At 39.8% G+C, this 144179-nt stretch overlaps 3 protein-coding genes, 1 long non-coding RNA gene and 1 other non-coding gene across 6 annotated transcripts; 3 read left to right on the forward strand and 2 right to left on the reverse strand.

Moving 5' to 3' along the window:
• Window positions 1-6346: 6346 nt before the first annotated feature.
• Window positions 6347-38999, forward strand: LOC131243501 (ubiquitin-conjugating enzyme E2 2-like). Of its 2 annotated transcripts, none has more exons than XM_058242892.1 (5): window positions 6347-6632; window positions 6730-6755; window positions 15102-15191; window positions 15549-15710; window positions 38597-38725. In XM_058242892.1, exons 1-4 carry the CDS (start codon window positions 6508-6510, stop codon window positions 15680-15682), a joined length of 375 nt encoding a protein of 124 aa, XP_058098875.1. In that variant the 5' UTR covers window positions 6347-6507; the 3' UTR covers window positions 15683-15710; window positions 38597-38725. The 2 variants fall into 2 exon arrangements, with proteins under 2 accessions (XP_058098875.1, XP_058098874.1); XM_058242891.1 differs by having other exon boundaries at window positions 6382-6632; window positions 15622-15710; window positions 38597-38999.
• Window positions 39000-54494: 15495 nt separating this feature from the next.
• LOC131243502 (uncharacterized) lies at window positions 54495-63226 on the forward strand. The gene is made up of 3 exons (XM_058242893.1): window positions 54495-54726; window positions 55048-55450; window positions 62394-63226. The coding sequence occupies exons 1-3, from the start codon at window positions 54582-54584 to the stop codon at window positions 62743-62745; spliced, it is 900 nt and encodes a 299-aa protein (XP_058098876.1). The 5' UTR covers window positions 54495-54581; the 3' UTR covers window positions 62746-63226.
• A 6658-nt stretch (window positions 63227-69884) lies between these two features.
• Window positions 69885-70737, forward strand: LOC131243503 (dirigent protein 23-like). The gene has a single exon (XM_058242894.1). It carries the CDS (start codon window positions 69929-69931, stop codon window positions 70496-70498), a length of 570 nt encoding a protein of 189 aa, XP_058098877.1. The 5' UTR covers window positions 69885-69928; the 3' UTR covers window positions 70499-70737.
• Window positions 70738-88053: 17316 nt separating this feature from the next.
• Window positions 88054-88153, reverse strand: LOC131244943 (small nucleolar RNA Z279/snoR105/snoR108). The gene has a single exon (XR_009170711.1). It is a non-coding gene; the product is annotated as a small nucleolar RNA Z279/snoR105/snoR108 (small nucleolar RNA).
• Window positions 88154-110574: 22421 nt separating this feature from the next.
• On the reverse strand, window positions 110575-112655 carry LOC131244615 (uncharacterized). Its single transcript, XR_009170425.1, has 3 exons — window positions 111911-112655; window positions 111638-111799; window positions 110575-111393 (listed from the first exon to the last, which is right to left on the reverse strand). It is a non-coding gene; the product is annotated as an uncharacterized LOC131244615 (long non-coding RNA).
• Window positions 112656-144179: the final 31524 nt, after the last annotated feature.

Genomic DNA, 144179 nt, shown 5'->3' on the forward strand with positions numbered 1-144179 from the left:
AGGATTTTGGGATAAATCTCCAAAACCATGAAAGCTATATACCATCTCCTCCTCTTATAAGGAATTCATGTTATTTACATTGTTATATGTTTTCACATGCATTCATACTTTAATGATCAAATGCTACAAAATGTAACCCTCCCCGCTCATTATATGAACCAAACGTTAAAATAAAAATCATTTTAATGAAATAAAAAAATTTGTTTTAATTTTGAAATTAGTAGGTCCACTTTTATAAGCCATTAAAAGCTTAAAATTATCTTTCTTTTCTTTTTCTTTTTTAATTTTTACCAAAGTTATTTTATAATAGGCTATATTAAGATTCTTAAGAGCATTTAATTCCTCGCATTCATTGTGTCTCGAATATACCAAAAAATAATTTAAGAAGACATAAAATAATTTGAGGAAACCAAAAGTCAAAATGAAGGTATGAAACATCATTTTTGAAATTATGGATTTTAAAAATCCATGTTACCAAAATAGAAACAAAAATCCAAGATTCTAATTCCATGCTCCCACACAAGCCCTGAAATAAGTTCATAGGTAAAAGGAAAGAAAGTGCATACCACTGGACCACCATTAATGACCATGATAGAAAAACTTCACCAATCCAACAATTGAACCAGCCACATGATAGCTTGTAAAAGCAGATGCTACAATAAATGTTTGGCAAGACGCATTTTGACTGGTGACCCCAACATCAGATAAAACATATACATCATAGGTTTAATTCACTTGAACATATGTCATAGGACTGATCATATGATTTGTTTACTTTATCACATGTCTTAGAAATGATTAAACCACCTGATTAGTTTACTCATAATTTATTAGGATATCTAATTAGTTTATATAATCAAATGCCCTAGAATCAATCGGAATAATTGATTAGCATGCTTTTTATTAAAACACTTGGTTAGTTTGCTTGAGCACATGTTTTAAGAATTGATTGACTAACTATTCAAGTATATGAATCATTTCATTGGCTTCCTTGAGGAACATGCTTAGAAACCGATAAGTTATGAACACATGACTCTTGAATTATAGGTATACGTGAGTTTTACATTGAATCATGCCTGAATCTCCATATGATCGTAATGGTTGCAAGTCACATATTACTTGAATCTCTCTATAGGAACCTCTATTTAAAGAGAGTCCATACTTAGGGTGTAACGGAACGGATTGCGGAAAGATTAGACCCTCAACATGGAGGTTAAAGATAGTGGCGGTTGAATTCATGAGACTTACCACCTATGGAGTGATTCCACCTACCTGACTATGGAATGACATTTTCAACATTTGTTACTACGTTGTATATTCGCAATTAATTCATATATACCGTCTCACTTTAGTTGTTGTATTTAATGTTTTAATATTTCATTCCTAGTCGGCATACGATGGTAGTTCCCATACATGGAGAGTTGATTGGCCACGTGTTGATGGGTTCTATACACACCCTAAGGCGGTAGACTCATGTGCCAGGAATGGTGGTCATGAGACACTATGCCCGAATTTCATCCATTGCAAGATCATTTCATTATAAAAATTCATCAATTACAACATTTTTACACACCTTCATCCCTTTCACAAATTTTCACCATTCATAGCCAAAAAAATAAAAAATAAAAAAATAAAACGTAACTATAAAGGAATCCAAAGAAGATTGAAAGAAATAAAAAGGAAGAATGAAGGGAACAAAAAAAACACAATCCTCCCTTTCACTCCCTCCTCTTCTTCCGTAATTTTTTTTAAAAAAAAAAAAAAAAACCCAAGGAAGGAAGAAGGAAATGGACAAATGGCATTATGCAGCAGAGGCCAGTGTTAAAATTATATGCGATATTATCGAAATATCGCCGATAATATCGGTGTTGCTGCCCTAGCGACACCGAAACCCCAATTTTTCGTCTCTCTCCTGAATATCGGCGAAACATCGGCAAAATTTTCGTTATCGTCGATAATTTGGATTATCATCGAGAATATCACTTGTAGCCTTCCGCAAATAAGTAAAAATTAGTAAAGAGATTTGATTTCGGTATTATCTGGTTCATTGGAACTCAGAAGAAGAGGATCTGACATCGATTGATAGCTCCTTCTTCAATAGAGGTAAGAAAGATCTCAAAATTTCCTTTTAATGTCACCAGATGGATGATTTCGGTGGAAAATTTGAAAATTTGGGAAATTTCTTCCCGATTTAAGATGGATTCATGGTTTTGAAACCCTCAATAAAAAATTTCCCTTTATGAGATGGGAGAGTTTTTAATGCAAACGAAATCCTCCTTTCGAAAATCCCCCTTTCTTCGGCGAAATTCCCTCCTCTGCAAATCGTTTTTCTAAAGCTTCATGGAAGTAGACTGCGTACTGATATATTCAGTTAGAGCTGGGCATGTCTAACCCGATCCAGTGGATTTGACCAGATTCGACCCGATTCGAGCTGAATCGACGGCCTGGATCAGTCAAGTTCGAGCAGAATCAGGCAGATCCGACCGTTAATTCGGTCGGGTTCGAGTCAATGTTAATTCGAACCGCACCGATCCGAAATCCGATCCGATCGGATTTGAACCAGACCGAATGTATTATATATATATATATATATATATATATATATATATAGAGAGAGAGAGAGAGAGAGAGAGAGAGAGAGAGAGAGAGAGAGAGAGAGCTGGGCATCAGACCCTCCATTCAAAATATCCGAAGGGTCTAAATCTCAGTTTTCCCTCTATTCTTTTTTCTTTTCTTTTCTTTGAAAAAAAAAAATCAATTTCAGTATCCAATCCAAACATCTTAACAGTCCTCTTGCTTGAACAACCAGATCCTAAACACAACTGTTGCTCTCTTAGTTAGCGCTTGCACAAGTAGCCTCGCGGACGAGGTCGCCCTTACTCGTGAAACACATCAATCAGGGAAAGCTCTCAAGATGCTTGATTCGTGGGTACATCTCTCCAACGTAAGTGAAGCTGTTCATTGGATAAAATCTTTTCGATTTTCAAATTGCATTGAAGCCCCATTGATGCCATAAATTCTCTGTTCGTTTTGTATTTCCACTATGATCATTGTAAAAGCTAAAGGAGGAAGTAGCTACTGGAGTTGCTTGAATTTCAATCATATGATTCTAAAGAAGAATTAAAAGATGGCTAGTTGGAGATCAGTATGCCTATAAAAGCAATCAGATTTTCGCCATTGATATTTACACCATGAATAATGCTAGCATTGAAGCAAATTAAGGAATAATAATAATAATAATAATAATATTATTATTATTATTTAAAGAAGAAGAAGAAGATGAGTCGAAAAATGGCCTGGTTTTTTTCCTGACCCTCCATTCAAAATATCTGAAGGGTCTATGTGGCCTGGATTGCCTATACTCAACACGATGGTCCCCCTCACCCCAACAAAAATCAAGGGTGGACATCCCTCTCCGATCCAAACCTGCCCCAATTTGATCCGACTCGGTTTTCCTGACCAAGTCAGACTCAGATCGGTTCAGGCCAACATGGGTTAGAAACGGCTCAAGTCAGATGACCCGGACTCAGTCCTCAGTCGGACCGAGTTCGGGTCAAGCCATGCAGAACTCAGACCGAGTCGAGTTGGACCCAATCCGATCAGACTCGGTTCGAGGCCCAGCTCTATATTCAGTACGCTTTATCGTACTAAGTAAACTCTCTTGGGCACAACTTAAACATATGTGGTTTATCCATGTTGTCTATCCTTTTTTTTCCAACTCATTTTAGGGGCTAAGCCCAAAATTGAAGCATATCCAAAGCACCGGTGGACCACACCACAGGAAATGGTGGGAATAATGATTTCTATCGTTGAAACCTTCCTAGGGCCCATAGTAATGTTTATTTGTTATCAAACCTCTTCATGAAGATACAAAGGCAAGGATGAAGGGATAACACAAATATCAACTTGATTCAAAAACTATGTGGCCTCGAAGAAGTTTCAATGGTAGGCGTTCATTCACAATGTTTCCTGTGGTGTGGTCCATATAAGCTTCTGATATGCTCAACTCTTGGTATATTTCCATAAAATTTCTTTCTAAAAATGATGGACGGTTTGGATAAGACATCCAGGTCATGGTAGGCCCCACATAATTTACAAAGTACGCTCCCATATACTCAATAGGCAATCTGTTTATTAAGGGAAGTGGATTAGGTGTTATGCGAGTAATACATTAGTGGGTATTACCCTTAATGTACAATGCCACTTTGATGCATTTTTTGTATATCCACGTTGTCCATCAATTTTTACAGATCATTTTATGAATTGATGTGAAATCTTAAGTAGATCCAAATATGAAAGCCCCCGAGAAGTTTTCAATGGTAGACATTCAGTCCTCACCACTTTTCTATGGTATGGTGCACTTGAGATTCGAATTTGACTCATGTTTTGGCCAATGTTTGAAAATGATCTTGTGAAATGAATGGATGGTGTGGATATAACACAAGCATCATGGTGGGGAATTAAGAACTTGGTAACATCACCACACCAAGTAGGTTGGTGGTTTGGCACACCATGCAATCCGCCTCCGATTCTATTGCTGGACTTTGATGAGACGGAACAACGATTTGAGTGGGGCCCTTGCATAGGGCTTACCTCGATGCATGCATTGTATATCCATGCCGTGCATATATTTTTCCACGTTATATTAGGGCATGATCTAAAAAGTGAAGCAAATATAGTTCTCACGTAGATAAAACCAAACGAAACAATGGTTATTGGCCATTAAAAATATTCTACGGGCCACAAAAGTTTTGGATCAAAAATATACTTGTTTTTCTATCCAGGTTTGTTTGACCTTAACAATAGGCTGGATAATCCACGAGCATTATGGTGGATCCTAGGAAGGTTTTAATGGTGGATGTTCAACGACCACTGTTTGTTGTGGCATGGTCCATTTGAAATTGCTTCTTCATTTATTAGACCACACCCTAATTGAAGCTGGAAAAACATATGGACGGCATGGATATACAATGCAAGCATCGAGGTGGGCTCTACGGTCAGGGTCCCAGCTTTAATGGATCTTTGGATCCACTAAGGTGGGTGGAATTCCTGACTGTGGGGCCCACTGTGACACATGTGCCTTATATCCACTCTATCCATCTATTTTGAAAACTCATTTTAGGGCATGCTCCAAAACATAAGCAGATTCCAATCATAGGTGGACCATAATATGGGAAATAGTGGTAATCAACCAACAAAACTTCTCATGGGCCACAAAAGTTTTGGACTAAGCTTCTATTTGTGTGGTCTCTTTATCTATGTCTTTGTGACCTTATCAATAGATTGAATGGCAAATAAACATTCCAGTGGACCCCGTGAAGTTTTCAGTGGTGGCAATTTAATCACAACGGTTTGTTTCATGTGGTATGGTCCACTTAAGATTTGGATTTTGTTCATTTTTCATATCATGACTTAATAGGGGTTGTCATATTTGATGGACGGTGTGGATATAAGGCACATAAATCACAGTGAGCCCCATAGTTATGTAATGTATTTATTGTTATTTTTTAATTTCTAAATATGAAAATATTTGCATTTAGTTATGTCTTGAAATTCTATTGAAAAATCCTACCATTTTCCTTGTGGTTTTTTTTTTTTTTTTTTTCTTAAATTTTCAGTTATCGGCGATAACAATATTATATTTTTATCTTTGCCTAGCAAAACTTGTAGCGACGCCGACAATTTGAACACTAGATGTACCACACCGAATAAAACAATTTAAAATTAACCAACAATGTCAGTGTAGTTGTGGGCCATAATCATCTTCAAACAAAAATTAAAAAATTTTCTTTTGAGAGTTCATGACTATTGGATTGAAATAAATGGATAATACTGACCACGGAACTGTGTTCATTTTTAAATGATTTTTCTTAGTGGGGCGGCTTAAGGAGGTCGGTGGACCTCTGACTCATTAAAGGGCGCGGCTTACCGAGGTGGGCGGACTTCTGACTGTGGGGACCACCCTGACGTATGGGCCTTATATCCACGCGGTCCCGTAGCTTATCTTAGTGCATGAATGTAAATATAAAACAATCGAAAACTCCGGTGGACAGTACCAGAGGTGATTGAGTTTTCACCATTAAAAACTCCCGGGACCACCGGAATGTTTGTTTAACATCCCACCTGTTGATAAGGTCCAAATGCCTGGATAAAGGGACTACACAAATATAAGATTGATCCAAAACTTTTATGGCCGACGAGAAGTTTTTAATGGTCAATCACAACTGATTCCTATCGTGTGGTCCACCTAAGATTTTGATATTCTTTGGGTTTTGGATAAAACGGATGGACGGCGTGGATTTACGGAAAATGTGTCAAGGTGGGCCCCACAGTCAGGTATCCACCCACCCGCGCCCCCTTAAAAGGACCGAGGGAGAGAGAATCTTTGAAAGCCCCCAATCTCCCTATTTTTTCTTTTGCCTCTCAAGTCCATCTCGTCTGTCTGATCTTTGATTTTCCGATCGGAGGCGTTAGATTTCCCGCGGGGAATCCGTGACGCCTCCGGTAATGTCGACGCCGGCGAGGAAGAGGCTGATGAGGGATTTCAAGAGGCTGCAGCAAGATCCGCCAGCTGGTATCAGCGGAGCGCCTCAAGACAACAACATCATGCTCTGGAATGCTGTCATCTTTGGGTATCTTTTTCAATCTCTTCTTTCCTTTCTTGGATTTCATATGCATATTTCGGGAATTTTGAAATATGGCTTTTTTTTTTTTTAATAATAATTTCAGGCCCGATGATACACATTGGGATGGAGGTGAGTGCATTTTTTCATATTCAAATTTCCTTTTTTTTTTTTCCGTTTTAGTTGATTCTCATTTGTGGAATTGATATCTATACGCACCTTGATTGATAAAGGCACCCTTTCTTTCCACTTTTTGTAATACAATGCTACACAGTAATATCAAGAATAGGAAGAAAAGGGTGCTCCTTTCAATCAGGCAGAGTCTGGAATTTAAATAAGGGGTTTTGGGTTGTTTTGGATTTCGTTTCATCGGGTTTTAGTTTTTTTCTTTGTTAAATTAGAAATCAGGGTTGAATTTTAGTTTTTGTTGAAAGAACAAGTCAATAAAGTGAATCTTTATAAATGATCGTGAAATTAGTGCTGGGTTTTGAGTTGTTTCTGATTGTGAATTTACGAGAAATTGGGTTTGGTTTTGATGGGCTGTTTATGGTTGTGAATATTATTGGGTTTTTGTTTTCTTGAGTTGGATTTTTAGAAACAGGTTCTCATAGAAAATGGATTCTTGGAGTGTTGAGTTTTGGTTGTTTGCAGTTGTGAATTTTTTGTTTCTCCTTGTTGGATTGAAAATAGGTTGTCTTAGGGGTCATTTGCATGGTGGTAAATGGTTTGCGTTGTAAGTGATTTCTTAGTAAATCACTAAAAGGCTGTAAATGATTTACAGCCTGTCTGTTAGGCTTTAAGTTGCAAATGATTTACTAGTAAATCATTTAAAGTGTTTGGATAGCCTGTAAATGGTAAATGAAATCTGCTTTATAGGCTTTCATTCAAAAAAATAGAGCCGTTGCCATCTCCTCATTTACTAGTAAATGAAAACTCACCTTTTTGCTGGTAAATGAGAAGGGGGCTTTTTTATGATTTACAAGCAAATTAGAGCATCCAAACACAAGTAGTAAATGATTTGCTAGTAAATCATTTACTACTTGCCCCATTTACCACCATCCAAACTACCCCTTAAAATTTAGAAATGAATTCTGTTGGTTCTGGGTTGGGTTGGTTTGTGGGTGAGTTATTAGTGTTGTCTTTCTTCGTTAGCTTAGAGATGGGTATTGGGTTGTTTATGGTTGTGAGTGTTGTTGGGTATTTCATCTTTCTTCTCTAGGTTAGAAATGGGTTTTGGTTTGTTTATGATTGTTAGCGTTGTTTGGTTTTTTGTCTCTCTTCGGCGTCTTCGCTAGGTTGAAAATGGGTTTTGGGTTGTTTTTGGTTGCAAGTGTTTTGGCTTTCGTCTTTCTTCATTTAACTTAGAAATGGTTTTTAGTTTTGGTCATAGTCGCCGAATTCACTAAACTCCCTCTCACACTCCCAGCAGAGTGAATCATGCGCGCTGGCTCACAATTGTGGCAAACCAATATTTGAATCAGTAACCCCTAGTTGATGCTAACACATTTCTTAGTTGGCCTACTTTTCTCTTTCTATTCCACATAAGGCTCTAAGAATTCGTCCATCCTCAACCCTTAAAATTACAGAAAAGTCAAAGCTTGCTAGAAGTGATGAAAGTATGAACTTGGGAAAGTTTGAACAGGATACTTCGAGTACAGGTTGGGGCGGGTTTACTGGTTAGACAATTAGATGCGATGAACAGAAGAAATTGAACTTGCATACGTGGTGAATTGAGGTGATAAATTGATGGATTAACTGCAAAATGAAGTAATCAAATTTGATTCATTGGGAATCCACAAATTACAAATTGTGTGCCAGACCCAAATCGAGTCAAAGTGCAGACCTGGAAACTGTGGTTATGATTGTTTATGACTGTTAATGAAAAATATATTTGGGTTTAGGTTAGAACTGGGTCTTGTTTGGTTTGTTTATGATTCAGAGTGTTTTTTTTTTCCTTGACTAAAATGGGTCTTGGGTGTTGGTTGCTTATGGTTGGGTGCTGTTGTGTTTTGGTTGTTTATGTTTGTGAATGTTATTTGGCTTTGTTTGTTCTCTTTTGGATATGGATTTTGAGCTTTGGCTGCTTATGGTTGTGAATGTTACTTTTGCTTTTATTTTTTAGTTAGAAATGGGCTTTTGGTTTTGGTCGTGGAAGTGATTAGGTTTTGCCCCTAAATATTTTGGTGTGGGCATGTTTATCTTGTTCCTAAACTTTTATGGCAAGGATTTTCCTTCCGTGTTTTTTGTTTAGGTAATGGATTTGCAGCTGTGTATGGTTCATGGTTGTAAAGTTGTATGGTTGTCTCATAATAGAAATTGCTTTTGGAATTGGTTGTTTATGGGTGCAATTGTTTTACCTTTTGTTTTAAAGATGGGGTTTGCATTTTATGGTTACATTTATATTTTACGTATTCTCTTTTGAAGACTAGAAATGTTTCAATAAAATTGTTTTAACCAAAAAAAAAAAGAAATCGAGGTTTTGGCTTCTGTGCATTTATAATAAGAATTTTATCTTTCTCTACGGATATGTCTTTACATTTTAGATGTTTGTTTGAGGCATTTTCTGCAGTTTAATTTTCTGACTTGTGTTTTCACCACTACTATATGATCTATTAGATTAGGTCACTATCTTGGGATTTCTAGGATTTTCTTTGCAGGTTACTTTTGACTTGTATTCTATGGGATTGCTTTCATTGGTACGTCAGTTATTATGGACTCAGAAAAGTGTTAAACTGTTGAACTTGAACTTTATTAACTTTTAGTTGTGGGAACGGTTTGTCAGAAAAATTATATACAGTACATTGCTTGCATTTGTTAATGAATTTTGAGGGCGATTGTAGATTGTCAAGTTTGACCTCTCTATTTCTTTTGTGGTGATTGGATGGGGTGAGTTTGTCAAATGCTTGACAAGCCGCTACATTAGCGGCGCATGAACCATGTTCGTCAACCGAGGTTCTCAGTAGGATGTTAGTCAAAGCTGATGATGAAAGTCTTATTAATGGGTTTAAAGTGGAAAACAAACATTGTCATCTTCCACCTTCAATTTGTGGATAACATAGTTCAATTTTGAGAAGGAAACAAGCAATAGGTGGGAAATATGTGCATGGTGGTTTGGATGCTCTGAAGCAGTATTGGGATTAAAGATTAATCTCTAAAAAAGCGAAATGATGGGAATTTGGTTGGACTAGGAAGACAGTTCGGCTAGCCGGGACCCTTCCAAGGTGTTCCATAACGGTAATGATAGCCGTAACAGCTACCGCCATTACCATTACGATAAGGGCTGTTACAACAGTTACGGTCTTTTTTATTTTTATTTTTAGAAAAAACTTGTTTCAACATCGTTATGGACAGCTTTTTTTTTTTCCCTCCTGTAACGGCCGCTACAACTGTTTCGGCCTCATAACGTGTAACGGTTATGGCCGTTACCGTTACATAACCGTTTTTGTATACCATGGACCCATCTCATGGCTTAGTGGCAAACACCGTGTGTTTCAACACTGGGGTCATGGGTTTGAGTGCATATGTGGTGCGTGTGCGTAAGAGTGTAAAAAAAAAAAACATATAGTTGGCTAGCCGAAAGATTCAATTGCAAAGTGGATTTTCTCCCTTCAACTTACATGGGCCTCCCTCTGTATGGGTAAGCTCCTATCCACTCATGGGATGAGGTGGTGAAGAGGGTTGAAAGAAAGTTGTTGGGCTAAAAAGAAGATATTTATCTTTTGGGGTTGCGTATCATTCTTCAGCTTGGCTCTCTTGAGTATGCGATTTATTTCATATCCCCATGTAAATGCTTGGTTTGTGGTGATTGGTAGGTTGGAAATAAAAGTCCAAAGGACTTTCTTGGGGAAAGGAACCATTGATAAGCATAAATACCATCTCTCCTGGAACAGGCAAATTTTGAAGGCCGAAGAGCTTAGGAGGTGTGAGGGTTAGATCTTCAAAATTCATGCATCCAGCATTGCTTAGGAGGTTGCTTTGGAAGCAAACATGGTTCATGTGCATGTGAATTGTTCATGAGTGACTCCCCTCTATAGGGCATCTTGCTTTTAGAAAGCAATTTGTAGCATTAAAAACAACTTGAAAACTATGGTTGTATTTGTCAATGCCGATTAATGTACTAGGTTCTGGTAAGACATTTGGTGCGACTCCCAAGCCATGTGTTATGGTCCCCCCATCGGAAGTGGATTCACTGGTGACCTTACTACCAAGGATATCCCTAGTGGCAGGCGTTGTGGGGCCCACAATGATGTATGTGTTTTATATCCATGCTGCCATCCTTTTTGCTAGCTCATTTTAGGGCATGAGCCAAAAAATGAAGCAGATCCAATGATCAAGTGGACCACACCACATGAAATAGTGGGGATAATGACACCCACCATTGAAACCTTCCTTGGGCCCACCATGATGTTTATTTTCCATCCAACCTGTTCATAAGGTCGCACAGACCTGGATGAAGGGAAAACAGAAATATCAGCTTGATCTAAAACTTTTGTGGCCCCCAAAAAGTTTTTAATGGTGGGTGTTCAATCACCACTATTTCCTGTGGTGTGGTCCACTCGAGCTTTGGATCTACTCCATTTTTGGGCTCATGCCCTAAAATGAGTTGGCATAACGATGGACGGCGTGGATAAAACACATACATCAGTGGGCTCCATAGTGCCTGCCACCAAGGATATCCCTGGTGGCAAGGTCACCAGGCAATCCCGACAAGTGACAAGGATGCTATGCCCCCCAAGTTTATATATGGTTTGGGACCCAAGGTGTTTGGTGTCTGTTCCTTAGTTGGAGAATTGTTCCAAGTTCTAACTAGGTGCCACTCCTGTTTCAAATCCCTGCTTTGGGCTTTCGCTCTCGCTCCCACTTCATACTTATTTATGCTTGTTTACATTTTCAAAGAGATGATTCTTTGCTCTGACACTTGACTTTGTTGCTGCTTCACTTCACGCTTCGTGCAACTATAGTATGTCCTTCGACCTTCTTAACTCTTTCAGTCCAAGAGAATTGAGAGATTTCAGTTGAGTTCTTTTACTCTCTGTTGGTAGGGGTGGCAAGGGGGTAGTTGGTAGCTTGCGTTCATCTGGAAGATCCTGGGCAATCTTAGGATTGTTGCTTTCAGCTGGTTGGTGGGAAGGGATAAAGTTCTCACCATTAATCACTTGAAAAGTAGAAATTTAATTATCCCCAATGCATGTATTCTCTCTTCATGGTGGGGAGATTATGGAGTACCTTTTCATGCATTGTGGCTCCACTTCTGAGATTTGGTGAGGATTCTTCAGTTGTTTTGAGATTTTTTAGGTGATGCCTGGCATTATCCAATCTTTTTTTCCTAGCTTGGGAGGATGTAGGGGGAAGAAAGATCTCTCCAATCACAAGGAATGACTTGGATGAGTTCCTTTTAACTCAAGAGAGTCATGAGTTATGATAAGAACTGGCAAAACTCAGACGACTAAGTCTGTTTTTTTTCCCGGCGTAGGAAGAGTTCTTTGACTCTCTGACTCAATTTTTGCTTAAACATATCAAACTTCCATTCACCACACGTGCTTCAACTTGAATAGAAGGGAGACTTTGTTAATAGGTTCCTTCCCTACTGAAGTCTTTCAATTGTCATATGCATGAGATTCATCTTGATGGGGACATCTCGCGCACACGCACGCCCCACCTACTCACGTACGCAAAGAGGAGGAGGGCCCCACCATCGATCTAGATCGATGACGATGTACAGGGAGGACTTCCTAGTTAGAAGATTGTGTTTCGGTTCCTTGGAGTGGACCCAATCGTCATGTGGATCCCACCATTGGATCTCATGATCGTGACCCACTACGCTAGATGATCTAGTACTTTGAGTTTTGCTTATTATTGTTATTAGGAATATCATGGACGGTTTAGATTGTTTTGGTTAGTTGTTATTTTTGTTACTTCGTCTCTAAGTAATAGGGTGCACACATCGCGCGACTTTTGGGGTATAGGTTTTTCTTATAAATAGCAACCCCTTGTAGGTTTTTTTTTCATTGAATATTACTAATAAAATTATGCGTTTTCCTGCTTCTCTAATTTTCTGAGTTGTGAAAATCTAATTGAGTGCGAAATCCTCCCTTCTTCGAAGGGCTTGCTACCGTGGGTACGAAGCCACATCCATTTCAAATCGCCCCCACCTCCTACCCTCAATATTCATCATCTCCCACAGCCATCTCGTCTTCAAATCCATCTCTTTTTGCAGATAATCTTTCCTCTACGACAGATTTGTAGAATCAGGCCCTGCAGGAGGGTTGAAACTTCGGCGGAGCACCGTGCACAAACCGGACATCCGATCGTCTTGAAATTTGGCATGAAGGTAGATCTCCCCTTGCCGACCAGACCCAAGTTGGCCGATTTCAAATTCGTGGGCCCCAGCCGCTGTCCACACGTGTGGGTCACATTGGGTTCGTTTATTTCCTCTATTTCACTCTTTTCTCACCCTATTTCCCTAACCTTAACCCTAGATTATCCTAAATCCCAAGTTCTATTCCCCTTTTACAACCCTAGGGTTGCCTGAATTGAAACATATGAATCCCTTCGATTGAGAAAATAATCCTTTGCATGTGTGGATGAATCTACTCTCCATTGATCATTGTTTGGTCTATAATTTTTAATTGATCCAGCCCTAACATGTGTAGGCTTGGACCCTCGTAGATTCCTCTTGTTGAATGCTTGATCTTATGTGGGATGTGGAATTTTTTTGATTGTTTCTAAATTAGTATGATCTTTAAGCCTTAAATCTTGCATATTATATTTAAATTTCATGTCGTGCATCACATCTCCCCTACATCAGGGACCGAATATTTGTTCTTTCCTTCGGGTTGCTGTAGTGGTTGATTAGCAGTTTAGCACTCTCCAACCATGGAGAATAAGTCATGAGTATGGAAGTCTACAAAGATCTTAATAAATCAAGTCATTTTTCTTTAAGGCAATGCTTCTTTTTTTGACTCATTGTTTTCAAACATGAGTTGACCCAGGTGAGTCACTAGTCTAGTCGTTGAATGTTCAAACATTGTATTCGTACTTCAACTTGGATTGAAAAGGATTCTTAAAATTAGATTAGCCGCACTAGTTGTGAGTAGGTTCCTCCCTTGACGTCCTTCAATCTTCATATGCATAGGATTCATCTCCTCTTTTCCCTCTATGAGGGGCCAAACATTGGTTCTTCTTGGCGGGTGACTATTGTCATTGATTACTGCTGCTCAACATGAAGAACGAGTTGGAGGAGTCCCTTTCAAATTGGGAGAGTCGAGTAATTTTTTTTTAAAAAACCTCATAAGAGTCGAGTTTTTTTTTTCCCCGTATAGGATGAGTTTTCTTACTTTTTGAGTTAGTTTTGCTTAATCATGGGTTGACTCAGATGAGTCACAACTCACAAGTCAGTTTGGAGAGTTTTCCAACCTTATCTTTTGTTGAGGGTTAAAATTTATTGCTTGTTTGGACGTTTCTATGTTTACAATGAGCAGAATGCCTGTTTGCCCAAATGGCTATATTGCTGAATGGCCTTTCACGCGTTCCAAACTGCCTCTCCTGCAAAAGGGGGCAATGAGCGTTGCAAATATAGGCAGAGTTCCCATTTGGCTGTTTTCCCAGACCATTTTTTTTTTTCTGTTTTGTTTTTGTTTTTTTTGTTTTTGTTTTTGTTTTTGTTTTTGTTTTTTGTTTTTTTTGGTTTCGGAACTTTGCTGCTCTGTTTGGAACTTGGAAGGTTTTATTTGTGCAGCATACACAAGGTCAAATACACCAACAAATTTCATGTAGAACAACTTATTGGATTGGGTTTGGGTTTAGAATTGTTGATTTGACAAATTTTATTTTGGTCAATTAATAAAATTTGGGTGGAAGGTGGGTGGAAGCACCAATGGGTGGGCTTTGGTCATTCATGAATCTTCGAGAGTGGATATTTTGGCAGGTGGCAAAGTGTGATACTGATAAGGTGGTGAGTGCTGATTATTGAACACCTAAGGAACAGATCAGCTTATTGTCAGTCGATGCATCTTGTGTTTGGGGAACCCAAAAAAGGTGGATTTTCGGTTCAGTAATTGTGGGTTTGTTGCAGAGGCTTTTGGTGGGTGGGTTTTCAACCAATTAGCAATAGCTTGGTTGATGCCCTAGTTGGATGGTCACAAAGGGTCGTACCCTTTGGAAATTCTGCCTTTAAGGGGTGATCAGATTAGTTTGGAAGGAAAGAAACGACAGGACATGCAATGACATGTCTGAAACTGTGGGCTAGGTGTTAGTGAAGGTGAGCAGTCGATTAGCTTCTTCAGGGCATTGTTCTCGAGGATTTGTTTACTGAAGGGATGACTCAATCGGAGTGGATTGGGCTTCATGATTGAAGGATGTTGAATTTTATGCTCTGCTCCTTTCTTTAGTAAATTTAGTTGATTAAAAAAAAATCTTTTGTGATATCTATAATTTGACTGTGTTTTTTAGCATCTAATCCCCTTTTGGGATCTTCAGGTACGTTTAGGATGACACTGCAGTGTTCAGAGGATTATCCTAATAAGCCTCCAACCGTTCGATTTGTCTCGCGAATGTTCCATCCAAACAGTAAGTTCAGACATTAAATGGTGGCCTAATTGCCTTCTCATTGTCTCATATGGGTGATGCAACTGGGCCAGGCTGAGGTTCATAGTGTTCTGGTGCTTGAGGTTACCTGGACCAGGCTCACAGCATGTAGGGCCTTCCTACCAGGCATTCGGCAATCACAAGCCTAGATACAGTCCAATTAGTTACCTGGCCTGAAAACTCATTCCCTTTTCCCAGCTGGGGGCCTCTGGGTTTTAGCTTGTTCAAGCTCCAGCTTGGCCTGTTTGTACTCTTTACCCATATGGATGATGAAATTGCTTTCGCATATTGATTGTTGAAGTACGGTGTTCAGTTTTAAGACACGTTTTGCTGTTTTAGGCATGCAGGCAAGTTCCTGTAAGTTCAAATCATGCCTCGTGGGCTCTAACAATGTGTTTATGGATTTGACCAGTCTATGCAGACGGAAGCATTTGTTTGGATATCTTACAGAATCAGTGGAGTCCTATATATGATGTTGCAGCTATATTGACTTCTATCCAGGTTTGATTCTTCTGCATTTTTCATTATCGGTTGCTAGAAAATATTTTATACTTACACTTCCTTCAAGTTAGAAGCTTCTGTTGATGTTATTATTACAGTACTAGGATGGTCCTTAATATTTTTAGAAAGTGAAATTAACTATGTTGCCAACAAAAAAGAATACAAAGGGGCCTAAATGAAGCAGTCAAATACTTTTCAAAAAATATAAATAACCAAATTATTAAATGGAACAAACATTGCAAAGGGGGCAGAGAGTGCCCAAATAAAGTATCTCTAAATGCAGCATATTTAGCTTAGAGACTGCTACCTGATTAGCATCTCCTAGGACACAACATTGCTTTTAAATTGAGAACAGGATCAGAAATGTCCTCAACTGCCTCAGCTTCTTGTTCTTTTACTTGTCTAGAGAAATAACATCCACCAAGTCAATCTCCACATTATATCTTCACTGAAATTGTCTTTTAGGGGTCGTTTAGCACCATGGATTTGGGGGAATTTGAGGGGATTTCAAATCCACTGATATGTTTGGCACCATAAAGTAACTGGGGGTTTCAAATCCTCTCAAAGAGGGGGCTTCAAATCCAAGGTGGAAGCTTGGATTACATCTAAAATCCTTCCAAGAGTTGCATGTGTAACATGTGTGTCACTAGGCTACTAATCTATTGGGCACATGGCCCACTGATGATATCCCAAAACAATCAGATTATCAACTGCATCACTATAATTACTTTAATAGGATAATCTGTGTCATCCAAACATTGTCCATGTAAATCAATGGTTAAAAATCGTTGGTTAGTCACACGGATGTGATCCTGTGCTCGTGGCCCATCCGAGACTTGGAATTTCATCATTTTCAAGCTAAGTATATATTTCAACGGGCTTATTACAACCATTGTGTCAAACATTACATACCTACACTAATTAGAGATGTTAAAGTTGATTTAGTAATTAAATTCAAACCCTTGTAAATATACCATGTGTAGCTACTTTTGGATTATAGGGGATTCTGGATCCAGGGTGCCAAACACAATGGGAGGATTCCAAATCCATGCTCCCAAACAGGCCCTTAATAATCCAAAGTCCCATTGAAAGGTCTCTAGCTTACGCTTTTGTAGAGTCTTTGATCTTTCTCAATCTTGAAAGCGAGTATACTACCTCATCCCTTCTCATTTTTGTAGCGCTAACAATACTTGCCAGACCCGGATTCCTGTTAAGGTTCAACTTTATCACACCTGATGGACAAGCCCTTTAAACGGCCTTTACTATCCTTTTTCTCTCCTCAAACTCAACGGTGACATTTCGCGGATGAATAAAATCATTAATATAAGCCCCAAAATTTTCCTACCAAGGCTCCAGTGAGTAAGCGTAGCTTCAATTATCTCGATAAGCCTTGCAATGGATGTCTTGTCCTCTCTAAGGATTCTTTGTTTCCTCTCAAGCCAAATGTTCCAAATGGCGAAAGGGAGCATCCTCTAGCGGGGTTTTGTATTTGGGTTTTCCCAACCAATGGGGCTGGTCGTTGTTGTATCTTTAGCTCTCTAGGCTTGTGGTAGCTTCTTCTAGGTTTTTTCCTTTGTCTGTTTTTCTTTGGTTCTAGTTATGTTTTTTCTTTTCTTTGTTTTCGTTTTTGGCTTTGTACCAATAAAATCCCATCTTTCAAAAAAAGTTCAGTTGATCAAGAATTAAACGTCTTACCGATTTTTGTAGCATGACTCTATCAATGCAAAAAGATGCATAAAGTATTCCCAAATGCTTCTAGACTGATTACAATGCCAAAGAAGATAGTCAGTGGTTTTCGCATCGTCTTAATAGATGAAGCCCGTGCTAGGAATGTCAAAGGGGCAAGTTCCGGTCGGATACTGGTGTACCTATATCTGGAACCAGTGTTCGTAATATTGATTGATATTGTCGTTATCGCTGGCCAACGACACAACCTGTTGGAAATCCCTCAGAAAATATTGTGTGATATACGTACGATATCACATGATTTTTTGCGATATCATTGATATTATTGATGATACTATCTTGTTTTATGTGCGGATTTTATCCCTTAATGTGCGGATTTTATCCCAGACTCACAGATCTACCATTGGCTCTGTCAGGGACTCACGGGCCTACTGTAGGCTGTAGCCAACAACCATTCAACGATAATTGCAATGATAAAAGTGCAATCAATGTCGGGCTTACGTAATTACCGACAAAATCGAAAAATAGGGAAAACCATTCAATCTAGAGGATTTCGATACCTGTAGAAGGAGATTGCGTGATCAGAAGTAGAATTTGGTGGGCCACTCGATTGATCCACAGCGGTGTACTGTAAGTTTCACAAAATCTTGATTTTCCTTTTTTTTTTTTGTTTTTTTCGAATAGATACTCGATTCAAATTGCAAAGGAGATTTCAGCAAGAAATCTGCAGAACCTCTGGAGATTTGGGTTTGATCGAGGGATTTTAGGAATTTTTTGGAGAGATTTTAGGGTTTCGAAAGGTCTAGAACCCTTTGGTGTTTGCAGTGTTTCGAAAATTGGCTTCGAAAGCCTTTTTACAGACGCGGGTGCGTCGCGTTAGCTCAAGACGGACGGTCCTACACGAGCTCTGTGGGGTCCACCTTGATGTATATGTTTTATCCAATCCGTCCATTCATTCTGGAAGATCATTTTAGGGCATGAGTCCAAAAATGAGGCATTTTAAGGCTAAAGTGGACCACACCACAGGAAGCAATGGAGATTGAACGCTTACCATTAGAGCTGTACATGAACCGAGTTAGCTCGATTAACTCGCTCAACTAGACTTGGAAAAGCTCGATTCGACTTCGTTCGAAACTGAGTTCGAGCCGAGTTGAGCTGATTTTTTGAGTTGGACAAAATTTTGAGTCGAGTTTGAGCTGGCCTGAGCTCGACTCGACTTGAATCGGTCCATAACTTGAACTCGGCTCGGCTCGGCTCAGTGAGTTGATATAAATACCAATTTAAAAAAACAAAACCCTACCCTCTCTCACTTATTGTATGATAAATATATTATAATATATTAATATTATTATATATATTAATGCTAGATTGGTAAGTGATTCACATATGTTAATGTTAGAATTTAGATTGTAAATAACTTAATAATATATTGTTATTGTTATTGACATATTGTTATAATGTTATTGGTAGTTATCATTTATCAATTATGTGATTTTAAATGTTATATTGTTAAATTAATGTAATTGTTAATGTTATTTTTTTGTTATTGTTAATGTCAATGTTAATGTTAAATTAATTTTATTGTTATTATTCGGTCAGTTACATTTAAAAAAAAATGTTTTATTGTTGTGGTATAGGATAATTAGTTTTCCATTCGAGGATTTCTATGTTGCCAGACATACATTCAGTGTGTTTTTGGAGGCATAGAAATTCTCAAATTGTCCCATTTTTGGACAGTTCAATGTTGGATAAATAAGAATGTTTTCATTTATTCTAATTTAAATGCATATGCTTGTTTCGGTTCGTCACTCATCTTCTCTTTGGATATATTTCTTGCATTTGTTTTCGTCATCAAATATCCACACTTTATATGGATAGTTGACGTGAAAATCAAATACATGATTAATATATCTGGAGAGATAAGGGTAGATGTTACCGAAACTTTGGCGTGACATTTAAATTGAAAAATGAAAGCATTACAATCTATTTAACATTGAATGAGTGATTAATTTAGACACTTAGGAAATTTTAGAAAATTTAAAAGGCATTTAAGTAGACACCACTTGTGTTGATAAGTGCCTAAAAGTTAGTTTTTTATCTTTATATTTATAAATGGCTAGTGAGGAAATCCCAACTACCCTTGGTGCCAGTGCGTCGGCCACATCTCCTCTTATTGTGGAGGGAGAGGGGTCTTCAGTTGCAACTGCAACCAATGTTTTAAATATCGTTATCACGTAATGTATCGCACCCTTGAGATACGGATAAATATCGGTTATCGCATGGGATATATCGGTTGCATCATGTAATGTATCGCTATTGTTGGGAAACATGGGAACATTGGAAAATTGGTCGAATTTTTCAATGAAATTTTAGGGATTGTTGAAAAAGATATCAATACACACTTATAAATCAAAATATTACAAAAAAAAATGTGCACATAATTGGGGTTTCCTTTGTATGGGGTCCCAACATATGTGCTTTCCAACCGAACTGATCCAATTATATTCAAAGTCTATTCATATAATTTATAAACGTAAGAAGACATGTATGGGCATATAAGCAATACATTTAAAAGCAAAAGAAGAATAGCCAGATCAAGTTACATACATGTTTAATTTTGTTTTTGGATACAAAGATCGCAGCTGATTTGTGGGAAATTGAGAAATTTTGATTTTTCTCCATTTTTCGCAACTTGACCCATCTCCCCCAAATCTCGAAATCGAAGTTCCAAATCCATAATTTTTTACGGAAAAATGAAGAATCATAGATTCGTAACCATTTGACATTGGTTTATCGTGATTTAAAACAAAAACATAAATTGAAAATTGAAAACGCTCACTGGATCAAATAGGTGGGATATACAGGCACTACCTGTGCGTTTTGTATCGCATAGTTGGGATACAAGATATATCGTGGGATATATCAGCTGATATCGTCGATATTTAAAACACTGACTGCAACCAAAGGAAAGAAAAAGTCAGTTGTGTTAGATGACTTTGAATAAGTTCTAGTTAATGATGTGTTGAAGATTAAATGTATGCACTGCAAATCATTATACAGTAAGAATCCTGGGGGTCAACTACTCATTTGAACAGACATAGGCAAAGTTGTTCAAAGAGAGACCAAAAATCTAAATTCCAGGCCAATAGTTGCTTTAATTTAGTAAATATGAAGGGGTCGAGTCTCAAGGTAAACTTTCTACTTATAAGTTTGAAAAAGAGAAGCTGAAAGAGTGGTATGCAAGACTTGTGATCGTTGATGAAAAATCATTTAGAATGATAGAGAGAAAAGTTTTCATGGGATACAGTAAATTCCTTAATCCTCAAGTCGAGAAGGCCTCCCGCACTATTGCGAAGAGGGAGTGCATGAAGATGTATACAAGTAAGAAAATAAAACTGAAAGCAGTTTTGACGTCAGTCTTAAGAATAAGTTTGACTTCTGATTTGTGGATGGCGCATAATCAAAGAAAGGGATATATTTTATTCACTACACAATGTTGATAAAGATTGTAAACTTTGTAAGAAAATTTTGAACTTCCGTCATTGTCCTCCTCATACTGGTTTGGTTATTTCAGATTGCATTTATAACTGTATACGAGATTGGGGCATTGAAAATACAATCTCTTCGATAACTTTAGATATGCTTCAACAAATGATAGTGTGATTTCATTATTATGTAACCAGTTCAAGGCAACCAACAATTTATTTTTTGAGGGAAAAATATTTCAGGTTTGGTGTTGTGTCCACATATTAAACCTAATTGTACAAGAAGGGCTGGAAACAATTGACCGAACTATAGAGAACATAAGGGAGAGTGTAAAACACATAAGGGGGTTACCTTTAAAATTGAGTATACGGAGTGATATAGTCTAACGTTTAAATGTGAAGACTCAAAAAATGTTGAAGTTAGATGTATGCACACGTTGGAATTTGACTTTTGAAATGTTAGATTCGGCCGTAGAATTGGAACTCACATTTTCTGAATATGCGGTGCGTGATAGAACATATTCTTGGTTGCCTATTTAAGATGATTGGAGCAAAGCAAAAGCAGTTCACAAGTTTCTCAAGAATTTTTTTATGACTGTACAAATATATTTTCTGGAAATAAGTATCCCACAACAAATATGTTTCTTCTATCTGTTTAGAAGATCAAGGAAACCTTAAGAAAAAGTGTCAGTGACGGTCCATATTTTCTACAACTTACGACACTTGGTATGCAAATGAAGTTCGATAGGTACTGGGATGAATGTCATTTGCTAATGGCCTTAGTGGTTGTTCTTGATCCTCTGTGTAAGATGTGCTATGTTAAGTTTATTTTTATGAAGATTTATTCTGATCAAAGGGCAATAACCGAAACCTTCAAGGTTCGTGACGTAATCGAAAAATTGTACAATGCATACACAACCCCAACAAGTGATAAAGAAGTTAGAGATACTGTTGTTTCTACTAGTGATGACAATATGCTCGATGATGAATATATGTCTTTTAGCACAAGAAGATACATATAATGACACGAAAGAATCAGAGTTAGACTTGTATCTCAAAGAGCCAATCGTTAGAGGCCAGGATTCAGACTTCGATGTTTTGGAGTGGTGGAAGTTGAGAGTTAGTGAAGCAAAATACCTTACACTATCGGCGATGACACGTGACATATTGTTAATTCCAATTTCAATAGTGGTATTAAAATCTGCTTTTAGCACGGGGAGTAGGGTTGTGAGCAAGCATCGAAGCTATTTTTCATAAAAAATAGTTGAAGCATTAATTTGTACACATGCCATTAGTTGTGTCTGATTTAAGGAGGTAATAGTTTTGATATTGAGGAGAATGATGATAAGGAGAACGAGTCTCAAGATGAGATTGCACATGCGACAACAATAACGTGAATGAGGTTAGGTTAAAAATTATTGTTAATTTGTTGAAACTTGAAACGGATGTAATATGTACTTCTATGTAATGTTGATAGAGGTTAAAGGTGCAATGCATCAATGACTTTCATTTCATTTTCATAGTATGCTTTTGTTTATGTTATAATTCATATTTCATTATTACTTTTATTTATCATATTTCATTTTTTTTTTTCTATTTTTCATATTTCATTATTGTCAAAATACTAATTTCTTCAACACATAAAGTGTATGTATGTCTTCAACCGAACCATCAACCGATGTTTGGGACTATGGTTCCTTAGTCCACTATCCAAAGTCTGGAAAATTGAAGATTGTGTGTCATTTGTGTGGGGCCAAGTTTGTTAACAAAACTAATTGGCTCAGGTTATACTTATCATGTCGGGGTAGAGATGCGAAATCGTGTCTTAGAGCCCCAAAGGAAGTCCAACTTTTTCATGCCCTTATTGATTCAAATAAAAAACCTTCCACCCCCATCCAAACTTTTCAAGGCAGAGGATGAATATAGATTATTAGCATTGTAAGAAGAACAATTCCAACTCGCCTTGAAACTTAGTATGAAAGAGGCTTATAGACATCAACGATGTCCTCCAAGATAATATGATGTCGAAGCAGGATCAAGCTGTACGAATAAAAAGAAGAAGAGTAAACAAACCATCCAAGTTTCTCTCCAGTTTTGGTGCATTTTACAGGGTGTTGGGAACTACATATAAATCTGCTCACAAAGAAAGTTTGAACAATCTAATTCAAACTATACAAGAGCACGATGAAAAACGTGCTCTACCTTTTGATTCATGAGAGGTGAACAAGTACATATATGAATAATTGGATAGCAGCTCAAGCTCAACAAACGAATCTCCTCTCTAGTAATAAATAATGACAATAAAAAAATGCATATAATATTGTTGTAAATTTGCAAGTTTGTAATTAGAATATTTTTACTTTTCAGTTTATAAGTTGTTTTTAATTTTCGGTTTTATTGTGTTATTGATTAAATGTTATGTACAAGTACAACCTGAACTCGAAAGCTCGACCTCGAACTTGAACTCAACTCGAACTCGAACTCGGCTCGAGCTGAGTCGAGCTGGCCAAACGAGCTTGGTCACCGAGCCGAGCCGAACTTGAGCTGGGGGTGCTAGCTAATCAATCCGAGCTGAGCTGAGCCCAGCTCGACTCGGTTCGACTCAGTTTCCAGCTCTACTTACCATTGATAACTTTTCGGTAAGGACAAAAGTTTTGGATGAAGCCAATATTCATTTTTTACCTTCATTCACGTCCATGCGACCTTATGAATAGGTTGGATGGCCAAATAACCATCATGATGGGCCCTACAAAGTTTTGAACAGGTTAGATGGCAAATAACTCAATCACCACTGCTTAATGTGGTGTGGTCCACTAGAGCCTTCAATTTGCTGCTTTTTTAAGATCATGCCCTAAAATGATTTGTCAAAATGGATGGACGACATGGATAAAACATATATGATATGGTGGGCCCCATACAACCCCTGATAGGTCCATTCGTCTCTTAGTAGGTACGGGTGGAGGGAGCGGAGGGAGTGGATTAGTTCTTACCTAGGTAAGAACTTAGTGGGTGTTGCCCTTACCATGTGGGGCAAACCTTTATGATTTTTATCCATATCCATGCTGTCCATCCGTTTTCTTAACTCATTTAAGGATGATATCCTAAAATTTATGCAGATCCAAATCTCTAGTGGACCACACCACTGGAAAAAGTGGTTAATAACTATTAAAAGCTTTTCGTAGGCCACAAAAGTTTTGGATGAAGCTAATCTTTGTATTTTCCCTTCATTCATTGTTGTTTGACCTTATCAATGGGTTGGATGGAAAATAAACATTACGGATCTGCTTGAAGTGGGCCTTGGGAAGTTTTTAATGGTGACTGTTCAATCATCACTGTTTCTTGTGTTGTGGTCCACCTAAGATTTGGATACACTTAATTTTTAGCAACTTGTCCTAAAATGTGCTGGAAAAACGAATGGATGGAGTGGATATACAAAATGTCATCAAGGTGGGCCCTACGGTAAGGGTAACACCCACTAAGCTGTTACCTGGCAACACCTAATCCGTGCACGAGCGCAACTTGGGTGAGTCCCCGGAATCAACGATGTGGGTGGGACCCCTGATAGTAGGGCCCACCTCGATGTATGAATTGTATATCCATGCCGTTCATATGTTTTTCCAGCTTATTTTAAGCCATGGTCCCAGAAATGAATAAGATAAAAGTTTTAGATGGACCACAGTACAGGAAACAGTGATTAATGACCATTGAAAACCTTTTGTGGGCCACAAGTTTTACATCAAGGTGATATTTGTTTTTGTCTTTCATCCAGATCTGTATGACCTTATCAATAGGTTGGATGGTCAATAAACATTACGGTGGATGCCAGGAAGCTTTTAATGGTGGAAGTTCAATGGCCATTGTGTCCTGTGGTGTGGTCCACCTGAAACATTTGTTGGCTTCATTTTTGGGCCCATGTCCTAAAATAATCTGGAAAAACAAATGGACGATGTCCATATACAATGAACAATCTGAATTGTCTATTCACTATTGTTTCACATTTAATGGACTACCATGCCAAAATTGCACCGATCAAATAATCCAAAGCAAAACCAAGTGCCTTTGATGTTCCATTTTGATTGTAGGAATCAGTGCAATTATGAGATTGTCCATTTTTGGTGTCTCACTGTATGTTGCATGTCTTTGTCTTCAATTTCTTATTTCGTACTAGACGGTGCTCTATGGGCCCACCATGATGTATATTGCTCAATTTTTACTTCTTCTCTTGCTTTTCAATGAATTGGTTGTGTTTTCATACATGTCTTGATACATTTATAAATGTTATGCATTCAATTTACACAGTTGCATTAGTTCAGTTAGTGCATAGCCCAGGACCCTATACAAAGGAAACCTATTATGCGCACTTTTTTTTTTTGGAGATATTATGATTTAAAAGTGTGTATTAATGTCTTTTTTAACAATCCCTGAAGTTTCATTGAAAACTTCAACAAATTTCCGAGTGTTTCCCAAAAAGTGTGATAAATTACCTGATACAAACGATATAATCTCGGTGATAACTGATATGTATTTGTATACCAAGGGTGCGATACATTGCGCGATACCGATATTTCAAACACTGTCTGGGACCACCTAAGGGGGTCAGGTTTGAGACTTCTCAGGCTGTCAATGGGTTAGGTTGAGTTTCTATAGTGGATCCCACTATATTGACTCTTTAATTTGAGTTAATGTATGCCACATCTGTTAGTTCTGCGTCTCTTACCATGTCTGCATGTCTAGAAGAAATTGAAACACAGAACAATAAACATAAGAGTAGATAGAGATCTGTAGATAAAGACAACTGATGAGTTTCCAACAGGAGGAAGCCTAACAAGAGGCTCAAACCTTGAATGCCATGTTGTTGCTTCTCCCTCTAGCCCTCTCAAATTTCCTTTTGATCATTCATGGGATTTAGTGTGCTGTGAGGCACATCGGGATCTTTATCAAAGTGCTTCACGGTTTCACAGGAGTTCTTCCGACCTTTGAGGAGAACCGTCTTTTACATGAGTGGTGTGGGGTCCAGATAACAAGCTGGTTGAACGTTAGCAATCTCTTCCAGCCTTAAGAATCCTCGCCATGTGACGCAGGGATGAACGTGATGAGGATAAATACTCCGAATCCACGGAGCTTCTCTGGACTCCTCATAGAGACTTCTCGAATCCACGAGGAAAGAAAGCAGAAAATAGAAATAAATTCTAATAAATTCGAAATTGATTGATGAATAATTAAAAACGAGTTCACAACCCTTTAAATAAGGATACCAAGCAATGGGAAAGAAATTAGAATCAAACTACAACTCAAACTCCTAGAATCCGCAACTTACTATAAATAGTAAACTTACTATTTATAGACGGTCTTGATGTCTACTAGTGCGCAAGGTTTTCGGCCAAAAATAGTAAGTGTCCTATTTGGCTTCACCAAACCGTTCTCCTAATTATTCTAAGCTCTTTTCACGTTGGGCGCAACTCCTAAAGCCCGACGGATGAAGAGTTATAAGCAAACTAAAACTTACTATTTATAGTAAAAACGAAATTAAAACGGGGAAACGACCATCGATCCAGGGGTTTTTCGCAATTCCGGGCTGCGCAACTCGGCGTAGCTGGGTTGGTTGGCTTCAGTAGCTCGTTCTACCCCAAAATCATATATTTTACGTCAGATAACTCATTCCGGATCGCAAGATACGCCCGATTTAAGGTTCAATGGTCTGGATCACTTATGTCGTCGATCGGGCCTTTTCTGATCCATCTTGGCCATGTAACTGTTCGCGACCCGCTCTACATCACCATGGCATGCCCCATGAACCTCAATTAGTCACACCTCCGGTCCCTGTACTTCATAAAACCTACTAATCGTCCTTGACTGTCTCAACAATAACAATGATCATATCTCCCTTCTTTTGATGAATAACAACGACCATATCTACAATCTTTGATGTATAACAACGACCATATCTTCCTACCCTTCACGAAATGGTTGTCTTCAGAGGCAGATTTACCCAACACTTTTTTTTTTCTTTTTGGGAAAGACATTGAAAATTTTATTCAAGACGGTAGGAAACAAAGAGTTGCTCAGAAAACCAACTCAACTGATAGATGACGAGGTTTTTATAGAAATGTAAGGTTTAAGCCTTCCAATTAACAATAGTATTCTCTCCACTAGTTGCATTACCGAGTTGACAACCTTGCCTCTAGCCCCTTGGATTTACCTCCTATAATGCTGTATCACCAAGGGGCCACCTGGCCTGTCAATTCCTACCCAGCTTTGCATTGGGCTCGGGCTCGGGCTCAAGTCATTTTAGCCCAACCAGGCCTAATCCAGCGTGGCCCAACCTGACTTGATATGTTTGTGTTATATCCTAAAACTATGCCGTTCAAATCCTTGATTAGGCAATTCATGCGTCTTGCATGTAGATTGTTGGTTTCATTCCTCTAAAATGTTTGTTTCTTTGTGCATGTGTGGCGCACTTGCTTGATGGATAGATTGGATCATTCAAGTGGGAAATAGGGAATTTATCAAAATTTAGGGTGGGTTGGGCCTGGGCACGACCAATTATTTCAAGCTCAGGATATGGTCTGTTGGGCTAGGCTCGAGCCTATGCTCTTAAGTGTCTGGCAGGGTTAGGCCTGGCCTAAACCTGGCCCATTGTCACCCCTATTTATTATTGAAGGTTCTTTAGGTGCCCTCCTTCAAAATTGCCATGGAGACACCCAGCAAATGCAAGGCTTCATAGCACTATTCTCCCCTTTTCCATTCTAGATTTATGTCATGCCTAAAAGAAGTTCTGAATCTGCACAACTGTCACCCAAATGGTCTAAAAGAGACTAATGAATCTCTACCAAATATTGCCTGAGAACTTGCAGTGCGAAAGAATAAAACATCAGAGAGCAGCTACTATAATCCAAGCTATGCTACTTCCGCTGCCTACTCTGGCTAGAAAAATGCAATAATTATCTGTATGAGCTTATGAAAGCCCAGTGAGTACATCTCTTGTGTGTGTAGTGAATCCTAGTCATGCCATGATGTATCAGAGTGCGCAATGGTACCCATATGCAATGCGACATGATGTAATGTGACGCAGGACAGCCCTAATTATGATGCATGCTCATGGACACAATTAAACAGCGGAAATAAAAGGAATAAATGATCTAAAATTCTAACAGTAATTATCATAACTGAGAAAATCATAAAGGAAACATGCAATGGAGCGGGCCATCACTACAACCATGGGTTATGGAATTCAATTACTACTTGGGTTGGATCCGGTGAGGGATGAGACCTCCCGATCTTGCATGGTCACACCCAATCGATCAATGAAGATCACTAGTCTGAAGAACCAAGAAGTTTCTCGGATTAGGGATTTGAGAATTTGGGGATTTAGGGTTTAGATCGGTTCTCAAGATTTTGATCGAAGAAGGATTAGCCAAAACTGGAAAATAGAAGGAAGAAAATTATTACCTTGAAGAAGTTGGAGGGGCACAAGAAGAAATTAGAAGAAGAAGATTAAGGGGAGAGAAGAAGCACCATTAGAGAGAAGAGAGGAAGGAGGCAACCAAAGGGTTTGCTTTTCATTAATCAATAGTTGAAATTCGAGTTTAGGGCTTTACCCCACTTAAATAAGCAAATAAAGACATAAAATTACTAAAATACCCCTAGGATAAGCAAATAAAGATATAAGATTACTAAAAGACCCCTAACTAAGTCAAAAACGCACAAATAACATAAGTATGGGAAAGTTTGGGCGCTCGGTCTTCTTTCTCTAATCTTCCTTCACATGTGTCTTCCCTAAGTGGGGTCTTTTATATGTCCAATCACATGTGAAAGGTTTTCAGCTCCTCAATATTCGCCTATCCACAAGGATGGCACTTGTGGTTGGTGCTTTCTTCGTTGGTACACCTTGAATGCACCTGTGTCCCATCAATTCCCTTTGGGTGAGAAAAACTCGACTCCGACGAGTTGAAACTTTTGTAGTGCTCGAGTAGATCTGGATCAATACCCTGCAATGCGTCGCCCGACAGCCACGTAGATTCAGACGATAGTTTGTTTTTCCACCTGACAAGATACCTTTGGAAACCCCCATCTCTCGTGGATACTATCTCGTCATCCAAGATTTTCTCAATTGCTTCTTTATGGGTAATGGGTGGAGGAGGGGGTGGAAGGGGTTGGGTAACAAACTCAGAAAAAGGCCATGAAAGGGACGATGTATCAACAATGAGAGTATGGGCACGGACTAGATCTTCCACATTGAAAGTTGGATTAATGCTCATTTCAGGTGGAAGGTCAACCCGATACGCGTTGGACCCGACCTTTTGTAATATCTTGAATGGTCCAGCACTACGTGCTTGTAATTTCTTTGCAGATCCTTGAGAGAATCGCTCTGGCCTTATGCGCACCATTACAGTCTCCTTCTTGAAATTCTTGCACTCTACGATGAGAATCAGCTGAAACTTTATAATCATCATTGCTCTTATTTAATCGCTGTCTAATATGTGTATGTAAATTATGAATATGGCGTGCGAATGCATCGGCTGACTCAGAAGACCTTTGGGTAACAGACATAGGTAAGAGATCTATGGGCATTCTAGGTTTATAACCACTTACAATTTCAAAAGGACTTAACCCTGTAGATCTATTAACTGACCCATTATAAGCAAGTTCAACAGTTGGTAAAATTAGGTCCCAAGTCTTAACATGTTCACCCACTAGACAACGTAGAAGATTTCCAAGGCTACGGTTTACCACTTCAGTTTGACCATCTGTTTGTGGGTGGTAAGCAGTAGAAAATTGCAAACGAGTTCCCATAATGTGCCACAGTGTCTTCTAAAAATAGCTAGTAAATCGAACATCACGATCAGACACTATGGTTTTAGGTAACCCATGGAGACGCACCACACCATAAAAAAAAAAAGACGAGCAACATGAGACGCATCTGACGTCTTCGAAGATGGGAGGAAATGCGCCATTTTAGAAAAACGGTCCACAACGACAAAAACGAAATCGTGCTTTTTTATAGTCTTGGGAAGCCCGAGCACGAAGTCCATACTAATGTCCTGCCACGAAGCATGTGGCACTGGCAATGGCGTGTACAGCCCGGTATTTTGCTTTCTTTGCTTTGCCAGCTGACATGTTCGACACTGCCTTAAAACTTTGGCTACGTCTCGCTTGAGGCTTGGCCAATAGAAACGATCTTCCGTGAGGGCAATGGTCTTATTACGACCAAAATGGCCAGCTATCCCTCCTGAATGAAGCTCTCAGATGAGGAATTCACGAAGGGACATACAGGGAATACAAAGTCTGTCTCCCTTGAAAAGAAAGCCATCTTTAAGAACATATTCACCCATAATATGCTGGTCACTAGAGAGCGACGCGTAAGTACCCCCAAAATCAGGACATATGGGGTATTCATCTTTCAGTTGCTCAAATCCAACTACCTCTACACTCAAGGAGTTGAGCAACGCCACTCTCCTACTAAGGGCATCCGCTGGTTTGTTTTCAACCCCGGCCTTGTGTTTCAAAACAAACGAATATTCCTGAAGAAACGATACCCACTTGGCATGCCTTGGGTTGAGTTTCTTCTGAGAATGCAAATATCTCAAAGCCTCATGGTCAGAAAATAAAACGAATTCTTGCGGTAGGAGGTAGTGTCGCCAATGTCTCAGGGATTGCACTACCGCATAAAATTCTTTGTCGTAAGTGGAGTATTTTTGTTTTGCCTCATTCAGTTTCTCACTGAAATAGGCCACTGGGTGTCTTTCTTGACTCAACACTCCACTTATACTGACACCAGACGCATCGCACGCTACTATAAAGACTGTAGAAAAGTCAGGTAGACGCATGACAGGAGCTTCCACCATCTTGCCCTTAATTTCTTTAAAAGCCTTGACGGCGGCTTTAGACCACACGAACTCTCCCTTTTTCATGCACTCGGTAATGGGAGCCATGATCGTGCTAAAACCCCTAATGAACCGACAATAAAAAGTTGCTAGGCTGTGAAAACTTTGCACCTCATGAATGTTCCTTGGTTCTGGCCACTCAACTATGGCCCTGACTTTTTCAGGGTCTGCGCGCATCCCTTCAGATGACACTGTAAATCCTAAGAACACAACTTGGTTAGACATGAATGCACATTTCTTAAGATTAGCGTATAACTTTTCCTTCGTAAGGACACTACAGACTTTCTTTAAATGTTCAAGGTGTGATTCCTTAGTGGTACTATAAATAAGAATATCGTCAAAGTACACCACTAGGAATTTTTCCATGAACGGCCTCAAAGTTTGTGTCATCACCCGCATGGAAGTACTGGGTGCGTTAGTCAAGCCGAAGGGCATGACCAACCACTCATACAGCCCATCTTTCGTCTTAAACGCCGTCTTCCACTCATCTCCTGGGCGTATACGAATTTGGTGATATCCACTCTTGAGGTCTATCTTAGAGAATATAGTGGACCTGGCCATCATGTCAAGCATATCATCAAGTCTAGGTATAGGGAACCTATACTTGACAGTAATTTTGTTTATGGCACGGCTGTCCACACACATGCGCCACATGCCGTCTTTCTTTGGCGTCAACAATGCAGGCACGGCACACGGGCTCATACTCTCTTGGATGAAACCCTTTTGCAGAAGCTCATTAACTTGCTTCTTCAACTCTGCATGAGCTGCAGGGTTCATTCTGTAGTGAGGAAGGTTCAATAGAGTAGACCCTGGGACAAGATCAATGGCATGCTGTATGTCCCTCATAGGTGGCAACTCATTCGGTAAGTCTTTAGGAAATACATCACTGTATTCCTTCAGGATCGAGGTCACCTCACAAGGCAACTCTGATGAAACTTCAGGTGTAATTTCTCTAGCCACAAGGGCATACACCATAGAATCCTCCTTATCCTCTTTTTCAAACTCTCTTGCGCTGATTATATGTAAAGACTTAGGTTTGGATTTCCCCATTTCTCTAGGCTCACTTGCCTTCTCATCCTTCTTCTTCCCTAGTGTATTTTCAGGTGGCATGGGATTAAGTTTGATCTTTTTACCATTATACATAAAAGTACACGCATTCGAACGGCCAAAGATCGTGACATCATTATCGAATAGCCACGATCTACCTAAGATAACATGTCCCACATCCATAGGTAAAACATCACACCACAGGGACTCTTTGTATGACCCAAACTCGATGGGGACTAGACATTGCTGGGTGACAGGTAGGGATGTCTTGTCAACCCAAGAAACTTTATACGGGTCTGGATGAGGTGTGGATTTCAGTTTTAAGTGATCTAAGGTGCTAGTGGAAATCACATTTTGACAACTTCCACTGTCCACTATCACCTTACAATTTTTTTCACCACACTTGGCAATAGTGTAGAAGATAGTGCTTCGACGCCAGTCAGCACTACTTCTAGACAGAGCTAACACATGTCTGACTACTGCAAGCGTTGCTTCTCCATCCACTTCTTCATCAGTAAGTCCTCCTTCAGGGTGATACTCTTCAACTTCATAATCACCCTGGTCATCTCCACCCTCGTGGGGCTCGCCTATAATTAAGGCTCTCCCACGGCTCTTCGTAGGACACTGATTAGACATGTGGCCAAGGTTGCCACACTCATAGCACCTCACTTGGCTCATGTTACTAGGACCGGCACCAAGAATCCCTTTGCCCTTGTTCTCCCTAGGCCTAGGCAGAATGGTCGCCTGTGCCCTAGGTTGACTACCAATATTAGGTCTAGTTCCTTGGAAACTAGATCTAGCACTGAAGTCTCGGGACTCAAAACGACGAACGACAGGAGCCTTCAGATATTGCTCTAACTCCTGCACGACTTGATATGCTTCATCTAAGTCCGTTAAGGGCCGAGTAATAAGCTCGCGCTGAAGATCCGCACAAAGGCCCGTCTTGAAACGCGAGAGCGTTACTAGAGGGTCTTCTCGGATATCACATCGCATCACATACTCTTCAAATTTAGCGATGTAGTCAGCGGCAGGCATTTTGGCGTAAGGATTGCCATTGGTCAATGAGCTTTTGACGGTATGAGAGAGGAAGGTACTTCTCCTTCAACTTCTCTTTCATCTCATACCAATGTGTGATAGGGGCTCTACCAACTTTCTCTATCCTACGCTCGGTGTTGGTCTAGAAGAGCTTGGCTTGACCCACAAGCTTCATCTTAACAAACCGCATTTGATGGTTTTCCGACATGCTATACCACTCAAAGTAGTGGTCCATGCCAGCAACCCAGTCAAGGAACGTCGTGGGATCCAAGCGCCCATCAAAACTCGGGGCCTCAACTCTCACACTCTTCATCGCACGCTCATCTGGATCATAGCGGTCTTGATGACCACATGTGGCTCGTGCCTCTCGCACCACACCACGACCGTTACCACGATCTCTATCATCACTACCACCACGTGTGGCAGCGCGTTCTTCAATGATTCCTTCCACTTGGGAGTGCGTATCTTCCCCTACAACGGGATTTTCCTTTTGGGACGCCTCTAGTTGCTCCACCTTAGTCATGGTAGTGGTAATTTGGTTCTCAAGGCGGGCAAACTCACGCCTTTGACCCGCTTCTAGGGCGGTTATCTTTTGTATCAATTGAGCAAGTTGCTCAGATAACTGCTCGTTATTCATGGTAGGTTGAAGTCCAAAACCTCTACCTCTTCTCGTGGGCATACAATGAAGACTTGAACCAAACTCTACCTAACCAGACTACTAGGTGTTATGACTTTCAAGATGGATGCGATGAATGCAAAACTACTATGAATTGACACAATTAAGTTGAAACAGGAAACAACTCAAATCTGAAAATTTTCCAGATTAGGAACTTTCTAAAATTGGAAAGTTTCTAAAATTGAAAACTTTCTAAACCTAGAACTTTCCTAAGTTAAACCTAAAAATCAAAACCCTAATTTGATAACTCGATCTAGACAAATACCATGCAAGCCTAGGCTTTGATACCAAATTTGACGCAGGACAGCCCTAATTATGATGCATGCTCATGGACACAATTAAACAGCGGAAATAAAAGGAATAAATGATCTAAAATTCTAACAGTAATCATCATAACTGAGAAAATCATAAAGGAAACATGCAGTGGAGCGGGCCATCACTACAATCATGGGTTATGGAATTCAATTACTACTTGGGTTGGATCCGGCGAGGGATGAGACTTCCCGATCTTGCATGGTCACACCCAATCGATCAATGAAGATCACTAGTCTGAAGAATCAAGAAGTTTCTCGGATTAGGGATTTGAGAATTTGGGGATTTAGGGTTTAGATCGGTTCTCAAGATTTTGATCGAAGAAGGATTAGCCAAAACTGGAAAATAGAAGGAAGAAAATTTATTACCTTGAAGAAGTTGGAGGGGCACAAGAAGAAATTAGAAGAAGAAGATCAAGGGGAGAGAAGAAGCACCATTAGAGAGAAGAGAGGAAGGAGGCAACCAAAGGGTTTGCTTTTCATTAATCAATAGTTGAAATTCGAGTTTAGGGTTTTACACCACTTAAATAAGCAAATAAAGACATAAAATTACTAAAATACCCATAGGATAAGCAAATAAAGATATAAGATTACTAAAAGACCCCTAAGTCAAAAAACGCGCAAATAACATAAGTATGGGAAAGTTTGGGCACTCGGTCTTCTTTATCCAATCTTCCTTCACATGTGTCTTCCTTAAGTGGGGTCTTCTATATGTCTAATCACATGTGAAAGGTCTTCAGCTCAATATTCGCCTATCCACAAGGATGACACTTGTGGTTGGCGCTTTCTTCATTGGTACACCTTGAATGCACCTGTGTCCGCATTATAATGCCACGAATGACAACGAAATAATGTATGCCATGCTTCCAAGGCTAAATATCCAACACATCTCAGTACTGTTATCCTCTGGAAGCACTGAAGCCAATACCCAAATGCACCATGGTGTTTGGCCTTACATACCTGACCTCGATGGTGCGGGCTTAAATAAACCATTGCCCTTGTGTCAACTCCACCCGTCCTGATGGTAGCGGACCATTTGCAATCTTGACATGCTAGGTGGTTTGACCCGAACTCATTTTTGTAATCTTAACATGCTAGGTTGGTCAAACCTGAATCAATTTCGCAATTCTGACATGGTAGGTTGGTCGAACCTCTTCCCATCCAACCTCGGTAGTGGGAGTCAAATCAACCATGACCCATGTCATCCACTCAGCCTGACGATGAGGCACTCGATTGGTACCAGCGAGGTTTAGGGAATTTCCCCCATGGGGCTCAACATTCTAGGTCTCTAGTATAGAAGCATAGATTTCTGGTATTCCCACCATGAATGAGCCTGTGGTATCAAATCCATCATGATATGCCATAACAACCCATCGTGCATGATTATGCCATGTCCACAATTATGCCATGATACCAACACATGAAATACACCCAATCATTCAGTGCTTTAATCATGCATATGCAATGCACAAGTGTAATCATGTTCCATCCACACAAAACAATGTACCCAATCAACTAGGGTTCCAACCAAGCATGTACCCAATCAACCGGGGTTCCAAACATGCATATACAACATACCCAATAAATTGGGGTTCCAACCAAGCATGTACCCAATCGGCCAGGGTTCTAACCATGCATATACAATATGCCCAATCGCCAGGGTTTCAATCAAGCATGTACGCAATCAACCAGGGTTCTAACCATGTCTATACAACATATCCAATCAACCGGGGTTATCATCCAACAAAATCATGGCCCCTCAGTCCACGTATAATCAATAATAATTATGTTCCACAAGTCCTTATATAATCCATATCAACATTCATGGCCCATAAGTCCATGTTTGATCCACATCACAATAACCATGGCCCCTCAGTTCATACAAATGACCATTTTGATATCCATAATCATGAAGCCATGCATATGCTATTCCATATACTCCATACACACATGCCATGAACCAAAGCATCCATGATGCTTATGTATACATGTCTAGTGTATCGAAATGCCACGATGAAACCTATGTGCGCTCGGGTAGCCCGACTACAAATATACAAAGTACGTACACCCACACAAGTCCATGCTCACTACTTAGCACATAATTACATCGCAGGATCACATGATTTAATGGTCATCACACCCAAGTTAGGCCGCACTTTCTAACACACTCATGGTGAAACATCAAATATCACATGTCATGACATAACATTAAGTTACACATTTAAGAGGCAATGTTCTTAGCACATTAGCATACAGTTAAGTGGCTATAATTCCACACATCATCACCTGGTTGGGTGGCCATAACTTATCTCATCCACCACATAGCTAAATGGCCACAATCTATCGCATTCATCACCACTACTTAGCATATAAAACAAGCATCTAAGAATCATGTGATTCAAAAAGGGCTATCATACTACGACATGCGTAGTTAATCTATCCACTTAGCGTACTACTCATAGTGAAGCATCATCATTATACTATGGCATGCATAGGCAAACCATGCAATTAGCATATTATTCAAAATGGAGCATCATATATAACATACCATATCTCACTTCATATAGTTAAATTGTCACACATATGTCACAGGTTCACCTAGCGTAATGGCCATGCACATGTCACAAGTTCATATGGTCCAGTGGCAACAGATTCACATAGTTAGGTGATCACACATTTATTACAAGGTTCCATGGTTAAGTGGCCACACAATTTGCATCAATTCACATGACCAAAGGCCACATACGTGTATCACTAGTTTCATGTTCGAGAGGCTACAAAATTAACATGGTTCACATGTTCGAGTGCCCACACATGGTCCCGTGGCCACTTAATTATCTTAGCACACATGGTTAAGTGGTCACATAGTATCACAAGCGCACAGTTCTGTACCCACATAACTGTCTCAAGTTCTCTTAGGTAGGTTTGGTGGCCACACAATTATCACAAGTCTACCTGTTCAAGTGGCCTTACAATTATCACAAGTCCACCCAATTTAGTGGCCACATAATTATCATTTGTTCATATAGCAAAACATTCTTGCCATTATCTCGAGTTTACATGCTCAAGAGGCTACATAGTTAGCATGGTTCCCAAGTTCGGGTGGTCACACAATCATTATAAGTTCGCATGGTCCCATGTTCACTCCCTTATCGTAAGTTCATGTGGTCGAGTGATATCATTCTACTCACCATGGCTAAGGATCCAAGGTTACACGATTAAATGGTCTTGCTACACTATAACTTACATAGCTAGGTGGCCACCCCTTTATCATACTTCCACATGGTCAAGTGATCACATGATACCATGAGTCCATATTAGTAAATGACCTCATACATATCCCAAGTCTAATGATCAAGTGGTCACACCCATATCATAGGCTGACTTAGACAAGTGATCGCCTACATATCACAAGTTCACTTGGCTTCATGGCCACACTAAATGGCACAATTTCACATGGTTTGGTGGTCTCATAACATCACAAGTTCACATGGTATAGTGACCACACAAATATCATAAGTTCACATGATCTAGTGGCTATTTAAATATTATTAGTTCACATGTCACACAAGTCCATTCTTACTACCTAGCATATAATTACATCCCAAGATCACATGCTTCAAAAGTGATCATATCTAAGCTACATATTCTAGTATACTTATCCACGGTGAATCATCTAATTATCAGAAGTCATTAGATAGCATCAAGTCACATATTTAAGTGGCCATATTTTAGCACATTAGCTTACAGTTAAATGGTCACTATCTATCACATTTCCACATAAGTGGCCATATTTCATCACATTCGTACAAGTTTAAGCAGCCATAATTCCACACATTTATCTTATAGTTAGTTGGCCACATTTCCACACATAAGACAAGGTCTAGTGGCCATATTTCAATGCATCCATGTCATGGTTATATGATAAAATTCCTACGATACAAGGCTACAACACATTACATAACTAGGTGGCCTCACATGCTGTCCTATAGCTTATTTGGTGTATGATAGCCAGTTTGCTAATCTCTCTTCTTGGTTTTTGTCTTAGTTTCGGGTTGTATTCTTTCCGTCTTTTGGTGGGTCTTGTAATAAATTTTCACTTATCTCTAAATTTATTATTATATGAAAGAACCAAGTGAAAATGCATGAAGAAAGCGGGAAGGAATTCTCGATAAAAGCATTTCTCCTTCATAGAAATGTTGAATTAATTCCCTTTAATGTTTATTGCTATTTGCTACACCCTGGATAAATGCCTTCTGGCTTTTCTCTTGATACTAGGTTATTTATTTTTGTCATGGAAATATGCAAATATTAAGCTCAAACTAGTGGTAGTCCAGACCTGCACGGAACTGCCTTTGACAATCCAGGCCGTTCATTTTCTAAGCTCTCCCATTGGCCAATTTGTGCCAGTTTTTGGCCTGTAGATGGATGCCTCAGAATACAATATAGCCAATAGCCTGTGTGCTAAGTGAAGAGCTCACTGATATGATGGCTTGGATTGTTTGGAAGAGAATTTTACCACCCATCAATTTTGGGCCCACCAGATGAGCAATGTGGATCACTGAAGGTGCTCCCACCATACGGAGTGGTCTCAAACATAGAAGGTGCTGACTTGAGCCTTGAAGTGTATAAGACCTCTATCCCCTGCACAATGCTAGTGAAATTATGTATGAATCTGTTTAGGCTTTAAGGAATTGGTTTTGCCATTTTATTTTATTGTTTAAATACTCATTTAATCCGTCCTATCATGTGCTCTTTTCAGTCCCTCCTCTGCGATCCCAATCCGAACTCCCCTGCGAATTCTGAGGCTGCCCGCATGTTCAGCGAGAACAAGCGGGAGTACAATCGAAGAGTGCGTGACATAGTGGAGCAGAGCTGGACAGCAGACTAATAGGTTCAACCCCCATCCATCCATCTTTTACTTTCTCTGCTCAAACAAATGGTAGAAGACAATGGAGGGATTTGGAGTGGGGGGATTCTGTTTACCGATTTTAATGGATATGACATGTATGAATTGTTGTTTGAGGATTTGGTACTTTGTTTCCTCCCGAAGTTGGTGCTCATGTAATATTATCTGCCATGTATCTCTTACTTTGCATGGTGTGTATAAAAAGGGACTAGTGATAGCATGCAGGAACTTCAAACACAGATTGTCTGTATAAGAATACTGTGTAATTTGCAGATATTTGTCTTGTTTCGTCATTATTGTCGTCATTGTTGTTGTTGATGTTGTACTTGTGAAAAGTGTCTTGAGTTGGCCAGTTTGATGTGGAATGCCCAGAAGTTGAAGAAAATCCTTTCTGAATCCTGTAATGCTAGGAATATGATTAGTCCTGTTTCTTGCACGGTGACAGTTGAGATGGAAGAACCTCTGCCTGGTTATGAGCAGAAATCCATTTCCAATCCAAGGAATATTGGTAGTTCCCTGTAGACGAATTCACATGTAAACTGCTCCTATGCCACACGAATTCTGTTGGGGACGATGATGGCCTATCGAAGGAAGAGGTATTTGGATGTAAAACCTTGAAGCTATTGAGGGAAACTATAGAAACTGGCAACAAAAGTCCAGAGTTGGAGATGCTCTTGAGATGAGGTTGAAGGAGGGATGTTAGCAAAAGGGTTAGTCTTGTATTGTAGACTTAGACAAGAAAAAATGACTAACAATGTTCAAGTTGGAGTGCTTCTCGAAGCCGCCTATTGATGGAGATGGCTCCGGATGTAAAAGCTTGAAGTTATAGAGGAAAGCAACAGAAAGCGGCAACAAAGTTTGAATGGATATGCTCTTGAGATAAGGTTGAAAGAGAATGTTGAAGAAGGGGTTAGTCTTGAAATGTAGGCTACATGAAAAAATACTGATAATGTTCAGGTTAAAGTGCTTCTGGAAATCGCCCATCAATGGAGTGTATCGAAAGACAATGGCTTTGGATGTAAAAAGCTTGAAGCTATTGAGGGAAGCTATAAAAATTGGCAAGAGAGTTGGGACTTGGAGATGCCACTGAGACGAGGTTGAAAGAGAATGTTGGCAAAGGGGTTAGCTTGAAAGCTAAGGCGAAAAGGGAAGTGGTCGAGATCGACTATGGCGATGACTGATGATGAGCCTGACTCGGCATTGACTCATCATGACTTGTCCAGTCAACTCGCTGACTTGGTTGGCAGGACTTGACTCGAAGCGAGTCTCCTGTGAAGGGTTTTTAACAAAGAAGAACTAGGTTTCAAACCCAAGACTTGAGCAGAAAAGCAATGCTCTTAACCAACAAACCACGCATCTTTTGTTAGCTTGCCCTTCCATTATTTTTATATTTTATTAATATATAAAAATTTAAGATATTTATAAATAATATTTTATTTAATTGTTAAATATTGAGTTGAGTCATTTAAAGACTCATTCGAGTTAACCCAACTTGGATAGACATCGAGTCAAGTTTTTGAGTTTACTATGATTTACCAGATGAAATTGATCTCAATGTAGAAGATAATATAGATTTTGGAATGTTGTAGTATTACGATGGTTGTGGTCACTGGCTCTGATGGCGATGGAGGCGTCCAGGTTGAATGCAATCTGCACAAGTACTCCATACAAAGCAATTAAGTAGGAAACTGTGATGAAGAGGCCCCCTTCTACTGGAATGACGGATGTGCAAGGATGAGAAGATGATGATGAGTCAATGGAAAAAGTGTCGAGCTTTGGATAGATCAACCTTCTTTAAAGATTTTCAAAGAGGAATTAGACAATGCTATATGGGGCTGAGGTTCTACTTTATAGTTTGGGTTTTTGGTTTGTAAAAGTGGGGCCCATTGCTAAGCGATCAAAACAGTTGATATCGTGGGCTGTGCTGTAGATGCTTCATGCACCAAAAATTCCCCATATTGGTAGAATCCTAATCCTTTGCTAGGTCGCCTGACAAGAAAGTTCTCTAGTATTTGCAATGGTTCACATTCAATAGGAGGCAACCATTAGATTGCTAGGATCTTCCACTCTTGTAGATTCTTGGTGTATGTAGGCTGTTAGCCATTCACATCAATGGTTTGGATCACTGAACCATGGGTCCAACTTGTACAATCTCTGCACCCTAACAGTGCTGTACAACCTTTCAGCCTGAACATTTTAAGAGAATGATTGCATACAGTACACATGAACATTCACACATGCCATCTGCCCTCTAACATTTGTGCTTGTGCGACATCTCAGTCGTCCAAAAGATGGTCATGCTTTGAGGATCACCTCCAGATAAATCCATTCAGTAGGTGGGTCACAGTGTTTAGATAGCCCTGCCATGGACAAGCCTGAACATTTGCAATAAGGTAGTGCAATGTCTGAGCAGTCGATCAGGTGGGCCATTGTTTAGATAGATGTTTGGGCCCAAAAATTAGGCTAATTTGGTCATCAGGAGGGCTGCTATGGAAGAAATGGACAGCTGAGAAAATGTTGTTTTGTCCATCCCTTTATTTTGCACAGAAGCCCACTTGATGAATTAACCAGTTGGATCTTTTAGGTAGAAGATATCTAGAGTTTGGCCCACGTGATGGACCGCTCAGATGTTGTTTGTTGTGGGTGGGAAGTGTGGATATCAAATTGAAGTCCCAAAATCATCTTTTTGACCCAAAAATCAAGCCAACCCAATCTTCAGCAGGCGCACTTGAATTTTGACGTTTTTGGATGATTGGATCGGCCTTCAAATTTTTGGTGCATTTCATCATCAAAGTGGTATGCATCAGGTTGCATGTCAGACACATTTCACATGGATTACACCCAATGCTCGACTTGAAAGAAAATCCAACCTGTCCATCTTATGATTTAGGACATGTAACTCCTTGAGCCATAAATAAAGTCTATTAGCAAATCATGTGGGGTCACACAACCGGATTAAGTTGGGAGGAAACGTTAACCCTTAATTGCGTGGAGGGCCCTACCGTGTTTAACGGATGAAATTCAGGTACGCGGATTCCCTACTGACGTGTTGGTAGCCAGTAGCTGCTGGACGGTTCTCTGTGGGTCCTAATATGATGTATGTGTTTTATCGACACCGTCCATTCATTTTTCCAGATGATTTCAGGGCAATTTATCAAAAAATGAGGCAGATCTAAGCTTCATGTGGACCGCAACACAAGAAAACAGTGGTGATTGAACGCCTACAGTTAAAAACTTCCTACGGCCCACTGTAATGCTTATATGCCATCCAACCTGTTGATTATGTCACACAGACCTGGATGAAGGGAAAACAAAAATATCAGATTCATCCAAAAAATTTCTGGGCCCTAAGAAGTTTTTAGTGGTAGGCATTCAATCACCACTTTTTTCTGTGGTGTGGTCCACATGAGATTTGTATTTCATTCATTTTTTGTTTCATGACTAAAAATAATCTGAAAAAATGAATGGACAGTGTCGATAAAACATATACATCATAGTGGGGCCCACAGAGCATCATCCATTGGCTACGCTGTCAGAAGGCAATCCGCGTAGGAAATTCAGGCCATTCTGCACAAAGGGTTCATTGTTCCACCTGCTTTGGCCCACTTGAATGATGTATCAGGTTGACTTTTGGCACTGCTGGCCACATGAGATGAACCGCTTGGATGGCCTTCATACATCATGCGTGGGCCCATCATATGCCCTGACTCATTTGTTAGTCATGCACCATTTAAAACATGCTTGCGACTCCTCAAAACAACGATGGCATATTTGTTAAGGCAATCTAGGCCGTCCAAAAGTTCAGACCCAACCGTGGACTGAGCATAATCAGAAAAACTGCACTGAGAAGATAATCATCTGATTCTCCCTTCAAATTTGGACCATTCACTATTTTCCCCTTAACCGTTATTATTGGTTGGTTAGATTGCTTGATCAGTTTGATTTCAGAGATGTTCCATCCGCAATGGGACCTACAGTTTTAATGGTCCAGATGTCAGTGCCACATGTGAGGAAGATGAGTCACCATCTCAAGACAGTGCTAAACTAACGTTGGAGTCAAAATCATGGAATGAAAGGAAAAGATGGTGAGAAAGCAACGAATCACACAGCAATATGGTGTCTGCTACACTTCGACCGTATTGTGCGAACGTCAGGTGGAAATTTGAAAAGGTAGCCTCATACATTTAGTGAGAAGGAATTGTTGTTCTATCTACTCTTGCAAAGGCATGTGCACACTTAATGTACACCTGACTTGTATTTTAATCCAAACCATCCAAATCATTTTCCTCACTGGAGTAACCCAAAAACCATATTGATCGGGTTATCCAAAACCATCTGGTTCTTGAAGATTATCTAGATTAATTTTAAACAACAATCTCTCTGTTCAACGATCCGATTGATGGAAACGGGAGGAGTGTTAAGATCATTTTTTCAATTGATTTCAATTTAGGACCACCAATATAGAGGCCTATGATTTGGACGGATCGGATTGATATAAGTATATATCACATGAACAGAGGGAATACTCATATATACTACATTCCATAGTCTGTCAGAGCACAGAGCACAGTATGATTTTTTCTCTAGGGAGAATCCTTTCCCCATACCCATCAATGCTAATCAATGCCCACCGACAGATGCCCATCCGTAAACAAACGGCTATAAAACTTCCCTTCAAGGAATAAAATTACTATATCAACCCTTCCTCCAAAAATCATAAAAAGCCTGCACCATCCGACAATATTAAGACGCGGATTCGGTGCATTGGATACCACCGAGGTCGGTGTATCCGTCATTGTGGGACCTACTGTGTTGTATATTTTTTATATCCACGCTGTCCATCTGTATTGCAAGCTCATTTTAAGGCATGAACCTAAAAATAAAGAAGATCCAAGTCTCAGGTAGACCACACCACAGGAAATGATGGTGAATGAACGGACACCATTAAAAACTTCTTGGGGATATAAAAGTCTAGGATCAAGCTGATATTTGTGTTTGTGTGACCTTATCACAAGGTTGGATGGAAGATAAATATTACGGTGGGCCCTCGGAAAATTTTAATTGTGGGCATTTAATCAACACTATTTCCCGTGGAGATTTGGATCCGTTTCTCTTACGGTATTATGCCCTAAAATGATCAGGAAAAACGGATGGACGGCATGGATATAAAATACATACATCATGGTGGCCCCACAGTTACAGAAATCCATCGTATCTTTGCCGCACCATCAGTGACACCATGGGCATTCTCGTCATTTTCTATTTCCCAAGTGGAACGTGTGATTTTCTTTGCCCATCGTCCATTCAGGATGAAATACTTTGATGCTTTGGCAGACTGTGATAGATGATACGCAGGCAGTTAGAAATTACTACGGAATTGCTTGCCTGAAGTAAAAATATATTATAAAAATCCGATTGTTACTTTGACTTAACGAAAGTGAATTCCACTTAAATCTGTTTAATTGGTGTTAATATACGCCACGTGTACCGTTTATAAGTGTCCGGGTATCAAGCTTCGTACGCAGCCAGAGTATCAAATAACTCCAATCAATGGCTTTCCGTATGCGTCTGAACCTTGGCTTCTTTGTTCGAACTTCCAAAGCTTTTTTGCGAACGCGGATTGCGTCCTACCCGCGCCCGTCTCTTCCCCCGAACGGGCAGTTCTGTGGGTGGGCCCACCGTGATGTATCTGTTTATCCAAGCCGTCCATTCCATTTATCAGATCATTTTAAGGCACCTAAAAAAAATTAAGCAGATCCAACACTCAAGTGGGCCACACCAAATAATAAGCTTGGTTGCATTAAATGGTTATCTTCGGTGTGGTTAATTTGATTGTTGGATCTGTCTCATGTTTATGTTTATGCTTTAGAATGATCTGAGAAAAGTGATGAACGGATTGGATAAACGGATAAATCACGGTGGGCTCGCTCACTGAATTGCCCGTTGGGGGCTAGAGACGGGCGGGGGTAGGACGCAATCCGCGTGTTTTTTCACACCTTAATAAACGATGGCAGTTGACGGTTGAGACACCACCGTACAAAGTTTTTTTCTTTCTTTTAATGTACGTGCTATGGCTACTCACGCGAGTAGCTATCCCAACATAACTCTCTCCGTTGATAATGTGAGAAGTCTGTCTCAGATCTGATCCGTTCATGTCATCTTGTCTGCTTCGAACGTTCCATGTTATGAAAAAGAAGCAAGTATGATCAACCAGTTGACCACGTGTCTCTGTCATTGGTGGACCATTGTTCAATCATAGATTTTCTAAAATACATCCCAACGGATGGCAAGAACATTAACGGTGATTGTGGTCCATTTCAACGACCCAATCGGTACCTTCGATGTAAATGAGGTATGTGCCTTGATATCTGTAGAGGTTTGCTCGAGTACTTCTGTGACGTGTTGCAATGGAATAGGCAGGATATTTTCGCTTTGAATCCGGAATTTCTTCTAATCATCCAAAACATTTATCACGTCGTCACCTTATAAAGTGGACAAACATCAAATAAATTCTATCAAATTCAATTACCTCAAATGTTTGAAATTTGGATCTTTTACTTCTAAAATAGTAGAAATATTCAATCTAACTTATTTTTAGGCTTATAAGTCCCACTGTAGTACATTGGAAGTATGGCCTAGCTTGGCACAGAACGGCTTTACTTGGCAAACCCGACTCGTCTAACTTGTTCAAATTCAGGTCTTGAATTGAACAGAGGAGGCGAATTCATTTGAAACCGAGTAGACGTCATCCAATCTGAACTCAAATCGAGTCGAGTTCATACCACTTAATAACTTAATTCAAATTGACCCAAAATCCAACTCGGTATTGACGCGACTAGTACATATAATAAAGTCCTACTACTCGGCTAGATATGGGTTCTAGGAGTAAAACCAAGCTCAACCCATTTACTAAATCGGCTAAAATCTTGATAAGTGACTCGTGAATCTGCTATAGGTCCACTAGACCCATTTAGAGTTCACTAAGCTTGATTCTAACCAGATCTAGGGTCAGATTCGACTCCAGGTACCCTACCAGGTGGACCCATGTTTAAGAATAAAATATAAAGATTTGCTACGATAAATCCTAACAACCTAATATATGTTTAATTTGTGGTGACTTTTGCTTTTGAACATGCATTCAAATTTCAATGATATAAACCATTTACATGGGCCTTACTTTGGATGGGAGATGGCATAAAAACTAAATTCTTTGATCATTTAATTCTCTCTCTCTCTAAATAACATGGACAATGTAACAAACCTTTTAGAAAATTCAATAGAGAGTCTTTCTCCAAAATTCTCGTGCCCAAATGAGGTCCACTGACTAAAGGAACACAAGCCGGGTGGGGTCCACTGTGGTGTTTCAGAAATCCACTCTGTTCACCTGTGGCCAAAAATAAGTCATTTCCAAAACTGGAGTGGAACACAGGGCAGAAAAGAGTGAGGATTTAACTCCTACCAAACTTAAGTGGACCACCTGGGAAGCGGACAGCTAGCGTACTTTGTAACTCAGTTCCATTAGCGTCCTGAGTAAACTCCGTGAGGTTCACCATGATTTATGCAATTTATCCCCTCCATCCATTCATTTTACCAGATAATTTTAGTGTCTGATCCCAAAAATGAAGCATGTCCAAAGCTTAAATGGACCACACCACAGGAAACAGTGTGAATTGAATGTCTGCCGTTGAAAAAATTTTGGGGCCCACAGAAGTTTTGGATCAAGCTTATATTTGTGTTTTCCATTCATCCACATCTGTATGATCTTATGAACAGGTTGGATGACAATTAAACATCACTTTACGGTGCAGAAAGGTTTCAACAGTGGAAATCATTATTGCCACTGTTTCATGTTGTATGCTCCACTTTAGCTATGGATATGATTAAATTTTGGGTTGAACCCCTTAAATGATCTTAAAAAACGAATGGACGGCGTGGATAAACTATATACACTCATGTTGGGCCCAACTCAGTTTACTCAGTTTCAATCAGCCGAATCTTTTGACGCGGATTGCGTCTACCCCCGCCCGTCTCTAGCCCCGAACAGTCGGTTCTATGGGCAGCCCCACGTAATGTATCCGTATATCCAAGCCGTCCATCCATTTTCTCATATCATTTTAATACTTGGAAAAAAAATTTGAGGCAAATCCAACGTTCAAATGGACCACGCCAAATAATAAGCTTGGTTGCATTAAACGCAGCAGGCATTAAAATTTAGTTACATTAAATGCAACAGGGTATGGTCCATTTGAGCACCGGATCTGCCTCATTTTTATGTTCATGTCTTAAAATGATATTTGTGCAACAGCTTACCTTGGTGGTATTAATACTATGAACGGTTTGGATATCATATAAACATCATGGTCAGCTTCATAAAATTTTCAAGGGCGGACGTTTTCGTTCCCACTCTTTCATGTGGTGTGGCCTACTTGGGTTTTGGATCTTACTTAATTTCAGAATCCATTCATACTGTGCTCTTGCAAAACTGATGGACGGAGTGGATTTGTCACGGGTATCCATATGGTCTCCACACATCCTCGTCCTTTCTAAGCACCCGCGATCTTGTTGGTGCACGCGAGTCTACTGAAAACGAGTTCTCGCCTTATCTTCACACAAAGAGACATTATCTCTGGAATTTTCTCTTTGTGACTTAAAACAGATGAACCACCTGTTAACAATCCTATCCCATCTCCAACTACTCAAAACAGAATCCAACAGATGAGTGTACTAGAAGAAGATGACATCATAAAGAGATGATGCAGAAAACAGTCCAGCAATCAGAGCTATCAGGAAATGGACAAGATCAGGACCAGATGGACGGTCATGATCAGAAAATTGAGAAAGAAGATTCTCTCTGTATGATATAATACCACGAATTACAGTAATATATTTGAATAGATTACCATTTGAATTGAAAATTTAAATTTAGATAGGAGAATCCTATTACAATCCTAATTACCTGGTTAATGCATGCCACTCTTCACTAACTAACACTACATCTAAATCATCTCTCTCTCAATTCCAAAGACCCAAACGCCGGAAAAAGCTTCCCATTTTCATGGATTACTTAATCCTATTCGTTGCTATATATTCTTCTGCTTTCCGCCGGTGTAGATAAAGCTCGGGCAGTGGCCATGGTCAAGGGCCGTGTCTTTTGCGACCAATGCAAAGACGGGAAGATAATCTTCTTCGACTACCCACTCATCCGTCAGTCTCAATGCCGGAATAAAAACAAACTATCATACAATGCTCCACCTAAGAATGCTTATTTCCATCATCTAAACCGTTGATATATGAGATCCATCACGGATGGCCCATTAACCAAAGCTTCCCAGATGGAAACATACTAACCCTTGATTCTACTGCTAGGATCTTCTTCAGAGTTCGGCTCATTTTGTCAACGGTTAGGATAAGCATTGTAGAATTTGCTGACATGTCCCCGCATATTCAGCCAATGAGAATCCGCCGGCTGATATATTTAGGTAGTCTGGTAGACTATTTTACGTTGTTTTTTCATTTTCTTTATTTATTTTTTGGAAGTTTGTAGGAGCCACCAAGAGATAAGATATCTCTGACATGTGGGGCAGCTACGAGAAGCCAACCCTTTTGAAGGAGGGGACAACTAGCTGGCTTGATTGCTACGAGTTTAAGTTCGATGACAGCCCGGATCCGAGCCAATGCTCTGTTCAGGTCGTGCCGGACAGCGCGCAGGGGCCGTTCACGGTCTGTGGGGCAGCAGCAGGGCCTGCCCAGAGCGTCAGGCTTATGTCCGATGTCTACGGCTTCGAGATGTACAACGTGGATGCGGTTCTCTCGCAGCCTGCCCATCCCGGGCCTTTCTGCCACGATTCCTCGGACAGCTCGGTGTCCGTACCAGCACTGGCCCCACCAACCCCACCATCAGCTCAATCGCCACCGTCTGGCCAGTTCCCGCCCTAACACACTTCTGCAAGGTTCCGTTTGTTCGCACCAGTAAGACACGCTCACTTTTTTTTTTTTTTTTTTCCTTCATGGTTTGATTTTTACAAGCATTGTGGGGCCCACGTGGTATGACATCCAACCGGTCCAATAGGTGCATCCCATTGCAACGATCGTACAAACAAACAATTAGACGGATGAGATAATTAGGTGGGCCATACGTGATTTTGGAGTTTATCGAACGGTGTATATTATTTGTTATGGTGTGGCCCACCTGATGATTGGATCAGCCTTATTTCTGGTTGGTCTCGAAAAATGCATAGTACAGTACAGGATTTCCTACTCCTGAACAAAAACTTTGATACTCTGGAAAAGGGCGGTGGTTGATATGCTGGCATTTAGAAATTACTTATATATTGCACAAGAATTAAACTTCCAAATATAATAACTATTTTTAGATATTGCCTCTGGGATAAAAAAATAGTTTTAATGGTCATTCACCACTATATCCAGTCGTCTGGTCTACTTGAGATTTGGATACGATTAATTCATGGTCTGACACGTTTACAACTGCATGCATTTGTACATACTTTCAATTGCGACACGTTTACAACTGCATGCATTTGTACGTACTTTCAACACCTGGTTTTTGGTTTATTAAATCATAGATGTATACTCTTTGAATTTGGCAGGAGCGGGTCCGAGCCACAGTACAAATTCTACTGGAAGGTTGTGGGACCCGACACGAAGGTAGCCGTTGCTTTTGGGTTGGAAGCCGTTAAGAAATACGGGGCGAACATGACCCTATGAGAAGGGCTGCAAGGGAGGGGGGATGTGTATAAGACCCTCCTTAGGGAAGGCACAACAGCCCTTCTCAATTCTTACAACAGCAATCAATTCACTTACCCTTCACTCAGTGTAATCGCCCAAATGAACCAGGCCATGATGGGGGGCCCACTACAAGCTCTCAAAATTGCACCGAGGTTCAAGAGGGCCAACCATGGCAGTGCCAATGTCCACTGCAATTTCTCTCCTTGCAAGTGATCTATTTATATAAATTTATACTAATGCATTATATGATGTGGGACCCACATCATCTGCATAGTAAATGAGCTGTTTTGCAATTCTGACAAGTGGGGCCCTTGCATTAATTTTCTTTCATTGAATAACATATATGAAATGGTGAAGATCTTCTTCAAATGAAAATTTAACTCATGAAACTTAAGATGCCACTCTTGAAACCTGTTTCAACTAGTAGATTAATTTCTTTAATCCGCAATTGTAACAAAATTTGAAATTTGAAATTTGAAATTTAAAGAAGAGATAAAGAGAGATTTTATGCATTGACTAACGGTCTGGATTAGTAGATTTTGGCCTGGATCTTTCAAAATTGAAAATTTGTATGTATTGTGCAAAGATGCTGAATTCTTTATGATATAGTTCCTTTTTATAGATGTAGGAATTTTATTTGTAGCAGCACAACCCTCATAGGTGCCGATCGAGTTAGTACGTAGGTTAAATCTGGGACATTCATTAGGTGGTCTTCTAAGTTAACATGTGAGCCACTCATCAGTTGGGCCACACTGGAAGGCATGCTATCCTTTTATTATTATTATTTTTTTAGAAGTATTGAGTAGTATGTACGAAGGTATTCTTTGCATATAGTTGATTAATATGATATTGGTTGTTTCAAGAGCTTCAAAATGAATAATACTTAATGAGAAATTCTCCAATTCAGTTATGGTGCACCAACTTGCATGGCTTCACTTAGATAATTCCATTGGTTGATCTTAACCGTCTGTTAAGTCTAGAACACATTTGGTGGCTACATGCAGAAATTGCAATGATCAGATTATCTAATCAGTCATTTGTTTGGCGTTATTTTGTATAGCCGCCCTTTTTTCTAAGCCATTGATTGGATGGTTAAAGTTGCCTAATAAAATTTATTGTTTTGAATCCTAAGCAATCCATGATGGGTCCTATGAAGTAGATGGATCAGATTGTTGGTTGGACCTACCTTTGTGCAATTGATCTTGACCGTCCATATTAAGGGATATGATCAAATGGTTTATATTTTTATGATTGGTGTGATGTTAACATGGTAGCTCAAGAAATATGTGTTGGACCTAATGGCCAGTATATATCAATGGATTGGACTAGTGTCCCAATGAAACTGTGAGTACTGTAAATAGTTCTTTGGGAAAGAGCAATGATCATATATTATAGCTAGGGTGGCAAATGTTGGGCCAGGCATCTCCAATCTAGCCCATGAGATGTGGACCCATAAGCCATGGACCTGACCCATATGCTATATCCACCCTACCAAAATTCATAAAAAGCCTGCACCATTCGACACCATTAAGACGCGGATTCGGTGCATTGGATGCCACCGAGGACGGTGTATCCATCATTGTGGGGCCTACTGTGATGTATATGTTTTATATCCACGCTGTCCATCCGTATTTCCAGAGCATTTTACAATATGAAACCAAAAATAAAGAATATACAAATCTCAGGTGGACCACACCACAGGAAAAACTGGTGAATGAATGGTCACCATTAAAAACTTCTCGGGGCTATAAAAGTTTTGGATCACTGCGGTGCCTAGAAAAGTTTCAACGGTGGAAATCATTATCCACACTGTTTTCAGTGGTATGATACACTTGATCTTTGGATATGCATCAATTTTGGGTTCAACGACTTAAATTAGATCTGAAAACTGATGGACGGTGTGGATAGATCATTTACATTCAAGGTGATTCCAACTGAGTTTACTCGGTTACTGAGTAGCTCAGTACGCAATCCGATTTCATCGATGACTTTTCCGTATGTGTCTGCTGAAGCTTGGCTTATCTGTTCAAACTTCAAACGCTTTTTCCCACCTTAATAATAAACAGTGGTAGTTGAGGGTTGAGACACCACCGTCTAAAGTTCTATTCTTTCATTTATTGTTCGTGCTATGCCTACTCGCGCGGGTATCCATCCCAACATAACTCTCTCCATTGATACTGTGAGAAATCTGTCTCAGATCTGATCCGTTCATGTCATCTTGTCCACTTCAAATGTTCTGTGATCTGAAAAAAGAAGTATGACCACCTAGTGGACCACGTGTCTCTGTCATTGGTGGACCATTGATCAATCATCTACCGTCTTTACTGTTCAAATGGAGATTTTCAAAAATACATCCCAACGGATTGCAAGAACATTAACGATGATTGTGGTCCATTTCAACCACCCAATCCGTACCTTTGAATCTACCGTCTTTACTATTCAAATGGAGATTTAAATGAGGTATGTGCCTTGAAAGCTGTAGAGGTTTGCTGGAGTACATCCTGACATGTTGCAATGAGATCCACGGGATATTTTGGCTTTGAATCCGGAAGATCTTCTAATCATCCAAAACATTTATCATGTTATCACGTTATAAAGTGGACAGACATCAAATAAAATGTATCTAATTCAACTACTTCCAATGTTTGAAATTTAAGTGAAAGATAAAATAAAATCTATCTAATTCAACTACTTCAAATGTTTGAAATTTAACTCTTTACTTTAAAAATGGACAGTGATTTAATTATCGAAACTGAGCACCTGATGAGCCTGTGATGGTTAGAAAATAAATAAATCTTGAAATTGAATTATTCCAACTATGTGAAATTTGGTTCTTTTGCTTTAAAAATAGATGGTCACACTAACCTTTATTCAATCAAAAGGTTAAAATACCTAATATGAGAGAAGTTCTGCCACCTTGTTAGAGTGATATTTGTGTGCTAAGCCATCTTGAGTACAAAAAGAAAGATTTCTACTTCACATACACAATAATATTGAAATAAAAGGAAAGTAAAAAAATAAAAAATGAGGCAAAGCATAACACAGATTTATGTGGTTTCTTTATTACCTTCGAATACACAAAAAAAAAAAAAAAAAAAGGAAAAAAAAAAAAGAAAGAAAATCTCTCAATATAATGACAACTCTTTCTTTATCTCTTTCTCAAGATAGAATTTAAATTACTCCAAAGTTTATGTAAAATTCTACCTGTAATCATAAATATTTTATTAATATAAATAAAAAGAGGAGTAAAACAAATTAACCCTAATTACACATAAATAATTAGGTCGTTGAAAAAACTAAATTTGAATGGATAAAGTCCCGACCTATCATGCTGCAGTACATCGTAATATAATCATCAAAACCTCAATATTTAAACCCTTTAATTATGTTAGCATTTTAGAGGCCGGTCATGTTTGAAGGAAAAGAGTCAAATGATGAAAATAGTTAATATATTCCAATGAAAGAGATTATACCTCTCAGATAATTCTTATTTAAGAGTTCATTATATAAACTAATGGTTTAGATTAATGGACTACCAAATCCAACGGCTAAAGTCCCCATGTGTCCTACTACTCGGCTAGATATGGATTCTAGCAAAGCTCGCCCAAGTGTGGTCTAATTTAGGTCAGGTTGGTTCCGAAGTAGCAAACCAAGCTTAACCCATTTACTAAACTGGCTAAAATCTTGATAAGTGACTCGCAGATCTGCTATAGGCTTATTAGACCCATTTAAAGTTCACTAAGCTTGATTCTAACCAGATCTAGGGTCAGATTTGACTCCAGAGACCCTACCTGGTGGACCCACGTTTAAGAATAAAATACAGAGATTTACTACAATGCATCCTAACACACTGCTATATGGTATGCTGAGACTTTAGCTTTTGGACATGCATTCAAATTTCCAATGATATAAACCATTTGCATAAAAACTAAATTATCATAAAATTTCCAATTTCAATTCTTTGATCGTTTAACTCTCTCTCTCTCTCTCTCTCTGTATTTTTTTTTAAATAAATAACATGGACAATATAACAAATCTTTGGATAATTAAAGGTTTTAGAAAATTCAATAGAGAGCCTTTTTCCAAAAATCTCGTACCCAAATGAAGTCCACTTACGAAAGGAATGGATTGACTGAAGTTCCTGGCTTAGAAGCCAGGTGGGGCCCACTATGATGTTTGAGAAATCCACTCTGTTCACCTGTTTTGCTGGATCATGTTAAATCACGAGGCCAAAAATAAGTCATATACAAAACTCGTGGACCACATGACAGAAAAGAGTAAGGATTGAACTTCCACCAAACTCAAGTGGACCACATGACAAAAAAGGGTGAGGATTGAACTTACACCATTGGAACATTAGTTGTGCCACAAAAGTTTCGAATCAGTCCAATCGTCCTACCCCCGCTCCCCTACCCCGACCACTTAGTTCGGGCCCACCGTAATGTATCTGTATATTAAATGCTAGTAACATTAAATGCAAGAGTCACCTGGGTTGTGGTCCATTTGATCGTTGGATCCACCTCATTTTTATGTTCATGTCATAAAATGATATTTGTGCCAACAGCTTATCAGAGTGGTATTAATACTATGAACTTTTTGGATAGCATATAAACATCACAGTCAGCTTAATAAAATTTTCAAGGGCGGACGTTTCCATTCCCACTCTATCATATGGTGTGGCCCATTTGAGTTTTGGATCTTATTTAATTTTAGAATCCATTCATACTGTCATCTTGCAAAACTGATGGACGGAGTGGATTTGTCACGGGCATCCATATGGACTCCACAGATCCTCGTTCTTTCTAAGCACCCGCGATCTTGTTGGTGCACGCGAGTCTACTGAAAACGAGTTCTCGCCTAATCTCATGGATAAATCTTCACACGAAGAGACGTTGTCTCTGGAATTTGAATTGAAAACTTAAATTTAAAATCTTATAGTTGCGGTGGAAATGAGAAAACACGTACGGCTCTCACAATTTCTCTTATTTAATGCACGCCACTCTTCACTAACACACTACATCTAAATCATATCTCCCTCTCTCTCTCTCTCTCAATTCCAAAGCTCCAACGCCGGAAAAAGCTACCCATTTCCATGGATTCCTCAATCCTATTCGTTGCTATTCTTCTGCTTTCTGTGGGTGTAGATAAAGCTCATGCAGTAGCCACTGTAGGGGGCAGCGTCTTTTGCGACCAATGCAAAGACGGGAAGCTAAGCCTCTTCGATTACCCACTCATCGGTCAGTCTCAATACCATAATAAAAACAAACTATCATACGATGCTCCACCAAACACTGCTTATTTCCGTCATCCAAACCGTTGATATATGAGATCCATCACGGATGGTCCATTAATCAAAGCTCCCCAGATCGGAACATACTAACCCTTGATTCTACTGCTAGGATCTTCTTCAGAGTTTGGCTCATTTGATCAACGGTTAGGATAAGCATTGTAGAATTTATTGGCATGGCCCCACATATTCAGCCAACGAGAATCCGATGGCTGATATATTTATATTATTTTTTTCATTTTATTTATTTATTTTTTTTGGGAGTTTGTAGGAGCCAAGGTATCTCTGACATGTCCGGGCAGCGACGGGAAGCCAACCGTTTTGAAGGAGGAGACAAGTAACTGGTATGGTGGCTACGGGTTCAAGTTCGATGATAGCCCGGATCTGAGGAAATGCTCTGTCCAGGTCGTGCCGGGCAGCGGGCAGGTCTGTGGGGCAGCGGCAGGGCCTGCCCAGAGCGTCAAGCTTCTGTTCGATGTGTGGAACTTGGAGGTGTACATCGTGGATGCGGTTCTCTCACAGCCTGCCAACCCCAGGCCCTTCTGCCAGAAATCCTCGGGCAGCCCGGTGTCCGTACCAGCACTGGCCCCACCAACCCCACCATCAGCTCAATTGCCACCGTTTGGCCAGTTCCCGCCCAACACTCTTCCGCAAGGTTCCGTTTGTTCGCATGAGTAAGACCCGCTCACTTCCTTTTTTTTCTTCGTTGTTTGATTTTTACAAGCATTGTGGGGCCCACGTAGTATGACATCCAACCGGTCCAATAGATGCATCCCATTGCAACGATCGTTCAAACTAACAATTAGACGGATGAGATAACTAGGTGGGCCATACGTGAATTTAGAGTTTAGCGAACGGTGTATATAATTTGTTATGGTGTGGCCCACCTGATGATTGGATCAGTCCTATTTATGATTGGTCTCAAAAAATGCACAATACAGGATTTCCTACTCTGAACAAAAACTTTGATACTCTGGAAAAGGTTGGTGGTTGATATGCAGGCGCTGAGAAATTGCTCAGATATTGCACATGAGTTAAACTGTCCAAAATATAATATCTATTTTAGATATTCCCTTTGTGACCCAAAAAAAAAAACTTTTGATGGTCATTCACCACTGTATCTAGTGTTGGGAATTTACGTTTGGATACACTGAAAATATAAAAAATAAATCGAAAATAAAATATTTCATTAGGCTGAATCATGTATAAAATACGTTGTCCTTAAAGCATGATTCGCCTCCTTATCAACTGCTGATGGGTTACAGGCGAATTGCTTCCAAGATAAGACAAGCCTTATCTGGATCCAGTGTGCAGCAATCACGATAAGTCCACTATGGAACAATTTTAATGCAGTAGATATCTTCTGGCTGACTTAGACGGTAGAGATGATCAGAGTATTCTATGATGGAGATATGGATCGTATTTGATTTGATGGGATGGTGTGTTGAGATGATGAAATTGGACTGGAATGGTTCAGTTATATAAGCATCAGGTATAATACCGTTGCTATGTGGTATTCAATGGTCCAGAATGTTTGAAAACGTTTCTGGCCATTGTCAATTAATCCCAGACGTTTCTGGTCATCGGATCAAAGGATCTGACCATTGGATCATCATGGTCCGTCTGTTTTTGGACCGTTTGGCTTTCAAGGCAGAGAGAGCGACCACTCTGCGACACGATGCGCACGTGCGAAGTGCAAAGTGCGCCATCTAGTACCACTACAGCCACACTGCCTCACTGTCCACGCCCTCGCCCACTCCTGTGCCCGTGCCCAAGCACGAGCGCGCACGTGCGTGCGTGTGTTCCAACTGGAACATGCAACCCGAGTATCACCTCCTCCAAAAACTCCAAGTAAGAATACTCTTCACAACATCTCATATAAACTACACAATCATTCTTTACATTTCTGATGCGGGACAAAGTGCACACACCGTAATTTTTAATTCAAAATTTTCAAAATGTGTTTTGGCGGGAAATTCCTGAAATTTTGAAAATTTTAAAATTTTCTTTTTATTTTGAAAAACTACTGATTTTCAATCCCCTACTGATTTTTTAAAACAAAGAAAAAACTCTGCCAGACTAATAACAGTTATTATGTATAAAGAAAGATATTTTGCGATTTGAATTTTTCCTTAGTGTAAGTATTTTAAAATTATTTCGAAATTTCTGGTTGCCGTAGCATTGAACCAGTTATTCCTATATGATATAATCGAAAATACCACACACATAATAGCTCCTGTGTTAGGTGTTCTTTCATAATCTCGCTTAGAACTTTTAATGGCCATGTGCTTATTTTGTTTCATGAATGATCCCGAGATAACTCTAACTCTCATGAGAAGCGGCACCACTTCTACGTTTACATAGGTGAAATCCTTCTAGTGTTTCCGTTTAAAACACTTGTCCTGTTTGACTGGACTTTATTAAGAGTTTAATACTCATCCTTCTTTTATAACGTCCAACACTATCATCTTGGATGAGGTTATTAATTTATTTAGTGCTGAAACTTTTCACTTATCAGTGAATTGTTGTTACCCATTAAACCCAATATTTAGAGATTTTCTAATTTAGGGTTGAATTTCTTTCACTGGTGAAACTTTGAGTAAAGAGTTTCAACCCCATCCCTCTAGATGTTATTCTTATTACCTCTCTCGTTAAAGGTTTAGTAAAATAATCAACCAAGTTATTACTTGACTTTACACATGAGATCGCAATGATTCCATCTTGAATCAATTACCTTATATAGTCATGTCTCAAACTTATGTGTCTAGACTTCCCATTATAGGTACCGCTATAGGCTCTCGCTAGAGTGGCTTCACTATCACAATGAAGTGAAACAGCTGGTATAGGCTTCGCATAGAATGAGATTTCTAATAGAAGATCCCTTAACCACTCAGCCTCTTTGTCTGTAGCAGCCAAAGCTATAAACTCAGATTTTATATTTGAGTGCGTTATGCAAGTTTGTTTTTTGGATCCCCAAGATACAGCTGCACCTCTTAGGGTGAATATCCACCCTATAGTGGACTTGTTATCCCCTGTACTCAATATCTAACTTGTATTGGTATATCCTATCAATACTGTTGGAAATTCTGAATAAAATAGCCCTAGTTCTTTGGTTTCTTTAAGATAACCTAAAACTCTACTTACTGCTTTCCAGTGTTCAACACTTGGATTACTTGTAAACCTGCTTACTTTACTCACAGCGTATGCTATATCCGGTCTTGTGCATTGCATTGCATACATAAGACTGCTTATAGCACTAGCATACTCTAGTTGTACAACTGCTCTTCCACTGTTTTCTTTTAACTTGATACTTGGATCAAACGAGGTCTTTGTCTCTTTAATTTTCAAGTCATTAAACTTGTTTATTATTTTCTCAATATAATGAGACTGACATAATGCAAAACCCTCACTATATTTTTTTAACTCTGATACCGAATATGGTATCCACTTATCCAAGATCCTTCATTTTGAAAATTGAAGAGAGAAACCTTTTGGTTTCAGTTATACATTCCATTTTATTACTGATTATTAACATATAATATACATACAAATATATGATTACAATATGATCATTACGTACTTTTGAATATATGCATTTATCAACAATATTATGTTCAAAACCATAAGATAGAACTTTAGAATCAAATTTATTATGTCATTGTTTTGGAGCTTACTTTAATCCATACAAAGACTTAACAAGTCTACACACTTTTCTTTCATTTCCTGGTAGAACAAACCCTTCTGGTTGCTCCATATAAACTTCCTCATCGAGATCACCATTCAGGAATGCTGTCTTCACGTCCATTTGATGGATAAGAAGATGATGTATGGATGCTACGGCGAATAAGATCCTAATCGATGTTATTCGAGCTACTGGTGAATAAGTGTTAAAATAATCGATTCGTTCTTTCTGTCGGAAACCCTTAGCAACTAACCTTGCCTTAAAGGTTTGAATTGTACCATCTGTGTGATATTTTTTCTTAAATACCCACTTACGACCTATTGGTTTAGAACCTAGAGGTAAATCTACCAATTTCAATGTTTGGTTAGATATTATGGAATCCATTTCATCATTAATGATTTCTTTTCAAAAAGCGGAGTCTCTTGAAGTCATAACTTCACTAAAGGTTTTAGATTCATCTACTATAGTCAAAACCATATGTATTTTCCTAATCACCTTCTCTCTATTACCCTTAATTAGATGAAAAGAGAGTCGCTGAGAGTCTATTTGATCAGTATCAAGACTCTTTTCTACTCTTACTCTTTGACTCCTACAAGGTTTCACTAGGAATTTTCTCTTCTATTTGTGTTTCTTTTATAGTTTTATTAGGAGATTGAATCTTAGCATTCTTTTTCTCCGTGAATACAGAATTCTCAAAGAACTCTACATCTCTGGACTTTATGATTAGATTGGAGTTTAAGTCTAAAAGTCTATATGCCTTATTATGTTGTGCATATCATACAGGGACGCACTTGATAGCTCTTGGTCCTAACTTCATTCTTTTAGGTTCTAGAGTTCTGAAGTATGCAAGACACCCCCACACTCTAAGATACCCAATGTTTGGTTTTCTTCATTTCCATATTTCGTATGGAGAGTTTTTTAGTTTTCTTAGATGGAATTCGGTTTAAAACATGACATGCAGCTAACAGTGCTTCTCGCTATAGGTTAAATGATAACTGTGCTTGTATTAGCATTGGGTTGACCATTTCTACTAATGTCATATTTTTTCTCTCTGCTACACCATTTTGTTGTGGTGTATAAGGTGCTGTGCACTAATGTATTATGCCGTATTCTTCACAATAGTTAGAAAATTCATTAAAGAAATATTCTCCTCTTCGATCACTACGAAGGATTTTAATATTTTTATCTAATTGATTTTTTACTTTAGATTTATAGATCTTGAATGCCTTAAATGTTTCATATTTCGATTTTAACAGATATACATATACATATCTTGAACAATCATCTATAAACGTTATAAAGTATCTTTTACCTCCACGGGTAAGAACGCCATTTAGTTCACATATGTCAGTATGTACTAGGTTTAATATTTGAGATGATCTCTCAACGCTAGGGAATGGTTTCTTGATTATTTTAGACCGTATGCATACTTTACTTTTATCTTTGTCACTATCATTGTATGATATTAGGCCGTTCTTAGCCATGAGTTTTATGGTACTATAGCGGGCTAGTGTACCATGACATAGCGTTATAGACTCAATCATGTAAGCAGGAGAATTCTTTTCATTTAAAGAAAGTTTGATCATCCCATTACAAGCATAATCTTTACCCATAAAGTTTCTATTCTTAGACTAGATTAGCTTACCTAATTCAAACACAACCCTAATCTCAGGTTTGCTTAAGAGATTCTCTGAGACAAGATTCCTCCTTATGTCTGGGACATGCAGTACGTTGGTCAGAATTACCTTCTTTCTAGAGGTAAAGAGTAATTCCATGGTTCCTTTGCCTGTAAATTTCGATCGTCCTTCATTTCACATTTGCACCTCTTGACCATTGGTCTCGTCTTCATAGATTTTGAATGCAGATCGATCATTGCATACATAGACTGTGACACCTGTATCATACCACCAACCAGGAATTTTCTCTTAAACTAGGTTCACTTCTGTGACCATGGCTACGATTTCATCGTCTACTGCATTAGCCTCTTTCTTAGGATTTTTTCGGTCCCTACAGACTCGGGCGAAATGTCTGTTCTTGCCGCAGACATAGAAAGCTCCCTTAGGTTTGTCGTTTTTCTTCTTTTGGATTTTCTTGAATTTTCCTTGTTCTTTATTAGGTTTAAGGGAATCAGCTTTCTCATAGGAATTATTTTGGAATGGCCGTTCTACTACGTTCATCTTAGATGAGGATGCGCCATTAGTGTCATCCTTTTTGTCTCGGTTACGAGATTTTTCTTCAATACGAAGATGTTTTTGGATTTGTTTCAGGGTGAATTCTTCGAATTTATACAGTAGTTTCTTCCTATAGTCTTTCCAGCTCGGAGGCAATTTTGCGATTATAGCTCCAACTTGAAAGGATTCAGGAAGATTAATTTTTATGTCTTTTATTTTGTTTACAATAAGCTACAATTCTTAGATTTGAAAAAACAGCGGTAGATTGTCTACCATCGTGAAGTCGAAATACCTGGCAATTAGAAATTTCTGTGTACCTTCCTCTTCAGCTTTGTATTTGTATTCCAGCGGGCTCCAAATTTCTTTCGCTGATGTGGTCCCCGTGTACAAATCGTACAACTGATCAGAGAGAGCATTGAGAATATGGCTACGACACAACAGTTCATTTTCTTGTCGCTTGATTGTAGCAGCAACTTGTTCTAGAGTGTTAGTGTCCTTTGCTTCAGGCAGAGGCTGGAGAGTCGGGTCCAGGATGTAAAAGATCTTCAGAGCAGTCAACAGGAATTTTAGTTTCTCTTGCCATCTAGTGAAATTTGAACCATCGAATCGGTCCAATCGGATCAGATCCAGGTTTATCAGTTTGACTGATGCAACACTTTCGGTGTCCATGCAATCACGCTTTAAGATTGTTGGGAATTTACGTTTGGATACACCGAAAATATAAAAAATAAATCAAAAATAAAAGATTTCACTAGGCTGAATCACGTATAAAATACGTTGTCTTTAAAGCTAATGGGTTACAGGCGAATTGCTTCCATGATAAGACAAGCCTTATCTGGATCTAATGTGCGACAATCACGATAGGTTCACTGTGGAACAGTTTTACGTAGTAGACCTCTTCTGGCAGACTTAGACGGTAGAGATGATCAGAATATTCTATGATAGAGATATGAATCGTATTTGATTTGATGGGATGATGTGTTGAGATGATGAAATCGGACTGGAATAGTCCGGTTTATATAGGCATCAGGTATAGCATCGTTGCTGTGTGGTATTTAATGGTCCAGAACATTTGAAAACGTTTCTGGCTATTGTCAATTAATCCCATATGTTTCTGATCATCGGATCAAAGTATCTAACCGTTGGATCATCATGGTCTGTCCATTTTCGGACCGTTTAGCTTTTAAGGCAGGGAGCTGTTTTCAGAAACTGCTGAATGTTTTGGATTTATGATCCGACCGTTCTCAGTCTTTTATAAAACTCAGACCATTTCAGACCCCACTGCACACAGGCCCATCTACCGCCACACTGCCTCACTGCCTAAGCCCACGCCCAAGTGCGAGCGTGCGCGTGCGTGTGTTCCAGTGCGTAGTATCACCTCCTCAAAAAACAAGTAAGAATACTCTTCATAATATCTCATATAAACCACACAATCATTCTTTGCATTTCTTATGTGGGACAAAGCACACACACTGCACTTTTTAATTCGGATTTTCAAAATGCATTTTGGCGGGATATTCTTGAAATTTTGAAAAATTCAAATTTTTTTTTTTTTTTTTTGAAAAACCACTGATTTTCAACATCCAGTGGTGTGGTCCACCTGAGATTTGGATATGATTAATTCATGAATATCTTCCTTTGAAAATATCTGGGCCATTCATGGTCTGATACGTTTACAACTGCATACATTTGTACGTACTTTCAAATGCTGGTTTTTGGTTTATTAAATCACATGCATGGATGTATTCTCTTTGATTTTGGCAGGAGCTGGTCCGTGCCACAGTATAAATGCTACTGGAAGGTTGTGGGACCCGATACGAAGGTAGCCGTTGCTTTTGGGTTGGAAGCGGCTATGAAATACGGGACGGACATGACCCTATGGGAAGGGCTACAAGGGAAGGGCGACGTGTATAGGACTCTCCTTAGGGAAGGCACCACTGCCCTTCTCAATTCTTACAACAGTTATCAATTCGCTTACCCTACACTCAGTGTAATCGCCCAAATGAACCAGGCCATGATGGGGGGCCCACAACAAGCTCTCAAAATTGCACTGAGGTTCAAGAGGGCCAATCATGGCAGTGCCAATGTCCGCTGCAATTTCTCTCCTTGTAAGTGATCTATTTATATAAATTTATACTAAGGAATTATATGATGTGGGACCTACGTCTTTTGCATAGTAAACACACTGTTTTGCAATTCTGACAAGTGGGGCCCCTTTTTTGTGTAATCTGGATCATTGACTAACGGTCTGGATTAGTAGATTTTGGCCTGGATCTTTCAAAATTGAAAATTTGTGTGTATTATGCAAAGATGCTGGATTCTTCATCATATGGTTCCTCTTTATACATGTAGGAATTTTATTTGTAGCAGAACCGTCGTAAGTGCCGACTTGGTACGTAGGTTAAATCTGGGACATTCATTAGGTGGTCTTCTAAGTTGACCTGTGAGCCACTCATCAGGTGGGCCACACTGGAAGGCATGCTATCCTTTTATTATTATTATTATTTTAGAAGTATTGAGTAGTATGTATTGATTGTTTCTTGAGCTTCAAAATGAATAATATTTAATGAGAAATTCTCCAATTCAGTTATGGTGCACCAAGTTGCATGGCTTCACTTAGATAATTCCATTGGTTGATCTGAACCGTCTATTAAGTTTAGAACACATTTGGTGGCTACGATGCAGAAATTGCAGTGATCAGATTATCTAATGAGTCATTTGTTTGGCATTATTTTGTATAGCCACCCTTTTTGATAAGCCATTGATTGGATGGTTAAAGTTGCCTAATAAAATTTATTGTTTTGAATCCTAAGCAATCCAATCGGTCGTAGATGGAGCAGATTGTTGGTTGGACCTACCTTTGTGCAAATGATCTTGACCGTCCATATTAAAGGATATGATCAAATGGTTTATATTTTTACGATTGGTGTGAGGTTAACATGGTAGCTCATGAAATATTTGTGACCCAATGACCAGTCTACATCAATGGATTGGACTAGTGTCCCATTGAAACTGGGAGCACTGTAAATAGTTGGGGTGGCAAATGTTGGGCCAGGCATCTCCAATCCAGCCCATGAGATGTGGACCCGTAGGCCACCGATCTGGGCCCTTTTTTGGGCTTCCATGGGCCCACCATACAAAGGCCCAACCATCCCCAACATTAATGAAGCATGGCTGGGCATCTCTCAAGGCTTTTAGCAGATGCCAACCATGTCACATCCGACTAATGAACAGGCCCAAAACTGGGCCTGCATCCAAGCCATGGACCTTGAGTAGTGGTGGGCATGGGATGACCCGATCTGGCTAACTTGACTCGTCTGACTCGGTCCGATCGGACTCGACCCGAACCAAATGGGTGAGTCGGTTTGAACCGAGTAAGCTTTGCTCCATCTGAACTCAAACCGAGTCGAGTTCGAGTTACCCAGTAACTCGACCCAAAACTCGATCCGGTTAGACTCAACTTGATCAAAATCCGACTCGACCTGACTCTCTAACCCTACCCCAACCTGATCCCAACCCGATCCCAACCTCTCTCTCGCCCTCCTTCATCCTCCTCTTCTTCTTCCAAGCCCGGCAACCACCCACCACCATCAGCCTCTTCCTCCTCCTCTCTCTCCTCTCCACTCCCTCCCTCATCTCTCAATCCGACTCAGTGCCAACTCAACCCAACTCAGTACTTTTGACTCGGTCCGAATCAGTCCTGGCCAGACTGAACTCGGTATCGAGTCGGATTGAGTTCGGGTCAGGTTTATTTCAAAACCAGATCAAGTCCAGTCAGCCTTAACTTGATCAGACTCGACTCGATGCCCAGCTCTAACCTTGAGGCTCGGCCAAACACAACCATAACTGGGCTGGGCTGGGCTTGGCTGAACCATTTGCCAATCTAGCTGAAACTTCTTTTTCCTTGCCCTAGGGTGTGTTTGGCTGCATCAAAGGTGACGACATTTCATGATCTTATGCACTGGACTAGATTGATATATCGTGATATTTCACGCAAACAAACACTCGTGTGGGCCCACTGCAATCTGGCACACGGATTCCGTAGGAACATTATATTCATCTCCTGGCTGAAAAATAGGAGCGGTTGACTAATTAAGTGGTCCACCAACTTAGACTGATTAATCATGAAATATCATGATATTTGGAGCAACCAAATGCACCCTTAATCATTTATTTGTTTTGTATACCCGTACCCAGACCCGATTAAGAGGGTCAGTTCGGATACCGTTGGGCTAGGGTTTGGGGACAATGTTTGAAGCCCCATAACCTCGGGTATGGGCAACCATCGTGGTACCCATTACTCTTAGGTCCTTGGCTTTGGATAGGTACGGATCGGATATGGATATCTACGTAGTCGGATCCCCCGATGAATCTTACATACGTTTGCCATGTTAATGCAAACATAGCGTGTAGATACACTCTCTCACCCGCATGTGGCCAAAGCATGCCTCATTATTAGAATAAATAGTATGTAATAATATTATTAAGAGCTTTGATAGGCCCACACAGACTTATAGACTTTCATTCTTGAGAGATCTATTAGAGATTAAGGGAAGTCTCTTAAACTAAGCTTATACCCAGACTCAGACTTTCATCCTTGTGAAATCAATAATTAGAGATTAACTTCAACATTTTTTAAGTTATGGTGCTAGTAAAATGTATTAAATGACCATGGTTCCTTGTAATAAGAAAATCTGATTTACTAAATCAACTGGGCATGCTTGATTCCATATGTATATGTAGACAAATTTCAATGGTCTAATTATGATGCATATTTATATAGTTTTGAAATTAAACGAAATTTATTTTCACAAACTTGGTTGATTAAAGGCCATTAAAAATATTAATATAATATTCTGAAATAATTTTAAGACATTTTGTATTAAAATTTGACTGTCCATCCAATCTTGCACATTAAGTACATCTCCTACGGATTATCGCCTTTATATGATCGTCCACGATTTTCATCTTACCCATTTGTGTGATCGGATCTTGATTTGGCTATTTTTTCAATGTGTTAATGACTTAGTCGAATTTGTGCATATGACCTTGAAAACACATATCAAAGTAATGCCTCCTTATCCTAAGCCTGCCATGTATCATATAGTAATAAGAATACAAGAGTAATGTACAAGACTAGTATACTTGCATAAATAAAATTAAATTAGAAAACTTTAATTAAAATAATTAGAATTTGTATAGGTATGAAAATAATTTATATAAAAAGTAGAACAGTACTGTTCTATCTATTTCTCTAATCCTTTCAATTCAAATAATCACTATATAAGTTAATGCCTCTACTAAATATTTTCATCTTTTACTCAAATTCATTAATGGGTCCACTAATTTCCATTTTTTTGAATTACCTACAAAAGGAGTTTTTATTTTAAATAAAATGTATTTTATTGAAAAAATGTATTTAATTTAATTTCTCTAAAATCTTTTTTTTTTTTTTTGGCCTATTTTTCGTAATATAGAATTTTAAATGGTTGATGAATTACATCCATATTTTCGCCCAGAAATATACCTACATACAATCAATGATAGCCTGGTAAAACCATAAAAGAAAAGAATCAAATGAAAACTTAAAAGATGGAGAAAAAGTGACAAGAGGGACAAAACATAAGTAGCTTAGTAATATCCCTATGTCAATGGGATAACAATGTATCTTTCTTCACTAAAGTAAGAAAAATCAGATTCACTTAAGCTCTACTAATAAATTATCATAAATATCTTCAAGAAATATCTTACTAAGAAAAATCAGATACTACTATTGTATAAGAAATATCTTACTAAGAAATTATCAGAAAGATATTCTTTCTTGTTTATAGACAACAAACTATAAGAAAAGCATGGTGTACCCATTTAATGCCTAAACCCTCACCACCTTAACATCTTTTTACAAAAATAAAAAATAAAAAAAATATGGAGTATATATAGTCTTGCTAACTATGCTTGCAATTCCGAACCTAAACCCAATTGAATTTACTCAACCCAAACCCAACCTAGTTTTAAATCGGGTTGGCATTTTCGAGCCCTAACCTGACCAGAGGACCCTAACAACCAGAGGCAAGTTGGGTCAGTTAGTTTTGGGTAGCCCTATGCACACCCAATTACTTGCAGCATATTATATAACAACTAAAGTATGAGTGATTAGAGCTTGGTATCGAGTCGAGTCGGACACAGTTAAGGCTGACCCAACTCGATTTTGAAATAGGCCTAACTCGAATTCAAACCGACTCGGTATCCAGTCCAGCATGCCTGACCTGATCCGAGTTCAGGGTCTGGCATGGACTATTTTGGACCGAGTCCAACCTAATCACAAGTACCGAGTCGGCACCAAGTCAAGTCAAGTGCAACGTGTGTTCCCGGGTTGAAATCACCACTCAAATCCTAGATTCACTTGTGGAATTGCAGCCTCTCCATCAGCTTACACGGCATCTCAGATATGAAATGTCATATCTAAGTTTTAATATATATATATATATATATATATATATATATATATAACTCGAGTTTTGGATACCAAGTTGAATTTGGGGTCAGGTCGAGTCGATTGAGTCATTGGATGACTCGAACTCGACTCAGCTTGAGTTCAGATTAGATGAAGTCAACTCAGATCGGATTGAGTCGGATCTGAATGAGTTGTACGAGCCAAGGACTCTACGAGTGATCTTTTATTCAAAAAATGGAGGTGGAGAGCTTGTTAGTCACTGATAGATAACTTCCTAATTTGTACGTGGGTCCAGGGTTTGGTGATCCTAACCATTGAAATTGTGGCTCCCATCACTAATGCGCCATGCCCATCGTAGCTCTTCAATTGGACAACTCTAACGTTTTAGTTGTTGGCATGCCAATAGATGGTTAAGAAATATTTACCAACAATCAACATTCGATAATGTAAAAAGGCCATATAGATTGGATGGATACGATCTTCCAATTTGGAAGATTTGGGGGATGGTGTATCCTTGATCGGGACATTGAGATTAATGGCTTGGATAACCCAACCATGGGCCCACGCATACTAACCTCGGGCTGCGACAGTGAAGTTTCCTCATCAACAAGCGCCGCGTATTAGGTGAGGCAAGGGTAACGGCTCAGTGGGTGAGGCCCTGACCGTGGGGCCAACCTCGAAGTATGAATTGTATATCCAAACCGTCCATTCATTTTTTCAAGATCATACGTCCCAAAAATGAGGCAGATACAAATCTTAGGTGGACCACACACTAGGGATTGATTCCCACCATTGAAAAATTCTTGGTGACCACACGAAAGTTTTGAATCAAACTGCTATTTGTGTTTTTCATTCATCCAGGTCTGAATGATCTTATCAACAGGTTGGATGGGAAATAAACATTACAGTGGGTCCCAGGAAGGTTTTAATGGTAAGCGTTCAATCACTAATGTTTTCCTGTGGTGTGGTCCAAATGAGATTTGTATCTGCCTCATTTTTTGGGTACATCTTAAAAAATAATCTGAAAAAACAGATGGACGGCGTGGATATACAAAAAAATACATCTAGGTGGGCCACGGTCAGGGCCTCACCCACTAAGCTGTTACAACTGCCTCACCTAATCCATGCATCAAAAGGAGGTCAAACCTCTTGGAAAGGAATCCATTTCAACTGATCTCTTGTTTTGATCGAAACATACAGCTCTGCTATGCGCACGCGCGTGTGCAACAATGCTCGTGTACACGCCACACACTTGTCAGAATGGCATATAGGTCCAAGATCGAATCCATCCATCTGGTTGATCCGAACTTAAAATCATTTTCTCCAAAATAAAATCCTGGCCAATCAGAATTTAGGCTCCAAGAGTGGAAACAGGTGGATGGGCTGTACATTTATTTTTCAAACTGTGGCCCAACATACAAGTGAATCAACCTGATTATTGATCTATCCCATAAATATAGTGTTACCATTCTGATGGATGGATTGGATCTTCTAACTTCATGCCATGCTGGCATATATATGGCGTGTACACGAGTTTTTTCACACATGCGTGTGCGCTCAGGAAAGGTTCAGAGCATAGATAGGGGTTTAGGTGAGGTCAACCATCCTCGCTCATACTGAAAAAACAGAAGAAAGCCAAAGATGCCTTACGTATTATTGGAGAGAGGATTGCAAAATGCGCTCGTATACACGTGCCAACATGACACGTGTTTGAGATCCGGTCCATTTACTAGATAGGACCCGCAGTGATCATACCCTGTCCAAAAATCAGAGTGGTCCACTAGTCAGGCCAGTCAACACTCTATGTTGAAAAATGAATGGTTAGCAAAACGACGAATGGTTAGTTTTCAACATAGATGTTGGCTTACCTAATGAGTTGATATAAACCTCATTTACGGTCTAGAACCAGCTCATCTACCTATATCTACACGTTTTAAAATATGGACACGTGTCCAAGATGTGAGATTTCCATCATGTGACCTTTGACTCTTTAAAATCCACAATGTTAGGGAAAAAAAAAATAAAAATGGACGGTCAAAACTTTTGTAATGTCTGAGGAGTTAAATGGGCTGAATTTGAGGACAAAAGATCTGAACCGCACGCCCCACCTGATATAATGCTTGGATCTCTCACACGTGTGCCACATCCACACATATGCTTAGCAAACCTGCCTGACTACAAAAATTATACAATGTGGGAGGAAGAGATACCTGAAAATGAGAAATATTGCTCCGGTGCTCTCAGAGCATAATAAGTTATAATGCTCCTAATTGCCCGTACACAATCCAATCCACTGATCTAGACCGTTCATTAGGTCCATCTCACATTTCATGGTTAGCATGCAAATATCATGCCGATCTGATAAATGTTAACCATTTGATCAATGACCTTTAATATGAATGGTCAAGATCATTTACACAAAATAAGTCCAAATAATAATTTAATTCATATGTTTGTACTTAGGGCCCATCATGGATTGCTTATAATTCTAAAGAATCATCACTTTTGTTAGGCAACCATAACCATCCTATCCATAAAATAGAAAAGGTGTGGCAACAGAAAAACGGCCAAAGCAAGGATGGATAGGATCATCTGATCAGTGTGATTTTTTGCATGGTAGCCAATGAAATATGTTGTGGACTTAAATGGACAGTTTAGATCAATCTATTAAACTTTCCAAGTAATTTACAAAAAGTATAATTTACAAACACGAATGTAAGTATTTATTTAAATGGTATTGCAATAAAACGTCACTAAAATGACTTAAGAAGGGGTTGGTACAAAACACATGCATAAAAACCCTCTCTTTCTTTCTATCTTTCTTTCATTGTAGCTCTGAGAGACAATGGTGCAACTAGCTTTGGTGGTCCTCATCTCCTTTTTAGTGGCCTTCCCGGTGGCTCGAACCTGGGCCGACAAAGCGGGCCAGCTCGATGACTGGCGCGGGAGCCTTGGGCTCGGTTCGGAGAAGGTGAGCAAGCTAAATTTCTACTTCCATGACATATTGAGTGGGAAAACGCCAACCGCGATTCGTGTGGCTCAATCCGCCAACACAGACAAATCGCCAACGGTGTTCGGTATGCTGATGATGGCCGATGACCCGTTAACTATCGGGCCGGAGCCTAATTCAACTGTCATTGGCCATGCCCAAGGGATGTATGGCTCAGCTGGGCAGCAGGAGCTAGGGCTACTCATGGTCATGGACTATAGCTTCACTCAAGGTAAGTATAAGGGGAGTTCTATTAGCATTCTTGGGATTAACCGGGCTATGAACCCGGTTCGGGAATTGCCGATCATCGGTGGGACCGGAATGTTCCGGCTTGCACGTGGTATGGCACTTGCCAAGACACATTGGTTCAATGCGACTACCGGCGACGCCATTGTCGAGTATAATGTGACCGTCGTGCACTACTGATTCGAGTGGCGGGCATCGGATAGTCGCGTGCATGGTGCACTTGTGCGCATTTTAGCGCCATTGTTGTTGCTGTCGGGGTGGAGAATTTAAATTGCATGTCTTGTTTGTGTGGACTGTTTGGTTACTAGTTTTGTGTTTTGGTGAGTTGTATTTCATATGAAGTCTTAAAATTTTCTTATCTCCAACACCTCAAGGTGGCCTTGTTATGAGTAAATTGAAAAATAGGCCCATTTGAAGCATTTTTTACCCCATAGTTCTGTAACCCTAAAAATCGACTGTACTTGATGATCAGCTACACTAGGTCGATTCAAAGGCTGAGTGGACTCTTATTTAAGAGTGTGTTTGGTTGCATCAAATATCATGAGCTTTCATAATAGTTTGTAAAAATTAGACTAAGTCATGTGCATTTGGCTACAATGGATGTCATGATATTTTATGATTAATTAGTCTAATTTGGGGTATAAAATACAATGAAATTTTACGATATTTGTTGCAACCAAACGTGCCCAAATTAATCATGAAATATCACAACATTTCTTGATATTTTGTGCAACCAAACGCACCCTAAATTAAAATATTTAAAATAGTACTTATAATTTAATTAGTTATATTTGAATAAATATGACTCTTTAAGTGACTCACTCACAGCGACCGGGTGGTTGACTCCACTCGACGAGTTTTCCTAGCCATTGACTCAGTGGACAATTCAAACTGATCATTGGGTGGCCCACTATAAAAAAAATCACGCGGATTGAGCAAGCTTAGCCACCCAATTGAGTCTTTTATTGAATTGGATGAAGCTATGAGTGTCCTACCAATGATCAGGCCACCAACCGAAGCATGGCTTTCCATGCAATGCACCAAAAATCACTAGATTGAAGATCTTAGCCATTGAGTATCTGGCCTTCTTAGGTTGAATGTGGACCGTTTCTGTGTTTTCTATCTTAACTTCCTACATTTGGTTACTAGTTGAAGGACTAGGATCTTCATTCTAGTGGATTTCGGTACATGGACCATCTACTCTGGGATCCATAACATCAAGGACTCAGTGTAGGAATGGGCCAGGATGAGCCCAGCCCAGGCCCATACTAAAAGTCTAAAGCCCAATCCTGGCATGGACCTAGCATTTCAGGCCCATTTTAGAGCGAAAAAATAATTGAGCCCAGGCCCAACCTGGAACGACACATGGGAAGAAAGAAATAGACATTTTAGAGGAATGAAACCAACATTCTCATTCAGGATGGATTGACTAACTGAATAGTGAAATGACCTACTTGTAAAAAATACACGTGCACATGTACATAAGCCCAAGCCCAACATGAAGATAGATTGGGTCCTGGATGTGAGGCCCAAGCCAAGCTAAGCCCACAGTCCTAGCCTAGCCCAAGGCTAGGCTAGGCGGGCTATCTAGGGGTGTACACTGAGTCAAGATCCTAGCCCGAACTCGGCTCAGCTCAGTCCTCGAGCCTAACTGGCCAACTCAGCTCGGCCCAGTTCGGGCCGAGTTTGAGCCAAAATCGAGCCTCTGCAGCATTTTCACAAACACATGCAGTGCACTTTCAATTTCTCACTGTATGTAAAACAGCAGTAGCTGTTACAAGTATTTCATTACACCTTTACGCAACATCAAAATCAAGGAAAAATGGCATTTGTTTCATATACATACCTTCCTTGCCACTAGTTGATACTTCATTGAGTCATTTCATCAAACACTTGGTGACCAACATCAATATCAAAGTAACCGAGTCATCAAACTAGTTCGATTCGAGTTGGGGTTCGATCCAAGTTGAGTCGAGCTCGAGCAAGGTCAAACTTGGTTCAAAATTTTTTCGAGCTCAAAAAATCAGCTCGACTCGGCTCAAACTTGGCTTCGAACTGAGTCGAATTGAGCTTTTTCAAGTTGAGTCGAGTGAGCTAACCGAGCTTACTCGGTTCGTGTACACCCCTAGGGCTATTCGATCCATTGACCCTTGCCTTGGGTCAGTGGGCCATGGGCTCCACTTGGTCCACTTGTATAAACTAAAATCAAACCTACTATACAGGTCAAACTTACATGAACCCTATTTTATATCTAAGACATAATTTTACACTTACATTGTGTATATTAATAATAACTCACATGCGTATTCCTTGCATATAAGGTTAGGTTAGGGTAGTTGGGTCCGGCTCCATGGCTCAGTGGTGGACAAACTCCGTTTCACCACCACTCAAAGTTCAAGTTAGGCCAATTGGTTTTGGGTTTACCAAACTGAAGTTGCACCCTAATGACAATTATACATGCCTCCTAATTAGGGCTGTACATTGAGCCGAGTCGAGTCGAGGTGGGCCAAGATTGGTTTGACTCGTCCGTGCTCTCCTCGAGCTCGAGCTTGGCCTCTGCCTCGAGCTTACCATTGGAGCTTGGCTTGTTTGCCAAATCTTTTGAGTTGAGCTCGAGGAGAGCTAGTGGATTGAATCGAGGCAAGCTTACATCGAATTGAGTCGAGCCTGCTCCCATCCCGACCCAACTCAACAACCAACCCGCACCCTACTCAACCCACCACCCCGACCCAATCAGCACCCCACTCAACCTAGCCACCCGACCCAAGTAACCCAACCCACACTCGACCTAACTTCTAAATCAAATATTCAATTAATATATATATATATATATATATATATATATATATATATATATATATATATATATATATATATATATATATATATATATATATATATATGATATATATATATAAAGGTACTATGCGCTCGACCTCATGATAAGCTCCCGTGAGGTCGAGCTATGTGGGCCCCACCGTGATGCGTGTCGACCATCAACACCGTGCATTTGATGGGTCCCCTCTAAATTATGGGATATCCCAAAAATCAGCCGTATACGGAACTCAGGTGGGCCATACCATCTAAAATCATGTGAAGACATGCCAAAAACATATAAAAGCACTTGGTGGGGCCCACCTGAGTTTTGAATGCTGCTGAAACTTGGTCTGAACCCTCATCCAAGTGGGACACATATAATGGATGGGCTAGATTTGCAAACTGCATCTCGATGGGCCCAAAAAATGATTATGAATGTTTTAATGGTGCCTAGCCCCTCCCCACTTTTGTATGTGGTGTGGCCCACACAAGTCACGGATTGATTTGATTTTTGAGACCTAGGCCCACGATGGAATCGTGCATCTGACTGATGTGGTAGATGTTCGAAACGCATCACGGTGGGGCCCACACAGCCTGACCTCATGGGACGGTCCCATCAGCTCGAGCGCATAATACCTTTTCCCACACACACACACATATATATATATATATATATATATATATATATATATATATATTAGATAGAGCTATATAGGTACCTTATTGTTGGTGCTGAGAGAGAGAGAGAGAGAGAGAGAGAGAGAGAGAGAGAGAGAGAGAGAGAGAGATGGGGGACTATGGAGCTCAGGCACAAGAGAGGGAGAGAGAAGAGCTCGGACATGAAGGGTTGGGTAAGGAAGGGAAATGGTAAAAAATGGACAGACAGATAAGGTAGGGTTTAAGTTTTAACTTTTTAAAAATATAATATTATATATATTTGAGCTCAAGCTTCGAGCTGAGCTTAGTTCAAGTATAGTCGAGTTAAGATCTACTATGCTCCAACTTGACTCGTTTTCAAAACGAGCTGGGTCATATGAAGCTTAGCTCGCCTCGAGTCGTCATTCAAGCTGAGTCAAGCCGAGCTAGATTGAGCCGAGCCAAGCTAAGCTAGCTTTTTGAGCTCGCTTGGCTTGTGTACAGCCCTACTCCCAATTGGTCCAGCTCCATGGTTTAGTGGTACATAGAGTAGTTGCTTGAATTGGAATATCACGTGTAGTATATGTGATTGGACTCACTATTGGCTTGGAAGCCTTAGTGTTAATTGCTTTAATTAGTTTAAATTAGCATATTACTTTAATTAGTAAAATTTTAAGTAGTCCTATTCACCCTCCTCTAGGACAGCCATTCATTCATTAGCTCCATTAAGGTTTCGCAGACATAACCGGTGGGCCTACTACGCACAATTTCACCTCTACGATGCATTGGTAGCTGGGGAGAGAATTTCATAATCGGAGAAGGAAAATTCATCGCATTCACGGTTTAAGTCTAAGGGAAAGGGAAAAATAAAGCATTGGAACTATGGAAGACATGGGCATATGAAGAAGGATTGCTGGAGTCCCAAAGTCTAAAAGAGAGATAAAGCAGATGAAACCCCTATGGAGGCCAACATAGTGGAATCGAGTGAGGATATATACACTAGTGATATTCTAATTGCATCTAAATTTAGTTATCTCACCGATGAGTGAATTTTGGATACGGGGGCGTCATACCACATGACCTCGCATCGAGATTGGTTCACCACATACAATGAGTGTAATGGTGGCTAGGTGTTTATTGGCAATGATATTGCTTGTAAGGTCATTGGAATCTAATTGATGTGCATCAAGATGCCTGATGGGATGGAACACATTCCGACAGATGTGAGATAGGTTCCTGATCTACAAAAGAATATGATCTCTTTGGGAGCTCTCGAGGTAATCGGGTATAATTCACCGAATTTGATTGTGTTGTAAAGGTTTCAAAGGAGGCACTCGTGGTGATGAAGGCACAACGAAATGATAACCTTTATAGGTTGATCAAGAATACCGTATCGGGTGGAGCTACAACGTTTATAGCGGAGTTCACATCGATAAGTTTGTAGTATGTATGTTTACATCACATGAGCAAGTGTGGTATGAAGGTACTTTTTGATCATTCATTTATTCCTGCATTTAAAAGTGTTTATTTTGATATATGCGAGTATTGTATATATGGTAAATAGTTATGGTTATCTTTTAAATCGGGTAAACATATTTGTAAGAGTTTTTTCGATTATGTGCATTCCGATATATGGGGGTCATCACCCATCATTTTTAGAGGGGGTCATCGTTCTTGTATCATTCATAGATGACTACTTTAGAAAGGTTTGGGTGTAGTTCATGAAGTACAAGTCAGACATTTTTACTACCTTCAAAGTGTGGAAGGCGATGGTGGAAAAACAGTCAATGCGGAAGTTAAAAGTTTTGAGGACAAATAATGAAGGTGAATTCACTTTTAATGAATTTAACCAGTTTTGTAAAGATGAGGTGATCATACGGCATAGCACAATCAGGTGTACACTAGAGCATAATGGTGTAACAGAATGGATGAATCAGACTCTCTTGGAGAGAGCCTGAAGCATATTGAGCAATGTGGGTTAGGCAATGAGATATGAACTAAGGCCGTCAACATGGTTTGTTACTTAGTGAATCAGTATCTGTTCACGCCAATTGGTTGTAAAATTTCAGAAAAAGTGTGGAGTGATCATGAAGCTAATTACTCATAGTTGAAAGTTTTTGTTTGTAATGTTTACTCTCATATACCGTTCATTGAGAAAGATAAGTTAGACCAAGGGAGAAGAAATGTATCTTTGTTGGCTATAGATCGGGTCACACGAAATATCATAATTAGCCGTGATGTCGGGTTTGATGAAGATTCTCTGTTCTGTAAGGAAGAACATGAGGAATAATTAAAAAAATCAACAATGATGGATGTTGAAATTGACAAGGGTGAAATATAGGTTGAAGCTAAGTCGCAGTAACAGGTGCAGAAGTGGGTGGAGCAGCCACCTCTCAGGAGATATTCACATAGAGATCGCAGATTACTACCGAGATATAGAGATGACTCGAATATTGCATTCACCATCATTATAGATGAGAGGGATCCATACACCTTACAGTAATTACTGGATGATCCAGATGCTGAGAAGTGGATGACGACGATGTAGGACGAGATGGACTCTCTGTATAAGAATGAGATGTGAAAGTTGGTGGAGCTTCCCGTTAGGTGTAAAACAAACGGGTTCAATTGGATTTATAAGAAGAAACATGATATGTACAAGGAAGATTGGTTGTGAATGGGTATGCATAGAAGGAGGGTGTCGACTTCAGCGAAATTTTCATGCCTGAGGTCAAGCAAGTATCAATCAGGTTTGTGTTGACACTGGTTGCCCAATATAATATTAAATTAGAATATATGGATATTAAGATTGCTTTCCTACATGGAAAATTGAAAGAACATATCTACATGAAATAACTAGAGAGGTTTGAAGAAAATGGGTTAGAGAATAAGGTTTGCAAGTTAAGGAGGTCGTTGTATGACCTGAAACAGTCACTTAGGCAGTGGTATAAGAAGTTTAATACTTTCATGGTGAGTCGATGGTTTACCGGATGTGAATATGATCACCGTGTTTACTTTAAGACACTAAGTGATAAATAATTTATTATATTAGTATTATACGTTGATGATATACTTATCTCTAATCAAAGCATGTTTGATATCAATATATTGAAGACTTAGCTATCAGGGACATTCGAAATGAATGACATTTGGGCTACAAAGAAGATTCTTGGCATTAACATACACAGAGATAGGGAGAGAAGTAGATTATAGTTATCTCGGGAGAAGTATCTTGAGAAGGTATTGTGAAGTTTGGGATGGATAAGGCTAAGCCAGTTAACACAGTACATGTTGCTCGCTTTAGGATTTTTTTTTAGAGCAATGTCTTATTACAGATGAAGAAAAGCAAGTTATATCTTGTGCGCTCTATTTGAACGTGGTTAGCAGTTCGATGTATGTCATAGTCTCTACAAGATCAGATATTTCACATGTAGTCGGTGTTGTGAGCAGATACATGTCAAACCCCCGCAAGTAATATTGAGAGGTGGTGAAATGGCTACTTCATTATCTTCGAGGTACAACGGACTACGTGTTGACATTTTAGAAATCAAAGGGAAAGTTGGTAGGATATATTGATTAAAATTACATAGGGAATGTGGACAACGAATGTCAACTTTCGGTTACTCGTTTATATGAGTGGGTAGAGTGCTCAGTTGGATATTAAAGCTTTAGTATGTGGTTGCTCTTTCTACAATAGAAGCTGAATATATGATGGTGACAAAAGTATTCTAAGGAAGGTGTTTGGTTGTGAGGAATGATGAACGAACTTGTGCTTTAGGAGGAGGCTGTGTCGATTAATTGTGACGATGAAAACATGATCAATTTGGTGAAGAATTCAGTTTACCATACTCGTACTAAACATATTGATGTTCACCATTATTTTATTAGACGGGTGCTCGAGGAAGGCGGTGTCATTTTCGAGAAGATCCATATGAGTGTGAATTTGGTGACATGCTGGTGAATGTGGTTCTCATAGAGAAGTTCTAATTTTGTTTGACTTCTCTGGGCCTAGCGAAAGGATGATGAAGAAAGAGTGTGCATGAAAAGCAATGGCAATGAAGAAGCTATAATTGAGGCAAATTAGTGATGGAATATGGTTCATGAATGAATATTGAAGCCATGGTAGAAATTGTTGTCAGATGTCTTCAATCTGACTGGAACAGAGTCTGTCGATCCCATCGGCAAGCCACTTGAAAATTCTGAATTTTAGCTTTTACTCGTTGGACAGTTTTTGGAGCATTCTTTGATCCCATTGAAGGTGACTTTGATTTCATTGACAGGACTCAATAGTTGTTAATCTTATCGACTGTGTCTACGGTTCTGCGTAAGTGCACGATTTGTTTTTTATTTTTGGTGCGACACACACACACACACACACACACACACACACACACACACACACACTATATATATATATATATATATATATATATATATATATATATATATATATATATATATATATCTGTGTGTGTGTAAAAGAGATTATGGTGTATTCCAATCGAGGGCTAAACGTTTTTGGGGTTTAGAGAGTTACGAGCATTGTAAGTGATTTCATCTCTTGTATTTTTGCTTTCATAGTGATTCGTTGTCACTTTGTGTCATTATTTTTTTACGCAACTGTTTTTCCATGTAAAAATTGTGTGTTTGTGATTATTTTGTTTACATTTACTTAATCTTATGTGATCCGAATTCGGAGTTTACTTCCACAGATTCCTAACACTATTAAGCCTAATGACATGGTAAATGGTACTCGAAATTTTCCCATGGCTTAAAAAAAGAAAAGAAAAACCATGAAGGGGTCCAACTTGGATTTAAGTAGTTTGAGATTGAAGGGTGTGTGTTGTATGCTTGGTTACGCAGAGAGTAAAGGGGCGCACTCACGTTGTGTTATGTTTGGCATAGTTTAGTTTAGTTATTTTTATTGAAAGTCAACTAGAGAAGTTTCTTTTTGAGTGTAAGTAAGCTAAATAAATGAGAGGGCTACACCACTATCGGATTATAGTCTTTGAATGAGTATTCTGGACAAGATTTTAGACAGGGATTGTTTATGGGGAATGCGGGCACCACTATAAAAGCCATGGATTTTTGCCTCGATCACATACAAAAAAGACCCATGTACTTCCCAAGTTATGGATTTTTCAACCCAAGCCCAACCAAACCTCAACGTAACAGGACCCGTCCAGCCGCACTGCCCAAGGCCTCGATTCAAACCAAACCCAACTTAGGTTGCGTTATGGATTTTTCAACCCCAGCCCAACCTAACCTCAACCTAACAGGACCCGTCGAGTCGCACTGCCCAAGGCCTCAATTCAAACCAAACCCAACTTAGGTTGGGTAATGGATTTTTCAACCCAAGCCCAACCTAACCTCAACCTAACAGGACCCGTCCAGCCGCACTGCCCAAGGCCTCAATTCAAACCAAACCCAACTTAGGTTGGGTTATGGATTTTTCAACCCAAGCCCAACCTAACCTCAACCTAACAGGACCCAAGTTGCACCCTAATGCCAATTACACGTGCCTTCCCTCCTTTTTCAAAGATCCATTTCAGATTCCCCTGTATAAAAAAACAAAATTATTTTTATCAATTGACCATTTTACCCCGATCTCATAGGCAAGTAGGTGCATATGTATAGGCTCCCTCAGTGTATGTATGTCAGCCAATTTGTTCCTGTAATCACTTGATGAAAATGGGACACCCAAAAAATCTGGTAGATCCAACCATGAAGTGTGGAACTAGGTGAATTTGAAAGCTTTTAGGTTGTCCACTGTTTTCTATGATGTGGACCATAAACCTCCAAATTCACATATTGGCCCACCTGATTGTTGGATTAGCTCGAGGTTTTGGGCGTCCAATTTTTACGGTGGAATGACGCTGCTGGACGGTGGGGCTCCGAGACAAAACAAAGTACTTGAACGAGGGTATTTTTGTCTTTTGCCACATATTTCTTTCGAGTAAGGATCCTCTGTTATCAGGTCAACAGAGAATTCCTGTTACCCTAATGGTTTGGAGTCCGAAACTGTTTTTTATTATTTTTATTTTTTTAGTGAGTGGTGACGTGGACCAATGAGAATTAGGGTATCAGGAATTCTCTGTTGACCGGATAACAGAGGATCCGTACTCATTTCTTTAACAAAGGGAAGATACATCCAATAATCCAAAACAAAGAGAAAGAAATTATAATTTTCATAAAACTGAGAGGAGGTAGCTGCAATTACCCCAGTATTCTTATTTTAATATTTCTTTTATGATGTTTATTTTATACCTTTTATTGCTTTATCATCTGTAGGAAATGATGATCTGGACCATCTGTTAGGTTCACGCCACTTTTCATGGGCCATCATGGAATTCTCATGTTGATCGAAGGATATGATTAGCCTGTCCTTTTCTAAGCGTCAGTTTACTGGGCCAATGGTGATGGTTATAGCCATCTGGTCAAAATGGTTCCTTGGGTACGTGTTAGCCAAAGTGGACAGTATGCAATGGTATCTTCGTATTGATCAGTGGACCTTCCTTGATCTTAGCTGTCTTTATATGGCATTGCTCAGATGCAAAAGTTCCTCCTGATCGGTTGAGAATTTTTCATTGTAGACTATTAAAACTGGTGAAAACTTAATGAACGGTCCAGATCCAGTGAATTGTCCTTCCTCTTGTCTGAAAAACCACACTATAGAAACCATATTCTTATAATCATGCTTCATTGAAAATTTCAACTTTTGAATATTGGATTTGAATATAAGCCATTGAATATTCATCTTCATACACAATCACCCTCGGTGTGGGTTAACCACAGATGAACCTGAGCTTGAGGCCGTAAGCCTAAATTTTGGTGTGTCATGTAATGGTTGGAGTGGATTCCATATAATCATCGTGGTGGGCCCTAAAAAAAAAATATCAAGGGTGGATGCCTCTCTCCCAACTATTTCCTTTGATGTGGCCAATGATCATCATGGTGGGCCCTAATGGTTGGAGTGGATTCCATATAATCATCATAGTAGGCCCTAAAAAAATCGAGGGTGGACGCCTCTCTCCCAACTATTTCCTTTGATGTGGCCAATGAAGGTTCCCGATAGATCCTCAACATCTAGGTTGAGTTCTTCAAGAAAAAGATCCGACTGGAAAAGACTCTGGCCAGGGAAGAATTGAGTTGCTGGATTAGTGTGTTGGAAAGCCAACAGTGATTATGATCATGAATCTAGATGACCACCTATGTTTGGAATATGATATAAATGCCATGTTTAATAAGTGATAAACTTTAATTGATCATTATCTTGTGGATTACTGAGAAGGGTTCCTCTGTGAATCCATAGGCAAGTTGAGTAGACACAGTAACCAGTAGCCCTTGAGAATTGTGGTTTATCATTCTTAAGTATCTAGAATGCCTATGAGTAGATACAATGGCCAATAGCCATCGGAGAATTGAATTGTGGTCTATAGTTCTTAAGTATCTAGAATGTCTATGATGACTTTAGCATGGTTGGGTTACTTGTGATCATGTTTTGTAGTCATAACATGTAATGGGGTTGAGATTGAATCGGGATGGACAGTCTCTACCATCAGGTGCATTGTGCCTTTGTCCTACCTTACATGGGAGTGTGAGTATTTATTGTATTTTTGTAGGTTCTTGTATTTGGTTTTGGAAGGCAATTATGTTTAAAATGAATTAACTTAATCTTACATTAGTTTGTATTAGCTTTGGCTAATCCTTAAACCCAAGGATGGTCTAGGACTTCATGGTCTTGAGGTTTATGTTTTAGCTCACTAATGCAGGACATGGAAAATTAAATAAGATATGCAAGATTTCAGGCTTAGATCCTACCAATTCAGAAACAATCACACAAATTCCACGTCCTACATGAAAATCTAAACATTCAAATAAAAAGGAGAATCTATGCGGGTCCAAGCCGACACAGGCTAGGACTGGACCAATAAAAATTATATACCAAACGATGTCAAAGGGAAATAAAATCAACTACTCATACATAAAAATCAGTCCCTAATTTAAGGGATTCCCTAATTTCAATTCAAAGAACCCTAAGGTGATAAAAAAGGGACAAATTAATTAGGGATCATGTAATATAGGGTTAGAATTCATGAAAAATGACAATGAGAGGATAAAAGAGGATAAAAACCTGAGCCAAAAGATGATCTCGCGTGTGGACAACAATAATGGCCCAGACGGACGTGTGTGTGATCTTGGTCGCACGTGTGTGGGGCCCACTATTCAAAAAAAGGTCACCTTGGCCCTGATCGGCTAGGATGGACTCCAAAACCTCCAAATCTCAGCTCGATCCGATGTACGGTTTGTGCGTGGTGCTCCGCCAAAGTTTCAGCTCGCCTGCGGGCCGAAATCTGGAAACCTGCTGTAATGAAGAAATCTGATGCAACAAAAGGACAAATTCGAAGTACGAATGGTGGGGAAAGATGAAAAAAAAGATGATGGAAGATGGGGGTGAATTGGGATCGATGTGGCTTCGCACCACGGTAGTTAGCCCTTCGAAAAGGGAGGGCTTCGCACCCATTTTTGAATTCTTCCACAACTCACGAAGAGAGTAGAAAAATAAAACAGAAATTTTTTATTAACTTCAATTTATGAAAAGAACTACAAGGGGTGCCTATTTATAGGGAGAACCCTATATCCAAAAACTCGCACCATGTACGACACCTATTACTTGGCGATGAAGTAAACTAAAATAAAAATCAAACAAGGAAATCTAAAATGTTCACGATGTTCTAAATAATAATAATAAGCAAAACCTAAAATATAAAATCAATCCGACGAGTGGGCCACGATCATGAGATCCCATGGTGGGCTTTTCTTGACTATCGGGCCACTTTTCTGAACCAAAACTTGACTTCTAGATAGGAGGCCCTCCTTGAACGTCGACATCGAGACAGATCGATGGTGGAATCCTCTTTTTTCTACGTACGTACGTGCTTAGGGGAGGGCGGCGTGAGTGCGCCTGTGCGCGTGATGTCCCCAACAATTCTCCCCGGTTGCAAAGATTTCGCCATTGGCAAAATAAAACTCCTGAACCGCTTCAGGATGTCAGGATCAAGTCTCTGAAGCTCCTCCTCAGTGAGCCACGTGCTGTCTGAAGCTGGGCGTGACTTCCATTTAACCACATACTTCTGAAACCCGCCGTTCGACGTTGAAACTATCTGATGGTCCAGGATATCCTCTATTTCCTTTTTGGATGTGTGGAGGTTAGGTATGGGAGATAAAGGCTTGAAAAATGAGTCGGGAAGGATAAGTATGAGAGGTAGAGGCTGGGAAGATGGGTCGGGACGGGTAGGTATGGGAGGTAGAGGCTGGGAACATGGGTCGAGACGGGTAGGTATGGGACGTAGAGGCTGAAAAAATGGGTTGGAAAGGGTAGATATGGGAGATAGAGGCTGAAAAAATGGGTCGAGACGGGTAGGTATAAGACGTAGAGGCTAGAAAAATGGGTCGGGACGGGTAAGTATGGGACGTAGAGGCTGGAAAAATGGGTCGGGAAGGGTAGGTATGTGAAGAAAGGTTAGGAAAAGTAAATATGAGAGGTAGAGGTTGGGAAGGAGCCATGATTCAAGGAATAAATATGGAAAATCAGGATGGGTGAACGAAGGGCCGGACAAAGTATCAGTGGTCTCCTGAAAAGTAATTAAATCCTCCACATCGAATGTGAAACTAATTTCCATGGAAGGTGGAAGATCTACCTCATACACATTGAGACAGTTTCATTTTATAATTTTGACGGGTCCAGCGCTACACGCGTGTAACTTACGAACGACCCTCGAAGGATACCGCTCGGGCCTGATGCAAACCATCACAGAGTCCCCAATATTGAATCCTTTAAAATATTTATACTGGTCTGTAGAAAATGTGCAATGTTCATTATTAGTCATGATCTTCTGCCAGATTTCTTGATGCCATGAATGAATGTGATGCGCAAAAGACTCTGCAGACTCTGACGGCCCATGGGACAGTGATATAGGGACAAGATTAATAAGTTTCCTAGGTATATAATCAGTAACGACTTCACGAGGACTTAGACCTATGGATTTATCGACAAAATTATTCAACGTAAACTCGGTTGTAGGTATTATGGTGTCCCATGTTCTGGTGTGCTCTATATCCCTCCTAGGGAACTAATCCGGTAGATCATCAGGACAAACATCACGAAACTCATCCACTACCGGAATGACCTCAATGGGTAACTCTACACTAACATCTGGTGTACTCTCTCCAGTCACAAGGCGGCACATGTTATACCCCTCAAAATAGTGGTCTTGATGTCCCTCATGGGGTGGGTACACGGGTGCACGCCCATAACTGATTCCTTAGCCAACTTCATTCATTGGTTTATCCTTCAGGCCACCTGCCTGAGATTGGACATCTACCCCAATGGCGGGATTTGTCCTTGTGATGGTCTTTAGTCGGGCAATGCGTTCATCAAGCTGCTCAAAGCATTGGTCCATTTCTAAGCGCTTAATCATAAACTCCAACTTCTGGGACAACTTGTTTAGTGACTCTTGCAATTGTTCCTTTTTTTAAAAAAGAAATCGACTTAGTTTCTAAAAAATGAAAACGGAAAGTTTCTAAAGAAACAAATTAGGAAAGCTTAAAAAAAAAAAACAAATTAGAAAAGTTTCTAAAAAAAACAACCTACTTTCTAAAGAAAAAGAAAAAAGGAAAGTTGCTAAAAATAGAAAGTAAGTTAGTTTCTAAAAAAGAAAAAGGAAAGTAAATTAGTTTCTAAAAAAGAAAAAGGGAAGGAAATTAGTTTCTAAAAGCAGATTAAGAAAGTTTCTAAAATTTTAGTTTATAAAAAAAACAGAAAAGGAAAGTTTTTAAACCTAGAAATAGAAAACTAAGTTAATGTCTAAAATAATTCAAATAAGGGGAATATAGAAAATTTCAGCAGCTTATTTCAGGGTTTATGGACCTCTAAACAGCCATATATAATGAGAATTGATGCGTAATAGACATAAACAACCAAAACCTAAACATGTAATGAATTCCCCTACAAGAACCCTAGGCTATGATACCAAATTTGATGCAGAACATGGAAAATTAAATATGATATGCAAGATTTCAGGCTTAGATCCTACCAATTCAGAAACAATCACACAAATTCCACGTCCCACATGAAAATCCAGGCATTCAATTAAAAAGGGGAATCTATACGGGTCTAAGCCGACATAGGCGAGGACTGGACCAATAAAAATTATAAACCAAATGATGTCAAAGGGAAATAAAATCAACTACTCATGCATAAAAATCATTCCCTAATCTAAGGGATTCCCTAATTTCAATTCAAGGAACCCTAAGGTGATAAAAATGGACAAATCAATTAGGGATCATGTAATCTAGGGTTATGATTCATGAAAAACGGCTATGAGAGGATAAAAGAGGATAAAAACCTGAGCCAAAATATGATCCCACGTGTGAACAACAACAATGGCCCAGACGGACGTGTGTGTGATCTCGGCCGCACGTGTGTGGGGCCCATTATTCAGAAAAAGGCCACCTTGGCCCTGGTCGGCCGGGGATGGACTCCAAAACCTCCAAATCTCAGCTCGATCCGATGTACGGTTTGTGCGTAGTGCTCCGCCGAAGTTTCAGCTCGCCTGCAGGCCAAAATCTGGAAACCTGCTGTAATGAAGAAATCTGATGCAACAAAAGGAAAAATTCGAAGTACGGATGGTGGGAGAAGATGAAAAAAAAGATGATGAAAAATGGGGGTGAATTGGGATCGATGTGGCTTCGCACCACGGTAGTTAGCCCTTCGAAAAGGGAGGGCTTCGCACCCACTTTTGAATTCTTCCACAACTCAAGAAGAGAATAGAAAAATAAAGCAGAAATTTTTTATTAACTTTAATCCATGAAAAGAACTACAAGAGGTGCCTATTATAGGGAGAACCCTATATCTAAAAACTCGCACCATGTGCAACACCTATTACTTGGCGATGAAGTAAACTAAATAAAAACTAAACAAGGAAATCTAAAACGTTCACGATATTCTAAATAATAACAATAAGCAAAACCTAAAATATAAAACCAATCCGACGAGTGTGCCACGATCATGAGATCCCATGGTGAGTTTTTCTTGACTATCGAGCCACTTTTTTGAACCAAAACTTGACTTCTAGCTAAGAGGCCCTCCCTGGACGTCGTCATCAAGCCAAATCGATGGTGGGGTCCTCCTTCTACGTACATACGTGCGTAGGGAGGGCGGCGTGATTGCGCATGTGCGCGTGATGTCCCCATCACTCACTCTACAAAGTTACATTACATTGGTGATTGATATGTGGGTGTGTTGGGCGCATGCATTGTAGCTGAAGCTCACATATTCTAATAAGGGAATTGCTTGCTTTCCATAATGTGAATTTTGGATTGATCTTGGTGTTTGAAGGGTTCATTAACTTATTTTTTTAGTTGGGCATGATAATTAAATGGTTTTAAATGTTTCCTTGAATATTTTTTACTGGTAATCTTTTAGCTTGTATGGGATTCATGAGCCAGTTGGGCATGAAAATTAAATGGTTTTAAATGTTTCCTTGAATATTTTTTACTGGTAATCTTTTAGCTTGTATGGGATTCATGAGCCAAGGTTGGTGACCAATGAGCCCGAGGAATTTGGCCAATTGTGCATTCCTTTGAAATCTTAACTCCATATAAATAGATTGTATCTCAAATAATTAGAGAGCTTCTATGCATCCCAACACATATGACCTATTACTCTCTAACCTGCCGTAACTTAACTCATTTCATCGACTAACCCAACCCATTTTTACTCTCTGACTTGACCTAAACAACTCAAAATTCAGCAAGTCATTTAGATCATAAGTCATTTTGCTTAAGCTACTTTTATCTCAATTAACTTAGCTTTGTTTTTACTTATTCAGCAGATAACTATGTTTGGTAAACAACATATGTATTAATTTTTTTTTTTTTTTAAATGTTTCCAATATCACATAAATACTTTTTAAATTCCTTCCATTAATCTTCCTCTTTTTACCTTCCATTTTTCTAAATCTCTTCTATTAAAACTTCTTGAGGGAGCCAGCTTGGACGTGAGCCATTTATCATTAGGGATCCACTTTTGATGTGTATTGTTCATTGTGTGAGGCCCACCTTTATATTGGTCATTTACGATCTAGGGCTCAGCTTCAATATTCATTGCCTATCATGTGGAGCCCACCTTTCATGTAGACCGTATATTATGTGTGCCCCACTTCCAAGTGGGCCATTCATCATGCATGGCCTGTCTTGGATGTGAGTCATTCATCATGCATGGCCTGTCTTGGATGTGAGTCATTCATCATTAGGGGCCAACCTTTGACGTGGCCTGTTCATTGTGGGGCTTATCATGTGAAGTGACAAGAAAGAGAGGAGAGCGGAGAATTAGAAGGTTAAAAAAAAACTCTTTTATTATTGCTGTATGCAAGTGTAAGCCATTATCTTTTAGTCATGGGGGGACTAAGTAGCATTTTATTGCACTAGGTAAGATATAAATTTCATCCCATGTTCACAATTGATGGAAAAAGATTGAAATAATCCACCCATTTGACCTTCTAATCCCAACAAGAGTTACAACAGGGATTACTTGAAATCCACTAAGTTGATGTATCTATTTTATCCATGCCTCCATATGCACTCAATGTTAATGTATCTATTTTATCCATGCACCAAATGTTTATGTATCTATTTTATCCACATCGTCCACCAAACCAGCTTCAGATGAGATTAGGAAGCATTTGATCTCAAACCAAACATATAATTAGGCAAGATAATTTTCTAATAATAGTGTTAATTCAATATAATACAATGCAGCTTTTAGACATATAATCACTGTTTAATAGGAATGCATCTAACAGGGTTTACCAAACTAACTTCTAAAGAAAATACTAGTCATACAAGTATTATCCAAATAGATGACCAACTTTGTTTCAGTCAGTCGAGATCATGAAAGTGGTATCCAAACAGGCCTCACACAACCCACCAATTAGTGGGTCTATATCATTAGCGCGAATCCAACCATTTAGTGAGACATGCTCAATTGACCTAACTCAGTCCGGATCATGACAGTGGTATCCAAACAGGCCTCACACTACCCACCAATTAGTGGGCCAATCTCATTAGCGTGAATTCAACCATTTAGTGAGACCAGGCTCAAATGACATAACTCAACCCAAACAATTTAGTGGCTCAGGTTCTTGAAATGGACCCAAATTCCACAATTTCCAATCATGAGAAGATAACCTTTCATATTTCTTTGCATTTGATTTAAAGTTGGGATCAGAATGGAAAATATTAGAGTGCCACATTGTCGTAACCAGGCTTAGGGCAGACACCCATCTCGCAACGCGAGTTCAAACCCACTCATCACATCCCGTTTGCTGCCTGAAGGATCATGTTTTTCTATGCTCCATCACATTTTCTTTTGTAAGCACTCACCTAGCCCCTCTCTCTCTCAACTCTCCGATGTGGGATAAAATTCTCACTTCTTGCATCGATATTTTAATTCCTTTTAGGAGGAGAATCTGGGGTGCTATCCATAGGTAGAATATGTGGTTGGATGGTCGCACGCTCTCATAGAAGAAGAGCCCTGGCTACTCAGTCTGTGGACTCTGTGCAAGTAGGGCCCACGTTTGTTGATCCAGACCATTCATCTTATGAGGTCTAATAAGGTTGTGGCATGACCCAAAAGAAATCTTCTCGATTTGAAGACTTAGCCGTCCAATGTGTTTTTTTTTTCAAGATCATTGCTGTACCTTTTCTTTTGGCCGTCTATTTTTAGACCACTGATCCAAGGGTTAGTAACCTCTCTGAGCTTGAAAATTTTTCACAGAATTCCTCATCCAGAGTAGAATCAATTTGATCAGTGGTCTGGATCTCTGAAATGTGGGGTCCATTTGTCCCAACCGAAGATCTGATTTCTTTGATAAGAAAATCAAGATTCCAAGGATAATATCCTCGATTCCTATTTTATCTAGCGCCCCGCGCACACACCCATAGTCATGGGACTCGAACCTTAAGACGATCTCACCACATATGGGAATCGAACGTAGGACCTCGTGTTGAAACTACGGATAGTCTACAACCAAGGCAAAGCTTCCGGCCTCCTCGCCAGCTTTGCAACAACAACCCAACCGTGTACCTATAAGGGGGCTTTTGGCGCAAGGTATTACGTGGGATTAGGTTGGATAGAATTTGAAATCCACTACACATGTGGCCCTACATTGATACATGTGTCTATCCATGCCGTCCATCCATATGCACCATATACACTTGACATTCTTGTTATACATGGGTACAAGTGAATGACATCCATTGTGAATTTGGTCTATTAATTATAATTCCATGGTCCACCAAACATGATTTTGCTTAATCCAATGGTTTCCTAAAGTAAAAATTTTATCTCAAACATGGGATTGCATGGCTACAGTACTATAGTATTTCCGGACATGCAATCATTGTGCAATAATGATGTTAATCACATTTAATGTTGCTGTCAGATGTCTTAAATCTGTCCGGAGGGTTCGATGTCATCGAAGCCAGTTCGATGACATCAAAGCAAACTTGATGAAATTGAATTTTTCCACGCTTTTCAGCCCCGTTCGCTAGACAGTTTTAGTCTTTATTCGATGACATCGAACTCGAAGGTTTATGCAGATTTTGCGATTTTTTGTTTCTTATTTCGATTCTACTTCTTTCTAAAACTATATAAAAGGTTGTATACGGACTGGGAGGGTATTCTAAGAGGTTCTAAGTATTTCTAAAAGGGTGCTAGAGTTTCAAAGGGTGGAGAAAAGGTGAGGTTTGAGGATTGCTCAAGCCGGATAAGTCCTCTCTCTTTGTAATTTGTGCTTTCATAGTAGAATTTTTTATCGCTTTGTGCTGTGATTTTTTTCCGCAAGGGTTTTCCACATTAAATCTCTGTGTTTTTTGTGATTGCTTGGTGCTCTTGGATTGTTATCATAGATCTAGATTTGTGTGATTCTACAACACAAATCCCAACAAGTGGTATCAAAGCGATCGTTGAGGCACAGATCTGAATATGTAGGATTAGCAATAATGGAAAGTACTAGGTATGATATTGATAAGTACTAAGGGAAAAATAACTTTGAGTTATGAAATATCAAGATAATCAGTTCCTTAACCAAGCAAGGCGAGGATGGTGCTCTTGAGGCAAGAAAGTCTAGTATGACCGATGATTAATGGAATACTCTTGATAAGAAGGCCTTATCCTCAATCCGTTTATGTCTCACGGATGAGGTTCTCTATAATGTTTTGAAGGAGAAAACTGCGGCTAGTTTATGAGCGAAGTTAGAGGATATCTATGCAAAAAAATCCTCTGAAAATCACCTACACTTGAAGCGTCAGTGGTATAACTTCAAGATGGTAGAGGGTGGAGATCTGGAGGCCTACATCAGTAACTTTAATAAATTAGTTTGCAAATTGCTAGATATGGATGAAGTGATGAAAGATGAGGAACAAACATGTATATTGTTGAATTCTCTTTTGGCGTCGTATGAGTCATTGAAGGATACAATGTGCTTCATGAATAAAACACTAAGTGTCGACACCGTTATCTCAACCTTTCAAGGGAAGGTTATGAGAAAGCTTAACGGCAATACAGGGACATCTTCTAATGCACTGATTATGAGAGGCAGAAATTCTGAGCGAGATACAAGATCTTCAAGACCTAGATCCAAATCCAAGGGCAAAGGCAAAGGAAAACTAAAGTGCTTGAACTGTGGGATGTCTGGACACATGAAGAAGGATTATAACAATCCTAAAGCAAAGAAACAAAATTCAGCGGTCTCTTCCAATGAGGCCAATGTTGTCACATCTGATGAAGAGACAAGTGATGGTGATGTATTATTTGTGTCTATGATCAGACACTTGCACGACAATCATTGAGATGAGTGGATCTTCGATACAGGAGCTGCGTCATATCACATGACTCTTCATCGGAGTTGGTTCGCCAATTACAGAGAATACGATGGTGGACAGGTTTCTATGGGCAATGACAATGCCTGTGATGTTGTGGCTATTGGTACGGTGAGTATCAAGATGTTTGATGAGATGAAGCGTACCCTGACTGATGTCAGGCACGTTCCTGATATGAAGAAAAGTCTGATTTCTCTCAGTGCACTCGAAACTATAGTGCAAATTCACTAGTGTTGATGGTGTCCTTAAAGTTTCAAAAGGGGCACTTGTGGTTATAAGAACGCAAAGGCACGGAAACCTTTACAGGTTGATTGGGAACACTTCAGCAGGTGGAGCGGCAGCAATTATAGCAGATTCCACGTCTCTACGTATGTGGCATGCTCGTTTGGGCCACATGAGCGAGCGGGGCATGAAGGTACTATCTGATCATTGTTTGATTACATCTTTTAAAAATTCTGATTTAAATATATGCGAGCATTGTATATATGGTAAACAATCTACATATCTTTTAAATCTAGAAAACATGTATGTAAGGGAGTGCTTGATTATGTGCACTCTGACGTTTGGGGGCCATCGCCAGAAATTTCTATTGAAGGGTCATCATGGTTTGTTTCATTCATTGACGACTACTCCAGAAAAGTTTAGATTTATATCATGAAATATAAATCCGAAGTTTTCACCATATTCAAACAATAGAAGGTAATGGTGAAAAAATAGTCAGGGCGAAAAATAAAGGTTTTAAGGACTGACAATGGTGGAGAATTTACTTTCATTGAGTTTAATGATTATTATAAGGATGAAGGGATCATTAGGCACAATACAGTACGCCATACGCCTAAGCAAAATGGTGTGGTTGAGCGAATGAATCGGACTCTCCTAGAGAGGGCCCGATGCATGTTAAGTAATGCTGCGTTGGGGAAGGACCTATGGACAGAGGCCGTTAACACGGCTTGTTATTTGGTGAACCAGTCTCCTTCAACGGTAATTGAATGTAAAATCCTAGAGGAAGTATGGAGTTGTCAGAAAATCGACTACTCAGATCTATCATATTTGGTTATGAGGCTTACTCTCATGTACCGTCAATTGAGATAGATAAGTTAAACCATAGAGCCAAAAAGTATATATTTGTTGGCTATGACATTGGTGTGAAATATTACAGGTTATTCGACAAGGTCATACGCAAGGTCATCACTAGTCATGACGTCAGATTCGATGAAAGCTCTATATTCCGCAAGAATGATCAGTATAAGCAAAGGGAACCTGAAAGGTTAATCGTAGATATCCAGATTGACACAGATGATACTCAGGTCGAGAGAAATGCGCAGACAGAGGTACAGGATTAGGTGGAGCAGCCACCTGTGAGAAGAAACCCACCGCGTGATCGCAGGTTACCGGCACGATACAAAGATGACTCTAATATTGCATATGCTCTCATTACAGATGAGGGGAACCTGTCTACTATTCAAGAGGCTCTCAGTGCACCTGATGAAGAAAATTGGAAGGCGGTTATGGATGATGAGATGGACTCGTTACAAAAAAATCATACATGGGAGCTGGTGGAGCTACTAGTAGGCTGAAAAGCGATCGGATGCAATTGATTAGTCAAAAGAAAATAGGATAGATATAAAGCAAGGTTGGTAGTGAAGGGATATACTTAGAGAGAAGGTGTAACGTCTCAGAAAAATTCGTACAGGGACCCGAGTACCACCTCATGCAGAAATCACCCAGGACCAAAACCTTTAGAAATTAGGTTAATGTTAACAAGTACTAAACTAGAGTGCTTATGAAATTAGCACTAATCACTTTAAATATGATCTACAAGACTCAAACCGTGCAGTATTATTGACGCTACGTTACCCTAAAATCTAGAATCCATCTCAAAATCCAGTTGCTCTCGGAAGCATCTTGAAACTCCGTATCGGACCTGGACAGCACGTCAAAAGTCCGATTACCCCGAAACTATACAGATATGACCGCATGACTGGACTTGACAATCCCCTCAGAAATCAAGTCCTAACTGTGTCTAGAAATGCACAACTTGAGCCTAGAGTGAAGAGTGTGAAAAACGTGAAAATATTTAGAAATAAAAATCTGAATTTAAGTAATCTGAGTCGTGTCACTTGCGGGCTAAATATAAGGATTCAGACCGTTAGAATCTGACCCAAATACACTCTCGGATCAGGAGAAATGTCCCACACATGTCGGTGTACTTGTGACCCTGATCGAGTGACCGTGACCATTAAACTGAAACTGGTCCGCCACGGCTGATCTGTAAATCCGATCGGAACGAAAACTCAGCCTGACCTAGATCCATGGTCAGGGAGCTTAAGTCCGACCGCACGTGGAAAAGGGGCCACCAGCAGTGCTCCGTTGGGCAGGAACAGTCCATATTTGGATATAACCTAAGTATACCTTGGCCCTGAGGCCATTTCCATCAAACCTGTGCCTATATAAGGACCTTAAACAGTCTCTCTCATATGCCATACGAATTTTGCAAACCCTAAGGGAAAGAAGAGAGAAAAAAGAAGAAGAAAGTGAGGAAGAGAGAGAGAGAGTGAGAGATAGATGTTAGGATCTTTCCCTGACACTCTACGCAGTTAGTCACCCCCTCTGTATCACAAATCCGGTGTTTTCGACAACATATTTAGGTAAGAAAACCTAACCCTAACCTGTTTTAGGGTTTCAGATAGTGTAAGTTATGAAATAGCTAACCTAATTTATGCTATAAGTTGCCAATCTGCCGTAGACAAAGGCTTAGCTTTAAAACTGAGTTCGTTACGAGTTTACTGGCGAAAGGTGCGGACTATAAACGTATAGGTTATGATTTTCAAGGCTTTTAATGTCGGTTAATGGTTTATTACAGATGTGGGTGCTATTTCACATGCCAAATGCGAAGTTTGTTTCGCATTTCAGATATATATGAACTATATGGAGTTTAGGGTATTCCATGTATTCATAGAAAAGGTCATATACGTATGGAATTTGAACGTGTGTTTGCCATGATTAATTGTCGTATGTTTATGCTAGTTGTATGTGTAACAACTCCTTGGCAAAAGGATTTGCCCTAATACGTGCTATAACCAACATACATCATGTAGGTTGGGATATGTAGTCTAAGTGTTTGTAGAAATGTCTGAATGATCAGGCATGTAGTAAATTATACTTTATATAGGCGTTGAGAAGAGATTCTTAAGTACCTTAACGATGTGTATGATTTCCTCCATGTAACTTACATTCTTTGTCTGTTTTACTTAGGAACTACATATGTGTGAATTCATGTTTAAGTTGAAATCCATCATATGCTCATATGCTAGTATGATTGGAATTGTTGATCCATTACTGCTCTAATTAGCTTGCATGATTATCTGTTATAATTGAATGTGTTTGGGACTATGGATTAGTCCAGGCAATCGGTAACGGACATTGAATAGGTGGCTGAGGTTGATTTCGCCACATAGGACGTGATTGATGAATTCGAGGCATATTTGGGATGTCGACAGTGGTTAGGCCACACGGAGTGCTTACGCACTTCATGTCGATCAACTCAACGTACGCTCGTACTAATCGAGCTCGTTAAGTAACCCGATTGACCCGATGTATGTTCACCAGGTATGGACGCTATTGCTTGAATTTAAGGTACCAAACTCACCAGTGAAAACCCTTTTAACCTTGATACCTCGATCTGCTAAGACTCATGAACCGGGCATGGTGGTATGGGACACCGTGGTCAAGCTGTGGGCCTACGCTGGGGTGACGAGCCTCTCCGTAGTGACCAGTGAGTAACCCAGACTCGTGAGCCGAATACGGTGGTATGGGACACTGTATTCGAGCTGTCGGCCTACACTGATAAGGTGACGAGCCCTTTGTAGTAACCTCGAGCGTACGCTAAGACTGCGTAGAAGCGACGAGCCCTTACGTAGCAACAGGAGTACATTAGGCCTGCACTGATAAGGTGATGAGCCCTTTCAGTGACCTAGAACCATAACATCGTATGAGATTTACTAGGATTGACGGCCCTAGATTGGATTATCGTTTGAGAATTGATATAAGGGAGGTACCTTAGCTTCTCAATCCTACTGTATGAAAATGACTAATAAGAACTTGGTAATCATGTTCATGCACCGCACTGCATGTGCCGTTTGGCATTGGGCAGAGCACTGAGGAAGTGACTGACATATGCGACCGTTAGATGAAGATCGCAGAGGGAGTGCAGGCGAGGGCATGCATCATTTATACATACCATTCTTGCATTAACCAGAGTACTTAGGAATGTTTGATTGTATTGCTTTATCATTACTGCTTGATTGAATTGATAACAAGTTAACCTTTGCTTTATTGTTCCACTGAGTTGATCACTCACTCCCACGTTACGGGACGGTGTTGTACACACCAACCAGACTCTGTCTTAGATGTAGATGGAGACCCGACTGATGAGGCGGAGGCAGACTTCGTAGACGATGAGGATGCCTTCTCCTATATGCAGTATTCTGGCGGGTTTGCATAGACCGTTCTGATCAGCAGGGCTTCAGGGTTATGTTTATAGTAGACTATTACATTTTGACATTTTGTAATTTGAATCAATACATGTAATTATTAACCTGGCAATGCATACATACTTTGGAGACCTAAACTGGTTTATAAAGTTATACATACTCGTTTCAGTCTTCCGCTTGCGTAGTACAATTGTCCCTGGATTATGTTTTGCTGATTTGGCTTAATCTTATTCATGTTTTATGCACTAATACAGACAACATCTAATCATCATTAAATATGTTGCATAAGTGATGCGTTGGAACTCGGGAGTTGGACTTCTACTTGACCCCCGATTTTTAGGGCGTTACAAGGAATCGACTTTACAAAGATATTTGCGCCGGTGGTTAAGCAGGTGTCTATCAGATTCGTATTGGCGCTAGTTGCCCAATACGATCTTGAGTTAGAACAAATGAATGTCAAGGCTGCATTTCTTTATGAGGAGTTAGAATAACAGATTTACATGAAACAACCAGAGGGCTACGAAATTAAAGGGGTAGAGAAAAAAATTTACAGGTTAATGAGGTCATTGTACGGCCTGAAACAATCACCTAAGCAGTGGTATAAAAAATTTGATTCTTTCATGTTGAGTCAGAAATTTACTTGGAGTGAATACGATCACTGTGTCTATTACAAAACACTGAGTGATGGGAGATTCATCATTCTAGTATTGTATGTTGATGATATGTTAATCGCCAGTCATTATATGTCTGCAATCAACGTACTGAAGACTCAGGGACATTCGAGATGAAAGATCTAGGGGCTGCAAAGAGGGTTCTCGGCATAGATATTCATAGAGATAGAAAGAATAGCAGACTTTGGTTATCATAGGCAGAATACCTTGAAAAAGTATTGATCAAGTATGGGATGGACCAGGCAAAGCCGGTGAGCGTTTCCTACGCGACTCACTTCAAGCTTTCCTCAGAACAATGTCCTAAATCAAATGAGGAAAAATAGATTATGTCTCATGTGCCTTATTCGATGTATTTTGCAGTTTAATGTATGTCATGGTCTGTATGAGACCAGATATTTCACAGGTAGTTGGTGTTGTGAGCCCGACAACAACATTAGTAAGCTGTGAAATGGCTACTTCGATACATTCGATGTACGAAAGACTACGTCTTAATTTTTAAGAAGACAGAGACAAAATTGGTTGGGTATGTGGATTCTGACTACGCAGGCAATGTGGATTCTAGAAAGTCTACTTCAGGATACACCTTTGTACTAGCAAGTGGAGCTATCAGTTAGATGTCGAAGCTTCAGTCCCTAGTGACTTTTTCTACGATCGAAGCAGAATATATGGCAATAACGAAATCATTTAAAGAAGGTGTTTGGCTTAGAGGCATGATAAATCAGTTGAGACTTTAACAGGAGGCCATACGGGTTAACTATAATAGCGAGAGCGTTATCAATTTGGCTAAAAATTCTATTTATCACTCACGTACTAAACACATTGATGTTCGTCACCACTTTATCCAACAGGTGCTTGAGGAAGGAGGCGTAACACTGGAGAAGATTCACACCAGCGTGAATCCAGTAGACATGCTCACCAAGGTCGTTCCTACAGAGAAGTTCAAGTTCTGTACAACTTCTCTGGGCTTGGCGATGGCGTAAAAGAAGGACGGAGTGTGAACGAGAAGCATTGATGAAGCTATGAGGCGAGGCAGAGATAAGAGAATGGGACAAAAAGCTATATGTTTGGAGATTGAAGACATCGCAAAGATTGTTGCTGTTAGATGTCTTAAATCTGTCTGGAGGGTTTGATGTCATCGAAGCCAGTTCGATGACATCGAAGCAAACTTGATGAAATCGAATTTTTCCACATTTTTCAGCCTTGATCGCTAGACAGTTTTGGTCCTTATTATGCAGATTTTGTGATTTTTTGTTTCCTATTCTAATTCTACTTCTTTCTAAAACTACATAAAGGGTTGCATACGAACTGGGAGGGTATTCTAAGAGGTTTTAAGTATTTTTAAAAGGGTTCTAGGGTTTCAAGGGGTGGAGAAAAGGTGAGGTTTGAGGATTGCTCAAGCTGGGTAAGTCCTCTCTCTTTGTAATTTGTGCTTTCATAGTAAAATTTTCTATCGCTTTGTGCCGTGGTTTTTTCCCGCAAGGGTTTTCCACGTTAAATATTTGTGTTTCTTGTGATTGCTTGGTGCTCTTGGATTGTTATCCTAGATCTAGATCTATGTGATTCCACAACACAAATCCCAACATCTAATACAATTCAATATAATTCACATCTAAGGTTAAAGAAGCAAAAGCATGTGAGATCATATTGCTCTAAATCTTCTGGCACACTTTCTCCCATGTGGCTTTCTCATCTTCAAAATTTTTATTCTATTCCTCTCGGTTATGGTGTACTGCAATGGCCGTTACATAATAGTAATGGTGAATGTAACAATAATGGTGGTATCCATTACACGTTAGGGAGTTGTAATAGGTTGTTAAGAAAAATTAGCCTGTTACGGCCCCATAACAGTCGATTACAAGGCTAATATAGTTTCTCTTTTTTTTTTCTTTTTCTTTTTCTTAAAAGTTATAACAGCATGTATCGTAATGGTAGCGGCGGTGGCTAGTACAACCACCAATACCATTATGGCATACACCACGGTTCATGGTTTCCAACACAATTTTCTTTCTTTGAAAGATAATGAATCTTATATTAAAAGCTTGAAAAGGAGAACGCAGAGAGAGCATGGCCGTTGAGAAAGAGGACTATCCTATGCTACAAGAAAATGAAAGTTACAGCCCTTAAGATTATATACATTTGAAGCCCACTTTACCATAAATTCATTCACTCTACGAAGTATGGACTCCACCAAGTTAGAGACACTCCTGAAGCATCTCCCATTCCTTTCTTCCCACACGGACCACCAAACAACTAGAAGAGCCAATCGCCATAACACAGTCCTATGTCTACCCAACTAACACTATACCAAGCCTTAAGGAGTCGTCCTACTGAATCAGAGAAAGACCAAGTGATACCGAAGGGGTTCAAAATTTTTGGCCAGATTTGGTTAATAAAGGAGCAGTGAACAAAAACGTGATCTACCGATTCTTCATCTACCATGCAGCATAGGCAAACATTTGCAATTATCATCCCCCTTTTTCTCAAATTATCAACCATGAGAACCTTCTTCTTTCCAACCAGCCATCCAAAGGCTACAATCTTTGGTGGGACTGGGTAACTCCAAACCTGATTTGTCAATGGCTCTTCTTTGGAGGAAAGATCACTGCCCATAAGATTGTGTAAAGACTTAACCGAGAATTTAATTGATTTATTGAATCTCCAAACTAATCTGTTTGCGCTAAACTGATCCGGCTTGCTATTGTAAATACGATCAAGGAGGGCTATGTACTCTTCAATCTCCCAATCTTGAAGATTTCTTCTGCACACCGGGTTCCACTCGACTTTACCTCTGAGAACGGAGTAGCAACTTGTTACTGTTGTGACTTGATTTGGGGCGAGGTGAAATATGTCTGGGAAATCCTCTTTCAAAGTTGTATCTCTTACCCAAATGTCTTCCTAAAAATAAATGTTATCTCCCTTTCCCATCTCAAATCCAATACCTTTGAGGACTTCCTTTTTTTATGGATAACACACCTCTCCAAAGAGCCGATGCCTTATAATTCCAGGAATCCTTGGTCCACCAATGTAACACCTCTGTTTCCAAAACCCAAGTGTTAACCTTTAAAGATAGCACAAATTTCACGTACATATTGTTTTTTATTTATCAGAGTTAGCAATTCAACAAAATAGAAATAAATCAAGCATAAGAGGGAAGTCCAAACATATATAACAAAATATTCAAGTGGGTGCCCAAAAACTTATACAAACTAATGTCTTAAATCTTTACATTATATGATGGCACAAATTAAACATGAATGAAATCTATAAACTAAAGCCGCAAGATCATCTAACTCCTCATACTCCACATGGGTACCAACATGCCCATCAGCTACGTCTCCTGCACACTGAATATGGTTTGATAGCGTCAATGACTATCCCAGTGAGGTATAACTCCAAGATTTATCAAAGCATCATGATAATTAAGAATAGTTTTTAGGAATAGTTTATAATGAATATTTCATAATGACCATCATAGTAATAAGATAGAGTTTATTAGATACACATACATTGAATAAATTTTACAAAGAAATTTTTGTTTAAATGCATAAATGCATGCACATACTCATAGACCTGGGGATGCACATCCAGTTGCCACGCGGAGAACTAGCTACCTAGAAAAGTACTCAAAGGTACGCCCTAATGAAGACTAGGCGCCCGAAAAAGACAATGCAACGAGGACACCCAAGACAAACTAATCTCTCGAAAAAGTACTCAAATGTATGCCCTAAGGAGGATTAGGCACCTAGAAAAGTCCATACAACAAGGACAACCCATAGTGGTTCGAATGCATGTGATAATAATTAGGATCACCCGGTAAAATACTCCATGGTACAGCCTGTAGTGCCCCGAGAAATCCCGTGTCTTACATCGACCACCCGGTAAAGTTCGCATGTTATGAAATGCATAATTAACCCAACCACTATTATTCTGCTTTCAAATAGCCATTTTTAAAGAGCTCAAAGGTCACTATAGGAGGCTTGTTACCCAGCATAGGCTAACAGCTTGGGCATAGTGTCACATACCACTATCCCTGACTCATGAAACTAACAAATGAGATATTTAAAGATAATCTCTTCAACTAGTGGTCAATCATAGTTCAACAAGTAAAACTTACCATCGCAAGGTTATACGAAAATAATCCATCAAAGCCGCAAAGGGATAAATAGTCAATCAAAGCCATATAAGGAAAACGGTCCATTCAAGGATGCGATAGAAGGGATTGTCGCAAAAGCCACAAAGGTACAAGTGATTCACAAGATGGTAAGTCCACGACATAATCTCAATTAGTCCATTACACAATTTGCCACTAGTTCGAGGACCTCCCCCTCCCAATACACACACACACACACACACACACACACACACACACACCATAAAGTAATCACAAGTGGTGAAACAAGCCATGTACAATATTGATAGCACTTATACAGATAAAATGTTCAGTTTAAACCAGAATATGAATATTTAAGATCAATAGCAAGTTTGAATACGTGAATTTAAATCCAACTATCAATTATTTACAAAGAATTATTCAAATAGAAATCATCATTATTTCCATTATATGTTGTATTATGAAAACTAATGAAATAAATGAATTAAGCTAACTATCTTGATGTAGAAAAACTTGAAGGGTAATCCTCACCTTAGAAATTAACCATCTTCTAATCTCGATAAAAGATTACTAAGAAGTATTAACACCCGATAATCCCAAATGTTATGCGCAATAGATTAGGATTAGTTGAACTCTACCAGGAGAGGATTGAAATATAAAAAGTTGAAGAAAACCAATCTTAAATATTCAAATCAGCGAGAAACATCCATATGCCCAAGAAAAGCTTTATTGAGTGCTTAAGGAGGTCATTTACCTTACAATTTCATGATGACCTAAAATGCGCACCCGAAAATAGGTCCCAGGAGGATCCAATAGTTGAATTTGTATCCAGGATTAGAAATCCTGGACTAACGCAATCCCCACGGTTGACCACAAGAGGTGGATTCCCAGCTTGGAGGTAATAGTTTTCCTGTGATCAAATCAATACAACAAAAACTAAGAATAACTCTAGTCTAACTCTAATAGAACTTACGAAAATGAGCAAGCAAGGAGAGAACTCATCGAGTCGTTGACCTATCTCAACTCGATGCAGTACAAACTAGCTTTCACAATCTCAACACTAGTACAAGCAGACCAAAAGCTGCTCCAAGACCAACAATGGGTGACAGACTCGACCTGACTCAGTCCCGGTTGAGCTAAGTCGACACGGCAACCACACTGCATGACTCTCTCCCTCACACTCTCCTTCTTCTTCTCCTTCTTCCTTCTACAAGACACCAGAAGAACCGGACCCACACTAGATCGGAACGTCGGCCAACTCAGCGAGTCTACTACCCTCAGATGCTTCACTCGGCCCGAACTGAGCCGACTCAGTCGAGCTCTCTCTCTCTCTCCATATCTTCTTCCTTTCTTTTCTTTTCTTCTTCTTCCTTTATTTCCTTCTTTCTGTTTCTCCCTCTGCTGCAACGCATCCCCTACGACCAGATGTTACCGTGAACTCGGCCCGAAGTCACAGTAACGAACCGAGTCGACTCATCCCGATGTGGCACTAAACGGCGCTCTTTCCCTCTTTCTTATTTCCTTTCCATTTTCGAGAAGGGTTGCCCTAAAAGGAGGCTTAAATAGGGCTCTATTGGCCTATTTCTAGAATCCTTTATCCCAACTAATGGAGAGATTAGTTACACTCGATTTGGTGTAACTCGTTATTTTTTTTTGTTGATGTGGCAGTTGACGTAGCTCGATTTGATTGCATGGATCTAATTGACTTATGGGGATGATCTTTAGGTGCTATGGGCCAATAGATGATCGTTGCAGATCAACAAATGGGATCCACCATGTGGGGATGGATTTCTTGGCTCGACGGGGAAGATGACCCAGCCATTAATGGCGGGTCATTCTAAATTGTTGATCATTAAATCCACAGAAACTGGACGGTGTGGATCTGTCCTTAGAACACAATGGGGCCCAATTTTCGGAGAACCATCACCCGAACTCTACGGTGCACGAAATCTTTGGTTGCGGCGAAATCTCATGCGAAAAGAAAAAGATCGGGCTAGGATTAGCTTAGGAAAATGGTTGGGATTGAGAAAGGAGTGCTGGAATGGGTTGCCAAGCTAGCAGCGAAAACCGGGTTTCAATTTTTGGAAAGATCTCACTGCATACACTGGCTTTCTGCGTCTGGATTTGTGCCCACACACGGGCAAAATTCCCATGAAAGACAGTGAGTTTTGGTCGGCCCCACTGACTGAATCAGATGGACAGTTCGGATCAACGTAAAGGCCCGTGATGGTGGGCCACGATCGAACCCAAACGGGCGCTATCCGTTCAAAACGCGAGCGGCGGGAAAAGAAGGAAAAGGAGAGGAAAATCCTCTTTTTTCGGATTTTCATGTTTGACAATGTTGACGAGTTCGGTGTGCTGCGGGAGCACCACCCCTGGTGCACACAACATATGTGTGGGGTCCACTGTGATGTATTTTTGAAATCCACACCGTCCTTTCTCTTTGGAGACCCAAATCATGGCCTCAAACGAAAGTTCAGGCATATCCAGAACTCCATTGGGCCGTACTAGATAAATTTTGAATTTATTCTGTAATTTTCATCGATCCAACGGTCAGATCGCTAACTAGACCCATCATCAATTTTCTAAAGGTCTCTTCCTAGTTTAGATGACAATTATTAGTACAGTGAGTGATCATATGCTTAATTGCAGTGGTCAAGTGATTGGTTTCTAAATTGTGTAGTGTGAATAGGATGAATGGTGAATCTGATGGGTCAGGTTTCAAAACTGGTAATGTACATCTCTGTTGGTATAATTAAGCGTTGTTCAATGTTTTATCGCAATTGTGACCCTAGAAATGGAGGTTTGTGATGTTGCGACGGTCGATCTTGAAAATCAACGGTCGAATAGCTTGATCTATAAATGAGGATTACTCCTAACAGTTAAATTTTTTACTAGAGTATAGGTGATCAGTTCAATGAGGTAGGAATTCATGGTAACACCTGAGTACTAAGGTACATGGTATTACAATCTACCCCTCTTAAAGAGAATTTCGTCCCCGAAATTCAACACTTCCGCCATGAATGAGAATGAATACAATATAATTTGTGGCTTTTCTAAGTTCTTACTTATTTCCCAAAAAGGTTGTTCGTCTGTATGAATGTATATGACTGGATATCAAAATTGGGGTCGTAATAACCAACCTCCCCCTGAGCTCCCATATTTACTCTTAACTATCATGTTCCAAAGACTCCCCATTTTTAGTCTCAAGCCTCCAGGTCCACTTCCCTAAGAGGGCCCGGTTCATTATCTTAAGATCTTTTACACCTACTCCACCTTCTTGGATATACTTACATACCTCCTTCCATTCAACCAGATGAAATTTCTTCTTCTCTTCCTTCCCATGCCATAGGAAGTCATGTCTTAATTTTTCTAGAGTTGCTAAAATCGAAGCCGGGCATTTGAATAAAGACATGAAATATAAGGGAAGATTCAATAGTGTTGCCTTAATGAGAGTTAAACGCCCGCTCAGGGATAAGAATATGCATTTCCATCTAACAAGGTACATTTCGAACCTATCTATGACTTTGTCTCATAAGGACTTTGGATTTCCCAATGCACAGCGGAAGACCAACGAATGTGGTTGGAAAGCACTAGATCGTTGTTCGCAAATTGCTCACCTTTTCCTATTCAGCTTCACTGAATACAAACGTATCATCTGCAAACTAGAAGTGAGAAATTGGTGTATCCATACCTTCAACTTTGATACCACTAATGATGCCTTCTTCTTGACCTTTATTCATCATTCTGGAAAGTGCCTCCCTAACTATTAGAAATAGGAACAGGGACAATGGATCACCTTGACATAGCCCCCTAAAACTTCTGAAGAAGCCTTTAGGGGATCCATTAAGTAATATAGAGAAATAAGCGGAGCCCACACATTCACCTATCCACCCCCTCCATTTGTCTTCAAAACCCATCCGTAGTAGTATGTACTAAAAAAAGTTGCAGTCAACATGATCATATGCCTTTTCTAGATCAAGCTTGCATAAAAGACCCTGAGTTCTAGATTTATGGGTGGAGTCCAAGCATTCATACGCGATGAGGGCGCTATTAATAATTTGTCTTCTTGGAATGAATGCACTTTCATTTCTGGAAATGATCTTCCCTATCACCTCTTTCAATCGAGACGTCAATACTTTAGCTAGGATCTTATACGGCCCTCCAAGTAAATTAATAAGTTTATAGTCTTTGAAGGATTCCACACCCGGAGACTTCTGTATTAACACTATAAAAGCGGCCCTGGGATCTAGCCGCCCTCTTTCATAGAATTCAATAAAGAATTCCTTTACAACCCCCTGTAAGACTTCCCAAAACATTTGAAAGAATACTATCGGAAACCCATCTGGCCTGGGGGCCTTGTCTCCTCCCAAAGCTTCCACCACTCCTTTCACCTCTTCCAACACAATGTAAAAGGAGCTAAAGATCATATTAGTTTTTTTTTTTTTGCTACTCGACAGACTACCATTCCAACTGACCATCATGTCAAGGAAGTTTTCAAATGGTACCCAAGAGATACAGAAGAGGGGCAATATAGTGCCATACTAAGTTCGCAAAAGAGCAATGAAGGAACAAGCTGGGGGTTATACAGACACACACACACACACACATACGCACTTACACTATAGTGGGATTTCACCACAATGGGCACTCTAACCCATGACCTTGTGTTGAAAAACATTTGCGAGGATGAAACTTCTCTTAAGCTAGTCTTTTATTTTATTTATTTATTTTACACACATACTCAGCCCTCCCCCCCACACACTCACACACGCACACCCACCCCCACAATCTCGTGCATTCGCACCACAAGAACCCGTGACCTCCTCTTAAGCTAATCTTGAGTAAGGAATTTTATTTATTTTTATTTTTTTGCTTTTATAGAAGTTGTCCACATGAAGGTTGAAACTCAAAGTGGGACTACTAGGTTCCAAAAGCAGGCTAGAAAGAAGCTATTTTCATCTTTAGTGATGGCTTGAAAGATGGATTTGATAGAGAATTTTGCTGAAGCAGACAATTTTTAGATTTTGATATCATGATCTTCCATAAGAACCTTTACTGGTGCCAACATCAATGATATTTCCGCCACGTGGTCTCTCTCTCTCTCTCTCTCTCTCTCTCTCTCTCTCTCTCTCTCTCTCTCTCCTCATCTTTTAGATTTCTCCTAAACTCAGTTTCCCATACCACTTAACCATTTTGAAGTATCATGCAATCCTTCCCCAGAGCTTGGTACTGGACAGCCAGTTTCCCCATACCACTTAACCATTTTGTGTATGAAAGTGTCGATATGCTTAGATTTTTTTAGGGCTTGTTGTGCAACACTTTAGGAGAGTTCAACACTGTGCAGTCCTACCACCCATACAGGTAATATTGTCTCTCGCCCTAAAATCCCAAAATAACACGTTTGATGAAGTGCCAAGGAAATTTATCAAGTCTGGCGTACGAAATCATGTTTCTTGATTAGACAGACTAATCTTGGATAGCAAAAGGAAAATCTTCATGGGGCAACAGTTTGTCCATTTAAAAGGATAAGGCTTAAAAGGAAATGATGTTTGACATATGATTCTTGATAGGAAGCACAGAACACAAAATACAACAAAATACTTCTCTACATGATGCGAGTGCCAGACTAGTTTATCTAATATTGCTCCAAAGAACCGATGAAGTTTGCATTATTGTATAGACAAGGAGTGCCACCATCCAAACAATACAGACTACAACAAAACTGACCTTTATCGGTGGTTTTAACCGCCGATAAAGGCCCAGAAAACCGCCGGTAAAACTTTTACCGGTGGTCAGGCAAGTGCCAGTAAAGGTTTTGTCGGCGATCAACGGCCTACACTGGCGGTTGTTTTGGATGCCACTTCATGTAAGCACTACCGGAAAAAGAGTTAAAAGCTATAGATAAAAGCCATAGCTAAAGATCTATAGCTATGGTTAATAGTCCATAGCCATTGGTACCATAGCCATTGCTTTTGAAAAATGGCTACGGATCTAATCCCTATATATCAACCATCATACTCTACTCGACTATAAAATAATTCCTCAAAAGTCTTAACAATGGAAGAGTGTCATGGTTGATATGCAAGCACTGTGATAATTGCACACATGGAATACAAGCAACTCAAATTAAACCCGTCATGGAGCATATACACCAAAATCCCTATTTAGGAACGGTTTTCCACCGTGCCTAAACCATCTAAAGAAACGGACCGTGGGCGTCGCAAAAACATAGGGACGGTTGAAAACCGTCGAAAATGTTCAGCGGAGGAATTGAAAATTTTAATTTAGGGACGGTTGAAAACCGTCGCAAATTTTCATAATTACATACAACATTTTTCCTTTTTCAGTAACGGTTTTAAACCCTTAGGAAGGTCAATAAAAGCTATGCTACTGCTGGGAAAAGGAAGTAATTTTTTTCTATTAGAACCTGCATTTTTTTAAAGATTTGAAACCATACAATTAAAAATGAATATTAAACAAATATTGCATGACTTAAAAAATATATAATATTTACAACAATAAGTTAAAAATTGTTCCAATACATAAAAAGAAAAATCCTTCATGCAGTCCACTCCTAGCTTGGCCAATACAGGTACCTATCTCTAGCCTCTGTCCACATATTGTTTCAACCAAGTAGCGTCGGAACAATCTTCAACGGTCACTGCCGAAGTCTTATCTGCAAGTTTAAAAGAACATGTCAAACATGAATTATATGAAATTGTGATGCAAACAAATGAAATGCAATTGCTTTAAGAGTTTGTTTTATTCTAAAGGTAATATGGAATCTTACAATATGCCTTGCTATCAATAGAAAAACCAGAAAATAGAAGCCCATTAAAATGGTTTACTAGGCCCATTGTACATTAAAAAAATAATGAATAAATAAATAAAAATCATTAGAATTTGCATCACAATCTAGAACATCTCCCAGCTCGAGAAAAGTATATATCATCGGAGAAGCTCAAAGACTAACATTTTCACAAGCATGAACATGTATATTCAAGAGAATGAACTGACCAATTTCATAAAAACCAAACTTTATTGCTGCCGCAACATCAGCTACTACTTGTCCAGATGCACATTGCTGGTTCACCATCTTGATTGGCACACTCTTTGCAATAATGGCTAAGAATGAGACATCTAGAATCCTAGATATTCCCTAAGAAGGAAATTTTGCAATGTTCAATTAAGCACCTTACCCAACAAATACATAGACAGCAGACCTGGTACTGACATTGAATTTGAACTGCTGAAATTGTCTTTTCTTTTTCTTTTTCATGAACTTTTTTTTCTTCTTCTTTTAACAACCCATTTGATGGCTAGCGATTGGTTGGTTTTGATTATCAGATAAGTGAATTTTAGGACATTCACCACCACCAATGGAGCCATGTTTTGACTGGTCTGGATTGACATATATGTACACGACATGTGCAGCAGATGAAACAACACCTTTTAAGAAGTAGAAAACATGTACAGTAGTCTAGCCCAACCTCAATGAGCTATATTACTGCTAACAACAAGCTTATTAGGAACACAAACAATAAAATAGGAACCACACTCACAAAGTCTTGCCCATCTACCTGATTTTCATGTACACATCTCTATCAACCATTCCATCAAACACCATGCGTGCACTCCCTATTATGACCTTGTTCTTCATGTACATATCAACCAATCTGACGGCTACAGATGGGTCCCAGCTTCAAATATTTTCTAAGTCACCATTATAAAATTTAGAAATTTAGTTACACGCTGAGACTTTCTATGAGAAATTATCAGAATAAACTCACACTATCAAGCCATAAATTTCAGTCTTTAGTTTGACTACGCCTATTCAATGACTGGGTTCCAAGTCAAAACAGGCATGCTCTTGAAAATCGGTATGGCCCAAGTATAGAGTCTCTATCAAACTATGAGAAATTATCCAAGCTTGTCAGCAGGGTTCAATTTGGGAAGAATGCTCAGATAAAATCTAATACATCTAAATGCACTTGTTTTCTAAAATTTCTAGATGAAGAACCAAGTGCTGCTCCTTTAAACACATTCTTCAAAATCTAACTACAAAATGACTAACTAAAGTATTGCACATGTTGTAAATTGTCTTAACCATGAACTTTTTGATAGTATCACCTTTTAAACATGGAGACGTTCCGAAAAACTGGGCCATAAAGTTCATGATCATTCCGAAAAAGAATCAGCCATAAATAAGTAGGAATCTACAGATTTACTTCATCCAATCCCGAAATGTACAGAACAAACCTAATCAAAAGTAGTTACAGTGGACTGAAAATTAGTTTTGGTGTACCAAATTGGGTCGATACGAGCTGATACAGCTGTATTTGTAAATGAAACCAATACGCAGCAAGTGATACATGCTGATTTCTAGCTTCAGACAATACTATAAATCTTGGATTTAAGTGAGATCTAACCATCCCTTGACAAACTGAAAAGGGAAGTAACAAACAATTTCAATGGATTTAAGTGAGAGCTAACCGTCCCTGACAAACATGAGTACCACATTGGATGTGAAGCAATGTCAGAGGGACTGGGATCTATATGCTTGTAGGATCAACCAACCTCCTCCATCATGACATGTATCATAATCAGCGTTCGGAGTATCAGTATCGCTACAAGTTTCGCTGGCTAGGGATACGGAAACAATATCGATATCGCCAATAACATCGCTGATAACTAGAAATGCAGGGAAACATGGGAAAAACTGTTGAATTTTCAGCAAAGCCTCTGGAGATGTTAAAATGGACATATTTGCATATTTAGAAATTAAAAAAAAAAAATTGCAAAAAGAATGCATACATAATATTGAGTCCAACCATCCCATCCGGCCTATTTAAAAGCACGTGTTGTTGTAAGAAATCAGTCCAACCATCCCATCCAGCCTATTTAACCATCCAACCTTCCATCCATACAGCCATCAATATTGCAAAATATCAACAACGCATGATATTTCATCAAGAAATCATCAACAATTGGAAAGGAAATGAAAGATTGTGGTCCCAATATCACCCATGTTGCGATATCGATAATATCGAGATCATATCAATATTATCAATGACAAATTGAACACTACATACAACCATGTGCTCATGAAAAAAATTGAAATAAAAATTTACTATTGAAATATCATCGATACACTTATGATAGAAGAATTACCTAGAATCTACATAGTTGAAAATATTGGTGATACATTGGCGATATTGATGCATTGTCAATACAAGCGACACCTAGAATTTACATAGTTGAAAATATTGGCGATTACATTAGCGATATTGATATGTTGGCAATACTTAGCGATACATTGCTAATACCTGGAATTTCTGATACTACTAGTGTTATCGGTATCGCTGAGTTGGAGATAAAGATAATATCGGAGATAATTTGAACACTGATCATAATCAATGGTTAGAATTGATCACGTAGGCAACACGGCATTTGCTTCACTATGATGCAGAATTGCAAGTAAATAAATAGGAAAAATAAATACATGGCTGACCTTCATTGACCCCTACACAGGTGGTTGTGGCTATATTAGTATGCACAAGATTTAGAGAAATCACTCACTGATTCAAATGCTGAAATACGAGCCTATAAAAACCCTGAAACAGAGCACTTGAAATAGGAATAAAGCCAATTTCAGTAGAAGATAACTGAATTTTTATTAAGAAGAGAAACAATAGAGAAGCGGCAAAGATGAGAGGTGATAAGGAGTGGACCCACTCATCACTCCCTCATTTGCAGAGGAGGCTTTACTGATGTTGAATGGAACTCAACTAGGAGGGCAAAATATTCGTCTTTCTTGGGGCCGTAGTCCTAACAAACAGGTTGTTTAAGTTCTACTCCGTACTTGGTTAACGCATTTTTAGGGCGTGAAGTACTTGAAAGTGCATATATTTCCTTGAAACTGACTAACCCAACTGTTGGATCTCTTCAGCCGGGACCAGATCCAAACCAGTGGAATGGTGGTAGTGGTGCTGCTACTGGTGGTTATTATGGGTATGGGCAGGGCTATGAAGCGTATGGATATGCACCACCTGTGCAACAACAATTGAAGGTTGATAGATGAGCAGGAAATTAGGCAAACTGAGATTGCATCTCAAATACCAACTAAAGAACAAAGCAAACAAAAGATGAACCAATAATGGAATAGAAAAACTATCAAATGGAAGGCCATGGAAATGGCTCACAACAACATTGGATGTAAGGTGTCTAACATTTTCATTACAGACCACCAATTACAAGTTCAAATAACTAACTTCCGGCTTATTATAATTCAAAAAATAAAAACTAGTTATTTGGATCAACATGAGTGCAGCCAGAAACATACCACTTTCGCACCATAACAGGAACCACAATATGTCTCGTTATGTTCAAGCCTTCCACCATGTCTCTGTAATGGCTTTTCAATCTGCAGAAAACCAAAAAAAAGAAAAGAAAAAAGTTAGTCTGTTAATTAAGCAACAAAAGAACACACACACACACACACACACACACACACACACAAAAGGGAGTACCACATAATCTTACTGCACAGCAACTACATAGAAGGACCAAAAAATCAAGCCAAAATCACAAAAAAGGACAAGAATCAATCAAATAGAACTACATAACTACATTCCACAAGTAAATACTTCATACAAGGAAAAAGGATCAAGTCCAAAAACGCCCTAGAGAGTGCTCATTGTATTGGATAAAACGGAGGGAACATTAATCTAGGCCATTCAAATCATTAACCTAACTGGGGATAGAGCATGACTCAAAAGAGAGAACTGCTCCAGTGCCCTTAGAGCACTACAAGGTAAGTCTCCTAGTTGCATTGGTTCATTGGGACAGTCCATTTAGTCTATCCAAACTGTCTGTTAAGTCCAGAACACTTTCATAAGTATCATACAAAAATCATACCGATCAGAATATCCCATCCATCATTGATTTGGCCTTACTTTCCATAGCCATCCATTTTCAAAGCCATGGATGTGATGGTTACGATTGCTTAACAAAAGTGATTCTTTAGATCCATAAGCAATCCATGGCAGGCCCTAACAAATAGACGGATCAAATTGGTGTTTGGACCTACCTTTGTATAAATTTTCTTGACCATCCATATTAAAGAACTATTGATCAAATGGTTCTTATTTGTCAAATCGATGTGATGTTCGCATGATAGCTCATGAAATGTGCAGTGAACCCAATGAACAATCGTGATCAATGGTTGGACTGTCTAAGTGTCCCAATGAAACTAGAAGCACCATGTCTTATAGTGCTCTGACAACACTGGAACTGAAATTGAAGCTGAGATATACCTGAAACTGAAATTCGGATAAAATTGAAGTGAGAGATACCTGAAACTGAAATTCGGGAAAAATTGAAGCTGAGAGATACCTGTAACTGAAATCACATGGAATTACTGTTAAATATTGCTGGACTGTGAAAAAATTATTCATTAAGTAAAACTATTAGAAATTACAAAGTTTTACCTTCTTTTTTAATTTATTATTTTTTGTCATTGGGAAAATATGAAAAGACTCTACAACATTTATGACCCAATTATACCAAAGATTCAATGAAAACCCATCTTAGTAACCTCAAGTGAAATTTTGAAAACAGAATGTGGATTAATAAGTATACTGACCCGATGCCATATGAACTTGCTGTTGTCACCAGTTGTAGCCACCCCTCTCTTATGCAGTTCTAAGGTTGCATCAGCATCCATGGCTATTAAATCACCAATTTTTTAGTTTTCAAATAGACGGAAACTGGATGGTGCTGAAAGCTTGATGATCCCTGCAACTTCCTGAAGCAGATGCAGTTTCCATCACTTAGCAATAGATGCAACAATTTGAAATTCTAAGCATTTTATTTGTATTTTTATGTTAAAAAATTGAAATTCTACATCTGATCGTACCTGCTTTGAGATGCTATGTAGTGCGTATGTGCTTATTGGCTTCATGCTTGTTCACAGTCTACTTTTTAGTACCTGTTTCTCCATGTGAGATGTAATTCTCCTACACAAGCGCTGTTAATGTCAAAGAATCTCAGTTAAAGAGGGTTGTCTTAAATGTGATTTTAAAGGTCTTTTTCCCTACTTTTTCAATCGAAGTCCAGTGTACCACACTGAAAAAGCCCCAAGGCTCAAGGCCCCTCACTTGAACAGAATTGCATGCAGCTGCTTCCTGCTTGTTTCAAGAGTTCATGTGAACATTCTGAAGTAGATACCGAGCATTGTACAAACGGTTACTGGCTTGTTCATTTGATGCATCAAGCACTCGAAGGTCCTTTATCTCATTCTGCCATTTTTCAACAAATAGATGGATCAGATTGTTTATGGTGACTTATTTTGTGTAAATGATCTTGAACAATCATATTAAAGACCACTATAAAATGGTTAATATTTGTAAATTGGTGTGATTTTCCCATGGTAAATATGTATTGGATCTAATGATCAGTGGATTAGAGTTAAGTATGTAGGGCTCACAATGTTTTAAATATAAATCCACTCCATCCCTCAGCTTTTGAACTTGACCTTAGGTAGTAAGGCGAAAACTCAGCTAGATCTACAGCTCAAATGGCTCATACCATATGAAGAAGTAAGAATGAGATGATGATCATAGGTTTGTGTGTGGGCCACCATGCACTATATGTTTCATCAAACCTGTTAATCAGATCTATCTCACCAAAATCAGATCTATCTCACCAAGATGAAGAGAAGATCCAAAAATCAGCCCATTAAAAACCTCAAATGAGCCACAATGTCCTAACTTAGTAGTTTTGAAATTACAGTACCAACGCTTGAAATTACAGAAAACCAGCAGCATGAAATAAATCAAACACTCATCCCACAATACCCAAACCTGTGCCGCCAGCTTTCCATGGCCAAAGATATGATCGAGGTCCTCTATAGCACCACTAGCTTGAGCATTAACAGCCCTTGGACTGAACTAAATGGAGGTCTGCCCCACCCCATCCCACTATGATGGGGACATCACGCGCACACGCACGCCCCCCTACACACGTACACAAGGAGGAGGAGGGCCCCACCATCGATCTGGATCGATGACGACGTCCAGGGAGGGCCTCCTAGTTAGAGGACTACGTTTTGGTTCATTGGAGTAGACCCGATAGTCATATAAAGCCCACCATGGGTTCTCATGATCGTGGCCCACTATTCTAATTAGTCTAGTACTTTGGGTTTTGCTTATTATTGTTATTAGGAATATCATAGATGGTTCAGATTATTTTAATTAGTTATTATTTTTTATTACTTCGTCTTCAAGTAATAGGTTGCGCACATGGTGCGAGTTTTGGGGTAGAGGGTTTTATTATAAATAGGCACTCCTTGTAGTCTTTTTTATTAATTGAAGATTAATAAAATTTCTATGTTTATTTTTCTGCTTCTCTTAGTTTATGAGTTGTGGAAATCCAATTGAGTGTGAAACTCTCCCTTCCTCGAAGGGCTGACTACCGTGGTGCGAAGCCACACTGGTCCCGATTCGCCCCACCCTTTTACCATCTATATTTCTCCTCTCCTACAGCCATCTCCCCTGTAAATCCATCAGTATTTTGCACACTTTTCTTTTCTATAGTAGATTTCTGGAATTTGGATCTGCAGGAGGGCTGAAACTTCGGCGGAGCACTACACACAGACCAATCGTCGGATCGTCGCGAAATTGGGGGTTTTGTGGTCCACCCTTGGCTGACCAGGGCCAAGCTAGCCGTTTTCTGATTTGTGGGCCCCACACACGTGCAGGATACCACCAGCACACATGCGTCTAGGCCTTCATTGCTGTCCACGCGTGTGGTGTTCCTCTAGTTTGTCTCTCTTCTCTCTTCACTCCTCTTTCACCCAAATCCCTAACTCTAACCCTAAATTATTCAAATCCCTAATCTTATACCCTTTCTTTAACTTTAGGGTTCCCCGAATTGAAATATGTGAATCCCTCGGATTGGAGAATTATTTCTGTGCATGTATGGATGAATTTACTCTCCTTTGATTATTGTTTGGTCTATAATTTTGATTGATCTAGCCCTAGCATGTGTAGGCCTGGATCCGCATAAGATTCCCCTTGATTGAGTGCTTGAACTTTTGTGTGGGATGTGGAATTTTGTGTAACTGTTTCTGAATTAGTGTGATCTAAAATCTGAAAATCTTGCACATCATACTTGAATTTCATGTCTTGCATCAGATTTAGTATTAGAGCCTAGGGTTCTTGTAGGGGAATGCATTGCATGTTTAAGGTTTAGTTTATTTGTGTCCATTATGCATCAAGTATCATCATATAGAGTTGTTTAAGTCTATAATTCCTGATATAAGCTGCTGAATTTTCAGCCATCAGAAAATCCCCAATATCTCTTTGATGGATTTTCTGTTGACAGATTCTTTGGGCAGATAGGTTTCTGGAAATTGAGTAGTATTGTGTCGTTTTTCCCATTTAGAGTCCTATTTAGGCGCATATAGTCATAGTAGAAGGTCCTTAGATTGAGTTAGTAGTTGTATGCCCACACGTACGGGTCGTAGTTTTGGCTTGCATCCTACACTAAACATGGAGCAATTGCAAGAGTCAATGAACAAGCTGACCCAACAGTTTGAGTCTTTCGGTAAGCGCTTGGAACAACGTATGGACCAACGCTTTGAGCAGTTTAATATGCGCATTACCCAACTAGAGACCTCCGCTCGGGCAAACCCCACTATTAGGGAAGATGCTCAATCTCAACAGGTGATCCGGAGATTAGACCAAGGAATGGAGGTGGCCAAGGAATTGGTCATGGGCGCGCACCTGTGCACCCACCCTGCGAGGGACATCATGATCAATATGACCCAGATGCGTAACTCCTCAAGAGAGTTAGATTAGATGCCCCTACGTTTGATGACTACTTGGACCCGAAAGCCTTTTTAGACTACCTAGCGGATATGGACTACTATTTTGAGTGGTATGACATGTCGGATGCTCGTCGAGTCCTATTTGCCAAGATGAAACTTGTGGGCCAAGCAAAGAGGTTTTGGGCTACGGTAGAGCGAAAGAAAGAAAGAGCGAGTGAGCTCCCAATAGTCCATTAGAGAGAAATGAAAGAAACTTTTAAGGAGAAGTACCTCCCTTTCTCTTATCGCTTATGGTTGATTGAGAAATGACAGTCTCTTCGACAGGGTTCTATGAGTGTTACTGAATACATTGAGAAGTTCAAAGAGTACTTGACCCGTTGTGAGGTTGATGAGAACCCTGTACTTATCCTTTCTCGATTTAAAACGGGCCTTCGTTTTGACATTAGGAGAGAATTGCTCGCCAAAGACATAAACACTATTGAACAGTTGTATCAAGTAGTGGTAGAGGTTGAGCAATACCTCAAAGCATCTATGGGAAGGCAGTTTGACTTTCGCTATTCTAGTGCTAAAGCCAACCCTTATGCGGCTAAACCTACCACTGGATACCAAAACAAACCTTCCAATTGTTCTTAGTCCAGGCCCAACGATGATAAGGGTAAAGAAATTGTCAGGTCTAGCTCGTGTAGAAGTAGAGCAACTAGGTGTTTTAGGTGTTAGGGGTTTGGTCACTTTGCCCACCACTGTGGCACAAGAGAGGGCACCAAGGTGCTCCTTATTAATGGGCAAGTAGAAGTAGTGCCCCCAAAGAGTGATGGCGAGGAGGAAGAATATGAGTTAGTAGAATCCCATAGTGATGAGGAAAAGGGAGCGCAGGAGTTTGCGACCCTTGCAATTATGCGTTGCGCCTTTGCTCAAGCCAAGAACACTGACGATTGGCGCCGCAACACGATCTTCTATTCTTATGCAAAATGTGGGGAAAAGAGCTGTAAGATGATCGTGGATAGTGGTAGTTGTGCCAACGTGGCATCGACTAACACTGTGAGCCGTTTGGGCTTGAAGCTTGAAGCCCATCCTCAACCCCATATAGTGTCCTGGGTTGATGAAACTTCCATTCCAGTCTCGCACCATTGTCTTGTTCCTATTTAGTTTGGATCATATAAAGACACACTTTGGTGTGATGTTGTTCCCATGGATGTTGTCCATATCATTCTGGGTAGACCGTGGCTGTATGACAAGGATGTTACCATATTTAGTCGTTCAAATGTGTGTACATTCTGGTTCGAGGGCAAGAAGGTCAAGCTAAATCCACTGCCACCCAAGAACACGACTAGAAAGGAGTCCACCACACAGTGGTGTGAGCGGCTTACAAGAATTGAAGGAGTTCAAGTCCAAGTCCAAACCTCTCCATATTCTAAATGTCAAAGACTTTGAGTGAGAAATGGAGGCGGACTCGATGGATACGCCCTTGTGGCTAGGGAAAGCGTACCAGAGGCTAATGTAGAGTTACCCACTAAGGCCATTCAGGTAGTGCATGAGTTTCGTGATGTTTTTCCTGATGATCTACCAAATGAGCTTACCCCTATGAGGGATATACAACATGTCATTGATCTAGTCCCTGGGGCGACTCTACCAAACCTCCCTCATTACAGAATGAACACAAAGGAGCATACTGAGTTAAAAAGACAGATTGACGAACTACTAGAAAAGGGTTTCATTCGAGAGAGCATGAGCCCGTGTGCCATACCCACCCTTCTTACACCTAAGAAGGATGGCATATGAAAGATGTGTGTTGATGGTAGGGTCATCAACAAAATTACAGTTAAGTATCGGTTTCCCATACCGCGTCTTGATGACATGTTGGATATGATGGCCAATGCGATTATCTTCTCAAAAATTGTCCTCAAAAGTGGTTATCACCAAATCCGTGTATGCCCTGGTGATGAGTGGAAGACAGCCTTCAAGACGAAGGATGGGCTATATGAGTGGCTAGTTATGCCTTTTAGGCTGACTAACGCCCCAAGCATTTCTATGCGTGTGATGACCCAAGTGTTGAGGCCCTTCATGGGGAAGTTCCTGGTCATATACTTTGATGATATCTTAATTTATAGCAAGAACAAGGAACAACACCTCAACCATTTGAGGCAGGTTTGTGGTATCCTTAGAGTTGAGAAATTGTACGCCAACCTAAAGAAGTGTGCATTTTTATCTAGTAGTGTTATCTTCTTAGGTTTTGTTGTGTCAGCTGAGGGCGTATCAGTGGATCTCGAGAAGGTCAACGCCATCGTCAATTGGCCTGAACCCCGCAATATTCATGAGGTGCGTAGTTTTCATGGCTTAACCACCTTCTATAGGTGGTTCATTTGAGGCTTCAGTTCCATTATGGCTCCCATCACGGATTGCATAAAAAATGGAGAGTTTCAATAGACAAAGGCAGCCTCGAAAGCCTTCATGGAGATGAAAGTCAAGATAACCGAAGCTCCAATCACGCTACTTCTGGATTTTTCAAAAGCTTTTGAAGTCGCATGTGATACGTCAAGAGTCGGCATATGAGTACTTAGTCAGGAAGGGCACCTTGTCGCCTTTTTTAATGAGAAACTGAATGAGGTGAAACAAAAATATTCCACCTATGACAGTTCTACACGGTAGTGCAATCACTGCACCATTGGCGTTATTATCTATTGCCGCAAGAATTCGTCTTTTTCTCAAATCACGAGGCCTTGAGATATTTGAACTCTCAGAAGAAGTTAAACCCTAGGCATGCCAAGTGGGTTCAATTCCTTCAAGAGTACACTTGTGTACTTAAGTACAAGGCCGGTGTAGAGAATAAGCTTGCCGATGCATTGAATCGTTGAGTCGCGCCACTTAATTCCATGAGTGTCGAAGTCACGGGCCTCAAGTGCATCAAAGAAGATTATTCTGAGTGTCTAAATTTTGGAGTTGTGTACGCATCATTGTTAAAAAGTCCGTCAGGAGCTAGTAGAGAACACTTGTTTATACGGATATTTGCTTAGGAGTGACTGCTTGCGCATACCTCTCACCTCCCTCTGTGATTTTCTTGTCTAGGATTTACATTTAGCAGGGGTTGCGGGTCATTTCAGTCGAGACAAGACCATTGCCCTAGCGGAGGATAGGTTTCATTGGCCAAGCCTCAAGCGACACGTAGCCAAAATTATAGGGCAATGTCGTACTTGTCAACTGGGAAAATAGAAAAAGAAAAATATAGGATTATACACACCTTTGCCAGTTCCATTCATCCCTTGGCAGGACATTAGTATGGACTTCGTGCTTGGACTCCCCAAGACTATTCAAAAACACAATTTCATATTTGTTGTCCTGGACCATTTTTCTAAAATGGCCCACTTCATTCCTTGTTTTAAGACCTCCGACGCATCTCATGTTGCCAAGCTGTTCTTTAGTGAGATCATCAAACTGCATGGGTTACCAAAAACCATAGTGTTTAACCGTGACATGCGATTCATGAGTTACTTTTGGAAGACACTATGGCACATGATGAATACTAGGCTCCAATTTTCTTCTGCCTGCCACCCTTAAACTGATGGTCAAACTGAGGTGGTCAACACGAGCCTAGGGAGTTTGCTCAGATATTTAGTGGGAGAGCACACCAGGACGTGGGACATCGTACTACCTATAGCCAAGTTTGCGTTTAATTGTTCCGTCAATAGGTCAATAGGTCTAAGTCTTTTTGAAGTCGTTACTGGTTATAAGCCTAAGAAGCCTATGATCTTGTCCCTATGTCACTGTCCCATAGGCCATCAGAGTCTGCAGAGTCCTCTGCGCATCACATTCATCCATTGCATCAAGAAATCGGCGAAAGATCACTACTAGTGATGAACATTACAAATTTTCTGCAGACCAGCATAAACGTTTCAAGGAATTCAATGTAAGGGACTCTGTGATGGTCCGCATTAGTATCCTCAAGGGGCCGTTAGTAAATTACATGCGCGTAGCGCTGGACCCTTCAAAATTATAAAACGAAACGGTCTCAATGCGTATGTGGTAGATCTTCCACCTTCCATGGGAATTAGTTCCACATTCAATGTGGAGGAGCTAGTTACTTTTCAGGGGACCACTGATACTTTGTCCAGCCCTTCGCCCACCCATTCTAATTCCTCAGACCTATCCCTTGATCCATGGTCTCTTCCCGACCCTTCTTCTCGGCCTCTTCCCAACCCATACCTACCCTTTCCACACCCAGAGAGGAAATAAAGGATATTCTGTACCATCAGATAGTATCAACGTCGGACGGCGGGTTTCAGAAGTACCTAGTTAAGTGGAAGTCATGCCCAGCTTCAGACAGTACGTGAGTCACTGAGGAGGAGCTTCAGAGACTTGATCCTGACATCTTGGAGCGGTTCAGGAGTTTTGTTTCGCCAGTGGCGAAATCTTCACAGCCGGGGAGAGTTGATGGGGACGTCACACACACACGCACTCCCCCTACGCATGTGCGCAAGGAGGACCCCACCATCGATCTGGATGATGACAATGTCCAGTGAGGGCCTCCTAGTTAGAGGACTGCATTTTGGTTCGTTGGAGTGGACCCGATAATCATGTAAAGCCCACCATGGGCTCTCATGATCTTGGCCCATTATTCTAATTAATCTAGTACTTTGGGTTTTGTTTATTATTGTTATTAGGAATATCATAGACAGTTTAGATTGTTTTGATTAGTTGTTATTTTTTATTACTTCGTCTCCAAGTAATAGGTTGCGCACATGGCGCGAGTTTTAGGGTAGAGAGTTTTATTATAAATAGGCACCCCTAGTAGTCTTTTTTGATTCATTGAAGATTAATAAAATTTCTGCGTTTGTTTTTCTACTTCTCTGAGTTTCTGAGTTGTGGAAATCCAATTGGATGCGAAACACTCCCTTCCTCGAAGGGCTGACTACCGTGGTGCGAAGCTACACCCGTCCTGATTCGCCCGACCCTTCTACCATCCATATTTCTCCTCTCCTATAGCCATCTCCCCTGCAAATCCATCAGTATTTTGCAAACTTTTCTTTCCTACAACAGATTTCTGGAATCTGGCCCTGTAGGAGGGCTGAAACTTCAGCGGAGCACCACGCACAACTGATAGTCGGATCGTTGTGAAACTTGGGCGTTTTGTGGTCCACACCTAGTCGACTAGGGCCAAGCTGGCCGATTTCTGATTTGTGGGCCCCACACACGTGCGTCTGGGCCTTCACTGCCATCCACGCGTGTGGTGTTCCTCTAGTTCGTTTATCTCCTCTCTTTCACTCCTCTTTCACCTAAATCCCTAACCCTAACCCTAAATTACTCAAATCCCTAATTTTATGTCATTTCTTCAACTTTAGGGTTCCTCGAATTGAAAATCTATAAATCCCTTGGATTTGGGAATTATTTCTGTGCATGCGTGGATGAATTTACCCTTTGATTATTGTTTGGTCTATAATTTTGATTGATCCGGCCCTATCATGTGTAGGCCTGGATTCAAATAAGATTCCCCTTGATTGAGTGCTTGAACTTCTATGTGGGATGTGGAATTTTGTGTGACTATTTCTGAATTAGTGTGATCTAAAACCTGAAAATCTTGCACATCATACTTGAATTTCATGTCCTGCATCACACTAAAGCTTAAGCGCATAATCTTTGCCTTCCGTGAATAAGGCATTCTCCTACTAACCTGAGAGATCATAATGAAGCAAATGCCGGTTTCAACTAAAGTTGCCTCTGAACTAAATGGAGGTCTGCCCCACCCCATCTCACCAAGCTGCCTCTAAATCTGTTAGGTCGACCCTTATTTCTCAACTGCTAGCCTGAGCCTCCCCTATCAGCTAATGCTTCCGGTTTCAACCGAAGCATGAAATGCCTCCCTAACCTCAATTCCTGCTGGTTAATTGAGCTAGGAAGAAAGAGTAGACGACTGCCCCAATTCGAGAAAGAAATCCATAAATGACAAGGAGATCGATATCGAAATGTATAAAAATCACAAAAGCAGATCCGATCGATTGAAAAATTGGAAAAAAAAAATGGAGGGATTGGGACAAACCTGAGATTAATTACTACAAATTAGGGGTTAGGTGTTCAAGGAATTGGTGGCGAAATGTCAGGATCGAGCTCGAATTCCACCGATTTGAGATCGATCAAAGCCTATCAATCAAAACCCTACGCGATTTGAGTGGGCCAATGCCAATAGGCAGAAGAAGAGCATGACTTGTTGAAGAACAAGAAATAAGCTATTAGGGTTATTTTTACTAGTATTAAAATATTTAAAACGGTTTTAATCTGTTCCAAATTTGGAACAGCCTAAATCCATTCCTGAACCAAAGATGGAGCCGTTCCAAAATCGCAATTCTGGTGTAGTGGGATGGCGCTCAGGAAGAGATGAAAGATGACCATACACGTGTTCATACTCTCCTGAGTAGGTGTATGCACATCAATTTATAATATTACACTCATATGCACCTCCATGGGAATCAGTGTGGTTAATAGATTCTATCAAGCTATATTTACGGATAAGAATGTAGAATCAATAACATAACAATAGTGCATGTAGATGTTTCACGCATTTGGATGCATCCATGTGGTGTACCTTGACTTTCAAGTTTCATTGAACCATGACACAAAATCAATGTAAACCATTACCCTTACATTTATAGCCTAGGAAAAAAAACATCTCTAAGATGCAAATAGTGGAAAACATTTTGTAGGTGGTAACTGCCAATATGATTACCTCATGCATGAACTTCTCAGGTTCAGTTCAATGTAAAGGTGGTGGTTGCGGCTACACTGAAGATAGTTGCTTTGGGCATTGCCAAGAAATTAAGGGCTACATGGATAATTCTCGACAGGTCAGTCAGAATATTGGTGAATATTTAAAACCTAATGGAACTCTCATGCCAATACAATACCCTTACACTTTCAATGAAAGACAGGTATTGATATGATCTGAAAAATACACAAAAATCACCGGGTTCAATAGAGTACTGAAAGTTCATCTCAATGCATGATATGGTGGAAGGATTGCTACATGCCTGCTAGCCCTTGGGTGGAAAAGGCATACCTTTGCACAACATCATTGCCAGGTGACATACAAAGGGATTTCAGATGTCAAAGTTGTCCATCAGATTGGCCTAAATGTCAAAATGTTCTCATCCAACAATCAGAAATGCTCACTGATCAGGTTGCCATGGTAGAGACTTCAGTAAAGAATACTGTAAGTGTCAATTAAGAACAAGAGGAAGAACTAATTAATTGAATTGCATAAATCCATTAGACAGAGTGGAAATGACAAATTTGCAATTTACTTCCTTGGTTCTACAACAAAGGCAGCACCAAACTCCAGTTATGTTAGTTTCCAAGTTGAACTTGTAATACAAAGATGTTAGTTTCCAATTAACTTGAGATCACCTAATAGTTCCCAAGTACGAAAACGGGGCGTGGAACTTGCCTTTGCAATATACCAGTTATCTTTCGGTACGAACACAAAAGCCTACCATGAATTGTCTTCCTGTTGCCCAAGTGAATTTACCCAATTCTCCATGTATATCTACATTCAAAAAATTGAGTAATTAGCTATTGCATGAAAAATACATTTCTTGCTCTCTTTTGGTCATTGATTTCTTTTATGAGTGGAGAAATACCCTTCTAGGCCTCTTGGATAAGATCAAGTATAGCATCTGTTCTTATCAGTTGCATGGGTGGTGGAAGGAGAAACTTATAGTAGATATGTAACATCTCCCATCTCCTTTGAGCTTCAAGGCTAGTGTATCATGTGCATCCATGTCAATGAAACCATTGAACTACCCAAAAAAAAAGTCAAAGAAAAAGAGAGAATAACCAGCTTTCAATAAAGTCTGACTATGTTGTAGTGGGAATATAAGACCTAAGATTGCATTTTCCTGGGATGATGGTTTGGCTCCAATCTTCATCACAAAGTACATTATATTGCAGTATCAAAATAAACCATGCAGTACCAAGGTATACGCCACAACTCTACATAAGGGAGACCAGATGATCAACTTCCTAGCATACATGGGAAAAGATAAAGAAAAAACAAGTAACCTTACACAGCTCCTGTCTTATCAAGCGCAACACCAACGGCTTCTAAGTTCAATCTCTGTGTTTGGAGCTCAACCTGCGAATCCAAGAGAGAAGATGGTACATAATATAAAATGTACTTCTCAAAGAATGATACAATTTTAATACAACAAAGATGTGAATGCGCCCATGCCTCTATAAAGCTCCAAGTAAGACATGATTAACATCCAAATATAATGCTTAGAAGATGCAATCAGAGTAAGTAACGAAGTGATTATTCACAACAATTATAGATAAGAGATGGACAGGGAATTACCAGTCGCAAACAATACAGCATCTGCAACCAATTCCTCTCCATGGTCTGTGAGAACACGTATGCCATCTTCTGTTTTGATCAACTAAATGCAGAAGCAATAGTAGGAATAAGTTGAAAGCTCAGAAGAAGGCTAAACTACAGTAACCAATCCTCACAGAGCTAGAGATACCTCTGACAAATTCCTCTCAGGATGCAACTTAATTCCCCTGCCTTCCAGATTTCTGGCAACTACTGTCCTCATTTCATCATCAAAACCTCTGCAACAAGGAAGAAGGGATTATAACCTACAACAACACCATTTGCAAGAGAAATACACTCAACACACACTACTAAAGCAGCCAAGAAATGCTTTGTGATAGCACTCTGTTTAGAGAGAGATGAAAGAACAAATTCAGACTCGTATACCAGGATTTAATTAACTACGAATAATAAAATGGCACAACCCATTTCATCCAATGTCTCAAATATCAAGTACCTGGGACACTGGTTCATAATAGTTAGCGAAAATAGATCTCAGCACTCATTGATTGCAGTACCAAGGCAGCAAAATGTAACGTCATTACTACCTATGTTACTAACACTAACATTTATGGAGTGGTGCCTGGCTGAAAACATACTTCATATACAAGGAGTGAATAATTTGAACTTCCTCATTTTTAGTATCATTTAGTTCGAACTTCCTCATTTTTCCTAGATGCCTTTTCCTCCTTATCTTCTGATGAGGACATCGTGCACACGCACGCCCGCACACCACCACCCCTACGCACGTACGTACGCAGAAGGAGGACCCCACCATCGATCTGGCTCGATGACGACGTCCAGGGAGGGCCTCCTAGCTAGAAGACAAGTTTTGGTTCAGAAAAGTGGCCCGATAGTCAAGAAAAGCCCACCATGGGATCTCATGATCGTGGCCCACTCGATGGATTGGTTTTATATTTTAAGTTTTGCTTATTGTTATTATTTAGAACATCGTGAACGCTTTAGATTTCCTTGTTTGGTTTTTATTTTAGTTTACTTCATCGCCAAGTAATAGGTGTCGCACATGGTGCGAGTTTTTGGGTATAGGGTTCTCCCTATAAATAGGCACCCTTTGTAGTTCTTTTCATTCATTGAAGTTAATAAAAAAAATCCCGCTTTATTTTTCTGCTCTCTTCGTGAGTTGTGGAAGAATTCAAAAGTGGGTGCGAAGCCCTCTCTTTTCGAAGGGCTAACTACCGTGGTGCGAAGCCACATCGATCCCAATTCACCCCCATCTTCCATCATCTTTTTTTCCATCTTCTCCCACCATCCGTACTTCGAATTTGTCCTTTTGTTGCATCAGATTTCTTTATTGCAGCAGGTTTCCAGATTTCCGCAGGCGAGCTGAAACTTCGGCGGAGCACCACGCACAAACCGTACATCGGATCGAGTTGAAATTTGGAGGTTTTGGAGTCTATCCCTGGCTGACCAGGGCCAAGGTAGCCTTTTTCTTAATAGTGGGCCCCACACACGTGCGGCCGGGATCACACGCACGTCCGTTTGGGCCATTGTTGTTGTCCACACGCGGGATCATCTTTTGGCTTAGGTTTTTATCCTCTTTATCCTCTCATAGTCATTTTTTCATGAATCCTAACCCTATATTACATGATCCCTAATTGATTTGCCCCTTTTTATCACCTTAGGGTTCCTTGAATTGAAATTAGGGAATCCCTTGGATTAGGGACTGATTTTTATGCATGAGTAGTTAATTTTATTTCCCTTTGACATTGTTTGGTTTATAATTTTATTGGTCCAGTCCTAGCCTGTGTCGGCATGGACCCGCATAGATTCTCCTTTAATTGAATGTTTGGATTTTCATGTGGGATGTGGAATTTGTGTGATTGTTTCTGAATTGGTGTGATCTAAGCCTGCAATCTTGCATATCATATTTAATTTTCCATGTCCTGCATCAAATTTGGTATCAGAGCCTAGGGTTCTTGTAGGGGAATTCACCACATATTTAGGGTTTAGTTTGTTTGAGTCCTTCATGCATTCAGTCCATCATATATAGCTGAATTTTAGTAACAGTGTGTAGTCTCCTTCATATAGAGTCTCGTAGGGTCATTTAGTTTTTAGACGCATATAGTTGTCATAGCAGGTCCTTAGGTTGAGCAAGTCAGTGTATGCCCACACGTACGGGTCGCGGCTTCGGTTTGCACCCCACACTAAACATGGAGCAACTACAAGAAACAGTGGCCAAGTTAGCCCAGCAAGTTGAGTCCTTGAATAAGCATTTGGAACAACACATAGATAAATGTCTCGAAGAAATAGAGGCCTCCTTCAGGGCAAACCCCACCACTGGGCAGGATGCCCAATCTCAGGCAATTGGTCGGGAGGTTAGACCAAGGAATGGAGGCGGCCAAGGAGCTGGTCATGGGCGCGTACCTGTGCACCCACCCCGTGAGGGACATCATGATCAATATGACCCAGATGCACAACTCCTCAAGGGAGTTAGGGTAGATGCCCCTACTTTTGATGGCCACTTGGACCCTAAAGCTTTTTTAGATTGGTTGGCGGATATGGACTACTATTTTGAGTGGTATGATATGTCGGATGCTCGACGAGTCCGATTCACCAAGATGAAGCTTGTGGGTCAAGCAAAGAGGTTTTGGGCGACGGTTGAGCGAAAAAAAGAAAGAGCGAGGGAACTTCCAATAGTCTATTGGGGAGAAATGAAAGAAACATTGAAAGAGAAGTACCTCCCTTTCTCTTATTGCATGCGGTTGATTGAGGAGTGGCAGTCTCTTCGACAGGGTTCCATGAGTGTTGCTGACTATATTGAGAAATTCGAAGAGTACTCGACCCGCTGTGAGGTTGATGAGGACCCCGTACTCACCCTTGCTCGTTTTAAAATGGGCCTCCGTCCTGACATTAGGAGAGAATTGCTCGCCAAAGACATAGACACTATCGAACAGTTGTACCAACTAGTGTTAGATGTCGAGCAATACCTTAAAGCATCTGTGGGAAGGCGGTTTGACTTTCGCGAATCTGGTACTAAGGCCAACCCCTCTGGGGCTAGACCTAATACGGGATTCCAAAACAAACCTTCCCCTAATGTTCAGCCCAGACCTAAGGATGATAAGGGTAAAGAGATTGTCGGGTCTAGTTCACGTGGAAGTGGGGCCACTAGGTGTTTTAGGTGTCAGGGGTTTGGTCACTTTGCTCACCAGTGTGGCACGAGAGAGGGCACCAAAGTACTCCTTATTGATGGGCAAGTAGAAGTAGTGCCCCCAGAGAGTGATAGTGAGGAGGAGGAATATGAGCCAGTTGGAAACCCTAGTGATGAGGAAGAGGGAGCACAAGAGTCTTTGACCCTCGCAATTGTGCGTTGCGCCCTAGCTTAAGCCAAGAACACTGATGACTGGCGCCGCAACACGATCTTTTACACTTATGCAAAACGTGGGGAAAAGAGCTGTAAGATGATCGTGGATAGTGGTAGTTGTGCCAACGTGGCATCCACTAGCACTGTGAGTCGTTTGGGCTTGAAGCTGGAAGCCCATCCTCAGCCCTATAGAGTCTCCTGGGTTGATGAAACATCCATTCAAGTCTCGCACCGCTGTCTTGTCCCTATTCAATTCGGATCTTATAAAGACACAATTTGGTGTGATGCTGTTCCTATGGATGTGGGCCATGTCATTCTGGGTAGGCCATGGCTCTATGACAGGGATGTTACCATATTTGGTCGTTCAAATGTGTGTACATTCTGGTTTGAGGGCAAGAAGGTCAAGCTAAATCCTCTACCACCCAAGAATACAACTGGAAAAGAGTTCACCACACAGAGTGGTGTGAGCGGCCCAAAAGAAGTGAAGGAGTCGAAGTCCAAGTCCAAACCACTCCATATTTTGAATGCCAAAGACTTTGAGCGAGAGACGGAGGCGGACTCGATGATATACGCCCTTGTGGCTAGGGAGAATGTACCAGATACTAGCGTAGAGTTACCCACTGAGGCCATTCAGGTAGTACATGAGTTTCGTGATGTTTTTCCTGATGATTTACCGAATGAGCTTCCCCCTATGAGGGATATACAGCATGCCATTGATTTAATCCCTGGGGCAACTCTACCAAACCTCCCACATTACAGAATGAACCCGAAGGAGCACGCTGAGTTAAAGAGGCAGATTGATGAACTCCTAGAGAAGGGTTTCATTCGAGAGAGCATGAGTCCATGTGCCGTACCCGCCCTTCTTACACCTAAGAAGGATGGCACATGGAGGATGTGTATTGATAGTAGGGCCATCAACAAAATTACAATCAAGTATCGATTTCCCATACCGCGTCTTGATAACATGCTAGATATGATGGCTAATGCTACTATCTTCTCAAAAATCGACCTCAAAAGTGGGTATCACCAAATCCGTATACGCCCTGGTGATGAGTGGAAGACTGCCTTCAAGACGAAGGATGGGCTATATGAGTGGCTAGTTATGCCTTTTGGGTTAACTAATGCCCCAAGCACTTTCATGCGTGTGATGACCCAAGTGTTGAGACCCTTCATGGGGAAGTTCCTGGTCGTATACTTTGATGATATCTTGATTTATAGCATGACTAAGGAGCAACACCTCAACCATTTGAGGCAGGTTTGTGGGATCCTTAGGGCCGAGAAGTTGTACGCCAACCTAAAGAAGTGCACGTTCTTGTCTAGTAGTGTGATCTTCTTAGGTTTTATTATGTCAGCTGAGGGCGTATCGGCGGATCCCGAGAAGGTCAAGGCCATCGTCAATTGGCCTGAACCCTGTAATATTTATGAGGTGCGCAGTTTTCACGGCTTAACTACCTTCTATAGGCGGTTCATTCGAGGTTTCAGTTCCATTATGGCTCCCATCACGGATTGCATAAAAAAGAGAGTTTCAATGGACAAAGGCAGCTTCGAAGGCCTTTAAGGAGATAAAGGTCAAGATGACTGAAGCTCCAGTCACGCAAGTTTCAAATTTTTCAAAAGCTTTTAAAGTCGCATGTGACGCGTCAGAAGTCAGCATAAGAGTACTTAGCCAGGAAGGGCACCTTGTCGTCTTTTTTAGTGAGAAACTGAATGAGGCAAAGCAAAGATATTCCACCTATGACAAGGAATTCTACGCGGTAGTGCAATCACTACGCCATTGGCGACATTACCTATTACCGCAAGAATTCGTCTTGTTCTCAGATCACGAGGCCTTAAAATACTTAAACTCTCAAAAGAAATTAAGCCCCAGGCACGCTAAGTGGGTTCAATTCCTTCAAGAGTACACTTTTGTGCTTAAGCACAAGGCCGGTGTAGAGAATAAACCTGCCGACGCGTTGAGTCGTCGAGTCGCATTACTCAACTCCATGAACGTTGAAGTTACGGGCCTTGAGCGCATCAAAGAAGAGTATTCTGAGTGTCCAGATTTTGGAGTTGTGTATACGTCTTTATTAGAGAGTCCATCAGGAGCTAACAGTGAGTATTTGATTTTGGACGGATATTTGTTTAGGAGTGACAGCTTGTGCATACTACGCACCTCCCTTCGCGATTTTCTTATTTGGGAGTTACATTTAGGGGGGGTTGCAGGTCATTTCGGTCGTGACAAGACCATTGCCCTAGTGGAGGATAGATTTCATTGGCCAAGCCTCAAGCGGGACGTGGCCAAAATTATAGGGCAATGTCGTACTTGTCAACTGGCAAAGCAAAGGAAACAGAATATAGGATTATATACACCTTTGCCAGTCCCATTCATCCCTTGGCAGGACATCAGTATGGACTTCATGCTTGGACTTCCAAAGACTATTCGAAAGCATGACTCCATATTCGTTGTCGTGGACCGTTTCTCTAAAATGGCCCACTTCATTCCTTGTTCTAAGACCTCCGACGCCTCTCATGTTGCCAAGCTATTCTTTAGTGAGGTTGTCAAACTGCATGGGTTACCAAAAACCATAGTGTCTGACCGTGACGTGAGATTTATGAGTTACTTTTGGAAGACACTATGGCACATGATGAATACTCGGCGCCAGTTTTCTTCTGCCTACCGCCCTCAGACCGATAGCCAGACCGAGGTGGTTAATAGGAGCCTAGGGAGTTTACTTCGATGTTTAGTGGGAGAGCATATCAGGACATAGGACACCGTACTACCCATAGCCGAGTTTGCATTCAATAGTTCTGTCAATAGGTCCACAAGTCTAAGTCCTTTTGAAGTCGTTACTGGTTATAAGCCTAGGAAACCTATTGATCTTATCCCCATATCATTGTCTCATAGGCCATCGAGTCTGCAGAGTCTTTGCGCATCACATATATTCATTGCATCAAGAAATCAAAGGCGAAAGATCACTACTAGTAATGAGCATTACAAACTTTCTGCACCTACATAGACGTTTCAAAGAGTTCAATATTGGGGACTCGGTGATGGTCCGCATCAAGCCCGAGCGGTACCCTCCAAGGGTCATTCGTAAGTTACACGCGCGTAGCGCTGGGCCCTTCAAAATTATAAAGCGAAACGGTCTCAATGCGTATGAGGTAGATCTTCCACCTTCCATAGGAATTAGTTCCACATTCAACGTGGAGGATCTAGTTGCTTTTCAGGGACCCACTGATACTTTGTCCAGCCCTTCGCCCACCCATCCTGATGTTCCAACCTTACCCTTTGATCCATGGCCTCTTCCCGACCTTTCATCCCAGCCTCTGCCTTCCATACCTAGCCTTCACACACCCAGAGAGGAAATAGAGGATATCTTGGACCATGAGATAATTTCCACGTCGGATGGTGGGTTTCAGAAATACCTAGTTAAATGGAAGTCACGCCCAACTTCGGACAGCACGTGGCTCACTGAGGAGGAGCTTCAAAGACTTGATCCAGACATCCTAGAGCGGTTCAGGAGTTTTATTTCGCCAGTGGCGAAATCTTCGCAGCCGGGGAGAGTTGATGAGGACATCGTGCACACGCACGCCCGCACACCACCACCCCTACGCACGTACGTACGCAGAAGGAGGACCCCACCATCGATCTGGCTCGATGACGACGTCCAGGGAGGGCCTCCTAGCTAGAAGACAAGTTTTGGTTCAGAAAAGTGGCCCGATAGTCAAGAAAAGCCCACCATGGGATCTCATGATCGTGGCCCACTCAACGGATTGGTTTTATATTTTAAGTTTTGCTTATTGTTATTATTTAGAACATCGTGAACGCTTTAGATTTTCTTGTTTGGTTTTTATTTTAGTTTACTTCATCGCCAAGTAATAGGTGTCGCACATGGTGCGAGTTTTTGGGTATAGGGTTCTCCCTATAAATAGGCACCCTTTGTAGTTCTTTTCATTCATTGAAGTTAATAAAAAAAATCCTGCTTTATTTTTCTGCTCTCTTCGTGAGTTGTGGAAGAATTCAAAAGTGGGTGCGAAGCCCTCCCTTTTCGAAGGGCTAACTACCGTGGTGCGAAGCCACATCGATCCCAATTCACCCCCATCTTCCATCATCTTTTTTTCCATCTTCCCCCACCATCCGTACTTCAAAATTGTCATTTTGTTGCATCAGATTTCTTCATTACAGCAGGTTTTTAGATTTCGGCCCGCAGGCAAGCTGAAATTTCAGCGGAGCATCACGCACAAACCGTACATTGGATCGAGCTGAGATTTGGAGGTTTTGGAGTCCATCCTTGGCCGACCAGGGTTAAGGTACCCTTTTTCTGAATAGTGGGCCCCACACACGTGCGGCCGGGATCACACGCACGTCCGTTTGGGCCATTGTTGTTGTCCACACGCGGGATCATCTTTTGGCTCAGGTTTTTATCCTCTTTATCCTCTCATAGTCATTTTTTCATGAATCCTAACCCTATATTACATGATCCCTAATTGATTTGCCCCTTTTTATCACCTTAGGGTTCCTTGAATTGAAATTAGGGAATCCCTTGGATTAGGGACTGATTTTTATGCATGAGTAGTTGATTTTATTTCCCTTTGACATTGTTTGGTTTATAATTTTATTGGTCCAGTCCTAGCCTGTGTCGGCTTGGACCCGCATAGATTCCCCTTTAATTGAATGTTTGGATTTTCATGTGGGATGTGGAATTTGTGTGATTGTTTCTGAATTGGTGTGATCTAAGCCTGCAATCTTGCATATCATATTTAATTTTCCATGTCCTGCATCATCTTCTCATCTTACATTAATTAGATGATTTGAGAGTACCATGAACGTTTCAAGTGCCTATATTGGCTACAAAACATGGATGGCAAGATCACTTACCTGCAGAGTGTTGCCGGAAGCATCAGACATACATCGGGGCTCATTCATTAGTTACCAAGCGGATCTTCTGTGTATTCAATTCCAGTAACGATGTTTCTCTTTGTTAGTATAGCCTGTAAACAGAAAGCAGAAGCAAAACCAAGCAGATAAAGATAGTACAGTAACGGTGTTACTTAATGTTTTAACAAAGATCTAAGGAATTCTGAAATTCCAGAACTACTAAAAAAGAAGCACATTGCAATGGCTTTTTTTAATTGCAAAATCTAATAAATTTCTGGCATGTTAGATATTCAACGTTCTTGTTAGAATTAAGCACTGCTGTTCAAATGTTTTACAATCGAAATTCCTAAGCAAATTCAAATGCTCGCTAGAGATGATTTCCATTGCTACAACCAAATAATGCAAATAATCTCGTAAACTGAGCATGAATTACACATTTTTTTCCTTTTTTCTTTTTTTTTTTTGAAGGAGAAATTACACATCTAATTAGAATCACATTTGAATTAGCAAGCTAAAATTCTTCCCCGTTTCTTTACCAAGGAAACAAGCTAAGTGAAAGACAAAGTAAGGCATACTAGTTATATAGCAAAAATCCTCCACATGTGGGAGGGCTGATCTCCTAATACTTCCTGCATAATTAGTGAAACAAGCCATGAATCTAATATCCAGAACTCCCAAGAAGCACCAGATGCAGCTGTTTACAGCTCATGGTATTGACAATAGTCACAGTAAATAGCAGTTCACACAAGTTATAGGCTACTCAATAACAAATTAATCAGTCCAACAGCTTGCAAGGAGGGAGGGAGGGGGACTTAAAACTGAAAACTCTGTTGGGTAGTGGACATCTATGGTCCAAACATGGAAAGGCTTCAAGTATACAGCTGTAAAACACCAAACTATGGGCTCATAGAACATTAGTAACTATATAATTCATGAATAATATGCTACAGGTAAAAAGAAATTTACCCTGAATAGCACAATGCAAAGTAGGCATCGAGCACATTAACCCAAAACAGTAGAGAAACCTATTGAAGACAAAATATGCAGCGAAGGGCACATTCACAATGGCAGACCAATGAACCATGGTTAGAAAACTCAGCAGGCTGACCAAAACAAAACCAATTTAACTTAAACAATATAAAGAAAACTAACTCATTGGTTATTTGATTGAAAGCTCATGATCATTCTCAACATACTCTTTAGTAGAATTTTCATTTCTTTTACAAGCAACATATGCCCACATGGCTGCATGCTACATGCAAGTCTATTGTTTTTAAGCTCTTGATCATTTTCAACACAATTGTTTTTAAGCTCTCAATCATTTTCAACACAATCCTTTCCAATTTTTCTTTTTCTAAACCTACATATACCCATGCAACTACACACAATCTGAGTGTTGTCTATTGGGTTAGCAAGATGGTGCAAAGGAACCTGTTCCAGAATAGCATGTGCCTTCACCAAGATTATACTAGTTTCAACCCTGTTAACATAACCCAACAACACACAACAAAGAGAGAACCTCACAAGAAGTTTCTAGATAATCCTCAGGGCCTGTTCAGGTGCTACTTAAACATGAGTTTATCTCATTTTAGTTAATCATAATAAAGTATTAGAGATCAGATTTTCAAAAATGAAGTTCGGCAAGAGAATGTGGCCCATATTCAAAACATAGAAGCAAAAATGAGCCTATTCGAGATCAATTTTTGCACACCACCAATGCCGATTTGCATAAACCCCATTTATGCTACCTCAAATCCCAAAATGGAAATGGTTGTATGCAAAACCAATCAGGGTAGTTGCAGAAATCAATTTGTACCAAAAAAAAGAAAAAAAAGAAAAAAAAAAGAGAGAGATTTTTTTGACTTGAGGTGCTTCCATGAGGTAATGCTTGGGGAAATCAACTTGGAGCAGTATGATTCATTGGTGAGAAACCGAGTCTGGTTGAGGAATTTCGTCAAACATTTAGATAGCATGAAATTCAACCTGCACTGCATCTTCCCTTCACAAACCCCCATGCTCCAGTTTTTCATTAATTTTGCCCTCTTTTTTGCTTGTCTTTTGATAAGACAACAAAATGTTAATAAGGCTAAGAAAAGGGAATCGAATTCCCAATGCAAACAGAAATACCAAAAATCAGCATTTCCCAAATTCATTCAACACCGCTTAGCCAATACACCCTGCACTTGCTCTCTCTACAGCTCAGATTTTGTTTCCCCGACAATCACTAACCAAAAGTAAAACAACATTCCCAGAAATCAGAATCCATGCAAAATCCAATCCAACACAAAAAAGGGAAAAAAGGAAAAAAAAAAAAAAAGAAAAAAAGAAAAAAAGAAAAAAGAAAACAAGAATCAAGAAAGAAATCTCACCTCCGTGGTACAAGACACGCAAGGATCTGTCGTCGGGTCGTATATCTGGATTTGGGGAAGAAACCCTCTGTGATTTAGGGTAGAAACCCTCTGTTTCACCAGACGGGTGATGGTTTCACTGTATGGGAGGTGAGGGAGAAGAATAGAGAGATGGTTGCACGGCCACAGAGAGAGATGGGATGCATGGGCTGTTGGAGGGAGAGAGAGAGAGAGAGAGAGAGAGAGAGAGAGAGAGAGATGGGATGTGATGTCTGTTGGAGGGATAGGGATAGAGAGAGCATGGGAGGCGAGGAAGAGAGTTGTGAAATGTCGAGAGAGGGAAAGAGCAGAAATAAAGGGAGAGAGAATCCTAATGCCCTAATTGGTTTGTATTTACATTTGAAAGTGTAAAATCGTTTCAAATTTGGAACGGTCTAAACCTGTTCCTGAACCAGAGATGTATCCATTCCAGATTTACGATTTTGGTGAAGTGATAGGTAGGTCATAAGCCAACAGTAATACTGATTTGACGGTTGAAAGCTAAAGTACTAAATGGTCTGAATTCAATGAATAAATGTCCATCGTCAGACAAAAGGATTGATCGATCAATCTAATTTTGAGACATGTCAGGTCCTGCAATTTAGAGAGTTCATTTTGAGTTAATGTCTGCCACATATACAATTTCTGAGTGCTCGCATTTCAACCATCATACTCTACTAGAGTATCAAATAGCACTCTCTTTCTTTTTCTTCTCCTTCTCTTTTCTTATTCCTCTTCTTCTTCATGGGTCAACCCAGTTGGACCAATTGGACTGCACTGTCCATGAAAATTGGTTGACCACTGATTGGGGTTAAAAACTTTGGGTGCATGCATCCAATTGGACCCTTTCAAAAGTAAATGGATTCTGGGAACTGCAAAATTCTTCAGATTCCAATAAAATCAGAAAGTGTAAAATTCTTATTTGCAATGTAATAGCATCAGTCTAATATCAGATTTCCAGTGGTACATTGAAGACCTTGACTTTTTACCTGTTTGACTCCATAATTTGTTGGATTTTGCTTTTTAACAGGAGGCCATTCCAATGAATTGGTGGAAAATTGTTGGTGAACCTGGTCCTGTCCATCTACTTGATTTATATGCTTTCTGTTCAATTCCTCAATGTGGCTTTGTACAACGGGCTTCAGTGTCTCCAGCTCACTTAGGGCATTCAATAATCACTACAAGAAGAATTTCAAAAATTATATTGTACCTGGCATACTCACATGTGAGAATTTTAAATGAAAAAAAAAAAAAAAACAACCAAAATGCATGAATAAAATACCTTATTAAGATAAAGCCTTTTTTTTTTCTTTTTTCTTTAAGACACCTGGTAGTCATGATGGCATGGAATAGTTTCTGTGATCAAACTGTAGCAGATAAAAGTCAACTAGTTAGATACTATTTGGATTTTGGACTAGAGAAAAACATGACCACAGCTTATGAGATTAAATAACAATTAAATATATTAGTAGCTGTAGCATTAGTAGAGAGCAAGATAATAAGTACAACTTTGAGAACTCATAGTGAAGAAACAAAGGGAAAAAGATTGATGAAATAATGAACTCCCATTCTTCAGATGATTAAGGGCCTGTTTGATTTTCCAAATTCAGGGTAAATACCCCATTATTACAATTTCACCTGTTTGAAAATACCAGGATAATATACAGATCTATTATATTCTTCTCGTCTCGATAGATGCCAGCCTGCAAAGTGTCAACATTTTCAGCCTGCAGGGATCACAACCCTTAATATGGGAAATCAAAGTTCTACAAGGTTAATAGTGAAAGCTGAATATTTCCTACTACAATTATCAAAATAATCAGCACCACCCCAAGACGGAAAATTAAAATAAAATAAAAAGGGAAAAAAATAGAACAACAAAAGAAGATAACAGGTAAACATGCAAACAGAATATCCCACCATATCCCACCATTAATACCCATAACTCGAATCTTCAAAGAGAGAGAGAGAGGGGGCGAGAACTACACTCACAAGCTGCAATTGTCATCGCCTACCTTGCAGCCATTTCCACCTCTAGACCTCCTGCAACCAAAGCCAGAGAAAAAGTACAGAGTAAATAGAAAACAAGTCCATCCGAGAAGAGTAGGAAGAGAGATGGAGAGGAAGAGAGAGAGAGGAGGGGGGACTAGGGCGAGAGAGGGATAGGGAGAGAGAGGAGACGATGAGAGAGAGAGAGAGAGAGAGAGAGAGAGAGAGAGGCCGGTGCTGGCCCTAACTCCCATCTCCACGGACGCGGTTTGGCTAGTGACGCTACCACTAGGCAGGTGGCTAGCGGTCAGAGCTATGTGGGCCCACCATAATCTGTGTTTTATCCACACCGTCCATCCATTTTTAAACATAATTTTAATAATTTAACCCATAAATGAGGCAGATCAAAATCTCAAGTGGACCACACCATGGGAAAACAGTAGTAATTGAACATCTACCATTGAAAACCTCCTAGGGCCCATAAATGAGTGTGACTATCCCACTCTTTTCTATGGTGGGGTCCACTTGAACTTTGGATCTGCCCCATCAGTCAGATCCACCATTCCATGGTGGGCCACGGGCTTAAAAATAAAGTCAATCATATAGCTTACTAGTAACTTACTACAGGTTCCTACATAAACTACAAACAAAGAAACTGGAACAGTATTCATTTGTTCGTATCAATCATAGGTGCAAAATCTTGCAATATGATGGACTAAGACAAAAGTAAAGCTATAAGATTTTTTTGCTAGGCACAAGAAACATCACAAACAGCAGCAATGAGCATATATTTCAAGTGCCTAGAAACCAAATCATTAAGAATGTACTGATATAGAACGATGTAAATAATAACTTGATGGGGACATCACGCGCACACACACGCCCCCCTACGCATGCATGCAAGAAGGAGGAGAGCCCCACCATCGATCTCGATCGATGACGATGTCCAGGGAGGGCCTCCTAGTTAGAGGACTGCGTTTTGGTTCCTTGGAGTAGACCCGATCGTCATGTGAATCCCACCATGGGTTCTCATGATCGTGGCCCACCATTCCAAACGATCTAGTACTTTGAGTTTTAGTTATTAGTGCTATTAAAAATATGATGGATGGTTTAGATTACTTTGATTAGTTGTTATTTGTGATTACTTCGTCTCTAAGTAATAGGTTGCGCACATAGCGCGAGTTTTGAGGTATAAGATTTTATTATAAATAGGCACTCCTTGTAGTCTTTTTTTTCCAATTGAAGATGATTAATAAAATTTTATGTTTTCCTGCTACTCTAATTCTCTGAGTTGTGGAAACCTAATTGGGTGTGAAACCCTCCCTTCTTTGAAGGGCTAACTACCGTGGTGCGAAGCCATACCTATCCCAAATCACCCCTATCTCCTACCTTCCATATTCCTCATCTCCTATAGCCATCCCCTCATCAAATCCACCCACGTTTGCAGCTAATCTTTCCCATACAACAAATTTCTAGAATCTAGCCCTGCAGGAGGGCTGAAACTTTGGCGGAGCACCGTGTTCAAACCGATCATCCGTTTGGCCTGAAATTTAGAGGGAAGGTGGTCCATCCTTGGCCAACTAAGCCCTAGCAGGCTGATTCCAGATTCATGAGCCCTACACACGTGCGGGCCGCCATCCACACATGTGCGTTAGGCAGGTTTGTTGTCCACACGCGCAGGCTGACCACAGGTTCCCTCTCGTCTCTCTTTCACCCCTCTTTCACCTTGTTTCCATAACCCTAACCCTAGATCATCTCAAATCCTCAAGTTCTATTCCACTTTTGAAAACTTAGGTTTTCCCGAATTGAAACGTGAGAATCCCTTGGATTGAGAAATAATTTTTTGCATGTGTGGATGAATCTACTATCCTTTTAGCATTGTTTGGTCTATAATTTTTAATTGATTCAGCCTTAACATGTGTAGGCTTGGACCCTCATAGATTCCCCTTGTTGAATGCTTGACTTTATGTGGGATGTGGAATTATTATGATTGTTTCTAAATTATTATGATCTAAAGCTTGAAATCTTGTACATCATATCTAATTTTCATGTCCTGCATCATAACCCCAAAGGCATTTGACAAAAAAAGTCAGGCACATTCCAGAAAATGTTCACACAACAATCAAACGTAATTCATAATTAAGAGATACCTACAAGCAATTTGATTACCTAGTCACACTAGTTCGGAGCAGAAAATACAGTAATAAGCCTACCATCATCATGTTCCATCTTAGAGCCCCCATCTTTCACTTCACGGATTGAACAATTAGATCTACCAAATTTGAATAACATAACACATGGTACCAAAAAAAAAAAAAAACTTTGGTAAGTATAATGTTACAACTTATGGTCTCGGGTATTGGGTTTGACTTGAAGAAAGGCTTCAGCTTGTCTTCTAAGAAATCCTCTCTAAATGCTTGTGAGAAAAGAAATAGCACAACATAAATACCAGATCATTAAATTAGATGCGTGGAACTCTGGGGTAGAACAACTGAAGGAGTTATTTCAACAAGGTAAGTGATCTAGCAATGGTATTTTACTTTTAATCATCCATTTAATAGCCATTAATTGGTGATTATTGTGATCTTAGAGATATGCTCCATCCACAAAGGGACCCCGTAATTTCAGTAGTCTGGATGTACATTAGTGCCACATCTGAAGAGGATGAGTCAGTACATAACCATAACCGAATTAAAACATTCATAGCTAAAACCTTAAGAAATTGATAATAAAAAAGAGAATTGTAAAGATTCATTGTGTTTGAGAAAATACCAGGTTAAAGAGAAAAACAGAATGACATAATAGATGGGATTGGGGCATTAGCCACCATAGAGAATTAATGAGACCGTTTGCTAAGGGGTATGTGGACAAGAGATACGGAGAATAATGCCATGTGTTTCAAGAAAGGTTTTGAACTTCATGCATTAACTGCCACCATTAGTTTGAATACTTATGATTATGCAAAACATATTCTCAATGTTCAATTTAAATCTTTGAACAAACACTAATTGCATACCAAGGACAAATACCATGTAAATCTACTAACATCATCAATGAAATGTTTTTCCATTAAAAAAAAAAAAAGCGCTTTCCAAAAGAAAATCTACTAGGATCATCAATGAAATGTATCTAATAGGGAAACAGAGCTGGTCACTAGATATAGAAAGTACAAATTCCAAAGGTTTATTGGCTACACTAGAGTTCACATATTTAAAGGAGAAAGGAAGCTAAAAGTGAGAAAGCACATGATGAACCGTACATATTGTTGGATGACAAGACTTGATGATAAGTGCAAGGACTTTGGAGTTGCCATTAGATGATAGAAATCGTCTTTCTTCAAGTCATGCCACAGTAATCTCCCATTCTGATGGTCCTTCGCAAAGAAAATAGTTGGATGAAACTCAAAAGTGAAGCAAATACCAATTAGCTAGATAGGAGGACTTTGGATGCCAAATGCATCAATGTACATGTGTTGATTTCTATACACTTAGCTAAATCATGTATGCTTAGAAGCATCAGATGGATTGATCATCTGTAACAAGGGAGGTCCCTGTGGGCATACCACTACAAAAGGAAATGGTAACAAAACAAGAAAGTTGATAAGGTAGAGCCATTAGAACTGGAATGTGGTAGTGCCATCCCTTTACTGCACATATATGGGTTAAGGTCATGTGTCAATTGAGACCGTCCATCCAGTAGGACCCATCTTAAATCATGTTCGCTCTAATTTTTTATTTTGTTGGGTAATCCTAGCCTAAATTTATTCTCCTCCTCTAACCAAATGTGGGCCATTGACCATTTTTTTTGGGACAATTAGTTTGGAATCTGACAACCAGATGGCTAGGACCATCCAATTTATATATTTTTAATCTTGTTTCATCATCAACAAGGGCAATTAAATGAAAATACTGAATTGGCATGTCACCCCTGTCATGTGTACTATGGAAAGGTCTCCATAATCCTATACTGGTTCCACCAGCTTTGCCATCATTTCTTCTTTCTATTAGAATTATTATATGGCTAAAAGCACAACTGATGGGGGTATTTATCGAATCAATACTGGGTCTATACACAACATACGTGGCATTTGTAATGTTTGCCGGACAGCTAAGATTGCCTGAAGGTATTTGAGCCAAGAATGACGTGGGAAAAGCATGTACATACATACCTGCTTCTGCTTCTTCTTCTTCTTCCTCTTCTACGGCACCTTTAAGAAGCAAGCCTAAAAAGGTAGAAAAAGATGGAAGTTAGGTTAGAAAAGTCTTCAAAGGAATTTATAGGTGGTTTGGACACTTGAAATTTGAAGAATCTACATCTATAGTAATTGGATTCTTGAGAATTTCAGTGCGTCAAGTTTTGTTTGACACCTTTAAATTTAAATCATCTCTAAGAATTTGAAAAGTAGCTTATTAGAAAGAATGGTAAATGGCTTATAATTAGAAATTGAACTCTGGCCAAATTTCAAATTGCCAAAATGGAAATTAACTCTAGAATTAAATTTTAACTAAAATATAATTTTCTCAAGATTTGCTAATTTAACTTAACTTGCAGCAAGCTTTAATAAAAGGGAAATCAGGCAGTGGTGCCCTAGAGCCATTGATGATGATATACAACCTTTTCATGATGTTGACAAACATCCTACAAGAATGGAGAGTTAGAATTTCAGTCATTTGATGATCATCCTGACTCACACTGTCACACATGCTCTAACAGTTCGAGCTTTTAGAGCAAGTAGTTAATTGTCCTGCATCAACCTGACTACCGATGATACTAGGTAGACAGATGCCAATTGAAAACATTATAAATTGAATTTATTGGGGAAACACACTAGACTATTTCATCCCATGACATCGGAAACAAAGGAAAACATGGCATTTTCATATTAACAAGAGTTAAGGAAGCATTTCCATTCATTATAGACAGTTGGAAACACAATAGCAAATACATACCTGTGCAGAAGGGGCTGCCGTGCAAATGCTCCAAAAGAAAATATATACTTCAAGGACAATTCTCCACTAGCTTTCACAGCCAAAGTATGATACACATAATCTTCCGTTGAAACACATTAAGTCTGGATTCATAAAACTAATAAATTAAGAACTTACTACAAATTAAGCACTTTTTACAAACTATAGTATATATTGACATGAAAAGAATCTACTATAGAATGAAAATGGCATGTACATACCATAAATATCTGTTTACCAAAATATCCACAATTGAACTCCATAGCTTGAAAGTAAAAAACTGAAAACAAATGAAATTTGAGGTAGTTAACAGTTGTTTGTTCTTCAAGAGCTGCTTGGCTCAACCATGTCGCTAAAATCATCATACCACCTTTGGTCAAAAACCCGAAAAATATATTGTAGAATGACTGCATTCAGATAAGGGAACCAACTTTCTAACATCATCAACTAAAGCTTAAAAAACAAGGGATGTAAGTACCAGTGTAACTTGGCAGAATTATGTATTTGCAGAACCCATTCCATCAACTTCACCTGCGCAGAGAATGTCTCTTCTTTCCTCATTAAATTGAAAATGTTTTCCAGAAAAGTTTTATCAGAGTCCTCAATCCCAGGAATATTTTCTTCCAGTGATATATTATTTGGATCCATGTTGGTGAGTCCTGAAAACTACCAAGTCAAGCCAACCTAAGATGAAACCACTCTACAAGAAACCATTAGATAACGCCAAATGTTTTCATTCATTGGCAACCATTCCAGAAAAGGGTCTATAATGTGCTAAGAACTAGATCAAGAGGATTGACAATTGGAGAGTCCTGAGAACTGCTAAGTTTTGCAAGTTTTACCAACAATTTCTTGTAGTGAAACCATCGGTTGTTGCATCACCGAGGGCACTGTTGCATTTTTCCCTAGGTTCACTGTTATGTAAAGGTACAACAATCACTTCTCGATGTTTTCTGGCCTCCTACTTGGTGAATTTAATTCCCATTTAAATTGTTTAGTAACAACATAATGATATCCATTGCGCACTGTGCAAGATGCAGTGCCTTATCACCCTAATCTGTAAAAACTTCATCCCCTCCAATTCTCTACAGAACCAACATGCCAAGCACAAAGGGATTCGAACATATAAGAAACTGTTAAGCACAACGCATTGACTCAACAGAAAAAATTAGAAACCACAAACATAACCTAACTAGGAAACCAACATAATCAGAAACCTCTAATACTCAGATCTATAACAACATCCTCTTCAATTCTCTATGGAACCAACATGTCAAGTGCAAAGGAATTCAAACATATGAGAAACTATAAAGCACAATGCATTAACTCAAGCAACAATTTCGAGACCACAAACATAACCCAGCTAGGAAACCAACATAATTAGAAACCTCTGATACTCGGATCCTTCAAAATACTCGGATGCTCGGATATAGGATCCTTTTCCCTGAGACTGATGATCTGCCTACATTTTGTACCGTAGACATACTAATTATTTACAATTTAGGTAAATATGATGTACCAACAGGGCTAGAAGGCAATTTGTGAATATTGATGGGGAAATATTTTAACATGTTTATATTTATGAATTTTAATAAATCCATGCCACACACAGGTTTTGACAATTTAGGGCTTGAGGGCTCATTGTGCCTGATCCTTACCCTACTTGATACCTGCCACAGCTGCACCATAGTTGAGTAACACAGTTAGAAACTACTAATGAGAAAGTAATCTCAATTTTATTGATTTAGTCAAAACACTAGCTCTTATGTTGGGCCCAGAAAATCGAAACCAGTCTTTTTCCTTTTCTGTTTTGGCTTGCTTGGCCTGTCTTTCTTTTGCTTGGTTCCTTTTCTAGTTAATAAAATATTACCTTTCAAAAAAATAAAATATGTCGGGCCCTGATAGTACCCAATCCAGTCAAGGAAAAAAAGGTTTGCATGCTAAAATATAGCATCTGTATGTATAGCAGTTTGTGTATAATAAACTATTTGCAACTGTGTATGCAGCTGCACACACAGCAGTATGGCTGTGTATACAGCCCACAGTCAGTGGTGGGCTGTATTAAAAAAAAATTCCACATAGGCCAATATGAATATTCATATACAGACTGTAGAATCCATAAATATTGGTAGATGCACTTGTAAAAAACTCATACATTTCTATGAATTGATAAATCCAACAATAATGAAATAAAAATAAGAAGAGGTCATCTATCCTTTGCATACAGCCTACTGATACCGACTGTTCATCTGGTGGACCCACCGTATATGGGCCACTGCTTGAAAAGTAATATATGCCATCCAACCCCTGGACGTTTTTGCCGTTCAATGACAAATGTCACTAGCATTCTTCCCAAACGTCCATTTGGATGTAAATGGTTAGATGATTACGATCATCATCCAACCGGTGATTTTTGGGGGCCATAGCACATCCATAGTGCGGCCTAGTAGACAAGTCGTCTAGATCACTATTATAACACAATGAGCACAGCAATAATAAGCAAGATTATGCACTAGTCCCCAGTTAGATTTCCCAAAAATGAAAAAAAAAAAAAAAAAAAACAGAAACGGAACGAAATAAAAAAATAAAAATAAAAATCAGAAAATGTAAAAAAAATCCAAAATGGAAAAAAATAAATCAGCGATTCCTGGAATCCTCAACCATGCAAAATTTAATAAAAAATAGGAATAATCAAAATACAATAGAATTATAAAAAATCAACAAACCCCTATTCTAAAAAAAATCAAATAAAGAGAGAGAAACAAATCTCTTGACCTTTCTTCTGTTCGCCGTGGCAATTCGAGAAGCACGACACATGCGCGGGATCGTCGGACACATATCCTCCCGCGACCGGCGTCAGATTGTGGAGCGGATCGGACAAAGGGGAGCTAGGGTTTGGAGAAGCCGCAGCTGACGAGGATGAGTGGTAATGCAGGGCAGAAGACAGATTCCCCATACTTGTGCTCTTCTTTATAGAATCGTCTATCAAGCAACCGTCCTTCACTGGATTCAAGGTAGATTTGATAGAAGATGGAAGAGTTTGCTGGATTCGAGATAGATCCGATAGAAATCCAGCCAAATCGCCCAAGGTGATAATCGAAGAGAGGGAGAGGGGGGGGGGGAGAGCGAGCAAAGAGGGAGAGGCAGAGAGAGAGGGAGGGAGCCTGAGGGAGAGCAAGAGGAGAGGGAGAGGGAGAGGCAGAGAGAGCGAGAGTCTGGGGTAGGGAGAGGATCGCAATTGCAAATGAGGTTAGGGCTTCGGGATTTTAATCTTATAGGGTCCCTTTGCTGGCGGCCGGTTTTACTTAGCGCCGGCAAAGGTCAACCCCAAGCACCAGCTATTCCCGGTTTTCTAGTAGTGATAGTAAGGATCAGATACAAAAGCTATATCCTACTTTTGTTGAAATTACATCATAAACTGAGAATTTGAATATATTACATCATACTCATGAGTTACTTTGTAACTACATATGAATACAA

The sequence above is a fragment of the Magnolia sinica genome, chromosome 4 (assembly GCF_029962835.1).
Source record: "Magnolia sinica isolate HGM2019 chromosome 4, MsV1, whole genome shotgun sequence".
NCBI lineage: Eukaryota > Viridiplantae > Streptophyta > Magnoliopsida > Magnoliales > Magnoliaceae > Magnolia > Magnolia sinica.

Bases quoted from the DNA above. Each gene is read 5' to 3' on its own strand.
- LOC131243503 (XM_058242894.1), top strand. From the start codon at position 69,929: ATGGTGCAACTAGCTTTGGTGGTCCTCATCTCCTTTTTAGTGGCCTTC.
- LOC131243501 (XM_058242891.1), top strand. From the start codon at position 6,508: ATGTCGACGCCGGCGAGGAAGAGGCTGATGAGGGATTTCAAGAGGCTG. The intron at 6,633-6,729 runs GTATCTTTTTCA...TAATAATTTCAG, and splicing joins TGGAATGCTGTCATCTTTGG to GCCCGATGATACACATTGGG. The intron at 15,711-38,596 runs GTTTGATTCTTC...TGCTCTTTTCAG, and splicing joins CTATATTGACTTCTATCCAG to TCCCTCCTCTGCGATCCCAA.
- LOC131243502 (XM_058242893.1), top strand. From the start codon at position 54,582: ATGGATTCCTCAATCCTATTCGTTGCTATTCTTCTGCTTTCTGTGGGT. The intron at 54,727-55,047 runs GTCAGTCTCAAT...GGGAGTTTGTAG, and splicing joins CTTCGATTACCCACTCATCG to GAGCCAAGGTATCTCTGACA. The intron at 55,451-62,393 runs GTAAGACCCGCT...TGATTTTGGCAG, and splicing joins GGTTCCGTTTGTTCGCATGA to GAGCTGGTCCGTGCCACAGT.